The following is a 141,129-nucleotide window of genomic DNA, read 5'->3' as shown; positions in this document are numbered from 1 at the left end:
ATCAAAATCAAAATATTATTCTAATCCTACCTAAGACCATTGAACAATATTTCTATTATTTACTTACCTCATATGAAAGAATGTCATGTACGTAACTAGTTGGTATTGGCCACTTAATTACACAATTAGATTGGGTTGAATCAACATAAGATGAAGTTATGTTATCAGGAATTCCAAAACTGGTTGTAACACTTGAATTTGATGTCACTGATTGACTACCACAATTACCCAGTGATACTGTCACCTATTGCAAAAAAAAACTTTAAAACTGAAAAGAAAACAATATTTTGTTTAAATATAAACTGTCATTCGATAAATGTTTTTTTTTATAATTCATATTTGTGGGTAAAGATTTTAACTAGTAAAAAACATAAAACAGTGTTTAAATCTTACCCTTGCTATGTAGGTAGTTCTTGGTCTTAAACGTCTTATAACAGTATTAAATTGATTATAATTGAATTGTTCAATACTTAGTATCCTCTCAGATAATATTATTTCCAACCTGTCAAAAAATTTAAAACAAAATCAATGTATTTTTTTTAAATTTCATATAAATAATAAACATTGCAATATGAAGTAATCATAAATTTTAAAATCCTACTTTTGTTATTAAGTTCAAGTTAGAATAGATTGATTGAAGTGATAATAAATTTGTACTCCAGGTTACATTAATAGAGGTGCCATTACACTGTAAATGGTGAGCTTGTGTAGTCACTTAATGTCAAAAGACAATTTTTTATTACAAACATAACATAAAAAAATATCTTATTACAAACATATAACAAAGATTACTGAATGATAAATATATATAAAAGTTTAACAAAAAACAATTAAATGGTTAGTCCAGTGTTTAATAAAACTTTTAAATAATATTTAACAAAAATTTACATTGAAATTGGCAGGCAAAGTTGTATGTTTTTGTACAGTTAATTGGTATTAAATTCCAAGTCTTATTTTCATAATGAAATGCTGTGCACAAATTAGAAGGAGTTTGTGGTAATGTAAAGAAGTTAACTGGAGTTTGATCAGGCCAAACCCAGTTGTTATCTGAATACTTTGCTCCAATAACTACATGAGTATCTGGTATATCTAAAAAAAGAAAATCAACAAATGTTAAATATATAGGTGATTGCACAAAGTGGCCATTATTGTCATAATGTTACAGTATTCACAAACAATGCAGAACAGTACTTACAAAATCCACAAATTAATTTACCTTACTGAAATTTAGTTATGTTATGATAAGGCTGTCTATTCCTATTATCAGAAATACAGATTTTTTAAAAACCGGCAGCATGGTGTAGTGGTAAGAACACTTGCTACACCACCATGAGGTTGTGGGTTCAATCCCCACTGGTCTCATGCTGTAGCGTCCTTGAGTAAGACGCTATAAACGGTATGAACTCCTGCTGAGCCAGCACTTAATCAGCAGCATAATTACTGGACAATTATAATCTATAATATCCCAAACTGCCACCGGCAACTCAAGACTGGGTCGAAGTAACTGATGTTACTCTATGTTTAAGTCGCATATTGACTTTCGCACATCGAGGATAAAGATATATACAAAAAAAAATATATAAATAAATAAAAAAACCAAAAAGTTTATATGCTACTTATATGAAAAAAAAATTTAGCAATTAAATATCCGAAAAAAAACAACAAAACAGACCTAAGGGATTTGTAATTATTAACAAAAATCTTGTAGCTTAGTAGTTAAAAAATGCATTTTAAAACACAAAATTTAAAACAATATTACCTGGAACATACATAATCCCTTCCAAATTTGTAAAGCCGGCAACACCAGGATTTCTATCATCAGTGGCAGTCAACTTGGTGGAATAAGGTTGACTGGTTCTTCCCAAACGATATCTTAATAATGAGCTGACATTATTGGTAGATCCAAAAAGTTGGAAGTCAATAACAGTTCGTCCTGTGTATAAAAATACAATTCCGTTTTATATTTAATATGATATTAACAGATATTGTTTTATTGACTGTTTAAAATTGTTTATCTAAAAAAATATTTTGTATTTACTACCCAAAATCAACAAACTAAAATTGCTTAAAACTACCTTTAACATTTTAAAAATTGTAACAGGCTATATACTTACCTACACCAGCTTCAGTATGACAATTATGCGGTAATCCCACATTTATCCCCCATCTTTCAAACTTAAAATGTCAAAATGTAAGAGGTTGTGTAAATCCTGGTCTTGAACTAGAAATTTAGGTTCTTTTTTTATTTTAGTAGATGTAAGAAAGAAACATTTTCAGTGTTGTATAGTCTATTATATATAGTCTATTATGTTATAAACCTTTTATAAAGATCAACATAAGCAATATCTCCCAAACGTCTAGCACTCATCCAACCATTTATTTCTTCAGGTAATAAAGCATATCTGTATCCTCTGCCCATATTACCTTCATGGTTAACTTGCTTGTAAAATATCCACACCCTTTGCAAACCTATCACAAAATTTATCATAATTTTTTGCATTTTATAATCTTAGTGGCATTGTAAACTAATTATTTAATAAACAATATTATGACAATCACAAAAATAAAATTTTTATTAAAAGTAATAGATAATTTTCCAATATATTGCCCCTTTAAAAGCTATCATTACAGTTACTTGACACAATAATGTTATCTTTACTGTACAAAAAAAAGATAGAAGATTTGTTAAAAAGAAATTATATTTCTGTTAATTAGTGAAGAACCCATCATAATAAAAACATTTAGCTAAAATTTAATATTTGTCTACGTAGTAACTTACCATCATCCCTATATTTGTTGTTAATAAGATTAATAATCAAATGACTTGTTTGTTGATTTCGAATTGAAGCCAAATTTCCACCATTTTCCTGACAAAAATTTTCAGCATTTTCCACATTAAATTGATTGTTTAATAAACTGTATATAGTATCCCCAATTCCAACTACGCTGTCACTACAAGCTTAAAAAACATTAAAACATTTTTATGAGTGTAAACTGACATTTGTTTTAGCTTTATAGTCAAGTCCACGTGATAATAATAAAATGGGGCTTCCCCAAATAAATAGTTAATTTAAAGCCGACTTAAAAAAAAAAATAATTAAATCAATTCTTACCTCCTTCACTTAAAGTTGCAATATATAAAATAATTAAAATTAGCTTATAAATCCAACACATATTATGTAGCTTTACATCAATATTTTTCATGTTTTTACGATGAATACACTACAGTGGAAAAAACATAAAACTTGGGTAATGCTAATATATAAAATTAAAGCACAGTCATATATAGAATTTTGGAACTGTAACTTCCTATTATTCATCGGTAAATCAATACTAAGCATAGAGGAAGATAAATACTACACAAACATTTATTACGTAATACGAACTGTTAACTTATAGCCTAATGTTCTTTAAATAATTTAGTTCAACGTAAGACCTCTAAAAATGTATCTCTAATGGGCAACAATCAAACCTACGAATCTTTTTTTAAATTTAAGGCAAAACCTATTTATTTTTTCTACTAAATGGTATATAGCTAAGCCACCAGTATAATAGTTGATGTAACTTTTATAATAAAAACGTAATAATAATTATCGTTTATATTAGCCTTAATAGGCAAAAAATTGCCAAATATTACAAAATGCCATTACTTTTAATATCATTCTCAACATCTAAACTGACTAATATATAAACTTTTATTTTAAATTGATATGCCAATGCCAATACATTGTAATAAGTTTGTACTATAGACAACTCATGACTCATTTTTTTAGTCTGTTGCATAAATTGTCTAGATAGATGTATGCATCTAACCTACTATACTTCCTTGTAATACGAAGTAACATCAATAGGTCATAAAAAAAATTCGAAATTTCATCAATAACGTGAACAAAACCTTATACTAGCTATAAAAATAAATCTCAAACAAAGTATATTGATTTCTACCCTTATTTAAATATTTAAAATGCCCCGAAAGCAATTTACGTATTCTTTGATTACTAATATATCCGGTGTAAGTTAACTAGTAGGTTAGTTAAAGCACGTGAGAGTTTCGGTCTATTGTAAGTGCACTTTAATATAGAAATATAATTAACAATGAACATTTAATAAAAAGGCTAACAAAACCTAAAATTGTAAAGTTTACGAAGTCCCAATACAAATTGAACCCGAAATCAATTACATTGTTTCGTTATTGAAAAAAAAATGTAAAATAGAACAATCAGTAAGCAATTTAAATATTTAATAGCAAACATAATAACAAGAAAATACAAAAATATATTTTTACACAAAAAAGTCACAAGAAGTACAATACAACAAGCAAAATATAAAATCTTTTTATTAAATGTTTGTTATTTAATTTATGTGCCTTTAAATTAACAAAAACTGTAAAATCACCAACGGCAAATGTGTTACTATACTAAAACAGTAGCATTCCAAAAAGCGGGTAAAAAACTAGCCCTAAAAAAACTCACATAAGAATGAATATATTTAGATTTTCACCAAATTTGAATTGATTCGAAAAAAAATCACAAGTTTATTTACTTTAAAACGGTGTCGCTAATAGTGTGAGCGGTAGTTTTCATAAACAGAATTCTGGAAAAGATAAATAACGGTTTTAAATTCAAACTTGTTGAACAACATTTTATAATAATGAAGATTATGAGATAAATTAACGTAACGCAAAAATGTCAACTAAATAAAAACGGAGTTATGGTAGCAAGCCAACGATTTGTCATGGTAATAAGGAAAAATAGTAGATAAAAAGATTCCTATAAAAGTAGGCTTGCGAAATATCCATTATCCCAAATCTGCTCAACAATACGGTACAAAATGTATAACTTATTTTTAAAAAATGTTAAGCGAATTTTGTCATTAAAAGTGATCAAATTTTTTGGTGGCAATAATTTGGAGTATAAAATTTTGATTGCTTAGGCATAGCGATAAATTTGCAACAAAATTTAACCGGCAGCCAAATGTCCTTCTTACAATGGTTTAAGTAATTAAAGAGTTTTAAGTGAAATTTAAATCATACCAACCTGATTAACTGATGTTGTGTTAACTACATTATCATAAGGAGATTCCAACACCATATTAGTACCTATTAAATAAATATTTTTTTAAATTTTAGTACTGAATGCATGAGGCTTAAACACAACTAAATAAATACTTTACTTAAAATTATTAAAAAAAATAATTAAATTTTTATGTGAAAAAAAAATTTACCAGAATGTGTAGACCTATGCATAACTTTCTTTTTTTGAAACCTAAAAAAATTCTTGGTTTAAAATTTCATTTATTATTGATTTTTGTACTTAGCTTTTAATTTATGTTGTATAATATTATAAAGACATACTACACTATAGATAGTTCAGAGTTATTTACCTATATTAAAAATAATTTTTACCTTTTCTTCACCATTCAAATAATCACCACAATAATAATTAACACTACAACCACCCCAACAATAGAGCCAATTATTGCCCGTTTGGACACAGCAGATCCAGATTTACCATCACTTCCACCTAAAAATTTAATTGAAAAACAATTCATGCTATTAAGTTTTTATAAATGCTTTGAAGAAACAGACAAGTAAAATTTATGCAGAATTAAAAAATTGGGGGACCCTAAAAATTCAGGATTCGGCTGAAACTAATTAACTTTGTAGCTGCATAGGTACAATAGTTCAAGAGTTAAGACTGATAATGTGTTATTAGTTAACAACATCAGTAATATTTAACAATGCCACACAAACAAAATTAGAGTTATAGATTTCAATATGTTTGTATTTGAATCAACTTTATGTAACAGTTCTAGTTGTAAAGAAAAAAATTACATTTTTGTATAATAAATGTTATGCTGGACCATTTAGTATATTATGTAACAATAATTAGCAAAAAAACATGTTAACATGTTTCTATCATTTTAATTGGTGAAACACAAGTCCATTTACATTTTCCCATTCTCCAAAACCCTCGCAAGAACTTGCTCTAATCTAAAACAACAGTTTACACAAAAATAAATACACCAAATTTAGTTTGTTTTAAATTTAGAAACAATTACCCTAAACAAAACAGTTTTGTTGTAATTATGAACATTTAAAGGTATTTCCATTAAATATTCATTTTCCATTAAAATTAATAAGTTGGAATTATTGGTAATCAATGATGTGTTTGTGTTGCTTTGACCTTCAATCTAAATCAAAATAATAATATTACTCTAATGCTACCTAAGACCATTGAACAATATTTCTATTATTTACTTACCTCATATGAAAAAATGTCAACCACATAACTAGTTGGTATTGGCCACTTAATAATACAATTAGGTTGAGTTGAATCAACATAAGATGAAGTTATGACATCAGGAATTCCAAAATTGGTTGTAACACTTGAATTTGATGTTACTGATTGACTACCACAATTACCCAGTGTTACTGTCACCTAATGCAGAAAAAAACTTTAAAAACTAAAAGGAAAACAATATTTTGTTTAAATATAAACTGTCATTCGATAAATGTTTTTTTTTTTTAATTTTAATTTGTAAAAAACATAAAACAGTGTTTAAATCTTACCCTTGCTATGTAGGTAGTTTTTGGTGTTAAACCTCCTAAAACAGTATTAAATTGATCATAATCGAATGTGTTGATAGCTAGTATCCTCCCAGACAATATAATTTCAACCTGTAAAAAAATTTAAAACAAAATCAATGTGTATTTTTTAAATTTTACATAAATATTAAACATTGCAATATAAAGTAATCATAAATTTCAAAATCCTACTTTTGTTATTAAGTTCAAGTTAGAATAGATTGATTGAAGTGATAATAAATTTGTACTCCAGGTTACATTAATAGAGGTACCATTACATTGTACAGGGTAAGCTTGTGTAGTCACTAAATGTCGAAAGACAATTTTATTACAAACACAACATAAAAAAATATCTTATTACAAACATATAACAAAGACACCACAATAATAACTAACGCTACAACCCCCACAACAATCGAACCAATAATTGCCCCTTTGGACACAACAGATACAGATTTACCATCACTTCCACCTACAAATTTTTTATTTAAAAATATTAATGTTAAGTTTTAACAAATACATGGGAAAATCGAATAAGTAAAATACATGCAACAATGGAAAAATGGTTAGACCCTAAAAATTTAGAATTCAGTTTCAACTAATTTATTTCATAGCTGCATAGGTACAATAGTTCAAGAGTTAAAACAGATAATGTGTTATTAGTTAACAACATCAATAATGTTTTATATTGACAAACAAACAAAGAACGAGTTGTATATTTAATTTTTTTATATTTTTTTTGTTTGTATGCATACTATTTTATAAAACAGTTGTAATTGGAAATGAAACTTAACGAGTACATTTTTGTATAATCACTGTTACGCTGGACCATTTAGTATATTACGTTACAAAAATTAGCAAATAAAAAAAAAACGACAAAAAAAACAAGTAAACCTGTTTCTGTTACTTTAATTGGTGAAACACAAGTTCCATTTACATTTTTCCATTCTCCAAAACCCTCACAAGAACTTGCTCTTATCTAAAAAATCATTTTATACAAAAATAAAACTTCTTCTAAATATATTGTATTAAAAAAAAAGTTTGTTCTAAATTTAAAAACAATTACCCTAAACGAAACAGTTTTGTTATAAATATAAACATCTAAAGGTATTTCCATAAAGTGTTCATTTTCCATTGTAGTTAATGAGCTGGAATTAATCGTAATCAATGATGTATTTGTGTTGCTTTGACCTTCAATCTAAACCAAATAAAATTTTTAAGAAAAATTTTTGACGTTGACTCTTTAAATTTTAGGATGTTAATAATAAACATCTAGTCGACCTAAACATAGAGTAACATTAGTTACTCTGACCCAGTCCCAAGTTGCCTTTTATGAGTTTGAGATTTTTTTAATTATATTGCCCGGTAATTATGCTGCTGATTAAGTGCTGGCTCAGTAGGAGTTTATATTGATTATATCGCCTGACTCAAGGGCACCACAGTATAAGAGCAGTGCGGATTAAACCCACATCATGGTAGTGTAGCAAGTGTTCTTACCAATACACAACGCTGCCGGCTATTTATAACTTTACCTCAAATAAAAGAATGTCATCCACATAACTAGTTGGTATTGGCCACTTAATTACACAATTAGGTTGAGTTGAATCAACATAAGATGAAGTTATGACTTCAGGAATTCCAAAGCTGGTTGTAACACTTGAATTTGATGTCACTGATTGACTACCACAATTACCCAGTGTTACTGTCACCTAATGCAAAAAAAACTTTAAAAACTAAAAAGAAAACTATATTTTGTTTAAATATAAACTGTCATTCGATAAATGTTTCTTTTTTTAATTCTAATTTGTAAAAAACATAAAACAGTGTTTAAATCTTACCCTTGCTATGTAGGTAGTTCTTGGTGTTAAACCTCCTAAAACAGTATTAAATTGGTCATAATCGAATGGGTTTATAGCTAGTATCCTCCCAGACACTATAATTTCAACCTGTAAAAAAATTTAAAACAAAATCGATGTATTTTTTTTAAATTTCACATAAACAATAAACATTGCAACATAAAGTAATCATAAATTTTAAAATCTTACTTTTGTTATTAAGTTCAAGTTAGAATAAATTAATTGAAGTGATAATAAATGTGTACTCCAGGTTACATTAATAGAGGTACCATTACATTGTACAGGGTAAGCTTGTGTAGTCACTAAATGTCAAAAGACAATTTTATTACAAACATAACATAAAAAAAATCTCTTATTACAAACATATAACAAAGATTACTGAATGATAAATATATATAAAAGTTTAACAAAAAACAATTAAATAGTGAGTCCAGTGTTTAATAAAACTTTTAAATAATATTTAACAAAAATTTACATTGAAATTGGCAGGCAAAGTTGTATGTTTCTGTACAGTTAATTGGTATTAAATTCCAAGTCTTATTTTGATAATGAAATGCTGTGCACAAATTAGAAGGAGTTTGTGGTAATGTAAAGAAGTTAACTGGAGTTTGATCAGGCCAAACCCAGTTGTTATCTGAATACTTTGCTCCAATAACTACATGAGTATCTGGTATATCTAAAAAAAGAAAATCAACAAATGTTAAATATATAGGTGATTGCACAAAGTGGCCATTATTGTCATAATATTACAGTATTCACAAACAATGCAAAACAGTACTTACGAAATCCACAAATTAATTTACCTTACTGAAATTTAGTTATGTTATGATAAGGCTGTCTATTCCTATTATCAGAAATACAGATTTTTTAAAAACCGGCAGCGTGGTGTAGTGGTAAGAACACTTGCTACACCACCATGAGGTCGTGAGTTCAATCCCCACTGGTCTCATGCTGTAGCGTCCTTGAGTAAGGCGCTATAAACGGTATGAACTCCTGCTGAGCCAGCACTTAATCAGCAGCATAATTACTGGACAATTATAATCTATAATATCCCAAACTGCCACCGGCAACTCGAGACTGGGACGAAGTAACTGATGTTACTCTATGTTTAAGTCGCATATCGACTTTTGCACATCGAGGATAAAGATATATAAAAAAAAATAAATAAATAAAAAAAACAAAAAGTTTATATGCTACATATATGAAAAAAAAATTTAGCAATTAAATATCCGAAAAAAAAACAACAAAACAGACCTAAGGGATTTGTAATTATTAACAAAAATCTTGTAGCTTAGTAGGTAAAAAATGCATTTTAAAACACAAAATTTAAAACAATATTACCTGGAACATACATAATCCCTTCCAAATTTGTAAAGCCGGCAACACCAGGATTTCTATCATCAGTGGCAGTTAACTTGGTGGAATAAGGTTGACTGGTTCTTCCCAAACGATATCTTAATAATGAGCTGACATTATTGGTAGATCCAAAAAGTTGGAAGTCAATAACGGTTCGTCCTGTGTATAAAAATACAATTCCGTTTTATATTTAATATGATATTAACAGATATTGTTTCATTGACTGTTTAAAATTGTTTATCTAAAAAAATATTTTGTATTTACTACCCAAAATCAACAAACTAAAATTGCTTAAAACTACCTTTAACATTTTAAAAATTGTAACAGGCTATATACTTACCTACACCAGCTTCAGTATGACAATTATGTGGTAATCCCACATTTATCCCCCATCTTTCAAACTGAAAATGGCAAAATGTAAAAGGTTGTGTAAATCCTGGTCTTGAACTAGAAATTTAAGTTCTTTTTTTATTTTAGTAGATGTAAGAAAGAAACATTTTTAGTGTTGTATAGTCTATTATGTTATAAACCTTTTATAAAGATCAACATTAGCAATATCTCCCAAACGTCTAGCACTCATCCAACCATTTATTTCTTCAGGTAATAAAGCATATCTGTATGCTCTGCCTATATTACCTTTATGGTTAACTTGCTTGTAAAATATCCACACCCTTTGCAAACCTATCACAAAATTTATCATAATTTTTTGCATTTTATAATCTTAGTGGCATTGTAAACTAATTATTTAATAAACAATATTATGACAATCACAAAAATAAAATTTTTATTAAAAGTAATAGATAATTTTCCAATATATTGCCCCTTTTAAAGCTATTATTACAGTTACTTGACACAATAATGTTATCTTTACTGTTTTAAATACAAAAAAGGTAGCAGATTTGTTAAAAAGAAATTATATTTCTGTTGTCTGTTAATTATAATTAGTGATGCACACATCATAATAAAAACATTTATCTAAAGTTCAATATTTGTCTACGTAGTGACTTACCATCATCCCTATATTTGTTGTTAATAAGATTAATAATCAAATCATTTGTTTGTTGATCTTGGATTGAAGCCAAATTTCTACCATTTTCCCCACAAAACTTCTCAGCATTTTCCACATTAAGTTGATTGTCTGATAAACTGTATATAGTATCTTCAATTCCAATTGTGCCGTCACTGCAGCTAAATAAACATTAACACAATATGATAGGTTATTAATGTAAAGGTTTGTTTTGTAATTACAGGTATGCGGCAAGACGAAAAGTTAGGACAAAAAAGTTTTTTCTAAAAATTTCTTACCTCCTTTACTTAAAGCTGAAATACATAAAATAATCAGTATTAAGACCAAAAGGCTATATATCGCCATTACAGTTACTTAAAATTTACCTTGTAATCAATAAAACAGAACTTAATTTTTTTTTATAATCAAAGTTTATATACTTATAAGCCGCAACAATAAAAATATACTTTAAACTTTATTAGACACATTCCTCACATTGGACTGCCTACATGAAATAAGTTTGTTTAATACAAAAAAATATATTTTTTTAAATAAGCACATATTTTAATTACTTGACTGCTTAAATAAGACTATACCTACAAAATATTATGCACAATTCCTAAAGAAAAGTAATTAAAATGAAAATCAGTTTAGCTCATGGCCTACTAAAATGAATTGTAAAGTAGAAAACTAAAATAAACGTTGGATTAATACAAAATATATTTTATACTGTTTAACAAACAAAAGACTTCAAAAACTTTCTTCTAATTGTGTTTATTTGATTCATCAATCTAAAAGTTTATGCAAAGAACAATTATTAGTCATGACCTTAAGAATAAAAGAAAGTTACATCATCAACAAAAGCTTGTATAAAATTAGAATTTTCGCAATAATGATAAACATAAAGATTGTTTACAAATTATTTTTACAATTTAAAATTAGAACCTAACAATTGGGTAAAATAAGTAGAGACAGCCATTTTGCGAAACATTAACAGCACAAAAGCTTTAAAGGAAATCTTGGTGTGTGTGGGTTATTAACATTTCCTGCTTAGGCTATTAAAGGTACAATCAACACTTACAGTTTTTTATACAATTTTATAAAAGACTTTAAATAGAAAGTTTTTTTCTTTCATACCACAACCACTTTAGTGTCTAGTAGGATAACAAAATTAAGTAAGGGGGTATTAAAATAAAAATAAAACCAAATTGTGGCTTTTTATTTATAATTATTCAATTTGACATACTTAGGCTATCAACAAAAATGTAACTACAAAAATTAAAAACACTATAACTGGCATAAATAAGTAAGTGATTAATTAATCAAATCAAAAAGAAAACAAATTCAAAATTAAGGGTTATTTTTATGAAATATTTTATATATTAAAATTATTTATTGAAAAATAAAGTGATTTTGGTTTTTAAGATATATATTTAACCATTTCCTTATACTAGGCGATTGTTAGACCAATCTGGTGATGTTAAAATTTTCCTAAATCAAAAAAACTAAATTCAAAAAAAAATTTATTTAAAAATTGTTCAAATATTTATTTAAAGTAATATTACAATGTAAAACTTTTATACCTATTCAGAAGTTTAAACTTGTTAAGTTATTACTTGAAGTGCTGGTTTTCATAAACAGAATTCTAAAAGAAAAATAAATAAATATAAAATGTATGTTAAAAGGTAAATATTTAACATTTTTATCAAGCAAAAATTTTTTTGCTTTCTTGAGTTTAAAATCACTCATGACAGTTGGTGGTAACCATTCTTTAATTTTTATTATACTTAAATTATAAACAAAAAACTTTTACTATTTTAATGTGAAGGACAATATTCAAATGCGTAACAATATAATATTTTTTAACCTGATTAACTGCTGTTGTGTTAACTACATTAGCATATGAAGGTTCTGCTAATGGTACAGAAGTAGCACCTGTAAATTAATACAAGTTTAATTAAAATAAAAAATGTAACCTGCACATGACTTAGGTCTTAACAGTACTAACTCTGTTAAAGTCAAAAATAAAATATAAGAAAAACAGTTAGTCAAATTAACAGATAAAACAACATAATAAAATGACTAAAGTAAATAAAAAAATCAAATGCAGTTATATTTAAAATAAATTACAGTCATTTAAAAAAATTATTTTGTTGCTTTGTTTAAACTTAATTAAATTCATACCAGGTCGTGCGGCAGTTCGAGGTGCTTCTTTTGTTAAAGTTGAAGACCTAATATTAAAAAAATAAATATCAAGTAATTTAAAAATTGTCCTTTTAATAATGACAATAATTTTCATCAATTTTTTACTTTCGTTTTAACAAAAAAAATATATATAAAAAAAATTTTCATTATTACAAGATAAGACATTTCACCTTTGTTTCCTTATCAATATAACCACAACCACAACAAGAATAATGAACACAAATACACCAACAACAGATCCAATTATATCCCCTTTACAGACATTTATTGGATGCATACCTAGACATGTTTAGAGGTAAGAGTATGTAATACTTTAATCTTCCATAACTAGGTTTAGCCAAAATAAAATAAAGTACAATACAATATAAACCTGGTTTACAAGTTCCATTTACATTTCCCCATTCTCCAAAACCCTCACAAGACCTTGCTCTTATCTAAAACAAATAAAATATTAGGAACAAATTGTATTTATAATAAACAAAATTAATTAAAATATAACTTACACTAAATGTAACAGTTGTGTTAGGATTGTAAACGTTGAGGGATATGTCAGTAAAATAAAAATTTTCCATTTCGTTTAATTTCTTAGAATCGAAAGTTCTTGCGTATTTTATATCATTACCACGACTTTCAATCTAAAAATATTATTTTATAAACTAAAATATATTTTCAAAATAAAAACACAAATAACTAAAACATTTATTTTCATTTAAAAAAGGTTAATATATTAAATGACTAGCCTCATATGAAGAAATGTCATCCACATAACTAGTTGGTATTGGCCACTTGATAATACAATTAGGTTGAGTTGAATCAACATAAGATGAAGTTATGACATCAGGAATTCCAAAACTGGTTGTAACACTTGAATTTAATGTAACTGATTGACTACCACAATTACTAAGTGTTACTGTTACCTACAAACAGTATAAAAGAATCAGATCATTTGTTACTTTAATATAAGGTTACATTAATTAAAAAAAATAACGAACAAAATAATAACATTTATTACTTAAAATTATATTTGAAGTTTACCTTTGCTATGTAGGTAGTTCTTGGTGTTAAGCCACTAACAACAGCATAAGATTGATTATAACTGTAGTGATTTGATAAAATTACACTCTGTGAGCCAGATACTAAAATATCCACCTAAAGTATTAAAATTTAAAACTATTATCTAGTGTTTCCAATTACAAATAAAATAAATTAACAACAAAGTTTTTTTACTAACTTACTTGTACATTTAAGGTCAAGTTAGAATAGATTGATTGAAGTGATAATAAATTTGTACTCCAGGTTACATTAATAGAGTTACCATCACATTGTACAGGGTTAGCTTGTGTGGTCACTACAATATATGCTTAAATTAACTTACCAACAATTTTATCTACAAATTTAAGTACTTTTTTATTTATAAGTTAAAAAGTTTATTTACATTGATATTGGCAGGCGAAGTTGTAAGTTTCTGTACAATTAATTGTAATTAAATTCCAAGAACCATTTTGATAATGAAATGCTGTGCACAAATTAGGAGTTTGTGGTAATGTAAAGAAGTTAACTGGAGTTTGATCAGGCCAAACCCAGTTGTTATTTGAATATTTTGCTCCAATTATTACATGAGTGTCTGGTATATCTAAAAAAAAATTAAATTGCAAAGTCAAAAAAATTTTTATTTAAACATTTCTTAAGAAAAATGTAATGCCATTAAAAAGATCAAAAACAAACAAATAATTTTTATAAAAAATATTTACTAACTTAGTTTCTTTACCAAAATGTTTCATTTTTACATAGGTTTGACCTAAATGTATAGCCTGAATACTCTTACATAATAAAAAACTAAAACTTTACAAAGACTAAAAAAATAGGAATTAACTTAGATACTAACTGATAGGCTTAATATTTGACATTATAAAATAATTATTTTTTTTTTTAACAGTTTACCTGGAATGAATATAGTTCCTACTAAGTGTACAAATCCTTCAATACCCAGACTTGAATCATCAGTTGCAGTTAACTTTGCAGAAAATGGTTGAGTATTTCTATATATAAGATATCTTACTAATAAACTTACATTATTGGGTGATGCAAAATATTGAAAGTCGAAAACAGTTTGCCCTGTATAAAAGAGATTTAAACTTTTTGCATATTTTATATCATTAACTATTTAATTTGTTATTTTGTTATTGACAAATAGTGTTTTGTTACCAGTTTAAAATTTTTTAAAAGTTAATATATATTTACCTAAAGCAGGCTCATCACCACAATGATCAGGTCTTTCCCTCACTGTTATATACCACCTTGTAAATCGGAATTGACAAAATATAAGAGGTTGTGTAAATCCTGGTCTTGAACTAGAAATTTAAGTTCTTTTTTTTGTAGATGTAGGAAAGTTAACATTTAAATTTTACTAAACCCTTTTAACTTTAAAAACACTAAACCTTTTATAAAGATCAACATAAGCAATATCTCCTAAACGACCAGCACTCATCCAACCATCTGTTTCTTCAGGTGATAAAGCATATCTGTATCCTCTACCCTGTTCAGTTGGTTTATTCTCCACTCTTTTGTAAAATATCCACACTCTTTGCAAACCTATCAATGTTAATTAAATTTATTTTACACATAATCATCCAATTTCTCTTTATTACATAATTGAATCCTATTTCTATAAAAGTAAAGGAAAGATCACAAATGTATTAGAAAGTAAGTAAGTTATGAGTTAAGACTTACCATTTCTGTATTTGTTGTTAATAAGATTAATAAAAAAATCATTTGTTTGTTGATCTCGAATGGAAGCCAAATTTCCACCATTTTCCTTACAAATATTCTCAGCATTTTCCACATCCAAATGATTGTCTGATAAACTGTAGACAATATCTCCAATTACATGTACACCGTCACTGCATGCTAAATAAATATATAACAATAATAAATATTTTAGTAGGTATATGACAACACAAAATCAATAATGACAAAAAAAGTAAGGTATATGACAACACAAAATCAATAATGACAAAAAAAGGGTTTTTGAGTTATCAAACAACTTATATTTATTTGAGATTTTTCTCAAAACCAACAATTATCACAATCTTTTTTACACTAGAAATTATTACAACCCTTTCAAACCAAGAATTATAACAGAGACAATGCAGTGCTAAGTTCTAATTATTCAAAAAAAATATAAGTAAAACAGCAAAAAAAAACATAAAAATACACTAAAATATTTAGTGTGAAATTGTAATATCAACTAACAATTGCAAAACTTATCATAAAAATTTGTTACCTCCCATACTTAAAGTTGAAATACATAAAATAATCAGCAATGAAGTTGAAATGTTATTTGTCATCATTTTAGTTACCATATAGCCTACGTAAAACAAAATATTTACTAAATCAACAAAAACATAGCTTTTTCTTATTATTATTAATTGAAAAGATTACATTCAACTTGCAGGCAACAATGAAAAATTATACTTTAAACTTTATTAGACACATTCCTTATATCAGCCCATCTTTATTACACAAGTTGGTTCAGTATAAAAGTAAAATATTTTGTTTAAATAACCCCCACACATATTTACTCACTTAAATAAGGCATTACCCACACAAAATTATGCATTAATCTCCCACCAATAACAAATTAGAAATAAAATAAGTTTTCCTTATAGCCTACCTAAAGAAAATCTATTGACATAAATAAATACTGGATAAATAAAAAAGTAGCCTATTAATAATGTTTAATCGTTTCATTAGTTTTGAATTTAATTTAAAAGACAATTCACAGTCATAGCTAATAGAAATATGACAGTTTGTATGACTGTGTTAAAACACACTTTTTTAAACAAACTACATTATCAACAAATGTTTGTAAAAGATCACAAATTACGCAAAAATGAATAAGAAACAATTTAATAAACCATAACTAAGTAAGTCATTAACTAATCATCACTAACCAAAAAATAAAAAAAATAAACTTTAAAATCAAGGTCAGCATTTTTTATTATTATAAAAATATTTAATATATTATTAAAAAGAAAATTTAGTACAAATCTGGAAAAATACATATAGTTAATCCCATTTACTACACGATTGTTTAACCTTGTTAAAGTTTTGTTAAAGTTTTGTTAAAGTTTTGTTAAAGTTTTGTTAAAGTTTTTAAAGTTAAAGTTTTGTTAAAGTTTTTGTTAAAGTTAAAGTTTAAGTTTTAAAGTTTTTTGTTAAAGTTTTTTGTTAAAGTTTTTTGTTTTTTGTTTTGTTGTTAAAGTTTTTGTTAAAGTTTTGTTAAAGTTTTTTAAAACTTGTTAAAGTTTTGCAAAAACACAAAAATCAAAGTCATATATTTACACCATACAAATATTTATCAAATAAAAATTCAAATATTTATTTAAAGTAATATTATAATGTAAAAATTGAATACCTACTTATGAGGTTAAACTCCTGGACCTATTATTTGAGGTACTAGTTTTCATAAATAGAATTCTAAAACAAGAAATAATATAAAACGTATATTAAAAGGTGAAAGTTTAACAGTTTTATTAAACTTTTGATGTTTCTTAAGTTTAAAAATAACTAATGATGTTAGGAATTTTAAGTCCTCTTTCTTTATTTTAAATACAAAAAATTAGGCACAGTTAAGGTAAAAGCCAACATTTATACGTGTAACAATAACCTTTTTTGATTATAATTTTAAGTTAACCTGATTAACTGATGATGTGTTAACTACATTAGCATATGAGGATTCTGCTTCTGGTACAGAAGCAGCACCTGTAAATTGTTACAAGTTTAATTATTTATAATAAAATTTGTAACCTGCACTTGTAATAATTTAAAGCATTAGTGATTAACAATAAGTGTACTAGAAACAAATCAAGTGGATTTAAATTTAAATAAACTTAGAATTAATTTGATAAAAATCAAAACTATTTAGTTAATTTGGTTTAACTTAATTAATTTTGTACCAGATCGTGCAGCTGTTCGTGGTGCTTTTTTTGATGATGTTAAAGGTCTAAAATTTATAAAGAATTAAACATTATTAAAATTTTGTTTTATTTATTTTTCTTATAAAATTTTTAATTTATAACAACATAAATTTTTACCTAATTTTCCTTATTAATATAATAACCACCACAACAAAAATTATCAACACAACTACACCAACAACTGATCCAATTATAGCTCCCTGAGGAATAGTGTTTCGAGACTGATAACCGTTTACACCTAAAACATATATATGTTTTGGCATGCTTTGTTTTAAAAACAAATATAAGAATATATATGTTAGAATTTAGTATATTACGTTACAAAAATTAGCAAATAAAAAAAAAACGACAAAAAAAACAAGTAAACCTGTTTCTGTTACTTTAATTGGTGAAACACAAGTTCCATTTACATTTTTCCATTCTCCAAAACCCTCACAAGAACTTGCTCTTATCTAAAAAATCATTTTATACAAAAATAAAACTTCTTCTAAATATATTGTATTAAAAAAAAAGTTTGTTCTAAATTTAAAAACAATTACCCTAAACGAAACAGTTTTGTTATAAATATAAACATCTAAAGGTATTTCCATAAAGTGTTCATTTTCCATTGTAGTTAATGAGCTGGAATTAATCGTAATCAATGATGTATTTGTGTTGCTTTGACCTTCAATCTAAACCAAATAAAATTTTTAAGAAAAATTTTTGACGTTGACTCTTTAAATTTTAGGATGTTAATAATAAACATCTAGTCGACCTAAACATAGAGTAACATTAGTTACTCTGACCCAGTCCCAAGTTGCCTTTTATGAGTTTGAGATTTTTTTAATTATATTGCCCGGTAATTATGCTGCTGATTAAGTGCTGGCTCAGTAGGAGTTTATATTGATTATATCGCCTGACTCAAGGGCACCACAGTATAAGAGCAGTGCGGATTAAACCCACATCATGGTAGTGTAGCAAGTGTTCTTACCAATACACAACGCTGCCGGCTATTTATAACTTTACCTCAAATAAAAGAATGTCATCCACATAACTAGTTGGTATTGGCCACTTAATTACACAATTAGGTTGAGTTGAATCAACATAAGATGAAGTTATGACTTCAGGAATTCCAAAGCTGGTTGTAACACTTGAATTTGATGTCACTGATTGACTACCACAATTACCCAGTGTTACTGTCACCTAATGCAAAAAAAACTTTAAAAACTAAAAAGAAAACTATATTTTGTTTAAATATAAACTGTCATTCGATAAATGTTTCTTTTTTTAATTCTAATTTGTAAAAAACATAAAACAGTGTTTAAATCTTACCCTTGCTATGTAGGTAGTTCTTGGTGTTAAACCTCCTAAAACAGTATTAAATTGGTCATAATCGAATGGGTTTATAGCTAGTATCCTCCCAGACACTATAATTTCAACCTGTAAAAAAATTTAAAACAAAATCGATGTATTTTTTTTAAATTTCACATAAACAATAAACATTGCAACATAAAGTAATCATAAATTTTAAAATCTTACTTTTGTTATTAAGTTCAAGTTAGAATAAATTAATTGAAGTGATAATAAATGTGTACTCCAGGTTACATTAATAGAGGTACCATTACATTGTACAGGGTAAGCTTGTGTAGTCACTAAATGTCAAAAGACAATTTTATTACAAACATAACATAAAAAAAATCTCTTATTACAAACATATAACAAAGATTACTGAATGATAAATATATATAAAAGTTTAACAAAAAACAATTAAATAGTGAGTCCAGTGTTTAATAAAACTTTTAAATAATATTTAACAAAAATTTACATTGAAATTGGCAGGCAAAGTTGTATGTTTCTGTACAGTTAATTGGTATTAAATTCCAAGTCTTATTTTGATAATGAAATGCTGTGCACAAATTAGAAGGAGTTTGTGGTAATGTAAAGAAGTTAACTGGAGTTTGATCAGGCCAAACCCAGTTGTTATCTGAATACTTTGCTCCAATAACTACATGAGTATCTGGTATATCTAAAAAAAGAAAATCAACAAATGTTAAATATATAGGTGATTGCACAAAGTGGCCATTATTGTCATAATATTACAGTATTCACAAACAATGCAAAACAGTACTTACGAAATCCACAAATTAATTTACCTTACTGAAATTTAGTTATGTTATGATAAGGCTGTCTATTCCTATTATCAGAAATACAGATTTTTTAAAAACCGGCAGCGTGGTGTAGTGGTAAGAACACTTGCTACACCACCATGAGGTCGTGAGTTCAATCCCCACTGGTCTCATGCTGTAGCGTCCTTGAGTAAGGCGCTATAAACGGTATGAACTCCTGCTGAGCCAGCACTTAATCAGCAGCATAATTACTGGACAATTATAATCTATAATATCCCAAACTGCCACCGGCAACTCGAGACTGGGACGAAGTAACTGATGTTACTCTATGTTTAAGTCGCATATCGACTTTTGCACATCGAGGATAAAGATATATAAAAAAAAATAAATAAATAAAAAAAACAAAAAGTTTATATGCTACATATATGAAAAAAAAATTTAGCAATTAAATATCCGAAAAAAAAACAACAAAACAGACCTAAGGGATTTGTAATTATTAACAAAAATCTTGTAGCTTAGTAGGTAAAAAATGCATTTTAAAACACAAAATTTAAAACAATATTACCTGGAACATACATAATCCCTTCCAAATTTGTAAAGCCGGCAACACCAGGATTTCTATCATCAGTGGCAGTTAACTTGGTGGAATAAGGTTGACTGGTTCTTCCCAAACGATATCTTAATAATGAGCTGACATTATTGGTAGATCCAAAAAGTTGGAAGTCAATAACGGTTCGTCCTGTGTATAAAAATACAATTCCGTTTTATATTTAATATGATATTAACAGATATTGTTTCATTGACTGTTTAAAATTGTTTATCTAAAAAAATATTTTGTATTTACTACCCAAAATCAACAAACTAAAATTGCTTAAAACTACCTTTAACATTTTAAAAATTGTAACAGGCTATATACTTACCTACACCAGCTTCAGTATGACAATTATGTGGTAATCCCACATTTATCCCCCATCTTTCAAACTGAAAATGGCAAAATGTAAAAGGTTGTGTAAATCCTGGTCTTGAACTAGAAATTTAAGTTCTTTTTTTATTTTAGTAGATGTAAGAAAGAAACATTTTTAGTGTTGTATAGTCTATTATGTTATAAACCTTTTATAAAGATCAACATTAGCAATATCTCCCAAACGTCTAGCACTCATCCAACCATTTATTTCTTCAGGTAATAAAGCATATCTGTATGCTCTGCCTATATTACCTTTATGGTTAACTTGCTTGTAAAATATCCACACCCTTTGCAAACCTATCACAAAATTTATCATAATTTTTTGCATTTTATAATCTTAGTGGCATTGTAAACTAATTATTTAATAAACAATATTATGACAATCACAAAAATAAAATTTTTATTAAAAGTAATAGATAATTTTCCAATATATTGCCCCTTTTAAAGCTATTATTACAGTTACTTGACACAATAATGTTATCTTTACTGTTTTAAATACAAAAAAGGTAGCAGATTTGTTAAAAAGAAATTATATTTCTGTTGTCTGTTAATTATAATTAGTGATGCACACATCATAATAAAAACATTTATCTAAAGTTCAATATTTGTCTACGTAGTGACTTACCATCATCCCTATATTTGTTGTTAATAAGATTAATAATCAAATCATTTGTTTGTTGATCTTGGATTGAAGCCAAATTTCTACCATTTTCCCCACAAAACTTCTCAGCATTTTCCACATTAAGTTGATTGTCTGATAAACTGTATATAGTATCTTCAATTCCAATTGTGCCGTCACTGCAGCTAAATAAACATTAACACAATATGATAGGTTATTAATGTAAAGGTTTGTTTTGTAATTACAGGTATGCGGCAAGACGAAAAGTTAGGACAAAAAAGTTTTTTCTAAAAATTTCTTACCTCCTTTACTTAAAGCTGAAATACATAAAATAATCAGTATTAAGACCAAAAGGCTATATATCGCCATTACAGTTACTTAAAATTTACCTTGTAATCAATAAAACAGAACTTAATTTTTTTTTATAATCAAAGTTTATATACTTATAAGCCGCAACAATAAAAATATACTTTAAACTTTATTAGACACATTCCTCACATTGGACTGCCTACATGAAATAAGTTTGTTTAATACAAAAAAATATATTTTTTTAAATAAGCACATATTTTAATTACTTGACTGCTTAAATAAGACTATACCTACAAAATATTATGCACAATTCCTAAAGAAAAGTAATTAAAATGAAAATCAGTTTAGCTCATGGCCTACTAAAATGAATTGTAAAGTAGAAAACTAAAATAAACGTTGGATTAATACAAAATATATTTTATACTGTTTAACAAACAAAAGACTTCAAAAACTTTCTTCTAATTGTGTTTATTTGATTCATCAATCTAAAAGTTTATGCAAAGAACAATTATTAGTCATGACCTTAAGAATAAAAGAAAGTTACATCATCAACAAAAGCTTGTATAAAATTAGAATTTTCGCAATAATGATAAACATAAAGATTGTTTACAAATTATTTTTACAATTTAAAATTAGAACCTAACAATTGGGTAAAATAAGTAGAGACAGCCATTTTGCGAAACATTAACAGCACAAAAGCTTTAAAGGAAATCTTGGTGTGTGTGGGTTATTAACATTTCCTGCTTAGGCTATTAAAGGTACAATCAACACTTACAGTTTTTTATACAATTTTATAAAAGACTTTAAATAGAAAGTTTTTTTCTTTCATACCACAACCACTTTAGTGTCTAGTAGGATAACAAAATTAAGTAAGGGGGTATTAAAATAAAAATAAAACCAAATTGTGGCTTTTTATTTATAATTATTCAATTTGACATACTTAGGCTATCAACAAAAATGTAACTACAAAAATTAAAAACACTATAACTGGCATAAATAAGTAAGTGATTAATTAATCAAATCAAAAAGAAAACAAATTCAAAATTAAGGGTTATTTTTATGAAATATTTTATATATTAAAATTATTTATTGAAAAATAAAGTGATTTTGGTTTTTAAGATATATATTTAACCATTTCCTTATACTAGGCGATTGTTAGACCAATCTGGTGATGTTAAAATTTTCCTAAATCAAAAAAACTAAATTCAAAAAAAAATTTATTTAAAAATTGTTCAAATATTTATTTAAAGTAATATTACAATGTAAAACTTTTATACCTATTCAGAAGTTTAAACTTGTTAAGTTATTACTTGAAGTGCTGGTTTTCATAAACAGAATTCTAAAAGAAAAATAAATAAATATAAAATGTATGTTAAAAGGTAAATATTTAACATTTTTATCAAGCAAAAATTTTTTTGCTTTCTTGAGTTTAAAATCACTCATGACAGTTGGTGGTAACCATTCTTTAATTTTTATTATACTTAAATTATAAACAAAAAACTTTTACTATTTTAATGTGAAGGACAATATTCAAATGCGTAACAATATAATATTTTTTAACCTGATTAACTGCTGTTGTGTTAACTACATTAGCATATGAAGGTTCTGCTAATGGTACAGAAGTAGCACCTGTAAATTAATACAAGTTTAATTAAAATAAAAAATGTAACCTGCACATGACTTAGGTCTTAACAGTACTAACTCTGTTAAAGTCAAAAATAAAATATAAGAAAAACAGTTAGTCAAATTAACAGATAAAACAACATAATAAAATGACTAAAGTAAATAAAAAAATCAAATGCAGTTATATTTAAAATAAATTACAGTCATTTAAAAAAATTATTTTGTTGCTTTGTTTAAACTTAATTAAATTCATACCAGGTCGTGCGGCAGTTCGAGGTGCTTCTTTTGTTAAAGTTGAAGACCTAATATTAAAAAAATAAATATCAAGTAATTTAAAAATTGTCCTTTTAATAATGACAATAATTTTCATCAATTTTTTACTTTCGTTTTAACAAAAAAAATATATATAAAAAAAATTTTCATTATTACAAGATAAGACATTTCACCTTTGTTTCCTTATCAATATAACCACAACCACAACAAGAATAATGAACACAAATACACCAACAACAGATCCAATTATATCCCCTTTACAGACATTTATTGGATGCATACCTAGACATGTTTAGAGGTAAGAGTATGTAATACTTTAATCTTCCATAACTAGGTTTAGCCAAAATAAAATAAAGTACAATACAATATAAACCTGGTTTACAAGTTCCATTTACATTTCCCCATTCTCCAAAACCCTCACAAGACCTTGCTCTTATCTAAAACAAATAAAATATTAGGAACAAATTGTATTTATAATAAACAAAATTAATTAAAATATAACTTACACTAAATGTAACAGTTGTGTTAGGATTGTAAACGTTGAGGGATATGTCAGTAAAATAAAAATTTTCCATTTCGTTTAATTTCTTAGAATCGAAAGTTCTTGCGTATTTTATATCATTACCACGACTTTCAATCTAAAAATATTATTTTATAAACTAAAATATATTTTCAAAATAAAAACACAAATAACTAAAACATTTATTTTCATTTAAAAAAGGTTAATATATTAAATGACTAGCCTCATATGAAGAAATGTCATCCACATAACTAGTTGGTATTGGCCACTTGATAATACAATTAGGTTGAGTTGAATCAACATAAGATGAAGTTATGACATCAGGAATTCCAAAACTGGTTGTAACACTTGAATTTAATGTAACTGATTGACTACCACAATTACTAAGTGTTACTGTTACCTACAAACAGTATAAAAGAATCAGATCATTTGTTACTTTAATATAAGGTTACATTAATTAAAAAAAATAACGAACAAAATAATAACATTTATTACTTAAAATTATATTTGAAGTTTACCTTTGCTATGTAGGTAGTTCTTGGTGTTAAGCCACTAACAACAGCATAAGATTGATTATAACTGTAGTGATTTGATAAAATTACACTCTGTGAGCCAGATACTAAAATATCCACCTAAAGTATTAAAATTTAAAACTATTATCTAGTGTTTCCAATTACAAATAAAATAAATTAACAACAAAGTTTTTTTACTAACTTACTTGTACATTTAAGGTCAAGTTAGAATAGATTGATTGAAGTGATAATAAATTTGTACTCCAGGTTACATTAATAGAGTTACCATCACATTGTACAGGGTTAGCTTGTGTGGTCACTACAATATATGCTTAAATTAACTTACCAACAATTTTATCTACAAATTTAAGTACTTTTTTATTTATAAGTTAAAAAGTTTATTTACATTGATATTGGCAGGCGAAGTTGTAAGTTTCTGTACAATTAATTGTAATTAAATTCCAAGAACCATTTTGATAATGAAATGCTGTGCACAAATTAGGAGTTTGTGGTAATGTAAAGAAGTTAACTGGAGTTTGATCAGGCCAAACCCAGTTGTTATTTGAATATTTTGCTCCAATTATTACATGAGTGTCTGGTATATCTAAAAAAAAATTAAATTGCAAAGTCAAAAAAATTTTTATTTAAACATTTCTTAAGAAAAATGTAATGCCATTAAAAAGATCAAAAACAAACAAATAATTTTTATAAAAAATATTTACTAACTTAGTTTCTTTACCAAAATGTTTCATTTTTACATAGGTTTGACCTAAATGTATAGCCTGAATACTCTTACATAATAAAAAACTAAAACTTTACAAAGACTAAAAAAATAGGAATTAACTTAGATACTAACTGATAGGCTTAATATTTGACATTATAAAATAATTATTTTTTTTTTTAACAGTTTACCTGGAATGAATATAGTTCCTACTAAGTGTACAAATCCTTCAATACCCAGACTTGAATCATCAGTTGCAGTTAACTTTGCAGAAAATGGTTGAGTATTTCTATATATAAGATATCTTACTAATAAACTTACATTATTGGGTGATGCAAAATATTGAAAGTCGAAAACAGTTTGCCCTGTATAAAAGAGATTTAAACTTTTTGCATATTTTATATCATTAACTATTTAATTTGTTATTTTGTTATTGACAAATAGTGTTTTGTTACCAGTTTAAAATTTTTTAAAAGTTAATATATATTTACCTAAAGCAGGCTCATCACCACAATGATCAGGTCTTTCCCTCACTGTTATATACCACCTTGTAAATCGGAATTGACAAAATATAAGAGGTTGTGTAAATCCTGGTCTTGAACTAGAAATTTAAGTTCTTTTTTTTGTAGATGTAGGAAAGTTAACATTTAAATTTTACTAAACCCTTTTAACTTTAAAAACACTAAACCTTTTATAAAGATCAACATAAGCAATATCTCCTAAACGACCAGCACTCATCCAACCATCTGTTTCTTCAGGTGATAAAGCATATCTGTATCCTCTACCCTGTTCAGTTGGTTTATTCTCCACTCTTTTGTAAAATATCCACACTCTTTGCAAACCTATCAATGTTAATTAAATTTATTTTACACATAATCATCCAATTTCTCTTTATTACATAATTGAATCCTATTTCTATAAAAGTAAAGGAAAGATCACAAATGTATTAGAAAGTAAGTAAGTTATGAGTTAAGACTTACCATTTCTGTATTTGTTGTTAATAAGATTAATAAAAAAATCATTTGTTTGTTGATCTCGAATGGAAGCCAAATTTCCACCATTTTCCTTACAAATATTCTCAGCATTTTCCACATCCAAATGATTGTCTGATAAACTGTAGACAATATCTCCAATTACATGTACACCGTCACTGCATGCTAAATAAATATATAACAATAATAAATATTTTAGTAGGTATATGACAACACAAAATCAATAATGACAAAAAAAGTAAGGTATATGACAACACAAAATCAATAATGACAAAAAAAGGGTTTTTGAGTTATCAAACAACTTATATTTATTTGAGATTTTTCTCAAAACCAACAATTATCACAATCTTTTTTACACTAGAAATTATTACAACCCTTTCAAACCAAGAATTATAACAGAGACAATGCAGTGCTAAGTTCTAATTATTCAAAAAAAATATAAGTAAAACAGCAAAAAAAAACATAAAAATACACTAAAATATTTAGTGTGAAATTGTAATATCAACTAACAATTGCAAAACTTATCATAAAAATTTGTTACCTCCCATACTTAAAGTTGAAATACATAAAATAATCAGCAATGAAGTTGAAATGTTATTTGTCATCATTTTAGTTACCATATAGCCTACGTAAAACAAAATATTTACTAAATCAACAAAAACATAGCTTTTTCTTATTATTATTAATTGAAAAGATTACATTCAACTTGCAGGCAACAATGAAAAATTATACTTTAAACTTTATTAGACACATTCCTTATATCAGCCCATCTTTATTACACAAGTTGGTTCAGTATAAAAGTAAAATATTTTGTTTAAATAACCCCCACACATATTTACTCACTTAAATAAGGCATTACCCACACAAAATTATGCATTAATCTCCCACCAATAACAAATTAGAAATAAAATAAGTTTTCCTTATAGCCTACCTAAAGAAAATCTATTGACATAAATAAATACTGGATAAATAAAAAAGTAGCCTATTAATAATGTTTAATCGTTTCATTAGTTTTGAATTTAATTTAAAAGACAATTCACAGTCATAGCTAATAGAAATATGACAGTTTGTATGACTGTGTTAAAACACACTTTTTTAAACAAACTACATTATCAACAAATGTTTGTAAAAGATCACAAATTACGCAAAAATGAATAAGAAACAATTTAATAAACCATAACTAAGTAAGTCATTAACTAATCATCACTAACCAAAAAATAAAAAAAATAAACTTTAAAATCAAGGTCAGCATTTTTTATTATTATAAAAATATTTAATATATTATTAAAAAGAAAATTTAGTACAAATCTGGAAAAATACATATAGTTAATCCCATTTACTACACGATTGTTTAACCTTGTTAAAGTTTTGTTAAAGTTTTGTTAAAGTTTTGTTAAAGTTTTGTTAAAGTTTTTAAAGTTAAAGTTTTGTTAAAGTTTTTGTTAAAGTTAAAGTTTAAGTTTTAAAGTTTTTTGTTAAAGTTTTTTGTTAAAGTTTTTTGTTTTTTGTTTTGTTGTTAAAGTTTTTGTTAAAGTTTTGTTAAAGTTTTTTAAAACTTGTTAAAGTTTTGCAAAAACACAAAAATCAAAGTCATATATTTACACCATACAAATATTTATCAAATAAAAATTCAAATATTTATTTAAAGTAATATTATAATGTAAAAATTGAATACCTACTTATGAGGTTAAACTCCTGGACCTATTATTTGAGGTACTAGTTTTCATAAATAGAATTCTAAAACAAGAAATAATATAAAACGTATATTAAAAGGTGAAAGTTTAACAGTTTTATTAAACTTTTGATGTTTCTTAAGTTTAAAAATAACTAATGATGTTAGGAATTTTAAGTCCTCTTTCTTTATTTTAAATACAAAAAATTAGGCACAGTTAAGGTAAAAGCCAACATTTATACGTGTAACAATAACCTTTTTTGATTATAATTTTAAGTTAACCTGATTAACTGATGATGTGTTAACTACATTAGCATATGAGGATTCTGCTTCTGGTACAGAAGCAGCACCTGTAAATTGTTACAAGTTTAATTATTTATAATAAAATTTGTAACCTGCACTTGTAATAATTTAAAGCATTAGTGATTAACAATAAGTGTACTAGAAACAAATCAAGTGGATTTAAATTTAAATAAACTTAGAATTAATTTGATAAAAATCAAAACTATTTAGTTAATTTGGTTTAACTTAATTAATTTTGTACCAGATCGTGCAGCTGTTCGTGGTGCTTTTTTTGATGATGTTAAAGGTCTAAAATTTATAAAGAATTAAACATTATTAAAATTTTGTTTTATTTATTTTTCTTATAAAATTTTTAATTTATAACAACATAAATTTTTACCTAATTTTCCTTATTAATATAATAACCACCACAACAAAAATTATCAACACAACTACACCAACAACTGATCCAATTATAGCTCCCTGAGGAATAGTGTTTCGAGACTGATAACCGTTTACACCTAAAACATATATATGTTTTGGCATGCTTTGTTTTAAAAACAAATATAAGAATATATATGTTAGAATTTAGTATATTACGTTACAAAAATTAGCAAATAAAAAAAAAACGACAAAAAAAACAAGTAAACCTGTTTCTGTTACTTTAATTGGTGAAACACAAGTTCCATTTACATTTTTCCATTCTCCAAAACCCTCACAAGAACTTGCTCTTATCTAAAAAATCATTTTATACAAAAATAAAACTTCTTCTAAATATATTGTATTAAAAAAAAAGTTTGTTCTAAATTTAAAAACAATTACCCTAAACGAAACAGTTTTGTTATAAATATAAACATCTAAAGGTATTTCCATAAAGTGTTCATTTTCCATTGTAGTTAATGAGCTGGAATTAATCGTAATCAATGATGTATTTGTGTTGCTTTGACCTTCAATCTAAACCAAATAAAATTTTTAAGAAAAATTTTTGACGTTGACTCTTTAAATTTTAGGATGTTAATAATAAACATCTAGTCGACCTAAACATAGAGTAACATTAGTTACTCTGACCCAGTCCCAAGTTGCCTTTTATGAGTTTGAGATTTTTTTAATTATATTGCCCGGTAATTATGCTGCTGATTAAGTGCTGGCTCAGTAGGAGTTTATATTGATTATATCGCCTGACTCAAGGGCACCACAGTATAAGAGCAGTGCGGATTAAACCCACATCATGGTAGTGTAGCAAGTGTTCTTACCAATACACAACGCTGCCGGCTATTTATAACTTTACCTCAAATAAAAGAATGTCATCCACATAACTAGTTGGTATTGGCCACTTAATTACACAATTAGGTTGAGTTGAATCAACATAAGATGAAGTTATGACTTCAGGAATTCCAAAGCTGGTTGTAACACTTGAATTTGATGTCACTGATTGACTACCACAATTACCCAGTGTTACTGTCACCTAATGCAAAAAAAACTTTAAAAACTAAAAAGAAAACTATATTTTGTTTAAATATAAACTGTCATTCGATAAATGTTTCTTTTTTTAATTCTAATTTGTAAAAAACATAAAACAGTGTTTAAATCTTACCCTTGCTATGTAGGTAGTTCTTGGTGTTAAACCTCCTAAAACAGTATTAAATTGGTCATAATCGAATGGGTTTATAGCTAGTATCCTCCCAGACACTATAATTTCAACCTGTAAAAAAATTTAAAACAAAATCGATGTATTTTTTTTAAATTTCACATAAACAATAAACATTGCAACATAAAGTAATCATAAATTTTAAAATCTTACTTTTGTTATTAAGTTCAAGTTAGAATAAATTAATTGAAGTGATAATAAATGTGTACTCCAGGTTACATTAATAGAGGTACCATTACATTGTACAGGGTAAGCTTGTGTAGTCACTAAATGTCAAAAGACAATTTTATTACAAACATAACATAAAAAAAATCTCTTATTACAAACATATAACAAAGATTACTGAATGATAAATATATATAAAAGTTTAACAAAAAACAATTAAATAGTGAGTCCAGTGTTTAATAAAACTTTTAAATAATATTTAACAAAAATTTACATTGAAATTGGCAGGCAAAGTTGTATGTTTCTGTACAGTTAATTGGTATTAAATTCCAAGTCTTATTTTGATAATGAAATGCTGTGCACAAATTAGAAGGAGTTTGTGGTAATGTAAAGAAGTTAACTGGAGTTTGATCAGGCCAAACCCAGTTGTTATCTGAATACTTTGCTCCAATAACTACATGAGTATCTGGTATATCTAAAAAAAGAAAATCAACAAATGTTAAATATATAGGTGATTGCACAAAGTGGCCATTATTGTCATAATATTACAGTATTCACAAACAATGCAAAACAGTACTTACGAAATCCACAAATTAATTTACCTTACTGAAATTTAGTTATGTTATGATAAGGCTGTCTATTCCTATTATCAGAAATACAGATTTTTTAAAAACCGGCAGCGTGGTGTAGTGGTAAGAACACTTGCTACACCACCATGAGGTCGTGAGTTCAATCCCCACTGGTCTCATGCTGTAGCGTCCTTGAGTAAGGCGCTATAAACGGTATGAACTCCTGCTGAGCCAGCACTTAATCAGCAGCATAATTACTGGACAATTATAATCTATAATATCCCAAACTGCCACCGGCAACTCGAGACTGGGACGAAGTAACTGATGTTACTCTATGTTTAAGTCGCATATCGACTTTTGCACATCGAGGATAAAGATATATAAAAAAAAATAAATAAATAAAAAAAACAAAAAGTTTATATGCTACATATATGAAAAAAAAATTTAGCAATTAAATATCCGAAAAAAAAACAACAAAACAGACCTAAGGGATTTGTAATTATTAACAAAAATCTTGTAGCTTAGTAGGTAAAAAATGCATTTTAAAACACAAAATTTAAAACAATATTACCTGGAACATACATAATCCCTTCCAAATTTGTAAAGCCGGCAACACCAGGATTTCTATCATCAGTGGCAGTTAACTTGGTGGAATAAGGTTGACTGGTTCTTCCCAAACGATATCTTAATAATGAGCTGACATTATTGGTAGATCCAAAAAGTTGGAAGTCAATAACGGTTCGTCCTGTGTATAAAAATACAATTCCGTTTTATATTTAATATGATATTAACAGATATTGTTTCATTGACTGTTTAAAATTGTTTATCTAAAAAAATATTTTGTATTTACTACCCAAAATCAACAAACTAAAATTGCTTAAAACTACCTTTAACATTTTAAAAATTGTAACAGGCTATATACTTACCTACACCAGCTTCAGTATGACAATTATGTGGTAATCCCACATTTATCCCCCATCTTTCAAACTGAAAATGGCAAAATGTAAAAGGTTGTGTAAATCCTGGTCTTGAACTAGAAATTTAAGTTCTTTTTTTATTTTAGTAGATGTAAGAAAGAAACATTTTTAGTGTTGTATAGTCTATTATGTTATAAACCTTTTATAAAGATCAACATTAGCAATATCTCCCAAACGTCTAGCACTCATCCAACCATTTATTTCTTCAGGTAATAAAGCATATCTGTATGCTCTGCCTATATTACCTTTATGGTTAACTTGCTTGTAAAATATCCACACCCTTTGCAAACCTATCACAAAATTTATCATAATTTTTTGCATTTTATAATCTTAGTGGCATTGTAAACTAATTATTTAATAAACAATATTATGACAATCACAAAAATAAAATTTTTATTAAAAGTAATAGATAATTTTCCAATATATTGCCCCTTTTAAAGCTATTATTACAGTTACTTGACACAATAATGTTATCTTTACTGTTTTAAATACAAAAAAGGTAGCAGATTTGTTAAAAAGAAATTATATTTCTGTTGTCTGTTAATTATAATTAGTGATGCACACATCATAATAAAAACATTTATCTAAAGTTTAATATTTGTCTACGTAGTGACTTACCATCATCCCTATATTTGTTGTTAATAAGATTAATAATCAAATCATTTGTTTGTTGATCTTGGATTGAAGCCAAATTTCTACCATTTTCCCCACAAAACTTCTCAGCATTTTCCACATTAAGTTGATTGTCTGATAAACTGTATATAGTATCTTCAATTCCAATTGTGCCGTCACTGCAGCTAAATAAACATTAACACAATATGATAGGTTATTAATGTAAAGGTTTGTTTTGTAATTACAGGTATGCGGCAAGACGAAAAGTTAGGACAAAAAAGTTTTTTCTAAAAATTTCTTACCTCCTTTACTTAAAGCTGAAATACATAAAATAATCAGTATTAAGACCAAAAGGCTATATATCGCCATTACAGTTACTTAAAATTTACCTTGTAATCAATAAAACAGAACTTAATTTTTTTTTATAATCAAAGTTTATATACTTATAAGCCGCAACAATAAAAATATACTTTAAACTTTATTAGACACATTCCTCACATTGGACTGCCTACATGAAATAAGTTTGTTTAATACAAAAAAATATATTTTTTTAAATAAGCACATATTTTAATTACTTGACTGCTTAAATAAGACTATACCTACAAAATATTATGCACAATTCCTAAAGAAAAGTAATTAAAATGAAAATCAGTTTAGCTCATGGCCTACTAAAATGAATTGTAAAGTAGAAAACTAAAATAAACGTTGGATTAATACAAAATATATTTTATACTGTTTAACAAACAAAAGACTTCAAAAACTTTCTTCTAATTGTGTTTATTTGATTCATCAATCTAAAAGTTTATGCAAAGAACAATTATTAGTCATGACCTTAAGAATAAAAGAAAGTTACATCATCAACAAAAGCTTGTATAAAATTAGAATTTTCGCAATAATGATAAACATAAAGATTGTTTACAAATTATTTTTACAATTTAAAATTAGAACCTAACAATTGGGTAAAATAAGTAGAGACAGCCATTTTGCGAAACATTAACAGCACAAAAGCTTTAAAGGAAATCTTGGTGTGTGTGGGTTATTAACATTTCCTGCTTGGGCTATTAAAGGTACAATCAACACTTACAGTTTTTTATACAATTTTATAAAAGACTTTAAATAGAAAGTTTTTTTCTTTCATACCACAACCACTTTAGTGTCTAGTAGGATAACAAAATTAAGTAAGGGGGTATTAAAATAAAAATAAAACCAAATTGTGGCTTTTTATTTATAATTATTCAATTTGACATACTTAGGCTATCAACAAAAATGTAACTACAAAAATTAAAAACACTATAACTGGCATAAATAAGTAAGTGATTAATTAATCAAATCAAAAAGAAAACAAATTCAAAATTAAGGGTTATTTTTATGAAATATTTTATATATTAAAATTATTTATTGAAAAATAAAGTGATTTTGGTTTTTAAGATATATATTTAACCATTTCCTTATACTAGGCGATTGTTAGACCAATCTGGTGATGTTAAAATTTTCCTAAATCAAAAAAACTAAATTCAAAAAAAAATTTATTTAAAAATTGTTCAAATATTTATTTAAAGTAATATTACAATGTAAAACTTTTATACCTATTCAGAAGTTTAAACTTGTTAAGTTATTACTTGAAGTGCTGGTTTTCATAAACAGAATTCTAAAAGAAAAATAAATAAATATAAAATGTATGTTAAAAGGTAAATATTTAACATTTTTATCAAGCAAAAATTTTTTTGCTTTCTTGAGTTTAAAATCACTCATGACAGTTGGTGGTAACCATTCTTTAATTTTTATTATACTTAAATTATAAACAAAAAACTTTTACTATTTTAATGTGAAGGACAATATTCAAATGCGTAACAATATAATATTTTTTAACCTGAATCACTGCTGTTGTGTTAATTACATTAGCATATGAAGGTTCTGCTAATGGTACAGAAGCAGCACCTGTAAATTAATACATATTTAATTAAAATAAAAAATGTAACCTGCACATGATTTAGGTCTTAACAGTACTAACTCTGTTAAAATCAAAAATAAAATATAAGAAAAACAGTTAGTCAAATTAACAGATAAAACAACATAATAAAATGACTAAAGTGGATAAAAAGATCAAATGCAGTTATATTTAAAATAAATTACAGTCATTTAAAAAAATTATTTTGTTGTTTTGTCTAAACTTAATTAAATTCATACCAGGTCATGCGGCAGTTCGAGGTGCTTCTTTTGTTAAAGTTGAAGACCTAATATTAAAAAATAAATATCAAGTAATTTAAAAATTGTCCTTTTAATAATGACAATAATTTTCATCAATTTTTTACTTTCGTTTTAACAAAAAAAATATATATAAAAAAAATTTTCATTATTACAAGATAAGACATTTTACCTTTGTTTCCTTATCAATATAACCACAACCACAACAAGAATAATAAACACAAATACACCAACAACAGATCCAATTATATCCCCTTTATAGACATTTATTGGATGCATACCTAGACATGATTAGAGATAAGAGTATGTAATACTTTAATCTTCCATAACTAGGTTTAGCCAAAAAAAATACAATAATATATAAACCTGGTTTACAAGTTCCATTTACATTTCCCCATTCTCCAAAACCCTTACAATATCTTGCTCTTATCTAAAACAAATAAAATATTAGAGACAAATTGTATTTATAATAAAAAAATTCAATTCACTAAAATATAACTTACACGAAATGTAACAGTTGAGTTAGGATTGAAAATATTGAGGGGTATGCCAGTAGAATAAAAATTTTCCATTTTGTTTAATTTCTTAGAATCAAAACTTCTCGCGTATTTTATATCATTACCACGACTTTCAATCTAAAAATAATAATTTATAAACTAAAATATATTGTCAAAATAAAAACACAAAAAACTAAAACATTTATTTTCATTTAAAAAAGGTTAATATATTAAATGACTGACCTCATATAATAAAATGTCATCCACATAACTAGTTGGTATTGGCCACTTAATAATACAATGAGGTTGAGTTGAATCAACATAAGATGAAGTTATAACATCAGGAATTCCTAAACTGGTTGTAACACTTGAATATGATGTTACTGATTGGCTACCACAATTACCTAGTGTTACTGTTACCTACAAACAATATACAAGAATATATACAATAATAAATTTATTACTTAAATTTATGTTTAATGTTTACCCTTGTTATGTAGGTAGTTCTAGATGTTAAGCCAGTAACAACAGCATAAGATTGGTAATAACTGTATTGATTTGATAAAATTACACTCTGTGAGCCAGAAAATAAAATATCCACCTAAAGTATTATCAAAGTTGAAACTATTATCTAGTGTTTCCAATTGCGAATAAAATGAATTAACAACAACAATTTTTTACTAGCTTACTTGTACATTTAAGGTCAAGTTAGAATAGATTGATTGAAGTGTTAATAAATTTATACTCCAGGTTACATTAATAGAGTTACCATCACATTCTACAGGGTAAGCTTGTGTGGTCACTAAAATATAAGTTTAAATTAAATTATCAACAATATTATTAAGAAATTCGAATATTTTTTTATTTATAAGTTAAAAAATTTATTTACATTGATACTGGCAGGCAAAGTTGTATGTTTCTGTACAGTTTATTGGTATTAGATTCCAAGAACCATTTTCATAATGAAATGCTGTGCACAGATTAAAAGGAGTTTGTGGTAATGTAAAGAAGTTAACTGGAGTTTGATCAGGCCAAAACCAGTTGTTATTTAAATATTTTGCTCCAATTATAACTCGAGTGTCCGGTATATCTATGGTAATTTAAATTGTAATGTCAAAGTTTTTTTATTCAAAAATTTTAGGCAAAAAGTTTTGTCATTTAAAAATGCATTAACATACAAATGTGCTTGAAAAGAATAATTACTAACTCATAATTAAAGTAAAATAATTAAAGGAACTTAATTAGCTACCATGTGATACACTTAATATTTGACATTATAAATTAAAATAAATTATTAATATAGTTTTTAACAACACTTATCACCTGGAACAAAGGTAGTTCCTTGTAACACCACAAATCCTTCAATACCAAGACTTGAATAATCAGTGGCAGTTAACCTGGTGGAATAAGGTTGACTTTCTCTATTTAAAAGATATCTTACCAATGAACTAACATTATTTCGGGATCCAAAATATTGAAAGTCAAAAACAGTTCGTCCTGTACATACAGATTTAAATTTATAATATATTTATTATTTTAAATTGTTATTGTGATGTTTTTGCCTGTTAAGTATTGTTTATCCACAAAATATTGCGTATTTACTACAAAAAAAATGCAAAAATATGAATTTTAATTTAGTTCACTTTTAACATTTAAAAATTATTTTATATATAGATTTACCCTCAGCAGGGACATCACCACAATGATCCGGTCTGGGTCCCACAGTTATACTCTACCTTGTTTTTCGAAATTGACAAAATATAAGAGGTTGTGTAAATCCTGGTCTTGAACTAAAATTTAATAAGCTTATTTGCAAAACAGTTTGATATATTTAATTCTATTTATTAAAATTCCGAATCACAGTTATTATTTAATACTATTATTAACCACCACAGCCAGTTACAAACCTATTATAAAGATCAACATAAGCAATATCTCCCAAACGTCCAGCACTCATCCAACCATTTATTTCTTCAGGTGATAAAGCATATCTGTATCCTCGACCATAATTAGTTCCACTTTTTACTCTTTTGTAAAATATCCACACTCTTTGCAAACCTATAAGTAAAATAAAATTTGTACATAATAAAATGCAAGAACTATTATCAAAGTACACTTATTATTAAGTAATAAGAATTTTAAAGTTGATCATTACTATTTTAAAGATCACAAAATATTATTAGTTATTATTACATAAAAAAGTTATAATTTACAATAAATGAGTGCAAACTGTTAAGTTTACATAAATTCGAACTTACCATTTCTATATTTGTTGTTAAGAAAATTGACAATAAAATCATTTGTTTGTTGATCTCGGATTAAAGCCAAATTTCCACCATTTTCTTGACAAAAATTTTCAGCATTTTTCACATTAAGTTGATTGTCTGATAAACTGTATATAGTATCCCCAAATCCAACTACGTTGTCACTACAAGCTTAATTAATATATATAATAATTATTAATTTTTTTCTTTAATTATAATAGATAACTTTTATAAATTTTGTTACATCGCAAAGAGAAATAATAAAAAAAAGAGTCGAAATCTTTATCACCACGTGCTTTAAATGAGGGGAACCTCCCCAAATTAATAGTTTTTTTTAAATTGAATATTATTATATAAGTATATAAAATCATAATAAACTGAAAATAAACAAAGATAGTTGAGCCCTTAACTAATTTTTCGTGCAAGTTATTTATAAAAAAAAACGTGTATAAAAAAATGTGTATAAAAAAATTAATTTCTTTTGTAGGAGTTCGTTTTTTATTGCCAATGCATAAAAACACTACAAAAGTAGAATCTACTACAAAGGTATACAAACCTACCTCCTTTACTACACGTTGAAATACAAAAAAGAATTAGCATATAGACCCAAAGACGATCCAACAAAGTCATAGCAAGGTTAATACGATTTCAAGATATCTAATAAAACTGCTATAACTTTAGTTAACACATAATTTCTAATAAAAATAATATGTCTTATTAGTGACAGCAAAGAAAAATAACACGCATTAGCCACACTTTAACAAATGACGCAAAAATAAAAATTGTCTTTACAATTAGTAACGAGAAGGTAAAATTGATATAAGGTAGCAAATAAAGCCTTGTCAAAAAACGATAACGAACATTAGTAAACCCACCTAATTATATTTTGTTTTTACAACCACCTTTACACCTAAAATGCAGGTTCGTAAGATAACGCAACAAATATTGATACGAAGGAAATGCTATTTAGCGGAAAATATTTTTTGCTTTCGCTTTAAACTTAAGTAAAAATAAAAACCAAAACTTGTGCACAAATACGTAGAAAATAAAAGGCGTCAAGAAAAAAACTAAAGCCTTAAACTTTTTTTAGCAAAGATCATATTTATTTTAAAAAAAGTGTTATTTACATAAATTCTTCACGGCGCGCAATTTGTTCATCTTTAACCTATGCAAATATTATATTTACACAACCCTTATTTTAATAGACGCCTTTACTGGTATTTAAACGCTATTTAAAAGTTGTGATAATATACAATTTAACATCTTATAAAATTAAATAATAAATACTTTGCGTAATCTATGCATGGCCTAATGAGGCTTGCAACTTTAAGTGATTTTTCATTAAAGTTAATACAAAAGACAACGAAGGACTTAATACAAAAGACAATGAGTGACTAACAGAGTCTAACAATAGTTGCAGGATATAAAAATTCTAAGAACTAAGTATTCGTGCACTTGCGTTGGTCTTGTTAAATTCTCCTAAAGGGGGTTTAATATTGTTCCACAAAAACATAACACCAAACCTTTAAAATTAAATAAGGTTAGCCTGAACGCAGGCTCCACTATCAGAAATTATACTCGCGCAAATCTTAATCGTTAAAAATTCGTAATGGTTTATGTATTAAAACACGCGATTGCAGTGTTTTGTTGTTGAATGTCTTACTATTTCGGATGACATTTAAACGATACATATATGAATGGCGGTTTTATGTACAATTTTTTAAACGTAATATTGCTGGATAATGATTAGTATCTGCTTTAAATAACGAAAAGTGGTTTAACTGAATAAACATTTTCTAATTCAACCCTGTACGTTAAAACAACAGCAAATTAGCTACTGATTTAAGACCACGCTACAACATGACATTAAACATTTAAAACGTAATAAGAGTTAACGCGAAAGCAGACCCCACTAACAAAAATTATACAACTCTTTATCCACATTTGGGGGAATCGCAGAGCTATACAATTTAACAACTTTTAAAAAAAATATCTTTAGGCAACCAACCTTAATTTTGAAATAATAAATAACTTGCGTAATCTATGCACGGCCTGAGAAGGCTTGCAACTTAAAGTCATTCATCATTTGTAAAGTTAATACAAAAAAACAATAAGGAACAAATAGAATATAACAATAGTTGATATAAGAATTTTATAAACAAAGTATTCATGTAGTTGCTTGTGAATTACTAATTTTTCCTAATTAGGGTTTAAAAGTACAACATTTTTCTCAAAATAAATAAACAATTAAATCATAAAAGCTAATTAAAACAGCAAAAGTAATTAAATTAAAAGCCAATGTTTTGAAAAAATACAAAGATTTAAAAAAGACTAATGCTTGGTAAGTTGATGTTGTTAAAACATATAAAATATTTTGTTAAAACGTAAGCTAATTAACCCCAACTGCCTAAATATGGCTTTAACAACACAAAAAATACCCTCATCACCCACTACTAAACAGTATAATTAGTGTAATACAGTCAGTTTTATACTTTTTATACTTTTATATTCTATATTTTATACTTTTATATTCTATTTTTATACTTTTATATTCTATCCAGTAGGCGAAATTTCAATATCATTCGTAGTTGCCGTATGTTTCAAAGGTTTAAAGATATTGAGAAACGTAGCAAACGTAGTAATAGATGGAATTTTATGTTTTAAAACTATGTTTTTAACTCGATTGTTGATAACATCAAGCAAAACCCAATATTGGTGGGGTGGTCATTACTCCAAGTGGTCAAAGTCAAATGATTTATCGAAGTCCGGTAGTGCGGCGAACCGGTCATGGCGTCGGACTACGAGCCGAAGGGTTTCGGGTTCGAGCCGCACCAACGTCGCACTATTCGCCCTTGAGCCCGGCGTTTACGGATAGCTCAAAACACGTCATAACAGCACGCTCTTCCACAATAAAAAACCGTGTTAATAGCATTCTGTGAAACCATATACCAAAACAACTCAGCAGTGTCATCTTGTGGATTTTTTGCAGCAACAAACTTTCTCACAATATTATTTTACCTAACTACTCAATATACTTTTTAGAACTTAATTCTTAATTTAAAAAAGATTTTAAAATAATGTTGTTGACCAAAATGTATATATAAGATGCACGCAAAAAAATCTCTCAAACTGTATCTCGTAAAGGCAAAAATAAAACCTACGAATTTACTTTGATTTTAAAACAAAACTTATATATTTTTTTGACTTAATAATATATAACTAAAAACCTTATAAAATTGTTTATCCAACTATCATAATGAAAACGTATTATCTTTTACGGAAACCTTTAAACACCACCGAACTATTATTTCTTACGCTAAATTAGAAAAAATTAGGCAAATATTACAATATATTAACAAAATGACATTTCTTTACTATTTAATATCATTCTAAACATTTAAACTGACTTATAAATAAACATTTATTCACAGTGTAATATGTTAGAACATTGTATTGTCTGAATAGAGATTTTATGCATGTAACCAACTATACTTCCTTGTAATACGTAAGTAACATCCATGAGTCAATAAAAATCTTAAAATTTTTTCAATAATGTGAACAAAACCTTCTACTAGCTGTAAAAATAAAATAACAAGGAAAGTATATTGATTTCTACCCTTTTTTTAATATTTAAACGCTTCGAAGGCAATTTACGTATTCTTAGATTACTAATAAAACCGGTGCTAGTTAGCTAGTAGATAAGTAAAGCACGTAAGAGTTTCGGTATATTGTAACTTTAATATAAAAAATATAATTAACAAAGTTCATTTGGGTCTCAATACAAATTGAACTGGGAAAAGTTTCAAATTACTATAAAATGCAGTAAACGTTGAAAAAACGTGAACAATTAAAATATTGACAGGAAATATAATAAACAAAAAAAAAGAAATTAAAAGAAAATATTTATACAGAAATAAGTTATGAGAAGTACAATTTATTAAGCGCTATTAGGACAGTTGCATTTCAAAAAGCAGGTGAAAAACTAGCCCTACAAAAAACTCAAATATTAACATATTCAGATATTTTCCAAATTATAATTAAAATCAAATATTTACATGTTTATATATCTGAAATTGATGTAGCTATTAAGGTTAGCGGTAGTTTTCATAAACAGAATTCTAAAAAATTAGAAATTTGTTTTAAAAAAACTGTTTGTTATAGTAGCAAGCAAAAAAACAAAAATGGAAGGGTTACTATAAAAGCAGGCCAACAAAATAACCCATTTTTACAAATTTGCCCAACATTACAGCGCAAAGTTAAATCTAAGAAAAGTTAAGCAAATTTTTGTTTATAATATTAATAAAACATTTCTGGTGCCAATAATTTAGTGTTTAACATTTGAATGCCTTTTATTTACCAGGATCTAAGTTATTTTTCTTTTGACAAAATGTTTTTTGAATTTAAATAAACCAAAACCAACCTGATTTAATGCAGTTGTGTTAACCACATTAGCATATGGAGATTCAATACCAGTACCTATAAAATTACAAATAAATCCTAATTTAAAATAAGTTCGATATGCATAAAAACACAACTAAATATATACTCAGAGGTCAGAGCATTACATTGTTATTAAAAAAAAAATTAAACTTTTGGTTAAAAAAAATTACCAGATTGTGAAGACCTCTGCATAATTTCATTTTTTTGAAACCTAAAATAACGCGATTTAATATTTAATTTTAGATTGATGTATGTACTTTATTTTAAATTTACGTCCTTATTATAAATAGATACTTATCTTTAGTTTAGTGTTAATTACAACTATTAAAAAAAAAACTTTTTTTACCTTTTCTTCACCATCCAAATAACCACCACAATAATAACTAACACTACAACCACTCCAACAATAGAACTAATTATTGCTTCTTTAGACACAACAGATCCAGATTTACCATTTCTCCTACCTAAAAATTTAATTTAAAAACAATTCATGCTTTTAATTTTCTTTTTTACAAATGCATAAAAGAAACTAACAAGTTCAATATATGCAACAATAAAAAAGGATAAGACCCTAAAATTCAGGATTTAGTTTACTACTTGATGCTGTAACAACACAAGTCGAATAGATTAAGATCCAAAACCGACAATGTGTTATTGGATACCAAAAATGCCAACATCAATAATGTTTCATATAAAACAAATCAGAATAATGGATTTTATTTGTTTGTATAAACAGTTTTAATTAATAGTTCAAATAAAATTAAAAAATAAGAAATAGTTATATTTGTATACCCAATGTTATGCTGGACCATTAAGTATATTACATAATAAAAATCAGCAAATAAAAAATACAAAAAACAAACAAGTTAACCTGTTTCTATTATTTTAATTGGTGAAACACAAGTTCCATTTACAATTCCCCATTTTCCAAAACCCTCACAAGAACTTGCTCTTATCTAAAACAACAGTTTATACAAAAATAAAATATCTTCTGATCATATTGTATTAAAAAACATAGTTTTTTCTTAAATTACCCGAAATGAAACAGTTTTGTTGTAATTATGAACATCTAAAGGTATTCCCATAAAGTATTCATTTTCCATTGTAGTTAATGAGCTGGGTTTAATGGTAATCAATGATGTATTTGTGTTGCTTTGGCCTTCAATCTAAATTCAAAACAAAATATCATTGTAAACCCTACCTAAGATTATTTTAAATTTTTAACACCATTATTTAATTCCTTTTTAACACCATTTATTTAATTCCTTTTTAACACCATTATTTAATTCCTAACTTCATATGACAAAATGTCATCCACATAACTAGTTGGTATTGGCCACTTGATAATACAATTAGGTTGAGTTGAATCAACATAAGATAAAGTTATAACATCAGGAATTCCAAAACTGGTTGTAACACTCGAATTTGATGTTACTGATTGACTACTACAATTACCTAGTATTACTGTTACCTACAAACAATACACAAAAATTGTATTAAAATTCACTTAAAATGATACATGCAAAAATAATATTCACAAAAACATTTTTTTACTTAAATTTATGTTTAATGTTTACCTTTGCTATGTAGGTAGTTCTTGGTGTTAAGCCACTAACAACAGCATAAGATTGGTAATAACTGTAGTGATTTGATAAAATTACACTCCGTGAGCCAGATACTAAAATATCCACCTAAAGTATTATAAAAGTTGAAACTATTATCCAGTGTTTCCAATTGCAAATAAAATAAATTAACTTCTTAACAACAACATTTTTTTACTAACTTACTTGTGCATTTAAGGTCAAATTAGAATATATTGTTTGAAGTGACAATATATTTGTATTCCAGGTTACATTAATAAAGTTACCATCACATTGTACAGGATAAGGTTGTGTGGTCACTAAAATATAAGTTTGATTTAAATTACCAACAATATTAATTAGAAGTTTAAATATATTTTATTATGAATTTATAAAGTTTTTTTACATTGGTATTGACAGGCAAAGTTGTAAGTTTCTGCACAGTTAATTGGTATTAGATTCCAAGAACCATTTTCATAATGAAATTCTGTGCACAAATTAGAAGGAGTTTGTGGTAATGTAAAGAAGTTAACTGGAGTTTGATCAGGCCAAACCCAGTTGTTATCTGAATATTTTGCTCCAATTATTACATTTTCTGGTACATCTACAATTTAAAAAAATATTAATGAAATAGGTTGATTTTAATGGCAGTATATATGTTACAATTTTTGTCAAGACATAGTTCAATTGTTTTACAGAAAAACTATAAATCTCTTTTATCCAAAAAATAAATCATACTGAAAAACAGTACATTAAAATTTAACCAATATTTATTTAACATTTAATATGTATTCTATTTAAGCAAACAACATTTTCAAAGATATTTCTAATAAAATCAATAGCACTTGATAGATTTAAGACTAACAATAAAAAAACGCCAATGTATGCAAAGTTATCAAACCAAACCTCAAAATTATTAAAATATATATGTATATTTTTTATGTATATATCTTTATTTTTAATGTGAGAAGGTCGAATGCGCGACCTAAACATAGAGTAACAACTGCTACCCCGACCAAGTCTCGAGTTGCCTGTGGCAGTTTGAAATATTATAAATTATAAATGCCAAATACTTATGCTGCTGATTAAGTCTGGGACCTTTACTTTTTTTAATTTACATAAACGACCTTCCCAACTTCCTGCTAAAATCTTCCCCTGTAATGTTTGCAGATGACACCACCCTTCTTTTAACCGATAAAAACCCTGAGAACTTAATTTTAAATGGTAATAATGAACTAGCTAATTTACAGCACTGGCTCTCTGCAAACAAACTATCCCTCAATATTGGAAAAACCAAATATATAATTTTTAAACCAAGTAACAACCAATCCATCAAACAACTTAAAAATCTGACAATAAGTAAAACAGTCATTGAAAAAGTTCATGAAATTAAATTTCTTGGACTTACCATCAGCCAAAATCTCTCTTGGAAATCACATATGACAAACATACTTAAAAAAATTCGACAAAACCTTGGAGTTATTCGAAGAATTCGGCCAAATCTAAACCAAAATGCAATAATCTCCTTATACCATACTCTAATTTTAAGTCATATCCGTTATTGTATCCCCATTTGGAAACATGGTAGTTTGAAAATTCAATCCCAAATTCAACATGTTTGCAAAAAATACCTTACTATGATTTCTTATTCTTATAATACCAACCAAGATAAAACTTCTTTGCCCACACATTTACTATCTCTTGAAGATCTTTTTACCCTTGAAACTAGCTCTATAGTTTTTCAATACCTAAAAAACTCCCTCCCATCTTGTTTTGATAATTTCTTCTCTAACCCAAGCAACATTCACTCCCAAAATACCCGATACAAATCTAAACTGTCAACCCCATATTTTAGCAAAACCTTGACACAACAATCAATTAAGTACATTGGTGTTAAAATCTGGAATAAATTACCTGATAAAATTATTAAGCTAAACTGTTCAAACAAAACCTTCAATAAAAAACTCAAAAACCATCTATTGTCTGAAATTATTCACCCTAACCTTAAATAATAATTCACACACAGATAAGCACCTATACTTATTTATGCATGCTAACCACCATTTCTCTTACTACATATTCACTGTTAGATTTGCTTGTGATGTTTTTATTCTTTCAACAAAAAAAAACACATTATTTTATTCTTTATTGTATTTATTTTGTACTTAAAATATTCACTTTTAAACAAGGCAGTCCATGTATTTAAACAGGTCATGCCTATGCCACCGTAATTTTCACTGTAAGTGTGCTGTGCAATAGTTTGTTGTTCCGAAAGGCAGTCCATGCTGATAACAGGTCATGCCAAACTTGTGAAACAGTTTTATTTCCTAATTTATTTTTTACTAACCTTTTCACTAAATTTGTAATTGCATTATTCCTTGACTGCACCTCAGTACTCACAATAAATATATATATATTTTTTTTGTTTTTTTTTATGTATTTTTTATATATTTTTCTTCTGTTACACTGTGTGCTACAATTCCAGAACTCCTCTGCTTAATTACCCTTTAAAATTTTGCCAAACCCAGTGTCAAAACACCAAAGTAGCATCGTTTTCAATAAATTACCAGTAAATTATCCTTATAAATACATTAACTAAGAACTTATTACTGCCGAGAATTTTTTTGTTTTTTCAGACTGGGCTCTCAGACCATATACTTCAAAAAGCAACACCAACCTTACCATATTCCTCCAACCACCCTGAACAAATAATTTGGACCATACAAAGCTACTTATTCATTCAGCTACTCCAACACTTTGCGTCACAAACTTAACTTAATTATGCAATCTCTCTTTAAACTATCAATGTAATATATTTTAATTTATCAAGTTTCCTCTTTCTTTTCTATTATTAACTGGTTTTAAACATTTATATTTACTTACTCTATATACGTGAACCCCCACTAGTTGGTGGGTTGTTTAATATTTTTGTGCGTTGTATGTGATATACGTTGTGAAAGGCCATTCTGGGACGTTCTTTCTTTAGGTAGGTTTATTTCGGTTAGTCCCTTTATCACATGCAATTTATCGTGACCAGTTCGTGCTTTCCTACTAGAGCCATACTGGGTTATATTAAATGTAATTATTATTTTCTTTAAGTTATTTTTTACACTGTAACTACCATCGACAGTGATTGCTCTACTATTATAAATCAAATGTGTCGTAACTTTCTTTTTTTTTCGTACAATTTTATTTTGTTATTTCGTCACTTCTTTTTTATAGTTTTATTTTTTGGTGTATATTTTGTAAAATGTATTTTATATATCGCATTTATTAATAATATAATCTATACTGGGTTTGGTGACCATGCCATAAAATAATTAAAATCTTCATGTAAACATTAATACTTTTGACATGTTTTAAATCATTAAATTGATTTTGTCATTTTTTCCCGTCGCATTGTTGTAATATTAATTGTATATCGTATTTATTATTTACTTTTATCAATGCGCGAAAAACCAAAATAAAAAAATAAAAAAAAAGTGATGGCTCAGCCCACGACCTTATGTGGTATAGCAAGTGTTTTTACCACTACACCACAGTGCCGAACATGGTAGCTTAGTAAATCTCAAAGAATTATTATAAGCAAAAATTGATCAGTTAAAACAGTTTTAAATACCTGGTACATATATAATGCCAATTAAGTATACAAATCGTTCAATAATAAAACTTGAATCATAAGTGGCAGTTAACTTGGTGGAAAAAGGTTGAGTATCTCTACCTAAAAGATATCTTACCAATGAACTAACATTATTTCGAGATCCAAAAAATTGAAAGTCAAAAACAGTTCGTCCTGTTTATAAATAATATATATACAAATTAAATTTACTGTTTGATTTAATAGCAACCAAACGTTTAATAACCAACTAAAATGTTTTTTTCTATATTTTTAAATTGTTTATTTTGAAAATACTGTGTATATATATAAAATAACAACATGAATACATAATTACTATATAATTTAACACATATTTACCACTAACAGGTACATCGCCACAAGCAGGACTTGCAGGTCTAGGCCCAAATGTTATACCCCATCTTGTTAATTGATATTGACAAAACGTGAGAGGTTGTGTAAATCCTGATCTTGAACTAAAATTAAAGTTTTTTTGACAAATTACAAAATAAACCAAACCGGTTAAAATTTTGTATATACATATATAATGTTTATATTTGATCAATTTACAATAAGTCCTAAAAAAATAATTTTAATGCTTTATAGATAGTATATAAGTTATAATGTAAACCTTTTATAAAGATCAACATAAGCAATATCTCCCAAACGTCCAGCACTCATCCAACCATTTATTTCTTCAGGTGATAAAGCATATCTGTATCCTCGACCATAATCATTAAGATCACTAACATTTTTGTAAAATATCCACACTCTTTGCAACCCTTTTATTAAAAATAAATTTATGTCATTGTACAAAAATAAGTATTACCTAACCATGCAAAACATTTAAAGAAAAACTTTAAGTAGTATATACAGTAGCAGTTCGTCTATGGGGCTAATGGGGCTAAAACCACCAACTTTTTTAAATGTTTTTTTTTTAAATTTATGTATTATTTCTTTAAATAATATTTATTTTTTTGCAATGTTTTTCATTAAAATTATTTAAAAATATTAAAAAAAATAGCACCATTTTGGCAACGAAATACGCAAAATTTTTAAACGTAGCTTAAACATGTGAGGGCTAAACCAAAATTAGCCCAACAAGCTCCCAAATACAAAATATCTTAACACAGTTTTTGCTGTCAGAATTCGAAATTTGAAAAAAAAGTTGAGAACTTTGATCAAAATGTGGGCTAAGAACACCATAGAGTTGCAAAATATTTTGACAATTTTAAATGTTGTATATTAACAAATTTTATCAGTTTTGTTTAACTATTAAACAAAAACAAAATAAAATAGAAGTAAACTGGGTATTGCATTATTATTTAAGAAAGTTTTAAGGCCTTAAATAATATTTATAAGTTAAAACAATAGAAATAATAGTTGTTCAATCGGGTATATTCTCAAATTAAATTTATGATGAAAAGGTCGCTCTTAAGCTTCGCTAAAGCAGCAAGTTTAAATCAATTTTTGCATTCCTTTTAAACAATTATATGTAAATAAATGCTTTTAATTTTGATTAAGGCAAGTTTTTAAAGATAATCATAATAGATTTACCTCCTGACAAGTTGGCTCAAGGGCAGCTTGCCTGTTTGCCTGCCTGTCAAAAGAGCATAAATTAAGTTTGCCAAAGAAAAAAAAACATGCAATGTACATACTTTACTAGTGACTGTAAATATTAAGTCACAGATTAGGATGCCAGATAACTGTCGAAACTTACAATGAAAAAGTTGAAAGAAAAAGGGCACATTCTAGGCAACTTTGTCAAACTGCTGTTAATTAAATAAAAGTTAATTAAACAGCAAACTTTTGTAATCGAGGAATATTTCAGTTAGTTGCAGCTAATACCTCAGACATCATTTTACAGGAGCATTTGGTAAGTGCAACAGTCATTAAATACACTTTTCTGTCTGTCTGTTTAATATTAGAACTGTGTTGGTGGAATACACTAACAGTAGTAAGGTTGATTTTATTGTTGCTCAAGCAGATAAATTGATTAATATTAATACAATTTGCAATTCTTTTTAGATTTATCGTAAATGGTTATTCTGTTAAACAGTTTTGTTACGACAAGGCCAATGATCCTTCATGATAAGACATGTGCAATGGGTGGAAAAATTGCTTTTAAATTAAAGTAAGTTATGTAAAAATAGCTACTTTTTGAATAGTCCATTAGTTAAATAGCCTATTTTCAAAACATAGGCTATTTATAAATTTATAGTTATGTACATTACACAAACACTTTAACAAAAGAGTAAAACAACATATACATGGGTTGATGTTGTGATTATAAAGGAAAGAGAATGGGAAAGAAGAATGACTAGGAAAAAGAGGAAGGAGAGGGGGTGGTGGAGATTTAAGTATGTGGAGAAGGTGGGAGAGATTTGTAATATATCAGGAAACGAAATAACGGGTCGCTATTCGGAAAATGCAAATCGTTTTTTAAAATTAGCGAATCGTTTTTTTACAAATATATTAGAAATAGCGAATCAACCAAAAAAGGTTAAGGCAATAATAAAACTTTGTGTGTATTTATTTATTTTTACGACCTATTTTAAACGGGTTTAAACTAATTTAATTACATCGACATAATCCTGTGTAAATGTAGGTTACTATAGGGCATTTAATAACAATAACTTTCCATATTTTGGCAATGCGTAAATTTCGCTCCTGAGTTCGTTTAATTGTTGCGCAATTTTTTAAATATATAACACAGCTTTAAAGTAATCAAAAATGTTTCGTTTTCTGTGCGAAATATTCTTAACGATTGTTTAACAATACATTACATTTTAAAAATGCCACGCAACTCGTCAAGTGTTACAAAAAAATGAAGATTATAATTTGAACCTAATAACTGATCTAAAAATGCTACCTCATTTTTAGCGAATCGTTTTTTAAACGTTAATTCGTACCTTGTATATGATATTATTTATGTTTTTATTAAAACAATTTGAAAAAGCTTTGAATAATTTTTAAATTTTAACTATAAGACTTACTCTCTAGGTAATTGTTTAGCATACAGCTAAGTCTAATATACTTTTAAAATATATTTATTTAAAAGAAAAAAAAAAGAAGATTATTAACAAAAACTTTATAACCTGTTGTGTCTTAACAATACCTAATGATATATCATGTTATTTTTTAGAAGAGCTGACAAGATAAACAAGAGCGATCAGATCAATAAATTGTTTTTTTATATTTTTTCTTTTAAATGTATTGTCAGTTGTTACATAACTTGCACCATTATTTTTTCCCATGTTTTTAGTTTTAAACTTAATAGATGCCTAATAAAATAAATCTTTTATGCTCTTTTGCTTTTTATTTTGTCAATTCACGCTCTTTTAGAATGGAAATTTAAAAATATACAAAAAACGTTTTATATTATAAAAGGATTAGACAATAATAAATAAACAAAAATTAAGTTAAAAAACTAAGATAAAAATCATGCTAACTTAATATTTATTAGTAATTTTTTTTTAAATATTTTCAACACTGGCTAGGAGAAATTTTTTTAACTTAAGACCTGTTCACACGACACGGTAACGTTGCGTTACGTAACTTTTCGAGTTCTAAGAATTTATTTTTTAAATTTGAATAAAATTTTCTAATTACAGTATACCGCTTGCAAACTTGCATAACGTTGCGTTAGGTACGCTATGTGAACTATTAAATGTAAAAATAGCGTGTTTACGGCCAATAAATTTAAAAATTTTTAATTAAAAAAAAAAATTTTTAGACCTCCCTAGTGGTGTTGTGATCTTCTTAAATTAGCCCCCCCATTTATTTGACCCACGAGCCGCCACTAAGTATATATATATAATGTATGTTAAGCAGTAGTAAATGATATAAATTTTACTTATATAGACCACACTTTATATTAGATATGAAATCAAAGTTACTGAAACTTAATGTAGATATTGATCATCAGCTAGTACAAAATTAGCATTATTTTCAAGTACTACATCCTTTGTAATGTATTGATGACCCATTTATTCTTTACACCTTAAAAAATTATAAATGTACATACATTTGAACGTAAGTTTTACCATTTCTGTATTTGTCGTTAATAAGATTGATAATCAAATCATTTGTTCGTTGATTTTGAATTGAAGCCAAATTTCCATCATTTTCCTGACAAAAATTCTCAGCATTTTCAACATTAAGTCGTTTGTCTGATAAACTGTATATAGTATCTCCAATTCCAATTAAACTGTCGCTGCACGCTAAGTAAACATATATATTTATGTTTGAATAATACCAATATATTAAGCTTCCATCTACATTTTTTAATTCTTAAAACTTAAGTAATTAACCGTTTACGATTAAAAGAACAAAACTAAGTTGATTTTAGACAAGTCCACGTGATTTAAAAATATAAAAAATCCCCCAATCGATATTATTATATTGTATTTATTATTTTTTCTTCAAATTGAATTAGCGATTTTAGGTTAGATTTATTGTCAATAGATTTTTGGATTTGTAAATTAGACAATTACTTTCTGCTTATACTTTATATTAAACCCTACAACATAGTAACGGTAGAGATCAAGGAATTCACGTAGATAGACTTACTTACACATTAAATTTTATTTTTAGCAATTAATGAAAAATTAACATGATAAATACAAAAGTAGTATACACTTTATCAAAAAGGAAATGACTTAATAATATTAATCACTTTTTAGTTAATATATTACCTCCGTCACTTGAAGTTAAAATACATAAAACAACTAATATTGGTGTATAAATCCAAAAATTTTCATGTGACATTTTCTTATATTGCATTAACATATAGCCTAACTACGTTATATCTATAAACGACTTAAACAAAAAAAATCAAGTAATTAAAGTAAAAGCATAAACACCTACTCACAGCCTAGGCATATTTATAAATTAGCTTAACAATTTCCTCTTGAAGCGGACGATGAAGCGGTAAGAAAGAAAAACAACACGTAAATACTTTGAATTGTGAAAATACTTTTGACTTTGTTGTATGACACTTGTTTTTTTACTTAAAAAAGATTTTAATAAGAACGAGCCAAATTTTAATTTTATTTTTAACAAAGACTTCTTCTTAATATCTAAAATTTTATATTTTCATGATTGCCTAACTAAAATAGTATTAAGTAATGTTTGTATGATTTTAACGTGATCCATTTAGGCAAAAATTCCTTTACCAATATATATTTAGTTCTTAATAAATCATAAACTACTAACTTAAAAAACAATATGCCTAAATTTTTCTTAACTTTAACGAAGAAACAACATAGCCGTACATAGTGTTAACACTATTGTTATAATGTGTAGGCTATAAGAAAAACTAGACTTTTGTTGTAGCCATTTACCCGCCTTTATAACATAAAACATGATTTATAAAATTTATAATATTTAATATAAACAACATATAAAATAAAACTATAGTTTATACATATTAAAATGATATGCTATAATAAAAAATCCACAAAAACAACATCATCTAAAATTAAATACAAGTTATTTGGCAAAAATAATCATTCACTTAGAGTAAAAAAATATAGGGTTACAGATTTTATTATATTAAAGTTTACTTTGTGTATCTTTGTTTAAACTTTTAAATAAGTTTATATATATCAGTCGCTTAACACTACAGTGTGTAAAGTTTTGTGCAGCAAATTTCTCAATTTCAAGTTTTTCCAACAAAGTAATAAAAAACAGATTAGTCAAACACGGTTTATAACTAACCAGTTTTTATAACTTTTATATTCCATTCAGTAGGCGAAATTCAATGTAATTCGTAGTTGCCATATGTTTTAATGGTTTGAAGATATTGAGAAACGTAGCAAACGTAGCAATAGATGAAATTTTATGTTTTGAAACTATGTTTTTACCTCGATTGTTGATAACATCAAGCAAGACCCCAACACTTGGTGGGGTGGTCAGTACTCCAAGTGGTCACAGTCAAATAATTTATTGACTTGGGTTGCATGTAAAAATAGTTTAAAATATTTTTGTTTTATTTTTAATATTTTAAAAACAAATGCTTTTAAACTTAATATATATATACATATACATATTTGTAATAGCTTACAAATTGGTTGTGGCTAGATGAAAGAGTAAAAAGTTTTTTCAATACAGCCTTCCATGACCGGTTTGCCACACTACCGGACCGTGTTGAAAGCGTTCTGTGAAACCATATACCAAAACAACTCAGCAGTGTCATCTTGTGGGTTTTGTGCAGCTACATACTTTCTTACACATTCTGCATACTGAAAAAAAAATACTAAATTAAAAACTGGCGGTCTACCTATGAGTCCAGCACTTTAGCTTAGTCTTACGAAATCTTTTCAATTTATTAATATTATTTGACTTAACTACTAAATAGTTGTTACAACTTCATGCTTCATTTAAAAAAGAAATCGAAGTAATATTATTGACTAACCTGTATCTAAGATGCATGCAAAAATACCTCTCAAACTATATCTCGTAAGGGAACAATAAAACCTACAAATTTACCTTGATTTTACACACAAAACACTCACTTATTTTTTCGACTTAAAGATATATGACCAAGAACCTAATAAAATTGTTTATCTAACTATCATATTGAAAACGTATTATCATTTACAGTAACTTTTAAACACCATCAAACTATTGATTATTAGGCTAAATAAGCAAAAATTTGCCAAATATTACAATTTAACGACATAATAACATTTCTTTACTATTTAATACCATTCTAAACACTTAAAACTGACTTATAAAAAAACATTTTTTTACAATGTAATATGCCAGTACATTGTATTGTGTAAATGGAGATTTTATGCATGTAGCCAACCATACTTCCTTTCCTTGTAATAATTAAGGAACATCCATGAGTCAAAAAAAATCTTTAAATTTTATCGATAATGTAAACAAAACCTTTTACTAGTTATAAAAATGAAAATTCAAGAAAAACCTATTGATTTCTACCCTAATTTAAATATCTAAAATGCTTAGTTGAAACACGTATGAGTTTGGGTCTATTGTAAGTGAACTTTAATATAAAAATATAATTAACAAAGTTCATTTAAGTCCCAATACGAATTGAACCCGGAAAAGTTTCATATTACAATTAAATGCAGTAAATGTTGAAAAAACGTAAACAATTAAAATATTAACAGGAAATATAATAAACAAAGAAATTAAAAGAAAATATTTATACAGAAATAAGTTATGAGAAGTACAATTTAATAAGCGATATTAAGACAGTTGCATTTCAAAAAGCAGGTGAAAAACTAGCCCTACAAAAAACTCAAATATTAACATATTCAGATATTTTCCAAATTATAATTAAAATCAAATACTTACATGTTTATATATCTGAAATTGATGTAGCTATTAGTGTTAGCGGTAGTTTTCATAAACAGAATTCTAAAAAAAGGGAAATTTGTTTTAAAAATACTTTTTGTTGTGGTAGCAAGCAAAAAAAACGAAAATAGAAGGGGTTGCTATAAAAGCAGGCTAAAAAAATAACCCATTTTCACAATTTGCCCAACATAATAGTGCAAAGTTAATTGTAAAAAAGTTAAGTAAATTTTTGTTTTTAATATTAATAGAACATTTCTGGTGCCAATAATTTAGTGTTTAACATTTGAATGCCTATTATTTACCAGGATCTAAGTTATTTTTCTTTTGACAAAATGTTTTTTGAATTTAAATAAACCAAAACCAACCTGATTTAATGCAGTTGTGTTAACTACATTAGCGTATGGAGATTCAATACCAGTACCTATTAAATTAAAAATAAATCCTAATTTAAAAATAGTTAGATATGCATAAGAACACAACTAAATATATACTCAGAGGTCAGAGCATTACATTGTTATTAAAAAAAAATTAAACTTTTGGTTAAAAAAATTACCAGATTGTGAAGACCTCTGCATAATTTCATTTTTTTGAAACCTTAAAATCCGCGATTTAAAATTTAATTTTAGATTGATGTATGTACTTTATTTTTAATTTATGTCCTTATTATAAATAGATACTTATCTTTAGTTCAATGTTAATTACAACTATTTAAAAAAATATGTTTCACCTTTTTTTCACTATCCAAATAACCACCACAACAATAACTAACACTACAACCACCCCAACAATAGAACCAATAATTGCCCCTTTAGACACAACAGATCCAGATTTACCATCACTTCCACCTAAAAATTTAATTTAAAAACAATTCATGCTTCTAAGTTTTTACAAATGCATAAAAGAAACAAACAAGTACAATATATGCAACAATAAAAAAGGGTAAGACCCTAAAATTCAGGATTTAGTTTACTACTTGATGCTGTAACAACACAAGTCGAATAGATTAAGATCCAAAACCGACAATGTGTTATTGGATACCAAAAATGCCAACATCAATAATGTTTTATATAAAACAAATCAGAATAATGGATTTTATTTGTTTGTATTTAAAACAGTTTTACTTAATAGTTTAAATAAAATTGAAAAATAAGAAATATTTATATTTGTATACCCAATGTTATGCTGGACCATTAAGTATATAACATAATAAAAATCAGCAATTAAAAAATGCAAAAAACAAACAAGTTAACCTGTTTCTATTATTTTAATTGGTGAAACACAAGTTCCATTTACATTTTTCCATTCTCCAAAACCCTCACAAGAACTTGCTCTTATCTAAAACAACAGTTTATACAAAAATAAAATATCTTCTGATCATATTGTATTAAAAAATATAGTTTGTTCTTAAATTACCCGAAATAAAACAGTTTTGTTGTAATTATGAACATCTAAAGGTATTTCCATAAAGTATTTATTTTTCATTGTAGTTAATGAGCTAGGATTAAAGGCAATCAATGATGTGTTTGTGTTGCTTTGGCCTTCAATCTAAATCCAAAACAAATTATCATTGTAACCCTACCTAAGATTATTTTAAATTTTTAACAACATTATTTAATTCCTAACCTCATATGATAAAATGTCATCCACATAACTAGTTGGTATTGGCCACTTGATAATACAATTAGGTTGAGTTGAATCAACATAAGATGAAGTTATAACATCAGGAATTCCAAAACTGGTTGTAACACTTGAATTTGATGTTACAGAATGACTACTACAATTACCTAGTATTACTGTTACCTTTAAACAACATACAAGAATTGTATTAAAATTCACTTAAAACGATACATGCAAAAATAATATTCACAAAAACATTTTTTTACTTAAATTTATGTTTAATGTTTACCTTTGCTATGTAGGTAGTTCTTGGTGTTAAGCCTTTAACAACAGCATAAGATTAATTATAACTGTAGTGATTTGATAAAATTACACTCTGTGAGCCAGATAATAAAATATTCACCTAAAGTATTATAAAAGTTAAAACTATAATTCAGTATTTTCAATTTCAAATAAAATAAATTGACTTCTTAACAACGAAATTATTTATTAACTTACTTGTACATTTAAGGTCAAGTTAGAATAGGTTGATTGAAGTAATAAAAAATTTGTACTCCAGGTTACATTAATAGAGTCACCATCACATTGTACAGGGTAAGCTTGTGTGGTCACTAAAATAAAAGTTTGAGTTAAATTACCAACAGTATTAATTAGAAGTTCAATTATATTTTATTATCAATTTATAAAGTTTATTTACATTGATATTGGCAGGCAAAGTTGTAAGTTTCTGTACAGTTAATTGGAATTAGATCCCAAGAACAATTTTGATAATGAAATGCTGTGCACAAATTAAAAGGAGTTTGTGGTAATGTAAAGAAGTTAACTGGAGTTTGATCAGGCCAAACCCAGTTGTTATCTGAATACTTTGCTCCAATTATTACATTTTCTGGTACATCTACAATTTAAAATAATATTAAAGAAATAGGTTAATTTTAATAGCAGTATATATGTTACAATTTTTGTCAAGACATAGTTTTATTGTTTTGCAAAAACTATAAATCCCTTTTATCCAAAACATAAATCATACTGAAAAACAGTATATATATTAATATTAAACCAATATTTATTTTTACATATATATTCTATTTAAGCAAACAACATTTTCAAAGATATTTCTAATCAAATCAATAGTACTTGATAGATTTGAGACTAAAAATTAATTTAAAATAAATAGCCAATACACCAACCTCAAAATTATTAAAATATATATATATATATTTTTTTTTATTTATATATATTTATTCTTATCATGAGAAGGTCGATTGCGCGACCTAAACATTAAGTAACAACTGTTACCCCGATTCAGTCTCGAGTTGCCTGTGGCAGTTTAAAATATTATAAATTATAATTGCCAAATACTTATGCTGCTGATTAAGTGCTGGCTCAGCCCTCGACCCTATGTGGTGTAGCAAGTGTTTTTACCACTACACCACAGTGCCTAACATAGTAGCTTAGAAAATCTCAAAGTAATATTGTAAGAAAATTTTTTTTAGTTAAAACAGTTTTATTACCTGGAACATATATAGTGCCAATTAAGTATACAAATCGTTCAATAATAAAACTTGAATCATAATTGGCAGTTAACTTGGTGGAAAAAGGTTGAATATCTCTATTTAAAAGATATCTTACCAATGAACTAACATTATTTAGTGATCCAAAAAATTGAAAGTCAAAAACAGTTAGCCCTGTTTATAAATAGTATATACATAAATAAATTAAATTTTTTGTTTTTAAGTTAATAGCAGCCTATCATTCAAAAATCAATCAAAATGTTTTTTTTATATTTTTGAATTGTTTATTTTGAAAATACTGTGTATACAATAACAGCATGAACAAAAAATTACTAAATAATTTAAAACATATTTACCTTCAGCAGGTTCATCGCGACAATTATTAGGTCTGGGTCCCACTGTTATACCCCATCTAAATTGATATTGACAAAACGTGAGAGGTTGTGTAAATCCTGATCTTGAACTAAAATTAAAGTTTTTTGGAAACAAATTATAAAATACACTAAACCGGTTAAAATTTTGTATACATATATAATGTTTATATTTGATCATTTTAGGATAGGTTTCAAAAAATTAATTTTAATGTTTTATAGATAGTACGTTATAATGTAAACCTTTTATAAAGATCAACATAAGCAATATCTCCCAAACGTCCAGCACTCATCCAACCGTCTGTTTCTTCAGGTGATAAAGCATATCTGTATCCTCGACCATAAAGATTATCTGCCATTACTCTTTTGTAAAATATCCACACTCTTTGCAACCCTTTTAATAAAAATAAATTGATGTCATTGTAAAAAAATAAGTATATCAATAACCATGCAAAAAACATTTAAAAAAAAAAAATTTGAGTAGTATAATGTATACATGTTAAGCAGTAGTAAATAATATAAATATCACTCGAATAGACCACACTTTAAATTAGATATGAAATCAAAGTTACTGAGACTTAATGTAGATATTGATCGTCAGCTAGTACAAAATTAGCATTATTTTTAAGTACTAAAACGGCACTATGTAGAAGGTGGAGTGCAGAGTACGGGATGCAGAGTGCGGAGTTTTTTTGTTTTTTTAATAAAATGACGACATAACCCCTTTGTGCCACATTTTTATTGCCCCATTCTTGAAGTAAATTTAATCAGCAATCGCATGATGCTAACTAGAAGTTGGCACAAAGGAGATAAAGGGGTCAACGGGAGCAATATTTGACGAAAATACGTATTTGGTTATCAGTTTTTGAGCGGAAATGACGTCATAACCCCCTTGTGCCACATTTTTATTGCCCCATTCTTAAAGTAAATTTAATCGGCAATCTCATGATGGTAACTAGAAGTTAGCACAAAGGGGATAAAGGGGCCAACGGGAGCAATATTTGACAAAAATACGTATTTCGATTATCGGTTTTTGAGCGAAAATATTGTCATGACCCCTTTGTGCCACATTGTTATTGCCCCAATCTTTAAGTAAATTTAATTTGCAATCGCATGATGGTAACTAGAAGTTGACACAAAGGGGATAAAGGGGTCAACGGGAGCAATATTTGACAAAAATACGTATTTCGATTATCGGTTTTTAGACGGCAATGATGTCATAACCTTGTGTGCTAAATTTTACTAATTTCATGCAGAAGTAAATTCAACATATCAGAAATATTGTGTATTATGAATGTTTTTTTTACATTAAAAAACGTTTTTGTATTTTGTCTTAATCTTAACAAAAAAAAATATATAGTTATTTTTGCATCATGGTTTAAAAATCAAATTAAAGCCAATTTAGACCACGTATAACCGGTTGTCGTTCTTCGTCAGTTGATGTAGGTAAAATGAATTGGTGATTTTTTGATAAATTTTTAGCAGGATTTTTCTGAAAGTAAACTGCTATAAAATTAGTGTTAAAATTTCTGTATACTTTTTATAACAATAAGCTGTTACACAAAATTAATATATTGGCTGCAGTGTTTTTAATATACGAAGAAGCCCTTTTTATATAAATACAAAAAAATAAATAGTATTGTAAATACCGATTTAGTTTCCGTAGTTGTAGGCCTACTATTTTAAATTTCTCGTAGCGCATATTTTACCGCTTCAGGAAAAAATACAAACAGCATTAAATCGGTTGATTTAATATTATCTTTAATCTGTCTAAAAATATAATAAATATAAAAATAATGTTTTATACATTCTTTGTATAATTAAAGTTGATTTTAAGTGTAAAACATTTTATTTGAATGTTTAAAAACAAATCTAACCTGGTATAAATTTTTTTAACTAAACCATGCAAATAAAAGTTGACAGTTTCAAATAAATTTTGGTCTTTAAAAAATGTATTCACTCCTTCTAATTTTAGATTGATTGTTGTGGGTTTTTGGCTTTTTGTCGGCCACTTTTGCAAAAAAGTATTTATTTTATATAATTAAAATTTTTAAATGCCGGCTTTTTAAAACAAAAATCTTTAATACAAATTAATTAACTTAAAATAATGTTCGCAATTTACACTAATTAAAAAATTAATGTACCTGTCAGATGAAATTTTTGAATTGAATATAGAAAGCAAGTGGTTGTCAGTCTTTCCGTCTACAATAAATTTCGCAATCTCCTCCTCATTTTCATCTAAAGTGTCTGTTGAAATTTCAAGACAATTGGGGCACAAGTAACTGGAGAAAAAACTTTGATCGTACGGTTCATTGACACAGTATGTGTGGTACCAATCGTAACACTTTCCACTGCAAAGTACCATTAGTTGTTTTCCAAGAGGGCGTATGCATTTTTCCTGATACGCACATGTTTCATTGCTGGCACTAAAAAAGCAGCTAACAGCATCTAATAAAAATTCAATAGATGACCTATACCCACCAGGACACTTTCTGGCAACCTTAAAAGCAGGGGTAAAATCTTTACTTGTCCTGAAGTATTTTTTACTGCTGTCACCAATAAAGGGCTTCAAAACTTGGTAAACTTTATTGTTTATTAATAGCTTTGCTATCCAGGCCCGAATCTCGTTTGAATTTTCTTTTTTATTAGTACTTCCTTTTCTGTACACATTATATACGCCTTTATGCAAACATGAAGCCCACAATCATACCCTCCAATTTGTGGTTCAAAATCTACAGGAGCAGTAATATCCCATAACTTTTCTTTTGCTGAATCCGGAATTAGATGCATGACAAAAGCAACTAGTTCATTCATGTGGTGTGTTTGATCGTTTTTGTAAGAATACAACTACGGAAACTAAATCGGTATTTCCAATACTATTTATTTTTTTGTGTTTATATAGAAAAGGGCTTCTTCGTATATTAAAAACACTGCAGCCAATATATTAATTTTGTGTAACAGCTTATTGTTAAAAAAAGTGTGCAGAAATTTTAACACTAATTTTATAGCAGTTTACTTTTAGAAAAATGCTGCTAAAAATTTATCAAAAAATCACCAATTCATTTTACCTACATCAACTGACGAAGAACGACAACCGGTTATACGTCGTCTAAATTGGCTTTAATTTGATTTTTAAACCATGATGCAAAAATAACTATTTATTTTTTTTCGTTAAGATTAAGACAAAATATAAAAACGTTTTTTAATGTAAAAAAAACATTTATAATACACAATATTTCTGATATGTTGAATTTACTTCTGCATGAAATTAGTAAAATTTAGCACACAAGGTTATGACATCATTGCCGTCTAAAAACCGATAATCGAAATACGTATTTTTGTCAAATATTGCTCCCGTTGACCCCTTTATCCCCTTTGTGCCAACTCCTAGTTACCATCATGCGATTGCAAATTAAATTTACTTAAAGATTGGGGCAATAAAAATGTGGCACAAAGGGGTCATGACGTCATTTCCGCTCAAAAACTGATAACCAAATACATATTTTATACATATTTTCGTCAAATATTGCTCCCGTTGACCCCTTTATCCGCTTTGTGCCAATTTCTAGTTACCATCATGCGATTGCTGATTAAATTTACTTTATGAATGGGGCAATAAAAATGTGGCACAAAGGGGTTATGACGTCATTTCCATTCAAAAACTGATAACCAAATACGTATTTTCGTCAAATATTGCTCCCGTTGACCTCTTTATCCCCTTTGTGCCAACTTCTAGTTACCATCATGCGATTGCTGATTAAATTTACTTCAAGAATGGGGCAATGAAAATGTGGCACAAGGGGGTTATGATGTCATTTTATTAAAAAAACAAAAAAACTCCGCACTCTGCACTCCACTTTTTACATAGTGCCACTAAATCCTTTGTAATGTATTGATGACCCATTTATTCTTTAAACTTAAAAAAAAATTTATTATAAATTTACATACATTTGAACAACAGTTTTACCATTTCTGTATTTGTTGTTAATAAGATTGACAATGAAATCATTTGTTTGTTGATCTCGGAATGAAGCCAAATTTCCATCATTTTCCTTACAAAAATTTTCAGCATTTTTCACATTAAGTTGATTGTCTGATAAACTGTATATATTATCTCCAATTCCAACTATACTGTCGCTGCACGCTAAGTAAACATATATATTTATGTTTGAATAATATCAATTTATTAAGCTTCCATCTACATTTTTTAATTCTTAAAACTTAAGTAATTAACCGTTTACGATTGAAAAAACAAAACTAAGTTGTTTTTTTTAAGTCCACGTGATTTAAAAATTCCCCAATCGATATTATTATTATATTGTATTTATTATTATTTTTTTAAACTGAATTAGCGATTTTATGTTAGATTTATTGTCAATAGATTTTTGGCTTTGTAAATTAGACAATTACTTTCTGCTTATACTTTATATTAAACCCTACAACATAGTAACGGTAGAGTTCAAGGAATTCACGTAGATAGACTTACCTACACATTAAATTTTATTTTTAGCAATTAATAAAAAATTAACATGATAAATACAAAAGTAGTATACCAAATTTTAGGTATAAAACACATCAAATAAAAAATGACTTAATAATATTAATTACTTTTTCGTTAATATATTACCTCCGTCACTTGAAGTTAAAATACATAAAACAATTAATATTGGTGTATAAATCCAAAAACTTTCGTGGGACATTTTCTTATATTGCATTAACATATAGCCTACCAACGCTATCTATATATATTAAAAACTTGAACAAAAGAAATCAAGTAATTAAAGTATAAGCATAAACACCTACTCACAGCCCAGGCATATTTATATATTAGCTTAACAATTTCCTCTTATGATTGAGCATAACGATGAAGCGGTAAGAAAGAAAAACAACACGTAAATACTTTGAATTGTGAATATACTTTTGACTTTTATTTGTTGTATGACACTTGTTTTTTTACCTGAAAAAGATTTTTATAAGAACAAGTCAAACTTAAATTTTTTTTTAACAAAGACCCTTAATATCTAAAATTTTATATTTTCATGATTGCGTAACTAAAATAGTATTAAGTAATGTTTGTATGATTTTAATGTGATCCATTCAGGCAAAAATCCCTTTACCAATATATACTTAATTTACAGTAAACCATAAACTACTAACTTAAAAAACAATATGCCTAAATTTTTCTTAACTTTAACGCAGAAACAACATAGCCGTACATAATGTTAACACTATTGTTATAGTGTGTAAGCTATAAGAAAAACTAGAGTTTTGTTGTACCCATTTACCCGCCTTAATACCAGAAAAAAAAACTTAATTTATAAAATTTATGAATTTTAATATAAACAACACATAAAATAGAAGTATAGTTTACACATAATTAAATAATATGCTATAATAAAAATATACAAAAACAACATCATCTAAAATTAAATACAAATTATTTGGCAAAAATAATCATTCACTTAGAGTAAAAAATATAGGGTTACAGATTTTATAACATTAAAGTTTATTTTGTGTATCTTTGTTTAAACTTTTAAATAAGTTTATATATATCAGTTTCTTAACAGTACAGTGTGTAAAGTTTTGTGCAGCAAATTTCTCAATTTCAAGTTTTTCCAACAAAGTAATAAAAAATAGATTAGGTTTGTCGAGTAGGGTTTATAACTAAACCAGTGGTATTTGTACATTTAACAATTTTTTATAAACCTTATATTCTATCCAATAGACGGAATTTGAATATTATTCATAGTTGCCATATGTTTCAAAGGTTTGAAGATATTGAGAAACAAAGTCATAACAAAAATGATATAGCTCCTGTAATAGATTATATTGCTAATTAAAAAGTGAATTTATCCAATTTTGGGGTTATTTTTGTTTAACATTAAGTAATAATATTAACTTGTCTGTTTCCAAATAACATTATAACTAAAAATTTAAGTTACTTACAAATTGATTGACCATGTTGGGTCTCATATCTCTAAGATCTTTGATTGCTCGAAATACATCAATCCTACGCTGGGATTTCAATCTTTCCAAGATATTCATCAGTGCAACAAAAAGGCCAGTTCTTGTACAACCATTTCTGTAATAAAATATTATATGCTATTAAAATAATATAAGCTTTGTAGTGCTGCCAGGCAATTAACTGTTACACTATAAAGTAATTTAGAAAATTATAAAATGTAATTTTTGTTAAAAATTATTTTGTATACCTGCAATGTACAAGTGACAAACTGTGTTTCGAGTCACTTGAAAATAGCATTTGATTGTTAATAACATCAAGCAAAACTCCAACACTTGGTGGGGTAGTATCACTACTCCAAGTGGTCAAAGTCAAATGGTTTATTGACTTGGGTTGCTTGTAAAATTTTAAAAATAGTTTAAAATATTGATTTTAAATTTTTGAAAACCCTAAAAACAAATATGCTTATAAACTTAATATATATATATTTTTAATGCTTACAAATTGGTTGTTGTTAGATGAAAGGGTTAGAAGTTTTTTAATACAGCCTTCCATTACATTCTCTTTAACGACCTTAACCAAAAAGTTGCCATGCTGAATGCTTTCACCTTCTGCAGTTGCTGATATCCAATAGCAATTCTATAAACAATAGGTTAAACTTTTGTTTGTGTTAAATTATATTAATAATAGATAACTAATTACCACATCTTCCAGTTGTACAATTGTGTTAATAGCATTCTGAGAAACCATATTCAAAAACATCTCAGCAGTGTCATCTTGAGGATTTTGAGCAGCTACATACTTTCTAACACATTCTGCATTCTACAAAAAAAAAGTTAAAATTAGTAGTCCAATCATGATTTTAACAATTTAGCTTAGTCTTAAGAAATGTTTTTAACCTATGGTTATTATTTGATCTAACAGCTGAATGGTTTTTAAAACCTAATGCCATTCTCAAAAATAGCTTCAAGAAGTTATGTTAACTAACCTGCATATAAGATGCATTAACATACATTTTTGACCCAAAACCATCCAATACCATTACAATATTTTCATCATCTAAACAAAAAATAAAAAAATATTTTTGAGTAATATAATTAAATGTATTAAAATTTTCCATTATTGTCAATCATAATTTACAAATATTAGTTTAAAAACATGCTGTTACTAATTTGTTATTATACATTAACAATAATATTTTATTTAAGGTATAATAATAATGTTATTTGTGACTAATTACAGATCAAAGAAATTACTTGGTCTGCATAGAAGATCAACATTTTTACTGGAGTTATTATCAGCTGTTGAGTAAGTATGCAAGTCTACAAGTGTACTTAGTCTTTTGAACTCTGTTTGAGCTAATTTGCTTCTAGATTTAAGGGAATTTTTATATAAATATCTACTTTATACTGCAGCAAGTACTGCAGCAAACATTATATATATTTTCATTTCAAAAATAACAGAATCTCTCATTTGGTAACAGTTTACTCACATTCCATTGCTAGTTAATATGGAGAAGTCCTGTACTGACAGATCACTGTTTGGAAGCATGTAGTGTTCCATTACAAGTTTAAATACCAATCCATATTGGTTCTGAAGTAAAAAAAAATTACCTTTTTAGACAGTGGTAAAGATTTAAGTTAAACCAAAAGCATTTCTCAAATATGTAGTCAATTTACCAAATGTTTCATATTTTTATTTTTGAGACTATTCTAAAGGTCAGTTCATAAACAAATTGGCCAACATAAATAACAAAAATCTATTCAATTCAGTTTAATACTAAATTAGCGTTGGTGTATTATTAAATTCTTTTATAAAAAATAAAACCTAAACGTTTGCCCTTTTTACATCTAAAATGAATCAAGATCGAAACACATTGAATGTATAGAAACCATGACTAACAATGTACAAGTAACAATATAAAATTTTAGAAGTGTTACTCACAGCATTTTGCACCATCTCAGTTCTATTCTTTCTCATTTCAAGAATGGTTTGATGAATGTCTGCTCCCTTTTGATCTTTGAGTTGATGAAATAAAATGTCCATTGCAATATAAGTTCCTGATCTACCTGCCCCAGCACTGCATTTAAATATATTTAAAGGATTTTATATAATTTAAATGTAGGAAAGATATTAATATTTCATGTAAACTTATATAATTTTAAGTAGTTTAAAATCAGTAATTTATTACTCATGCTAGCCTAACTTTTATTGACCTTAACAAATCTATTAAGTCTTTTTTTTCAATGGATTCAATGAAAATAACATTTTTGAATGAAAAAAAAAATACAATTATAAATGGAATAAATTGAATAGAAAACTTTAGTATACAAGTGTGAATAGCTTATTTGACAATAACCTGCAGTGAACAATAATGGGTGATGTGTCAACAGTTGCTTGTTCTACCATGTCATGTAAATGAACAATAGTTGATGTAGTTTCTGGTACTCCATGGTCAGGCCAGGCCACCAACTGAAACTGTATGATTTCATGCTTGACCTATGAATACAATTTCTGTTTTATTATATTTTAATCCATTAGTATATATAGTTGAATGCCTGGTCTCTAAATGTACTTTAATCGTTGTAATATGATCGCAAATAATACATGATAATAATAATAATTCAACCGCTAGTCACAAATGGCATTGCTTTTATTTTAAAGGCTATATTTAAATAAATAAATACATACAGTACACTAATCTATTATATAAAGATTAGGACACATTTGCATTTATTTCAAACAAATTTTTTTGTATATTGATTTGTTAATTGGGTGAACAAAACTTTGCAGATTTTGTCAATAACTTATGATTAAACTTGAGTAACCATAATTTTGTTATAAATTTATCTTACATCGGAAGAAGTAAGAATTAATTTTCTTCTAAAGATTCCCTCTGAACATGATTCTTCAACATTTTGAATTTGAAATTTACCAACTTGTTTGCTTTTGTTGATGTTAGGCCAATACTGGGAACATTTTTCCTAAAAATCAAGTACTAGTTTACATATACATGAATACAATACATATGTTATTTGCTTATTTTTATACAAACAGACATTTTAGTTACCTTAGCATTTTCTATCAAGCCAGTAAGCATAACAATAACACTAGATTTTTGCTGATAAATCATTGTCCAAAAATCGTTTACAGTAAAGTTAGTTGGGCCTTGTGCTGCTATAAACTTCTTTTCTTGTTTGTAACCCTAAATAAATTTGTTTAAAATAATAAAAGAGTTATTACAAAACCTAAAAAAATTTTGTTAAGTAGTGAAAAGGTAATAGACTTTACTACGTTAATTTTCGAAGTCAAAAACTAAGTCAAAAAATTATAAAAAATTTATACTTACATCCATAAAAGCAGCATTAATGTAATCTTCGCCCTTGTTATCCTCCAATATAACTCTAGCATGGTCAACTAAAATTAATAATATAAAAATTAAATTTAAAACACAAACTTACTGAATAAACAAGATAGTAAATAATTTAGACTTACATGGATAAATATTTTTGTAACGATTTTTCTTCTTGCTACTTTCAAGTTTTGCATTTGTACATGGATTATCAAACTTCTTGCATTCATCAACCAATTTCTAAAACAAACAAGAAAATGAAATTTTTTCTTACTTAAACATATAATAAAAAATTAATGGGCTTTTTTATACCTGAAATGAGGTCTGTAATTTTTTGTTGGTAATAATATCAACATATTTTGATTGAAGATCTTTTCCCTTGATAAAAGTTGGGGAAAAAGATGGCTTCTTGGCAAAATTTACTTAAAACAAAAAAGGACAATAATTTTTTAAAACTAAAACCATGTCAAGCAAATTGTATTAACTTAACCAGTATGTTAACCAAAGGATTAAATGCTATTATCTTAGATCATGGTTTCAATATTTATAAACCTAATTTTTTTTTGTATCTTTATCCTCGATGTGGGAAAGTCGAAAGTGTGATTAAATGCTGCCTCAGCAGGAGTTCATACCGTTTATAGCGCCTTACTCAAGGGCGCTACAGCATGGGATCAGTGGGGATTAAACCCATGACGCTACAGCATGGGATCAGTGAGGATTAAAGGGCGCTACAGCATGGGATCAGTGGAGATTAAACACATTATGTGTGGCGTAGCAAGTGTTCTTACCACAACACCACGCTGCCGGTTTCTAATCAAAAAATAGCAAGCCAGACAACTTATGACAGTATTAATTTAATGTAATTTTAGATTGTGAGTCAGGTTTCTTACATTAAAAATGTGAAGATGATTTAATTCAAATGACTACATGGGTAATGTTTTTACCTGCACTAGTTTCATCTAAGTCAGCATTTCGATTGTTTGATGGTGGAACAAAATTGACATAGTTGGAATTCTGTATTGATAATAATTCAACATTTAATAAATATAAATTATTGTAAGATAAATTTAAGCCAAAATTGAATTTTTAAATAAAAGTTTAGATCTGCGTTTTTATTCCATTTTTAATTAATTAATTTTTAAATTAAGGAAATTATTTTTTTATTAAGAATAAAAACTAGCTATTTACAGGGGCACCAGTTGCTTGTGTATTTGGTAGAGCTTGTTGTAAATTATTAATTTGATCGACATTAGGACTTTCCATGGAAGTACTTGCTAAAAGTTAAAAAAAAATATAAAGCATATATCTTGGGTTTGATTCCTACTGCTGACAAATTCTAAATAGTCCCAGTAATACTTAATAATATTGCAAAGCTCACAATTTTATTTGCAAATCAACAGGCATTTTACGCAGTTCATCACAAGTGTTTAAAGTTTAGTTTTTTTTTGTATATATCTTTATCCTCGATGTGAGAAAGTTGAATGTGCGACTTAAACATAGTGTAACAACAGTTACTCCGACCCAGTCTCGGGTTGCCTTTAGCAGTTTGGAATATTATAGATTATAAATGCCCGGTAATTATGCTGCTGATTAAGTGCTGGCTCAGCAGGAGCGCCTGCCTCAAGGGCGCTACAGCATGAGAGCAGTGGGGATTAAACCCACCACCTCATGGTGTAGTTAAATTATTAAATAATTTAAAATAAAAGTTAATCTAATATTTAAAAAAAATGGCATTTAGGCAACATATAAATAATAAAACAATTTAAAAAAAATTAATACAAACATTTATAATAGGTTTTATAACATACCAACTGTTACATGTGGGACTTTGCTGTTTTCATTTCTAAATTTAAAAAAAAAGTTTCTAATAAATACCACATGTTTTTTTTTTTTCGAAATTTTTGTTATGGTTACATTTTTAATTTTCTTACCTTCTTTTTTTTATAAAAATAATAACCAAAACAATGATGATTATTATTACAATAACGCCAAAGATTGAACCAACGATGCTTCCAATTGCCCCATTTGTTTCTGTTTGGCCGCCAGTACCTAATTTTTAAAATTTAATAAATATAGTTAATTTTTAAATTATCCTTAAAATGTGATACTGTTTTTTTCACCTAATCTTAGTTTAATTTTTACTTTTCTAGCTTAGTAGCCAGCATGTTTATTGACGAAATGGTATTGTTTTTATAATATTCTGTTTGTAGATTTTTGAAAAAAATATTTTTAAAGGAATAAGCCAAACAAATATCAAAATTTTATGACCTAGTCTTAAGTAATAGATATATTTTTAGTGCATTATGTAAATATGTATTACTACATTAAATAACAAACAATGTTTCTACCTGTTTCTATAACTTTAATTGGTGAAACACAAGTTCCATTTACATTTTCCCATTCTCCAAAACCCTCACAAGAACTTGCTCTTATCTAAAAAATCATTTTTAAACTAAAAATATATGTCTAAAGTGTAAAAAATAAAGACATTTTTTTACAAAAACAAATAAAATAAATATTTTACATTACCCTAAAAGAAACAGTTTTGTTGTAGTTATGAACATCTAAAGGTATTTCCATAAAGTATTCATTTTCCATTGTAGTTAATGAGCTGGGATTGATGGTAATTAATGATGTATTTGTGTTGCTTTGGCCTTTAATCTAAACCAAATAAAATCTTTACGAAAAATTTTTGACGTTGACTCTTTAAATTTTAGGATGTTAATAATAAACATCTAGTCGACCTAAACATAGAGTAACATTAGTTACTCCGACCCAGTCCCAAGTTGCCTTTTATGAGTTTGAGATTTTTTTAATTATATTGCCCGGTAATTATGCAGCTGATTAAGTGCTAGCTCAGTAGGAGTTTATACCGATTATAGCGCTTCACTTAAGACTACTACAATATAAGAGCAGTTGGATTAAGCCCACATCATGGTAGTGTAGCAAGTGTTCTTACCAATACACAACGCTGCCGACTATTTATAACTTTACCTCAAACAAAAGAATGTCATCCACATTACTAGTTGGTATTGGCCACTTAATTACACAATTAGGTTGAGTTGAATCAACATAAGATGAAGTTATGTTATCAGGAATTCCAAAACTGGTTGTAACACTTGAATTTGATGTTACTGATTGCCTACCACAATTACCCAGTGATACTGTCACCTAATGCAAAAAAAACTTTAAAAACTAAAAGGAAAACAATATTTTGTTTAAATATAAACTGTCATTCGATAAATGTTTCTTTTTTTAATTTTAATTTGTAAAAAACATAAAACAGTGTTTAAATCTTACCCTTGCTATGTAGGTAGTTCTTGGTGTTAAACCTCCTAAAACAGTATTAAATTGATCATAATCGAATGGGTTGATAGCTAGTATCCTCCCAGACACTATAATTTCAACCTGTAAAAAAATTTAAAACAAAATCGATGTATTTTTTTAAAAATTTTACATAAACAATAAACATTGCAATATAAAGTAATCATAAATTTTAAAATCTTACCTTTGTTATCAAGTTCAAGTTAGAATAGATTGATTGAAGTGACAATAAATTTGTACTCCAGGTTACATTAATAGAGGTACCATTACACTGTACAGGGTAAGCTTGTGTAGTCACTAAATGTCAAAAGACAATTTTATTACAAACATAACATAAAAAAATATCTTATTACAAACATATAACAAAGATTACTGAATGATAAATATATATAAAAGTTTAACAAAAAACAATTAAATGGTTAGTCCAGTGTTTAATAAAACTTTTAAATAATATTTAACAAAAATTTACATTGATATTGGCAAGCAAAGTTGTAAGTTTCTGTACAGTTAATTGAAATTAAATTCCAAGTCTCATTTTCATAATGAAATGCTGTGCACAAATTAGAAGGAGTTTGTGGTAATGTAAAGAAGTTAACTGGAGTTTGATCAGGCCAAATCCAGTTGTTACCTAAGTATTTTGCTCCAATTATTACATTTTCTGGCACATCTACAATGTAAAAAAATATAAAGAAATGGGTTGGTTTTAACAGCAGCATAATTGTAACAATTTTTTGTTATTTGAATATTTTGCTTCAATTATTACATGTGTGTCAGGTATATCTAAAATGGTTAAACAACAAATGTTAATTGTATCAATTATTGCCCCCTTTTTGTCATAATGTAGCAGTATGTAAAAACAGTAGTATAAAGTGCCCCTTTTTGTCATAATGTAGCAGTATGCAAAAACAGTAGTACCATTAAAATACAAATTACTTTACCACACAGTCATCAAGGCATAATAAGGTTATGTAAAACTACTATTACAATTATAAACTAATAATAAAGACAACACATTAATCTGTGTTTCTGTGACTAAATCATTTTTTAATTGAAGTATATTTAATGCTGGTAAAATATCTCAAAAATTTTTCTTATTCTCGATGTAGAAAGATCAACTTCAATACCTAAACATAGGGTAACATCAGTTACCCCGACCCAGTCTAAAATTGCCCTTGACACTTTGAAATATTATAGATTATAATTGCCCGATAATTGAGCTGCTGATTAGGTGCTGGCTCAACAGGGGTTAATAGCGTTTATAGCGCCTTACTCGAGGACAATTCAGCATGAGAGCATTGGGGTTTAAACCCAAGACCTCATGTAATGTAGGAATTATTCTGACCACTAAATCATGCTGCCGGTAATTGCTAACAATAACAAGTGTTTAATAAAAAACTTCAGAAGTTTATAGTTTTTAAGCCCAATATCATATTGAATATTTCAATAATAATAACATAGGTAGTTAAAAATTATTAAAATCTAAGGGTACCAAGATATATTGTAGATTTAAAAACCTCATTTTTTTACATTAAAAACTAACTAAAAAAAACTTATAAAAATTTTTTTTAAAAAAGAGTATTTGAAACCTGGTACAAATGTAGTTCCCTGCAAGTGTACAAATCCTTCAATACCAAGACTTGAATCATCAGTTGCAGTTAACTTGGTGGAAAAAGGTTGACTATCTCTATTTAAAAGATATCTTACCAATGAACTAACATTATTTCGAGATCCAAAAAATTGAAAGTCAAAAACAGTTCGTCCTGTTTAAAAAGAATTTAATACTTTACTGACTATTTAAATTAATCAATTATCTAATATGTTACTAATAAATGTTTTTTTTTTGTCATTATTATTATTTTTAATTACTGTTTTTGTATTAACAAGTATATAGATATTTTTTTAGATTTAATACATATATATAAATATATTTACCTACAGCAGGGGTATTGCCACAAATAGAAGGTATAGGTCCCACTGTTATACTCCACCTTGTAAATCGAAATTGACAAAACGTAAGAGGTTGTGTAAATCCTGGTCTTGAACTAAAATAAATTACAGTTTATTTAGATTATTAAGTCTTTTTTAAGCAAATAAAAATCAACATAAAATCTTATAAAAGTCAAACATTTAATTTTTGTTTTCATGACAAGTTATGATGTAAACCTTTTATAAAGATCAACATAAGCAATATCTCCTAAACGACCAGCACTCATCCAACCATCTGTTTCTTCAGGTGATAAAGCATATCTGTATCCTCGACCATAATTAGGTCCATCATTTACTCTTTTATAAAATATCCACACTCTTTGCAAACCTTTAAAACAAGTAATTTAAATTGCACAAACAACAAAATAGCACAAACAACAAAAAACTGTTACTTAGCTTTAGCATATTTTGTAAAAAGTCATAAGTGAAAAATGTATATATTGGTGAAAAAATATAAATTGATAAAAGATAACTATTTCCACCTGTAGACACAAATTTTGGTGAGCATAATATTCATGCAAAAATAACTCAATCTGGCCAAAAAAGCAGTCTTCAATATTATTAAGTTAAGCTATAAATTGCTTAAAAAAAATTACGCTTACCATTTCTATATTTGTTGTTAATAAGATTAATAATCAAATCATTTGTTTGTTGATTTTGAATTAAAGCCAAATTTTCACCATTTTCTTTACAAAAATTTTCAGCATTTTCCACATTAAGTTGATTTTCTGATAAACTGTAGACAGTATCCCCAATTCCAACTACGTTGTCACTACAAGCTTAATAAACATTCAAACATTTTTATGAGTGTAAACTGATATTGTTTAATCTTAATGGCCAAGTCCACGTGGTAATAATAAAATGGGACTTCCCCGAATTAATAGTTAATTTAAAGCCGACTTAAAAAAAAATAAATAAATAAATCAATTCTTACCTCCTTCACTTAAAGTTGCAATATATAAAATAATTAAAATTAGCTTATAAATCCAACACATATTATGTAGCTTTACATCAATATTTTTCATGTTTTTACGATGAATACACTACAGTGGAAAAAACATAAAACTTGGGTAATGCTAATATATAAGATTAAAGCATAGTCTTATATATAGTTTTGGAACTGTAACTTCCTATTATTCATCGGTAAATCAATACTATGCATAGAGGAAGATAAATACTACACAAACATTTATTACGTAATACGAACTGTTAACTTATAGCCTAATGTTCTTTAAATAAGTTAGTTCAACGTAAGACCTCTAAAATTGCATCTCTAATAGGCAACAATAAAACTTACGAATCTTTTTTAAATTTAAGGCAAAACCTATTTATTTTTTCTACTAAATGGTATATATCTAAGCCACCAGTATAGTAGTTGATGTAACTTTTATAATAAAAACGTAATAATAATTATCGTTTACAGTAGCCTTAATAGGCAAAAAATTGCCAAATATTACAAAATGCCATTACTTTTAATATCATTCTCAACATCTAAATTGACTTATATATAAACTTTTATTTTAAATTAATATGCCAATACATTGTAATAAGTTTGTACTATAGACAACTCGTGACTCATTTTTTCAAGTCTGTTGCATGAATTGTCTAGATAGATGTATGCATGTAACCTACTATACTTCCTTGTAATACGTAAGTAACATCAATAGGTCATAAAAAATTTTTGAAATTTTATCAATAAAGTGAACAAAACCCTTTCTTAGCTATATAAATAAATCTCAAACAAAGTATATTGATTTCTACCCTTATTTAAAATGCCCCGAAAGCAATTTACGTAATCTTGGATTACTAATATATCCGGTGTAAGTTAGCCAGAAGGTTAGTTAAAGCACGTAAGAGTTTCGGTCTATTGTAAGTGCACTTTAATATAGAAATATAATTAACAATGAACATTTAATGAAAAGGCTAACAAAACCTAAAATTGTAAAGTTTACGAAGTCCCAATACAAATTGAAAATATTTTAAATTACATTGTTTCGTTATTGAAAAAAAATGTAAAATAGAACAATCAGTGAGCAATTTAAATATTTAACAGCAAACCTAATAACAAGAAAAAACAAAAATAAATTTCAAAAATATATTTTTACACAAAAAAGTCACAAGAAGTACAATTTAACAAGCAAAATATAAAATCATTTTATTAAATGTTTGTGATTGAATTCATGTGCCTTTAAACTAACAAAGACTGCTCTAGTAAACAGGTAAAATCGCCAACGGGAAATGTGTTACTATATTAAAACAGTAGCATTCCAAAAAGCGGGTAATAAAACTAGCCCTAAAAAAACTCACATAAGAATGAATATATTTAGATTTTCACCAAATTTGAATTGAATCGAAAAAAAATCACAAGTTTATTTACTTTAAAACGGTGTCACTAATAGTGTGAGCGGTAGTTTTCATAAACAGAATTCTAAAAAATATAAATAACGGTTTTTAAATTAAAACTTATTGAACAAGATTTTATAATAATGAAAATTATGGGTTAAATTAACGTAACGCAAAAATGTCAACTAAATAAAAAACGGAGTTATGGTAGCATGCCAACAATTTGTCATGATAATAAGGAAAAATAGTAAATAAAAAGGTCCCTACGAAAGTAGGCTTGCGAAATAACCCATTATCCAAAATCTGCTGAACAATACGGCGGAAAATGTATAACTTATTTTTAAGAAAAGTTGAGCAAATTTTTGTTAACAAAAGTGATTAAATATTTTTGGTGGCAATAATTTAGAGTATAAAATTTTGATTGTTTAGGCATAGCGATAATTTTGCAACAAAATTTACCCGGCAGCCAAATGCGCTTCTTACAATGGTTTAAGTAATTAAAGAGTTTTAAGTGAAATTTAAATCATACCAACCTGATTAACTGATGTTGTGTTAACAACATTAGCATAAGGAGATTCCAACACCATATTTGTACCTATTAAATAAATACTATTTTAATTTTAGTACTGAATGCATGCGGCTTAAACACAACTAAATAAATACTTTACTTAAAATTAATTGAATTTTTATAAAAAAATAATTGAATTTTTATGTTAAAAAAAATTTACCAGAATGTGTAGACCTATGCACAACTTTCTTTTTTTGAAACCTAAAAAAATTCTTGGTTTAAAATTTAATTTATTATTGTTTTTGTACTTAGCTTTTAATTTATGTTGTATAATATTATAAATACATACTACACTATAGTTAGTTCAGAGTTATTTACCTATATTAAAAATAATTTTTACCTTTTCTTCACCATTCAAATAATCACCACAATAATAACTAACACTACAACCACCCCAACAATAGAACCAATTATTGCCCGTTTGGACACAGCAGATCCAGATTTACCATCACTTCCACCTAAAAATTTAATTGAAAAACAATTCATGCTATTAAGTTTTTATAAATGCTTTGAAGAAACAGACAAGTAAAATTTATGCAGAATTAAAAAATTGGGGGACCCTAAAAATTCAGGATTCGGCTGAAACTAATTAACTTTGTAGCTGGATAGGTCCAATAGTTCAAGAGTTAAGACTGATGATGTGTTATTAGTTAACAACATCAGTAATATTTAATAATGCCACACAAACAAAATTAGAGTTATAAATTTCAATATGTTTGTATTTGAATCAACTTTATGTAACAGTTCTAGTTGTAAACAAAAAAATTACATTTTTGTATAATAAATGTTATGCTGGACCATTTAGTATATTATATAACAATAATTAGCAAAAAAACATGTTAACCTGTTTCTATTATTTTAATTGGTGAAACACAAGGTCTATTCACATTTTTCCATTCTCCAAAACCCTCACAAGAACTTGCTCTAATCTAAAACAACAGTTTATACAAAAATAAAACTTCTTTTGAGTATTACCAAATTTAGTTTGTTCTAAATTTAGAAACAATTACCTTAAACAAAACAGTTTTGTTGTAATTATGAACATTTAAAGGTATTTCCATTAAATATTCATTTTCCATTGAAATTAATAAGTTGGAATTAATGGTAATCAATGATGTGTTTGTGTTGCTTTGCCCTTCAATCTAAATCAAAAGAAAAATATTACTCTAATGCTACCTAAGACCATTGAACAAAATTTCTATTATTTACTTACCTCATATGAAAGAATGTCATCCACATAACTAGTTGGTATTGGCCACTTGATAATACAATTAGGTTGAGTTGAATCAACATAAGATGAAGTTATGTTATCAGGAATTCCAAAACTGGTTGTAACACTTGAACTTGATGTTACTGATTGACTAGCACAATTACCTAGTGTTACTGTTACCTACAATTAATATACAAGAATCATATCATTTGTCACTTTATTACAAGGTTACATTAATTTAAAAAATATACACAATAATAATTTTTATTACTTTAATTTATATTTATTCTTTACCCTTGCTATGTAGGTAGTTCTTGGTGTTAAGCCAGTAACAACGGCATTAGATTGATTATAACTGTAGTGATTTGATAATATTAGATTCGTTTGAGATAATAAAATATCCACCTGAAGTATTAAAAATGTTAAAACTAACACCCAATTTCTTCAATTTTAATTAAAATAAATTATAAACTTCTTAATAACAATTTTTTTTTACTAACTTACTTGTACATTTAAAGTTAAATTAGAATAAATTGATTAAAGTGATAATAAATTTGTACTCCAGGTAACATTAATAGAGTTACCATCACATTCTACAGGGTAAGCTTGTGTGGTCACTAAAATATAAGTTTGAATTAAATTACCAACGATATTATCTACAAATTAAAGTAGCATTTTTTATTCATTTCTATAATGTTTATTTATTTTATTTATTTCTATAATGTTACTTTGATATTGGCAGGCAAAGTTGTATGTTTCTGTACAATTAGTTGTAATTAAATTCCAAGAACCATTTTGATAATGAAATGCTGTGCACAAATTAGAAGGAGTTTGTGGCAATTTAAAGAAGTTAACTGGAGTTTGATCATGCCAAACCCAGTTGTTATTTGAATATTTTGCTCCAATCATTATATGAGTGTCTGGAATATCTGTAATAATATTTATTAACTTTTTTTTTTTTTTTTTTTTAAATGGTTTAAGTAAAAACCTAAAAGCCTTTATATAAAAATGTATAGGGCCATGTAACAAGAAAATAAAACCTTTTAAATAGTTTTAAACTGGTAGGCATTTAAAATTATGACAAAAAATGTTTAAATTTAGGTTGAAATGTTTAAAAATACAAACAATTTTTATTGATTAATTCCTAATTTTTTGTTGGTCATCTTCTACAATTATAATTTAAAATTGAATGCCTTATTCATGTTAAAAAAGTTTTATAGTTTTATTTAATTAAAAAGGAAATTGAAACAAGCTAAAAAACTTATATACCACAACTGGTAAAGTTAATTTTTTTTAAATATTAAATTCCATTAATTAATTATCGTTAATATTTCAAAACACTACTTATTACCTGGTACATATATAGTGTTTGTTAAATATACAAATCCTTCAATACCAAGACTTGAATTATCAGTTAAGTTGGTGGAAAAAGGTTGAGTATCTCTATTTAAAAGATATCTTTTCAGTAAGTTAACATTATTAGTAGAGCCGAAAAGTTGAAAGTCAAAGGTAGTTTCTCCATCATCTAGCAAAAAGTTATTTTAATTTTTATTTAATATTATTTAGCTATTTTTTAAGTCAACAATAAAATTAAAACCAATTTGACTGTTTAATAATGTACTTAGGTCTTAATAAATAATGTAACTATTAATCAAAAAAATTAACAAGTTACAATACTAAATAAAATGTTATTATAAATTTACAATTATTAGGTTCATCAACACAATAGGTTGGTCTATTTCCAACTGATATACTCCACCTTTCGTATTTAAAATGACAAAATATAAGTGCTTGTCTAAAACCAGGTCTTGAACTAAATTCAAATGTATTGTTATATTTTATCTGTTGAAATCCCCCCCAAAAAAACTTTGTAGTTAGAGTTTAATTGTATGTTAATCATTTTGAATCAAGTTGCCTGAAATTTTTCTGGGTATTGTTAAACCAGTTATTTATGATAAACCTGTTATAAAGATCAACATAAGCAATGTCCCCTAGACGACCAGCACTCATCCAACCATTTGTTTCTTCAGGTGATAAAGCATATCTGTATCCTCTACCCTGTTCATGTGGTTGATTCTGCACTTTTTTGTAAAATATCCACACTCTTTGTACACCTAAAAACAAATACTAATCTATATATTAGAAACAAATAAAATAATATTAAGATATTTTATGTAATTAATAAGAATATAAAAGTTTATCATTTAGGCCATCATAATATTAGGGTTACAAAAAGTTAAAATTAGATAATTATTTGCAACTTAAAATCAATAAGTTAAAACTGTAAAGCATATGAATTTAAACTTACCATTTCTGTATTTGTTGTTAATAAGATTAAAATATTTGTTTGTTGATCTCGAATTGAAACCAAATTTCCACCATTTTTCTTACAAATATCTCAGCATTTTTCACACTAAGTTGGTTGTCTGATAAACTATTTACAGTATCCCCAGTTCCAATTATGCTCTCACTGCAAGCTTAACAAACACACATATATGATAAATTAATTTATGTAAAGGTTTGTTTTTTAATTACAGTATATAGTTAGACAAAAGAGTTGTTATATTAATTTTATTTCAAAACTTTCTTACCTCCTTTGCTTAGAGTTGGAAAAAATAAAATAATCAGCATATAAAGCAAAATATAATATGTCTCCATTACAGTTATTTTAAAACCTATCTGATTATCAAAATATTAATTACTTAAACAATAAAACATAACTTGTTCTTATTAGAAGAAAAAGATTATATATTGATAAGCCGCATCAATAAAATTTAATACTTCTAATTTTGTTAAACACATTCCTAACATTTGCCTATTTGCACAACACAAGTTTGTTTAATACAAAAAACAATATTTTTAAATAAACCCCACACATATTTTGTGTAACTAACTGCTTGAATAAGACTTACTTACACGATATTATACATTTATCCCCCACCAATAAGTAATCAGAATATAACTCAGTTAAGCTCATAGCCTATTAAAAGTGAATTGTAAATTACTAAACTCAAATAAACATCAGATTAATACAAAACATTCTTAATACCATTTAACAAACAAAAAACTAATAAAGTTTAATTAATTCATTAATATAGAAGTTATTATGAAGTACAGATATTAGTCATCACTTACAGAAAAAAAAGTTTGCATGACTGTATATTAAAACATGCAGTCCTAAATAAACTGCTTTATCAACAAAAGCTTGTACAAAATTAGAATTTTTGCCAAAATTTAAAAACAAAAAGGTTGTTTACGAATTATTATTAAAAATAAAAGTTAGAATCTAACAATCAGAATAGAAACAGTCACCTATTAGGAAAAAGTTTAAAAAGCAATTTAGGCAGCGGTGGGTTATTAATATTTCCAGCTTAGGCTATTAAAGGAAACAATCAATATATTCAGTTATTTTTTACTTTAGTACCAGAACCACTTAAGTGTCCAACAAAATTATGAGAGTGAGCAGGTGGTTTAAGAAAATAAAATTAAAAAGTCAAATGTAGCTCTTTAATTATAGTTACTCAAACTTTGGGTACCAACAAAAACTAAAATATTAAAAAACACTGCGATTAAAATAAAAAAGTAAACAAAAGTTATCACCAAACAAAACAACAACAAAAATAAATGTTATATTTAGGGGCAGTATTTTTTATAAATACTTTCATGTATACAAAACTAACAGAAATTAAAACACAAATTTAAATAAATATTAAAAATGACATTTAGTCAATTCCTTATACAAGATTAAGTTCGACCAAGCTGGTGATCTAAAAACATGTTGAATTTTTCCTCAAACACAAAATCTAAAATTATAATTTTTGAATCATAAAAATATTTACATAAAATACAAATAAAGATATATTTAAATTATTATTATGGCATAAAACTTTTATACCTACTTAAAACTTTGAACTGCTGAATCTATTGCTTAAAGCAGTGGTTCTCAACCTTTTTAGCCCATGGACTATTTCCAAGCTGACCTAAATATACGCGGACTCAAGCCATAAATATAAAAATAAGGTAGTTCTATAGCTTTCTACCGAAAAAAGAAAGCGCTGTTTATTTCTAAATAGGCAGTGTATTTCACAAAATAGGGGCATTAAATACGGTATTAACGAAAAAAAGAACGCACTTTTTTACAAAATGGGGGAATTAAATACAGTATTGACGAAAAAAAGCAAGAACTGTTTTTCACTCAGCACACAACTTAATGAGAGCCTTGTCCTTGAACTCGCATTGCAAGTTTATCGAATTCCGGTGTTATGGTTGCCAATGCACATCTGATGTCATCTTCCAGTTGAAGTCTATTGCGATATTTCGTCTTGATCATCGTCAGTGTTGAAAAGCCAGATTCACATAAGTAAGTCGTTGGAAAGGACAAAAGAGCCGTTGCAGCTTGCTTGCAGAGATCGAAAAGACTAGGCTCCATTGACTGCACATTTGCCCAAAATTGAGTTAAAGACAGTTTTTTAAATTCGTCTTTCCACATCTGTCGACTTTGCAATTCAAGCAACTGTTCTGCAATGCAGTCCATATCTGAATGAACTTCTAGCGCTGACACCTGAAAAGGATTTCGAACCCAATTAAAGATTTTGCAATGATCGTTAGAAGGAATGTATCGATCCAATTCAGAAACAAATGTGTTAAGGTGAGGTGCTCAAGAAAGATGGGAAGAATGACCTCCAAATTAATATCTTTCTCTTCCACAAATAAGTTCAATGCTGGAAAAGCGGCTAACCTTCGACTTATCATTCGATGCATCCACAGCTTTATTTTACCTTTTAAATGCTTCAATACTTTCCAAAACATCAAAAAATAGTTTTTCTCTTCCTTGCATAGAACCATTCAGTTGGTTCACATAGCTGAAAAAATCAGACAAGAATAGCAACTTCGCAATCCATTCATCGTTACGAAAGCGATTAGCAAGTTCATGATTTTGCTCTTTTAAAAAAGTGTGGGTTTCATCTTTAAGGGTAGCCACTCTCTCAAGCACTTTACCTCGTGACAACCAACGAATATTTGAATGGAACAGAAGCCCACTATGTTCCGCTTCCATTTCGGCACACAAAGCACGAAACAAACGAGTGTTCAAAGGACGAGATTTAATGTAATTTACCACAGATACAACCTCTTTAAAAACTATGGCAAGATCTTCTTGTATTTCTTTTGTTGCAAGATTCTCTCTGTGAAGAAGACAATGAACAACTGAAATGTTATTGTTTTTCTTTTTCACAAAACTCATAAAGCCTTTCTTACTTCCCATCATGGCTGGAGCACCATCAGCACAAACAGACACGCAATTAGACCACTCAAGCTCGTGTTCTTCAAAGAAAAAACCAACTTTCTTGAATATTTCTTCTCCTGTGGTTTTTTTAGCAAGTGGACGGCAAAACAAAAACTGCTCCACGAAATCAGTTGTGTCAAAATATCGCACAAACACCATAAGCTGTGCATCACTCACGATATCTGTTGTCTCATCCAGTTGCAAACTAAATCCCCCACAACGTTTTACGGCAGTAAGTGTTTGTTGCAGAACATTTGTTGAGAGTTCTTCAATACGCCGCTTGATGGTGTCGTTTGACAAAGGAACCATTGTCAACTTGTTAGCAACAGCATCACCGCACATTATCCTGGCCATTTCGACAGATGCTGGTTTAATCAAATTTTCTCCAGCTGTGTGAGGCGCTTTTGCATGTGCAATTTTCCATGCAACTGCAAAAGAAGCACGCACTGCATGACTGTGATAATATACTATTCCTCCCCAAGCAGTTGGGCGATCGATGCGACTTCGCTTCACCTGATGCTCTTTTTCTTTAAATACTTCAAGAGTTTTGTTAACAAAATTCCCATGGTTTGATTCTAGGTGCCGACGAAGTTTTGCTTCCTTTAAAGAGCTGTGAGCTAAGACTGTTAAGCACATCACACACTGCGGCCTTACTTCGCCATTTACCTCAATCGAAGTAAATCCAAGCTTCAAGTATTCATCATTATATGCAAACTCTTGCTTTCTTTTAGTCATTTTTAAGTAACTACGGTAATTATATGCTGCCTTATCAACACAGACTGATAAAAAGAACGAATTAAAACTCTTTAATATGACATCACAAAGATACCTTAATGAACGGTAGGTAAGGTTTTGTAGAGGTCAAGCAACTCGAGCTTTTTAGCTGTTGTCCTTATCTTGTATTGATTTCTTAATTTTGCCATAGATCTGCAACACTGCTTTAACTGAAACTGCTCTAAAGTCCTATGACTAATTTTCTAAATTAATTTGTTTAATTCACCATTGTTGATACAGTGCATCTCTCGTAATTATATGCTGATTAATCAACACAAGGTAATACGAAGAACGCCCTAAATGTCTTTATTATGACATCACAAAGATAAAGGAAGATTTTAAAACACGATATATAAAAAAAGTGAATACAGTAGTTTCGGTTACAATGCATCCACGTCGGGCCAGCCGATTTTGGCTGCAAAAAGCGGCAGGTGTAATAACAAACTTTCCTAAACTGCACCTAAAAATCGGATTCGGTATCTTTAATTTGTCACAATTGCCGTTTATTTGCACATAGTCAAAAACAATTTTCTTATCAAAACAGTATGGACCGGGTGTATTAAGCGGCAGCTGGAACGTATTAACCGTTTTTTGTAATGGCAAATATATCGGATAATTCCGTCCCAAGCAATTTGGATGTATCGGTAATAAGCGGCTGACTGTATTAACCGAGAATATCGTAAGTGAATTCTACTGTATTCCGCGTTTTATTTTTAAAACAGTATGAACTAATTACTGATAATGGCTGAATTATAATTCCCTAAGCAACAATGCTCGCGGACTCATCCAGGCCCTTCGGCGGACTCATTTGAGTCCGCGGACTCGGGGTTGAGAAACACCGGCTTAAAGGCTAGTTTTCATAAACAGAATTCTAAAAAAAAAACGAAAACATATATATGTTAAATTGTAATTTGGGTACCCATGGTATTATTAACAATTTCTTTTCATTTTTTATGTTTACAATTAACAATCAAAATAAGTACTTTTTGAATCCTCTTTCTTTAATTTTTAGTACATTTAAATGATAGGTATACAAATTAAAACTTAAATTCTTATATTTTTAGCCATAATAGAATTTTTTAATACCCAACAACTAGGACAGTTTAAAGTAGATCTAGATGCCAACATTTTACTAAAACAAAATATTTTAATTTTACTTATTAGGTTAACCTGATTAACTGATATTGTGTTAACTACATTAGCATATGAGGATTCTGCTACTGGTACAGAAGCAGCACCTGTAAATTGTTACAAATTTAATTGTAGTTGAACTTACTCTAAGTATTTAAGGCATTCACAGCACTTACTCTAGTTAAATTTAAAACAAAATTAAGAGATTAATAATTAGTCTAAAATATCGAAACTAATTAATGTGGATTTAAATTTTACATAAACCACAATTATTTTAATAAAAATGCAATTTAGTTTATTTTGTTTAACTTAATTAATTTTGTACCAGATCGCGCAGCTGTTTGAGGTGCTTCTTTTGGTAAACTTAAGGATCTAAAATTGAATAAAATGTAAACAAGATGTAATTTATATTTTATTTATTTTTTTTACGAATTTAATCATTTATAACAACATGGATTTTTTACCTTTTTTTCTTCATCAATATAATCACAACCACAACAAAAATTATTAACACAACAACTCCAACAACAGATCCAATTATAGCTCCTTTAGGAACAGATACTTCAGACTGATTACCATTTACACCTAAAATTTTTTTAAATAAAAATAGAAATGTAAAAATGAATGTTGTGAATGCTTGTAATTTTAGTAAAAATAATTAAGCCTTTTTTGATAAGACAAATATAGATGCATGAGTTACTAAACATGTTTTGCAATAAATAGTTTTAATCTAAAAAAACTAGGTTTAACATAAAAAGTACAATAATATATAAACCTGTTTTACAAGTTCCATTTACATTTCCCCATTTTCCAAAACCATCACAAGAAATTGCTCTTATCTGAAACAAATAAATATTAAAACCAATTGTATAATAAGAAAACTTTAACACAGTAAAATATAACTTACACTAAATGTAACAGTTGTGTTAGGATTGTAAACGTTGAGGGATATGTCAGTAAAATAAAGATTTTCCATTTTGTTTAATGATTTGGAATCAAAAGTTCTCGCATATTTTATATCATTACCACGACTTTCAATCTAAAAAGATTTTTTTTAAAACTAAAATAAATTGTCAAATACAAAAAAAAAATGAAAAATTTTGTTTTGGTAAATTCCTAACCTCATATGATAAAATGCCATCCACATAACTAGTTGGTATTGGCCACCTAATAATACAATTAGGTTGAGTTGAATCAACATAAGATGAAGTTATAACATCAGGAATTCCAAAACTGGTTGTAACACTTGAATTTGATGTAACTGATTGACTACCACAATTACCTAGGTTGATCGTTACCTATACAAATAAATAAACACAAAAAAATCTTCTTTTTTAGTTTAGTTATACTTTTTTACTTACATACATACCTAACTTAAAATAAAAATAGAAAAAATTAAAATTTTAAAATTTTTTTTCTTACCCTCGCTATGTAGGTAGTTTTTGGTGTGAAACCTCCTAAAACAGTATAAAATGGATCATAATCGAATGGGTTGATAGCTAGTATCCTCCCAGACAATATAATTTCAACCTGTAACATTTTTTTTTATGATTATTTGACATAAATAGAAAAAAATATGGTATAAAGGTATTATTATTTACATCATTTTACCCTTGTTATTAAGTTCAAGTTGGAATAGATTGATTGAAGTGATAACAAATTTGTACTCCAGGTTACATTAATAGAGTTACCATCACATTGTACAGGGTAAGCTTGTATGGTCACTAAACAAAATATTAAATTAACTTTTTATTAGTATTCACGATTCTTTTTAAAATAAAAAGTATCTGAGTTTGATTTCCTGTTTTTTTTTCCTGTTCGTTTCCCGTTTATTTATGTTAAAGTGTTCAAATATATTGCTTTTTTTATCAATGTTAAATATCTAAAAAAATTACATTGGTATTGGCAGGCAAAGTTGTATGTTTTTGCACAGTTAATTGGTATTAGATTCCAAGAACCATTTTCATAATGAAATGCTGTGCACAAATTAGAAGGGGTTTGTGGTAATGTAAAGAAGTTAACTGGAGTTTGATCAGGCCAAACCCAGTTGTTATCTAAATATTTTGCTCCAATTATTACATGAGTGTCTGAAATATCTGTAACATTTTTAAATAGTAAAGTTTTTATTTAAACATAAAGTGTTACCATTAAACACATAATAAACGAACAATCGAATCTGTGCAATAAAAAAATAATTATTACAAAGTTTTTATATTCAAAATTTCTATATATATATACCAAACAACTATTTCTATAAAAAAATGAATTCTTCTACTTTTGGGTAAAAAGTTTAAAAAACAGACAATTAATAAACACACTTTTTAATGTATATTTATAGTTTACCTAAACGTTACAACTAAAATTTATTAAAAACTAACTAAGATATGATTCAAGAAGCTCAATATTTTCTGCTATAAATTTAAACGATTTTATTTATTTATTTTTTTTAAAACAATATTACCTGGAACAAAGGTAGTATCCTGCAAGTGTACAAACCCTTCAATACCAAGACTTGAATCATCAGTTGCAGTTAACTTGGTGGAAAAAGGTTGACTATCTCTATCTAAAAGATATCTTACCAATGAACTAACATTATTTCGAGATCCAAAAAATTGAAAGTCAAAAACAGTTCGCCCTGTATATAGACATTTCAATTAATTGTATTTTAAAAATCATGATATATATATTATATTATTTGCAATGTTTTGTTGCTTGTTAAAGTTGTTATCTACAAATACTATGTATTTACTACTAAAAATTGAAAAAACATTTAAATTAGCATACTTTCACTATTTTAAAAAATAGTTTAATACATATTTACCTTCACCAGGTACATCACCACAATTATTAGGTCTAGGTCCCACTGTTATACCCCATCTTTCATTTCGAGAATGACAAAATGTAAGAGGTTGTGTAAATCCTTCTCTTGAACTAAAATAAATTTCTTTAGTTTATTTAGATTGTTAAGCCTTTTTTAACCAAATGGAAATCAACATAATATTTAATACAAAGTATAAAGAAAAGTTATGCATTAAGTCAAACATTTAATTATTGTTTTTCATGACAAGTTATATAATAAACCTTTTATAAAGATCAACATAAGCAATGTCTCCCAACTGTCCAGCACTCATCCAACCATCTGTTTCATTAGGTGATAAAGCATATCTGTATCCTCTACCCTGTTCATGTGGTTGATTCTGTACTCTTTTGTAAAATATCCATACTCTTTGCAAACCTTTAAAATAAGTATTTAAATTGCACAAACAACAAAATAGCTGTTACTTAGCTTTAGCATATTTTGTAAAAAATGAGTCATAAGTGAAAAATATAAGTTGTAAAAAATATAAATTGATAAAAGACAATTATTTCCACCTGTAGACACAATTTTTGGTGAGCATAATATTCGTGCAAAAATTACGCAATGTGGCCAAAAAAAGCAGTCTTCAATATTATTAAGTTAAGCTATAAATTGCTTAAAATTTATTACGCTTACCATTTCTATATTTGTTGTTAATAAGATTAATAATCGAATCATTTGCTTGTTGATTTTGAATTGAAGCCAAATTTTCACCATTTTCTTTACAAAAATTTTCAGCATTTTCCACATTAAGTTGATTTTCTGATAAACTGTAGACAGTATCCCCAATTCCAACTACGTTGTCACTACAAGCTTAATAAACATTAAAACATTTTTATGAGTGTAAACTGATATTGTTTATCTTTATGGTCAAGTCCACGTGGTAATAATAAAATGGGGCTTTCCCAAATTAATAGTTAATTTAAAACCGACTTAAAAAAAAATTAAATAATTAAATCAATTCTTACCTCCTTCAATTAAAGTTGCAATATATAAAATAATTAAAATTAGCTTATAAATCCAACACATATTATGTAGCTTTACGTCAATATTTTTCATGTTTTTACGACGAATACACTACAGTGGAAAAACATAAAACTTGGGTAATGCTAATATATAAGATTAAAGCACAGTCTTATATATAGTTTGGGAATTGTAACTTCCTATTATTCATCGGTAAATCAATACTAAGCATAGAGGAAGATAAATACTACACAAACATTTATTACGTAGAACGAACTGTTAACTTATAGCCTAATGTTCTTTAAACAAGTTAGTTCAACAGAATAAGACCTCTAAAATTGCATCTCTAATAAGCAACAATCAAACCTACGAATCTTTTTTAAATTTAAGGCAAAACCTATTTATTTTTTCTACTAAATGGTATATAGCTAAGCCACCAGTATAATAGTTGATGTAACTTTTATAATAAAAACGTAATAATAATTAACGTTTACAGTAGCCTAAATAGGTAAAAAATTGCCAAATAATACAAAATGCCATTACTTTTAATATCATTCTCAACATCTAAACTGACTTATATATAAACTTTTATTTTAAATTAATATGCCAATACATTGTAATAAGTTTGTACTATAGACAACTCATGACTCATTTTTTTAGTCTGTTGCATAAATTGTCTAGATAGATGTATGCATGTAACCTACTATACTTCCTTGTAATAGCCAGAAGGTTAGTTAAAGCAGCCAGAAGGTTAGTTAAAGCACGTAAGCCAGAAGGTTAGTTAAAGCACGTAAGAGTTTCGGTCTATTGTAAGTGCACTTTAATATAGAAATATAATTAACAATGAACATTTAATGAAAAGGCTAACAAAACCTAAAATTGTAAAGTTTACCAAGTCCCAATACAAATTGAACCCGGAAAATATTTTAAATTACATTGTTTCATTATTGAAAAAAAATGTAAAATAGAACAATCAGTGAGCAATTTAAATATTTAATAGCAAACATAATAACAAGGAAAAACAAAAATAAATTTCAAAAATATATTTTTACACAAAAAAGTCACAAGAAGTACAACTTGCTAAGCAAAATACCCAATCATTTTAGAGCTTACTTGCTAAGCAAAATACCCAATCATTTTAGCCCTACAAAAAACTTAAATAAGAATCTATTTCAGTTTTTACCACATCATATTTAAAATCGAATACTTACATATTTGTTAATCTTAAATTGATGTATCTATTAGTGTTTGCGGAAGTTTTCATAAACAGAATTCTAAAAAAAGATAAATATTACATTATAAACTTAAACTTGGTAAATAACTTTTAATAATATTAAAGGGTTTTTCATAAATTAGCATAAAATTGCACGAAAGTTTCACCGTTAAAAAATGTAATTTGTTTTTTATTTAATAACGTAGCCCTTTTAAGAACTCTTTTGCTTAAAGGCGAGTTTTTCGAAGCAACTTGATTTAAATAAATCAAAAAGTTACGAGTTTTTAGGCTGGAACATTAACGCTTTTTTCTGACTTTACTGCATAAAAAAATACAGCCCAAAATAGGCTTCTTAGTTGTAAAAACCTTATTTGTTTCTTTGTAGAAGATAAAATAATTTGGTTTTTAGTTCTAATTCGGTGTATAAATTTGACTATTTTAGCTTACCAACATGGTTGCAAGCAATATTTAACCGGCAATCTCATGCGCTAAATCTTTTTAAATTTAAATAAACTAAAACCAACCTTATTTACTGCAGTTATGTAAAAACAATAGCATATGGAGATTCCAACACCATATTAGTACCTACAAAATTATAAAATAAATACTTTTTTAATTTTGCTGCCATTGTTTAAGTTCTTTAGGAATAACTTTAAGAATATAAGAAAATATATTTTTTACCAGATTGTACAGTCCTTTGTATATCTTAATTTTCTAAAAACCTGAAAAAAATCCTTGATTCAATGTTAAATTCAATATTGTTGCATGTTCTTTATTTTTAAATTATGTTGCATAATATTATAATTAGATACTGAACTTTAGATTTATTTTTTAAAAGTTACATATATTTAAATAAAATTTTTACATTTTTTTCAACATCCAAAACCACCACAATAATAACTAACACTACAACCCCCACAACAATACAACCAATAATTGCCCCTTTGGACACAACAGATCCAGATTTACCATCACTTGCACATAAAATTTTTTTATTTAAAAATATTAATAGTAAGTTTTAACAAATACATGGGAAAATTGAATAAGTAAAATACATGCAACAATGGAAAAATGGTTAGACCCCAAAAATTTAGAATTTAGTTTCAACTAACTTATTTCATAGCTGCATAGGTCCAATAGTTCAAGAGTTAAAACAGATAATGTGTTATTAGTTAACAACACCAATAATGTTTTATATTGACAAACAAACAAAAAAAGAATTGTATATTTATTTTTTTTATATTTTTTTGTTTAAGAACTTGCTCTAATCTAAAACAATATTTTATACAAAAATGAAACTTCTTCTAAATATATTGTATTAAAAAAAAAGTTTGTTCTAAATTCAAAAACAATTACCCTAAACTAAACAGTTTTGTTATAAATATAAACATCTAAATGTATTTCCATAAAGTATACATTTTCCATTGTAGTTAATGAGCTGGGATTAATGGTAATCAATGATGTATTTGTGTTGCTTTGACCTTCAATCTAAACCAAATAAAATTTTCAAGAAACATTTTTGACGTTGACTCTTTAAATTTTAAGATGTTAATAATAAACATCTAGTTGACCTAAACATAGAGTAACATAAGTTACTCCGACCCAGTCCCAAGTTGCCTTTTATGAGTTTGCGATTTTTTTAATATTATATTGCCCGGTAATTATGCTGTTGATTAAGTGCTGGCTCAGTAGGAGTTTATATCGATTATAGCGCCTGACTGAAGGGCACCACATTATAAGAGCAGTGGGGATTGAACCCACATCATGGTAGTGTAGGAAGTGTTTTTACCAATGCACCACGCTGCCGGCTATTTATAACTTTACCTCAAATGAAAGATTGTTATCCACATAGCTAGTTGGCCACTTGATAATACAATTAGGTTGAGTTGAATCAACATAAGATGAAGTTATGTTATCAGGAATTCCAAAGCTGGTTGTAACACTTGAATTTGATGTCACTGATTGACTACCACAATTACCCAGTGATACTGTCACCTAATGCAAAAAAAACTTTAAAACTGAAAAGAAAACTATATTTTGTTTAAATATAAACTGTCATTCAATAAATGTTTTTTTCTATAATTCATATTTGTGGGTAAAGATTTTAACTAGTAAAAAACATAAAACAGTGTTTAAATCTTACCCTTGCTATGTAGGTAGTTCTTGGTGTTAAACCTTTTAAAACAGTATAAGATTGATTATAACTGTAGTGACTTGATAATATTGGGTTTTGTGTTCCGAGTATTAAAATATCCACCTGTAAAAACATTTAAAACAGATCGATTTTTTTTTCTGACTATTCTTAATAAACAATGAATATTGCAGTATGAAGTGATAGCATTTTTCACCATCTTACCTGTGTAACTAAATTAAAGTTAAAATAGGTTAACCGAAATGATAATAAATTTGTACTCCAGGTTACATTAATAGAGGTACCATCACATTGTACAGGATAAGCTTGTATAGTCACTAAATGTCAAAAAACAATCTTATTACAAACATAACATAAAACAAGTTATATATTACAAAGATTACTAAATGGTAAATATATATTTCTGAATGTACATAAAATGTCACCTAAATAAAAAGTTAAACCAAAAACAATTAAATAGTGAGTCCAGTGTCAAAAAACTTTTAAATAATATTTAACAAAAATTTACATTGATATTGACAGGCAAAGTTGTATGTTTCTGCACAGTTAATTGGAATTAAATTCCAAAAACCATTTTGATAATGAAATGCTGTGCACAAATTAGAAGGAGTTTGTGGTAATGTAAAGAAGTTAACTGGAGTTTGATCAGGCCAAACCCAGTTGTTATCTGAATATTTTGCTCCAATTATTACATGAGTATCTGGTATATCTAAAAAAAGAAAATCAACTAATGTTAAATATATAGGTGATTGCATGAAGTGGCCATTATTGTCATAATGTTACAATATACACAAACAATGCAAAACAGTATATACTTATAAAATCCACAAATTAATTTATCTTACAGAAATTTAGTTATGTTATGATAAGGCTGTCTATTCCTATTATCACAAATACAGATTATTTAAAATAAATAAAAAAACCAAAAAGTTTATATGCTACATATATTAAAAAAAAATTAAGCAATTAAATATCCGAAAAAAAAAAACAACAAAACAGACCTAAGGAATTTGTAATTATTAACAAAAATCTTGTAGCTTAGTAAGTAAAAAATGCATTTTAAAACACAAAATTTAAAACAATATTACCTGGAACATACATAATCCCTTCCAAATTTGTAAACCCAGCAACACCAGGATTTCTATCATCAGTGGCAGTTAACTTGGTGGAATAAGGTTGACTGGTTCTTCCCAAACGATATCTTAATAATGAGCTAACATTATCGGTAGATCCAAAAAGTTGAAAGTCAATAACGGTTCGTCCTGTGTATAAAAATACAATTCCATTTTATATTTAATATGATATTAACAGATATTGTTTTATTGACTGTTTAAAATTGTTTAATTGTTTATCTAAAAAAATATTTTGTATTTACTACCCAAAATCAACGAACTAAAATTGCTTAAAACTACCTTTAACATTTTAAAAATTGTAACAGGCTATATACTTAGCTACACCAGCTTCAGTATGACAATTATGTGGTAATCCCACATTTATCCCCCATCTTTCAAACTGAAAATGGCAAAATGTAAAAGGTTGTGTAAATCCTGGTCTTGAACTAGAAATTTAAGTTCTTTTTTTATTTTAGTAGATGTAAGAAAGAAACATTTTTAGTGTTGTATAGTCTATTATATATAGTCTATTATGTTATAAACCTTTTATAAAGATCAACATTAGCAATATCTCCCAAACGTCTAGCACTCATCCAACCATTTATTTCTTCAGGTAATAAAGCATATCTGTATGCTCTGCCTATATTACCTTTATGGTTAACTTGCTTGTAAAATATCCACACCCTTTGCAAACTTATCACAAAATTTATCATAATTTTTTGCATTATAATTATAATCTTAGTAGCATTATAAACTAATTATTTAATAAACAATATTATGACAATCACAAAAATAAAATTTTTATTAAAAGTAATAAATAATTTTCCAATATATTGCCCCTTTCAAAGCTATTATTACAGTTACTTGACACAATAATGTTATCTTTACTGTTTTAAATACAAAAAAGGTAGCAGATTTGTAAAAAAGAAATTATATTTCTATTGTCTGTTAATTATAATTAGTGATGCACACATCATAATAAAAACATTTATCTAAAGTTCAATATTTGTCTACGTAGTAACTTACCATCATCCCTATATTTGTTGTTAATAAGATTAATAATCAAATGATTTGTTTGTTGATCTCGGATTGAAGCCAAATTTCTACTATTTTCTACTATTTGAAGCCAAATCTCTACTAAAATTAATAACACCAAATTTCTACTATTAAAGTCATTCATCATTTGCAACTTAAAGTCATTCATCAACTTAAAGTCATTCATCAAAATTTTACATAAACCACAATTATTTTAATAAAAATGCAATTTAGTTTATTTTGTTTAACTTAATTAATTTTGTACCAGATCGCGCAGCTGTTTGAGGTGCTTCTTTTGGTAAACTTAAGGATCTAAAATTGAATAAAATGTAAACAAGATGTAATTTATATTTTATTTTTTTTTTTTACGAATTTAATCATTTATAACAACATAGATTTTTTACCTTTTTTTCTTCATCAATATAATCACAACCACAACAAAAATTATTAACACAACAACTCCAACAACAGATCCAATTATAGCTCCTTTAGGAACAGATACTTCAGACTGATTACCATTTACACCTAAAATTTCTTTAAATAAAAATAGAAATGTAAAAATGAATGTTGTGAATGCTTGTAATTTTAGTAAAAATAATTAAGCCTTTTTTGATAAGACAAAATTAGATGCATGAGTTACTAAACATGTTTTGTAATAAACAGTTTTAATCTAAAAAAAATAGGTTTAACATAAAAAGTACAATAATACATAAACCTGTTTTACAAGTTCCATTTACATTTCCCCATTTTCCAAAACAATCACAAGATCTTGCTCTTATCTAAAAGAAATAAATATTAAAACCAATTGTATAATAAGAAAACTTTAATACAGTAAAATATAACTTACACTAAATGTAACAGTTGTGTTAGGATTGTAAATATTGAGGGGTATGTCAGTAGAATAAAAATTTTCCATTTTGTTTAATTTCTTAGAATCAAAAGTTCTCGCGTATTTTATATCATTACCACGACTTTCAATCTAAAAAAGATTTTCTTTTAAACTAAAATAAATTGTCAAATACAAAAAAAATATAATTTTGTTTTGGTAAATTCCTAACCTCATATGAAAGAATGTCATCCACATAACTAGTTGGTATTGGCCACTTAATAATACAATTAGGTTGAGTTGAATCAACATAAGATGAAGTTATGACATCAGGAATTCTAAAACTGGTTGTAACACTTGAATATGATGTTACTGATTGACTACCACATTTACCTAGTGTTACTGTTACCTACAAACAATATACAAAAAGTGTATCATTTATCACTTTAATATAAGGCTACATTAATTGCAAAATATATACAATAATAAATTTATTACTTAAATTTATGTTTAATGTTTACCCTTGTTATGTAGGAAGTTCTAGGTGTTAAGCCAGTAACAACAGCATAAGATTGGATATAACTGTAGTGATTTGATAAAATTACACTCTGTGAGCCAGATACTAAAATATCCACCTAAAGTATTATAAAAGTTAAAACTATTATCCAGTGTTTCCTATTGCGAATAAAATTAATTAACAACAAAATTTTTTTACTATCTTACTTGTACATTTAAGGTCAAGTTAGAATAGATTGATTGAAGCGATAATAAATTTGTACTCCAGGTTACATTAATAGAGTTACCATCACATTCTACAGGGTAAGATTGTGTGGTCACTAAAATATAAGTTTAAATTAAATTATTAACAATATTAAAGAAATTCGAATATTTTTTTATTTATAAGTTAAAAAATTTATTTACATTGATATTGGCAGGCAAAGTTGTATGTTTCTGTACAGTTTATTGGTATTAGATTCCAAGAACCATTTTCATAATGAAATGCTGTACACAGATAAGAAGGAGTTTGTGGTAATGTAAAGAAGTTAACTGGAGTTTGATCAGGCCAAACCCAGTTGTTATCTAAATATTTCGCTCCAACTATAACTCGAGTGTCTGGTATATCTATAGTAATTTAAATTGTAATGTTAAAGTTTTTTTATTCAACAATTTTAGGCAAAAAGTTTTATCATTTAAAAATGCATTAACATACAAATGTGCTTGAAAAAAATGATTACTAACTTATAATTGATGTAAAATAATTAAAGGAACTTAATTAGCTACCATGTGATAAACTTAATATTTTACATTATAAATTAAAATAAATTATTAATATAGTTTTTAACAACACTATTACCTGGAACAAATATAGTTCCTTTTAACAGCCCAAATCCTTCAATGCCAAGACTTGAATCATCAGTGGCAGTTAACTTGGTAGAAAATGGTTGAGTATTTCTATCTAAAAGATATCTTTTCAATGAGTTGATGACATTGTTGAGATCTCCAAAGAATTGAAAGTCAAAAACAGTTTGTCCTGTACATAGAGATTTAAATTTACTACAGAAAAAAAATACAACAAAAATTTTAATTTAGCTCACTTTTAACTTTTAAAAATTATTTTGTATATAAATTTACCTATAGCAGGTTTATCACCACAACTAGAAGGTCTAGGTCCCAATGCTATACCCCATCTTCTAAATTGATATTGACAAAATGTAAGAGGTTGTGTAAATCCTGGTATTGAACTAAAATTTAAATAGCTTATTTGCATAACAGTTTGATTTATTTAATTCTATTTATTGAAATTCCGAATAACAGTTACTACTTAATTACTATTAACCGCCACAGCCAGTTTGTTACAAACCTATTATAAAGATCAACATAAGCAATGTCTCCTAGACGTCTAGCACTCATCCAACCATCTATTTCTTCAGGTGATAAAGCATATCTATATCCTCGACCATAATGATTATCTGCCCCTACTCTTTTGTAAAATATCCACACTCTTTGCAAACCTATAGGTAAAATAAAATTTGTACATATTAAAATGCAAGAACTATTATTAAATTACACTTATTATTAAGTAATAAGGATTTGAAAGTTGATCATTTCTATTTTAAAGATCACAAAATGTTATTAGTTATTATTACATAAAAAACTTATAATTTACAATAAATTAGTGCAAATTGTTAAGCTTACATAAATTTGAACTTACCATTTCTATATTTGTTGTTAAGAAGATTAACAATGAAATCATTGGTTTGTTGATCTCGAATTGAAGCTGAATTTCCACCATTTTCTTGACAAAAATTTTCAGCATTTTCCACATTAAGTTGATTGTCTGATAAACTGTATATAGTATCCCCAAATCCAACTACGTTGTCGCTACAAGCTTAATTAATTTATATATTAATTATTGATTTTTTCTTTAATTATAATAGATAACTTTTATAAATTCTGTTACATCGCAAACAGAAATAATAAAAAAAGAGTCGAAATCTTTATCACCACGTGCTTTAAATAAGGGGAACCTCTCCAAATTAATAGTTTTATTTTAAATTGAATATTATTATATAAGTTAATAAAATCATAATAAACTGAAAATAAACTAAGATAGTTAAGCTTTTAACAAATTTTCGTGCAAGTTATTTATAAAAAACTATGTATAAAAAAATTAACTTGTTTTGTAGGAGTTCGTTTTTTATTGCCAATGCATAAAAACACTACAAAGGTATACAAACCTACCTCCTTTACTACACGTTGAAATACAAAAAAGAATTAGCATATAGTCCCAAAGACGATCCAACAAAGTCATAGCAAGGTTAATACGATTTCAAGATATCTAATAAAACTGCTATAACTTTAGTTAACACATAATTTCTAATAAAAATAATATGTCTTATTAGTGACAGCAAAGAAAAATAACACTAACAGAGTTTATTGATGCATTAGCCACACTTTCACAAATGACACAAAAATGAAAATTGTCTTTACAATTAGTAACGAGAAGGTAAAATTGATATAAGGTAGCAAATAAAGCCTTGTCAAAAAACGATAACGAACAATAGTAAACCTACCTAATTATATTTTGTTTTTACAACCACCTTTACACCTAAAATGCAGGTTCGTAAGATAACGCAACAAATATTGATACGAAGGAAATGCTATTTAGCGGAAAATATTTTTTGCTTTTGCTTTAAACTTAAGTAAAAAATAAAAACCAAAACTTGAGCACAAATACGTAGAAAATAAAAAGCGTCAAGAAAAAAAACTAAAGCCTTAAACTTTTTTTAGCAAAGATCATATTTATTTAAAAAAAAAGTGTTATTTACATAAATTCTTCACGGCGCGCAATTTTTTCATCTTTAACCTATGCAAATATTATATTTACACAACCCTTATTTTAATAGACGCCTTTACTGGTATTTAAACGCTATTTAAAAGTTGTGATAATATACAATTTAACATCTTATAAAATAATAAATACTTTGCGTAATCTATGCATGGCCTAATGAGGTTTGCAACTTTAAGTGATTTATCATTAAAGTTAATACAAAAGACAACGAAGGACTTAATACAAAAGACAATGAGTGACTAACAGAGTCTAACAATTGTTGCAGGATATAAAAATTCTAAGAACTAAGTATTCGTGCACTTGCGTTGGTATTGCTCAATTCTCCTAAAGGGGGTTTAATAAAGGGGGGGTTCCACAAAAACATAACACCAAACCTTTAAAATTGAATAAGGTTAGCCCGAACGCAGGCTCCACTATCAGAAATTATACTCGCGCAAATCTTAATCGTTAAAAATTCGTAATGGTTTATGTAAAACACGCGATTGCAGTGTTTTGTTGTTGAATGTCTTACTATTTCGGATGACATTTAAACGATACATATATGAATGGCGGTTTTATGTACAATTTTTTAAACGTAATATTGCTGGATAATGATTAGTATCTGCTTTAAATAAAGAATACTGTTTAACTGAATCAACATTTTCTAATTCAACACTGTACATTAAAACAACAGCAAATTAGCTACTGATTTAAGACCACGCTACAACATAACACTAAACATTTAAAACGTAATAAGAGTTAACGCGAAAGCAGACCCCACTAACAAAAATTATACAACTCTTTATCCTCATTTGGGGGAATCGCAGAGCTATACAATTTAACAACTTTTAAAAAAACTATCTTTAGGCAACCAACCTTAATTTTGAAATAATAAATAACTTACGTAATCTATGCACGGCCTGAGAAGGCTTGCAACTTAAAGTCATTCATCATTTGTAAAGTTAATACAAAAAAACAATAAGGAACAAATAGAATATAACAATAGTTGATATAAGAATTTTATAAACAAAGTATTCATGTAGTTGTTTGTGAATTACCAATTTTTCCTAATTAGGGTTTAAAAGTACAACATTTTTTTCAAAATAAATAAACAATTAAATCATAAAAGCTAATTAAAACAGCAAAAGTAATTAAATTAAAAGCCAATGTTTTGTAAAAATACAAAGATTTAAAAAAGACTAATGCTTGGTAAGTTGGTGTTGTTAAAACATATAAAATATTTTGTTGAAACGTAAGCTAATTAACCCCAACTGCCTAAATAAGGCTTTAACAACACAAAAAATACCCTCATCCCCCACTACTAAACAGTATAATTAGTGTAATACAGTCAGTTTAGCCCATAGCCCACATTTATAAATTGGTCAACTTAATTGAATAGTTGATAAATAAATATCAATTTAAAAAAAAGTGATATCGATTTCACAAACAATGAATTAAAAAAACGTCTTACTAATATTATTTAATTTATTTATTAGTTTAAAATGTTATGCACAGAACAATTATTAGTCATGACTTGAAAAATAAAAGAAAGTGTGCATGACTGTATATTTATACATGCTTTCTTAAACAAACTATATCAACAACTCAAGCTTGCATAAACTAAAATTTTGAAAAAAAATAAAAAACAAAGAGATTGTTTACAAATTATTATTGAAAATTAAAACTTAAACCTAACAATCAGGTGAACTAGAAAAAGGTAACCATTTGGCAAAACATTAACAGCACAAAAGCTTTAAAGGAAATCTAGGTGGCTGTGGGTTATTAATATTTCCTGCTTAGGCTATTAAAGTCACACTTAATACTTTCAGTTTTTTAAATATTTATCCAAATAATTTTTAAGAACCATTTTTTTTCACTTTAGTATCACAACAACTTTAGTGTCAAATAGAAAAAGAAATTGGGCAAGTAAGATATAAAAATGCAAAACATGGCTTTTAATTTATAATTACTAAATTTGTTCAAAGTATATAATTAACTAATAATCACTAATCAAAACAACAAGAAAATAAGTTTAAAATTAAAAAAAATGTTCAAAAAAATTATAATATATATTAAAAAGAGTTAATAAATGAAAAGTACACTTTGGTATAATTTAAAAAAAAAACATTTAACCAATCCCTTATACTAGGTTGTTAGACCAAGCTGATGATGTAAAACTTTAAAGTTTTGCTAAAACACAAAAACTGAATTCATTGATCCAAACCATAAAAATATTTATTTAAAAATGAATTCATATTATTATTTAAAGTAATATTATAATGTGAAACTTTTATACCTACTAATAAAATAAACTGCTGAAGTTATTACTTGAAGTACTGGTTTTCATAAACAGAATTCTAGAAGAAAAATAATATAAAATGTATGTTAAAAGGTAAATATTTAACAGTTTTATCGAGCACAATTTTTTTGTCTTCTTAAGTTTAAAAATACTCATGAGAGTTGTTGGTAACCGTTCTTTAATTTTTATTAAACTTAGATAATATACAAAAAACTTGTGAAGTTGTATTGTGAAAGACAGCATTTAAATGTGTTACAATAGAATATTTTTTAACCTGATTAACTGCTGTTGTGTTAACCACATTAGCATATGAGGATTCTGCTACCTGAACAGAAGTAGCACCTGTAAATTGTTCCAAGTTTAATTATCTATAATAAAATTTGTAACCTGCACTTGTAATAATTTAATGATTTTACATAAAGTACTCAAGACTTTAACAGTACTATCTTTGTTAAAGTAAAAATTAAATAAAAATAAAATCAATTAGTCAAATCAACAGATAAACAAAATATTAAAGTGAAGTTTAATTTAAATAACCTACAATCAATTTAATAAAAATAAAACTTATTTTGTTACTTTGGTTTAGCTTAATTGATTTTGTACCAGATCGTGCAGCTGTTCGAGGTGCTTCTTTTGGTAAAGTTAAGGATCTAACATTTAAACAAATTTTAACATCATGTAACCTAAAATCTGTTTTTATAACAAAAATAATTTTTATCAGAAACAAAACTTTTTACCTTCCTTTTCTTATCCATGTAATCACAACCACAACAAGAATTGTCAACACAAATACACTAACAACAGATCCAATTATAGCTTCCTTAGAGACATTTAGTTCAGACTGATTACCATTTACATCTAAACACATTTAAAACATAGTAAAATAACTTGGTCATTGCTGATAAAGCATTAGATGCACACCTCCACAAGTTTAGAGATAACAATTTGTGATACTTAAATCTTCCAGAACTAGGTTTAGACCAAAAAAATAAAGTATGTTAAATAAACCTGTTTTACAAGTTCCATTTACATTTCCCCATTCTCCGAAACCCTTACAAGAAATTGCTCTTATCTAAAACAAATAAAATATTGAGGACAAATTGTATTTATAATAAAAAAAAATCAATTCAATAAAATATAACTTACACTAAATGTAACAGTTGTGTTAGGATTGTAAATATTGAGGGATATGTCAGTAAAATAAAAATTTCCAATTTTGTTTAATGATTTAGAATCAAAAATTCTTCCATAAGTTATAACAGTACCACGACTTTCAATCTATGAAACAATTTATATTTATAAACCGATATAGAATGTTTTCTTAATTTTCAATGTTAAGACAAATAACGAACAAAAAATATCCACACATTTTGCTTTAGTTTAAGAGTGCAATTTAATTAAATGATTTACCTCATATGAAAGAATGTTATTCACATAACTAGTTGGTATTGGCCACTTGATAATACAATTAGGTTGAGTTGAATCAACATAAGATGAAGTTATGTTATCAGGAATTTCCAAGTTGGTTGTAACACTTGAATTTGATGTTACTGATTGACTACCACAATTATCAAGTGTTACTATAACCTACAAACAATATAAAAGAATCAGATCATTTGTTACACTATTATAAGGTTACATTAATTAAAAAAAATAACAAACAAAATAAAAATAAGTTTACCCTTGCTATGTAGTTAGTTCTAGGTGTTAAGCCACTAACAACAGCATAAGATTGATTATAACTGTAGTGATTTGATAAAATTACACTCCGTGAGCCAGATAATAAAATATCCACCTAAAGTTTTAAAAGTTAAAACTATTATTCAGTATTTTTAATTGCAAATAAAATAAATTACTTTGCTTCTTAACAACAAAATTATTTTACTAACTAACTTGTACATTTAAGGTCAAGTTGGAATAAATTGATTGAAGTGATAATAAATTTGAACTCCAGGTTACATTAATAGAGTTACCATCACATTGTACAGAGTAAGCTTGTGTGGTCACTAAAATATAAGTTTAAGTTAAATAACCAAGAATATTAATAAGAAATTCGAATATTTTTTTATTTATAATTTAAAAAGTTTATTTACATTGATATTGACAGGCAAAGTTGTATGTTTCTGTACAGTTAATTGGTATTAGATTCCAAGAACCATTTTCATAATGAAATGCTGTGCACAAATTAGAAGGAGTTTGTGGTAATGTAAAGAAGTTAACCGGAGTTTGATCAGGCCAAACCCAATTGTTATCTGAATATTTTGCTCCAATTATTACGTGAGTGTCTGGTATATCTGTTAAAATTTTAAATGCTAATAAACAGATTTAATTTCAACTAATGCTGCAACATTTATTAATAATGCTTAAACGCTTTCAGTATATTTTTTAAACCACATTTTTAAGCACATAATTAACAAAAAAAAATTACCTGGAACATAAATATTTCCTAGTTATACTGTAAAGCCAGCAACACCAGGATTTCTATCATCAGTGGCAGTTAACTTGGTGGAATAAGGTTGACTGGTTCTTCCCAAAAGATATCTTAATAATGAGCTGACATTATTAGAAGGTCCGTAAAGTTGAAAGTCAAAAACAAATTTTCCTAAGTGAAGAGTATTAAATTTAATGTTTTAAGTATTAAATATGTTATCCAGACATTTTAAAGTAAACACAGTTGACACTATTAAGGTGACCCCTTTACCCAGTTCAAATAAACCCCTTACATTTAAACTTCTTACATTTAACCCAATACTTTTAAACCCCTTTATTTTAAATCTTTCATTTTAAACCCCCTACATATTAACTCTTAACTTGAATGCCTTAGATTGAAACTTTTTGTAACAAAGCTGTTGTGTTTATTTTCAAGCAACTATGCTGCATAAACGCTAGCTTTAAGTTTCAATATATTTAAGTAAAATTATTTAAATTAAAGAAAATTCAACTGAATGTGGTTAAATATTATGAGTTTAAACATAAAAGGTTCAGTTGTAAAGAATTTAAATATGTTGTTGACAATGTTTTGTTGCCTGTTTAACATTGTTTATCTATAAAATACTGTGTTTTTACCAAAATAAAATTCAAATGAGCCTAACCTCTCCTTAAAAAAATTGTTTAATAAGTATTTACCTTCAGCAGGTTGATCACCACAATTAGAAGGTCTAAGCCCCACTGTTATACCCCATCTTGTAAATTGAAATTGACAAAATGTAATTTGTTGAGTAAATCCTGGTCTTGAACTAAAAATAAGAACAATCTTTTACTTTCTAATACATTTAAAATACAAATTGACAATTAAATTTTTTTTTGGACTTTTAGTAGTCTAAAAACACTAAACCTTTTATAAAGATCAACATAAGCAATGTCTCCCAAACGTCCAGCACTCATCCAACCATATATTTCTTCAGGTGATAAAGCATATCTGTATCCTCGACCATAATTATCTCCATCACTAACATTTTTGTAAAATATCCACACTCTTTGCAATCCTTTAAAATAGAATTTATTTTACATATTAAAAAGCGATAAATTTTTAAGTAATAATAAGAACATAAAAGTTTATCATTTGTACCATTTTAATGTTAAGGCCACAAAAAGTTAAAATTAAATAAATTATTACAACTTACAATCCATTAATGCAAACTGTTAATCATACAAATGAATTTAAACTTACCATTTCTATATTTGTTGTTAATAAGATTAATAATCAAATCATTTGTTTGTTGATCTCGAATTGAAACCAAATTTCCACCATTTTCTTTACAAATATTCTCAGCATTTTCCACATTAAGTTGATTGTCTGATAAACTATATACAGTATCCCCAGTTCCAATTATGCTGTCACTGCAAGCTTAACAAACACACAAATGTAATAAATTAATTCATGTAAAGGTTTGTTTTGTAATAGCAATAATACAAAAAAGTTGTTATATTAATTTTTATGTAAAAACTTTCTTACCTCCTTTGCTTAAAGTTGAAATACAAAAAATAATCAGCATATAAAGCAAAATATTATAGGTCCCCATTACAGTTACTTTAAAAACCTACCTGATAATCAAAATAATAATTACTTAAACATTAAAACATATCCAATTCTTAATACAAAAAAATTACATGTTTAATAAGCAACAGCAATAAAAAATCATACTTTCAACTTTGTTAAACACATTTGCCCATCCATAGACACAAGTTTGTTTAATATAAAAGAAAATATATTTGTTTAAATAAACCCCCACACATATTTTGTTTAACAAACTGCTTAAATAAGGCTTTATCTACACAATATTATGCATACATCCCACTGATAAGTATTTAGAATATAAATCAGTTGGGCTCGTAGCCCACTAAAATGAATTGTAAAAGTATTAGTCATGACTTAAAGAAAGTTTGCATGAGTGTATATTTATAAATGCTTTCTTAAACAAACTACATCATCACCAAATAAATGCATAAAATTAAAATTTTTGCAAAATGAAAAACATAGAGATTGTTTACAGATTATTATTGAAAATTAAAATCTAACAATACGGTGAAGTAAGAACAGGCGCAACGTTTGTAAAACCTTAACTGCACAAAAGCTTCTGTGGGTTAATAATATTTCCTGTTTATGCTATTAAAGTCACAATTAATACTTTATGTTTTTCAATAAGAGTTAAGTTTTTAAATAATATATTTTAAATAAGAGTTTTTTACTTTCACATCACAGCATCTTCAAGGCATTATAATTGTTTAGAACACGATGCGACAAATAGTCTTCTAGATCAACAACGAACAATAATTTTATACAAGCCCTCCATCAAAAATGCACAATCGCATAGATAAAAAGATACAAACCAAATAAAAGAACAAAACGATCAGTAAATAATATGAAATATTTTCTGCTTTATTTCCAATGTTGTTAAGAAAAAAAATCAAAATGGCAAGAAAGAAATAAAACCATAAACGTCTTCCTTATTTAGCAAAAGTTCGTTTTATGTATTTACGAGAACAATTTTATTCACAAACAAAGTGAGCAATCAACTAGTTTTCCTAAAACACAAACCCTAAATTATAAATCCATATTTAAAATATAGCCAAGTTGTAATTAAACTACAAAACTTACATGATTATTATAATAAATAGTTGCATCTATAAGTTGAAACGATAGTTTTCATAAATAGAATTCTAAAAAGATAAATAACGCATTGTAGAAAAAAAAAATTTTTATAACATTTCGTACTAATAGAGGTTACAAATGGTTTAGATTAAAAATGAAAGTTGTTTTAAAAATTAGTTGTTATGGTAGCAAGCAAAAAAAGGAATTGTAAAGGTTACTATGAAATTAGGTTTGCAAAATAACCCAATTTCACAAATCTGCTCAACTATGCAACGCAAAGTTAATAACTTATTAGCAAGAAACATTTAGTAAATTTGTGTTTTTGAAAGTTATAAAATAATTCTTGTGTCAATTGCATGTGTTAAATTTCGATTACTTTACCTTTGCATGAAAATTTGAGTTGAGTGCATAACTCACAGCAGTTAAATTATTTACCAGAATCGAAATTAATTTTTTTTATTGACATAATGATTTTCTAAATTTAAATAAACCAAAACCAACCTGATTTACTGCAGTTGTGTTAACTACATTAGCATATGGAGATTCCAACACCATACCGGTACCTACAAAATTATAAAAAAGCCCTTTTTAACATAAGTTTGATATGCATAAGGTTTAAACACAATTAAATAAATACTTAGTGCATTACTAATGATTATTAAAACAATTAATATAATTTTTTTGTTAATACCAAAAACCGTTTTACCAGTTTGTGAAGGTCTCTGCATGATTTCATTTTTTCGAAACCTAAAAAAATACTTGATTTAAAAAAATTTATTTTTATTTTAAAACAAAGAATTTTACCTTTTCTTTACCATCCAAATAACCACCATAATAATAACTAACACTACAACCACCACAACAATAGAAGCAATTATTGCTCCTTTAGACACAACAGTTCCAGATTTACCATCACTTTCACCTAAACAATTTTCAAATGCATAAAAGAATCAAACAACAAAAATACATGCAGCTTTAAAAATGATGAGACCATAAATTATAAAATTCAGTTACAACTACTTGATGCTATAGCATAGGTCCAATAGTTCTAACATAGGTCTAAAAAATTAAAAAATTAAGTTAATAAGTACATGTTTGTGTAATCACTGTTACGCTTAATCATTTGGTATAATATGTAACAAGAATTAGCATTTAAGAAATGCAAAAAAAAACAAGTTAACCTGTTTTTATTATTTTAATTGGTGAAACACAAGTTCCATTTACATTTTCCCATTCTCTGAAGCTCTCACAAGAACTTGCTCTTATCTAAAACAACATTTCATGCCAAAATAAAATATCTTTTCATTTAAATATATTGTCTTGAAAAAAATAAAGTTTAGCCTAAATGTATTAACAGCTACCCTAAATGTAACAGTTTTGTTATAATTATGAACATCTAAAGGTATTTCCATAAAGTATTCATTTTCCATTGTAGTTAATGAGCTAGGATTAATGGCAATCAATGATGTATTTGTGTTGCTTTGCCCTTCAATCTAAATCCAAAATAAAATATTATTTTAACTCTACTTATGAATATTTAACATTATTTCTATTATTTACTTACCTCATACAATAAAATATTACCCGCATAACTAGTTGGTATTGGCCACTTGATAATACAACTAGGTTGAGTTGAATCAACATAAGATGAAGTTATGACATCAGGAACTCCAAAACTGGTTGTAACACTTGAATTTGATTTTACTGATTGACTACCACAATTACCTAGTGTTACTGTTACCTACAAACAAAACACAAAAATAGTATCATTTGTCACTTTAATATAAGGCTACATTAATTGTAAAAAAAAAACAATAATAATTTTATTACTTAAATTTGTGCTTAATGTTTACCCTTGTTATGTAGGTAGTTCTAGGTGTTAAGCCACTAACAATTATTAAAACACACAAAGGGTTAATCTGAGATAAAACTTACTTGGGAGTTATACCTTAATTTTGTAAATCAACTGTAATTTATGTTTAAAAAAAAACTTATTAAAAAAATTCTAAAACAGAAAGTGATGTCACTCTAGTAGATTATAGTGCAAAAATGGTATTAACGCTGTTTTAAAACCTGCTTTGGCAATGTTATCTTTTTTCGTAATAATTTTAAGTATATAATTTTATTTTAATAAAATTAGCAAAATGAATAAAATTATAAACCTATAACGACACATATGTTATTATAAAAGTTAAATGCCCTTGAACCTTAATGTTTAACATGTTAATAAGTTTTTGATTAATTATAAATTTTTGCCTATTAAATATAGTTTGTCTTTAAAATACAGTTGTTTAATTAACAAAATTATCAAATAAAACATTCTAAATTTTATTTTATACTTACCATAATCAGGATTAGCAACACAATGCGATGGTTTTGTTTTAACTGCAATACTCCACCTTTGATTTTGAGAATGGCAAAATATAAAAGGTTGTGTAAATCCGGATCTTGAACTGGAATTTTGATAGTATATTATGTTGTAGGTTTGAAAAAAAAGTATTGTAATTTTTAAATAAACCTTTTATAAAGATCAACATGAGCAATATCTCCTAGATGTCCAGCACTCATCCAACTATCTGTTTCTTCAGGTGATAAAGCATATCTGTATCCTCGACCCTGTTCATGTGGTTGATTCTGCACTTTTTTGTAAAATATCCACACTCTTTGCAAACCTATAAAACAAATATTAATCTATATATTAGAAACAAATAAAATAATATTAATTATTTTATGTAATATATAAGAATATATATGTTTATCATTTATGCCACTATAGTACTAGGGTTACAAAAAGTTAAAATTAGATATATATTTACATTTTAAAATCAATAAGTTGAACATGTTAAGCGTATGCATTTAAACTTGCCATTTCTGTATTTGTTGTTAATAAGATTAATAACAGAATTATTTGTTTGTTGATCTCGAATTGAAACCAAATTTCCACCATTTTTCTTACAAATATTCTCAGTATTTTCCACATTAAGTTGATTGTCTGATAAACTATATACAGTATCCCCAGTTCCAAATATGCTGTCACTGCAAGCTTAACAAACACACAAACATAATAAATTAATTTATGTAAAGGTTTGTTTTGTAATTACAGTATGTAGTAAGACAAAAAAATTGTAATATTAATTTTATGTCAAAACTTTCTTACCTCCTTTGCTTAGAGTTGAAATACATGAAATAATCAGCATATAAAGCAAAATATTATATGTCCCCATTACAGTTATTTTAAAACCTATCTGATTATCAAAATATTAATTACTTAAACAATAAAACATAACTTGTTCTTATTAGAAGAAAAAGATTATATATTGAAAAGCCGCATCAATAAAATTGAATACTTCCAATTTTGTTAAACACATTCCTAACATTTGCCTATCTGCACAACACAAGTTTGTTTAATACAAAAAACAATATTTTTAAATAACCCCCACACATATTTTGTTTAACTAACTGCTCAAATAAGACTTTACCTACACAATATTATACATTTATCCCCCACCAATAAGTAATCAGAATATAACTCAGTTAAGCTCATAGCCTATTAAAAGTGAATTGTAAATTACTAAACTCAAATAAACATCAGATTAATACAAAACATTCTTAATACCATTTAACAAACAAAAAACTAATAAAGTTTAATTAATTCATTAATATAGAAGTTATTACGAAGTACAGATATTAGTCATCACTTACAGAAAAAAAGTTTGCATGACTGTATATTAAAACATGCAGTCCTAAATAAACTGCTTTATCAACAAAAGCTTGTACAAAATTAGAATTTTTACCAAAATTTAAAAACAAAAAGGTTGTTTACAAATTATTATTAAAAATAAAAGTTAGAATCTAACAATCAGAATAGAAACAGTCACCTATTAGGAAAAAGTTTAAAAATAATTTATGCAGCGGTGGTTACTAATATTTCCTGCTTAGGCTATTAAAGGAACAATCAATATATTCAGTTTTTTGTAAACTTTCATAATTTTAAAAAATCACGTTTTTTTTTACTACAGTACTACAACCAGTTAAGTGTCCAACAAAGCTATGAGAGTGGGCAGGTGGTTTAAGTAAATAAAATTAAAAAGTCAAATGTGGCTTTTTAATTATAATTACTCAAATTGACAAACTTTGGGTACCAACAAAAACTAAAATATTAAAAAACACTGCGATTAAAATAAAAAAGTAAACAAAAGTTATCACCAAACAAAACAACAACAAAAATAAATGTTATATTTAGGGGCAGTATTTTTTATAAATAATTTCATGTATACAAAACTAAGAGAAATTAAAACACAAATTTAAATAAATATTAAAAAAGACATTTAGTCAATTCCTTATACAAGATTAAGTTCGACCAAGCTGGTGATCTAGAAACATGTTGAATTTTTCCTCAAACACGAAATCTAAAATTATAATTTTTGAATCATAAAAATATTTACATAAAATACAATTAAAGGATATATTTAAATTATTATTATGGCATAAAACTTTTATACCTACTTAAAACTTTGAACTGCTGAATCTATTTCTTAAAGGCTAGTTTTCATAAACAGAATTCTAAAAAAGAAAGAAAACATATATATGTTAAATTGTAATTTGGGTAGCCATGGTATTATTAACAATTTCTTTTCATTTTTTATGTTTACAGTTAACAATCAAAATAAGTACTTTTTGATTCCTCTTTCTTTAATTTTAAGTACATTTAAATGATAGGTATACAAATTAAAACTTAAATTCTTATATTTTTAGCCACAATAGAATTTTAATAATACCCAACAACTTGGACAGTTTAAAGTAGATCTAGATGCCAACATTTAAATGTTAAACAACAAAATATTTTAATTTTAATTATTAGGTTAACCTGATAAACTGATGTTGTGTTAACTACATTAGCATATGAGGATTCTGCTACTGAAGCAGCCCCTGTAAATTGTTACAAATTTAATTGTAGTTGAACTTACTCTAAGTATTTAAGGCATTCACAGCACTTACTCTAGTTAAATTTAAAATAAAATTAAGAGATTAATAATTAGTCTAAAATATTGAAACTAATTAATGTGGATTTAAATTTTACATAAACCACAATTATTTTAATAAAAATGCAATTTAGTTAATTTTGTTCAACTTAATTAATTTTGTACCAGATCGTGCAGCTGTTTGAGGTGCTTCTTTTGGTAAACTTAAGGATCTAAAATTTAATAAAATGTAAACAAGATGTAATTTATATTTTATTTATTTTTTTTACGAATTTAATCATTTATAACAACATGGATTTTTTACCTTATTTTCTTCATCAATATAATCACAACCACAACAAAAATTATTAACACAACAACTCCAACAACAGATCCAATTATAGCTCCTTTAGGAACAGATACTTCAGACTGATTACCATTTACACCTAAAATTTTTTTAAATAAAAATAGAAATGTAAAAATGAATGTTGTAAATGCTTGTAATTTTAGTAAAAATAATTAAGCCTTTTTTGATAAGACAAAATTAGATGCATGAGTTACTAAACATGTTTTGCAATAAACAGTTTTAATCTAAAAAAACTAGGTTTAACATAAAAAGTACAATAATATATAAACCTGTTTTACAAGTTCCATTTACATTTCCCCATTTTCCAAAACCATCACAAGAATTTGCTCTTATCTAAAACAAATAAATATTAAAACAATTGTATAATAAGAAAACTTTAATACAGTAAAATATAACTTACACTAAATGTAACAGTTGTGTTAGGATTGTAAATATTGAGGGGTATGTCAGTAGAATAAAAATTTTCCATTTTGTTTAATTTCTTAGAATCAAAAGTTCTCGCGTATTTTATATCATTATCACGACTTTCAATCTAAAAAAGATTTTCTTTTAAACTAAAACAAATTGTCAAATACAAAAAAAATATAATTTTGTTTTGGTAAATTCCTAACCTCATATGAAAGAATGTCATCCACATAACTAGTTGGTATTGGCCACTTGATAATACAATTAGGTTGGGTTGAATCAACATAAGATGACGTTATAACATCAGTAATTCCAAAACTGGTTGTAACACTTGAATATGATGTTACTGATTGACTACCACAATTACCTAGTTTTACTGTTACCTACAAACAATATACAAAAAGTGTATCATTTATCACTTTATTATAAGGCTACATTAATTGCAAAATATATACAATAATAAATTTATTACTTAAATTTATGTTTAATGTTTACCCTTGTTATGTAGGAAGTTCTAGGTGTTAAGCCATTAACAACAGCATAAGATTGGATATAACTGTATTGATTTGATAAAATTACACTCTGTGAGCCAGATACTAAAATATCCACCTAAAGTTTTATAAAAGTTAAAACTATTATCCAGTGTTTCCAATTGCGAATAAAATTAATTAACAACAAAAATTTTTTACTATCTTACTTGTACATTAAAGGTCAAGTTAGAATAGATTGATTGAAGGGACAATAAATTTGTACTCCAGGTTACATTAATAGAGTTAACATCACATTCTACAGGGTAAGATTGTGTGGTCACTAAAATATAAGTTTAAATTAAATTATTAACAATATTAAAGAAATTCAAATATTTTTTTATTTATAAGTTAAAAAATTTATTTACATTGATATTGGCAGGCAAAGTTGCATGTTTCTGTACAGTTTATTGGTATTAGATTCCAAGAACCATTTTCATAATGAAATGCTGTACACAGATAAGAAGGAGTTTGTGGTAATGTAAAGAAGTTAACTTGAGTTTGATCAGGCCAAACCCAGTTGTTATCTAAATATTTCGCTCCAACTATAACTCGAGTGTCTGGTATATCTATAGTAATTTAAATTGTATTGTTAAAGTTTTTTTATTCAACAATTTTAGGCAAAAAGTTTTATCATTTAAAACTGCATTAACATACAAATGTGCTTGAAAAAAATAATTACTAACTTATAATTGAAGTAAAATAATTAAAGGAACTTAATTAGCTACCATGTGATAAACTTGATATTTTATATTAAAAATTAAAATAAATTATTAATATAGTTTTTAACAACACTATTACCTGGAACAAAGATAGTTCCTTTTAACTTCACAAATCCTTCAATACCAAGACTTGAATCATCAGTGGCAGTTAACTTGGTGGAAAGGGGTTGAGTATTTCTAATTAAAAGATATCTTTTAAATGAATTGACATTATCGGAAGATCCAAAAAATTGAAAGTCAAAAACAGTTCGTCCTGTACATAGAGAATTAAATTTACTACAGAAAAAAAATACAACAAAAATTTTAATTTAGCTCACTTTTAACTTTTAAAAATTATTTTATATATAAATTTACCTTTAGCAGGTTCATCACCACAATTATAAGGTCTGGGTCCCACTGTTATACTCCATCTTGTAAATTGATATTGACAAAATGTAAGAAGTTGTGTAAATCCTGGTCTTGAACTAAATTTAAATAGCTTATTTGCAAAACAGTTTGATTTATTTAATTCTATTTATTGAAATTCCGAATTACAGTTACTACTTAATTACTATTAACCGCCACAGCCAGTTAGTTACAAACCTATTATAAAGATCAACATAAGCAATGTCTCCTAGACGTCTAGCACTCATCCAACCATCTATTTCTTCAGGTGATAAAGCATATCTATATCCTCTGCCTTCATCACTTAAATATCTAACTTGTTTGTAAAATATCCACACTCTTTGCAAACCTATAAGTAAAATAAAATCTGTACATATTAAAATGCAAAAACTATAATTAAAGTACACTTATTATATAAGTAATAAGAATTTGAAAGTTGATCATTTCTATTTTAAAGATCACAAAATGTTATCAGTTATTATTACATAAAAAACTTATAATTTACAATAAATTTGTGCAAATTGTTAAGCTTACATAAATTCGAACTTACCATTTCTATATTTGTTGTTAAGAAAATTAACAATGAAATCATTGGTTTGTTGATCTCGAATTGAAGCCGAATTTCCACCATTTTCTTGACAAAAATTTTCAGCATTTTCCACATTAAGTTGATTGTCTGATAAGTTGTATATAGTATCCCCAAATCCAACTTCGTTGTCACTACAAGCTTAAATAAATTATATAAAAATTATCAATTTTTTTTTTTTTTTTTTTAATTATAAAAGATAACTTTTATAAATTTTGTAATATTGAAAAGAGAAATAATAAAAAAAGAGTCAAAATCTTCTTCAGCACGTGCTTTAAAAGGGGAACTCCCCAAATTAATAGTTTTATTTTTTATTAAATATTATTATTTTAATGAATAAAATCATAATAAACTAAGTTAGTTGAGCTTTCAACAAATTTTTCGTGCAAGTTATTTATAAAAAACTATGCATAAAAATACTACACAGGTAGAAACAACTACAATAGTATACAAACCTACCTCCTTTACTATACGTTGAAATACAAAAAAGAATAAGCACATAGACCCAAAGACGATTCAACAAAGTCATATCAAGATTTAATACGATTTTAAGATATCTAATAAAAATACTTAGCCTACTGAAACAAAATAAAAAAATATTTAATTTTTTACCGTAACTGCTATAACATTAAGTAACATATATTTTCTAATAAAAATAGTATTTCTTGTTAGTGACAGCAGAAAGAAATAACACTTACAGAGTTTATTGATGCATTAGCCACACTTTCACAAAAGACACAAAAATGAAAACTGTCTCTACAATTAGTAACGAGAAGGTAAAATTGATATAATGTAGCAAATAAAGCTTTGTCAAAAAAAACGATAACTAAAAATAGTAAACCCACTAAATTATATTTTGTTTTTACAACCACCTTTACACCTAAACGCAGGTTTGTAAGATAACGCAACAAATAGATATACTAAGGGAATGCTACTTAGCGGAAAATATTTTTTGCTTTCGCTTTAAACTTAAGTAAAAAATAAAAAGCAAAATTTGTGCACCAATACGTAGAGAATAAAAAGCGTAAATAAAAAAACTAAAACCTTTAAACGTTTTACCTTTTTAGCAAAGATAATATTTATTAAAAAAAATGTTATTTACATAAATTCTTCACGGCGCGCAGTTTGTTCATCTTTGACCTATGCAAATATTACAAGTACACAACCCTTATTTTAATAGACTCCTTTACTGATATTTAAACGCTATTTAAAAGTTGTAATAATATACAATTTAACATCTTTAAAATATTAAATACCTTGCGTAATCTATGCATGGCCTAATGAGGCTTGCAACTTTAATGATTTATCATTAAAGTTAATACAAGAACTAAGTATTCCTGCACTTGCGTTGGTAGTGTTAAATTCTCCCAACAGGGGGTTTATAATAAGGTTAGCCCGAACGCAAGCCCCACTAGCAGAAATTATATGGCTCGCGCAAAACTTAACCGTTAAAAAATCGTACTGATTTATGTATTAAAAGACGCGATTGCAGTGTTTGGTAGTTGAATGTCTTACTATTTCGGTTGACATTTAAACGATACATATTCGAATTACGGCTTTATGTTAATTTTTTTAAACATATGATTGCTGGATAATGGCATTACTAATTTTTTTAAACATACGAGTATCTGCTTTAAATAACGAAAAGTGGTTTAACTGGATTAACATTTTTTAATTTAACCCTGCACATGAAAATAACAGCAGATAGCTACTGGTTTAAGACCACACTACAACATGACAATAAACATTTAAACTGTAAAGAGTTAACGCGAAAACAGACCCAACTAACAGAAATTATACAACTGGTTAGCTATACAATTTAACAACCTATAAAAAAGCTATCTTTAGTCAACCAACCTTAAATTTGAAATAATAAATAACTTGCGTAATGTATACATGGCCTGGGAAGGCTTGCAACTTTAAGTGATTCGTCATTTGTAAAGTTAAAACAAAAAACAGGAAGGAACAAATAAAATATAAAAATAGTTGCATGATATAAAAATTCTATAAACAAAGTATTCATGTAGTTGCTTGTGAATTACTTATTTTTTCTAATTGGGGTTTAAAAGTACAACAATATAAAAATTCAAAAAAAAGAATTGCTTTATAAGTATATATTTTCAATTTAATAAACAATGAAATTAAAAAAAAGCGTCTTTTTAATAATGTTTATTTGATTTAATAATCTAAAAGTTTATGCAAAAGACAAGTATTAGTCATGACTTAAAAAATAAAATAAATTTTGCATGACTGTATATTTAAATATGCTTTCTTGGACAAACTACATCATCAACAAATGCTTGTATAAAAAAAATTTGCAAAAAAGAAAAAAAAGCTTGTTTACAAACCTAACAATCAGATAAAAAAAGAACAGGCAAGACTTTTGCAGAACCTTAAAACACAAAAGCTTCAACAGAAATCTAGGTGGCCGTGGGTTTTTAATATTTTCTGCTTAGGCTATTAAAGGCACAATTAATCATTTAAGTTTTTGTATAATTTAATAAAAGATTTTAAAACATCAGAGTTTACCACAACCACATTAGTGTTCAGTAGTTATATGAAATTAGACAGGTTAGTTATGAAAATAAACATAAAAACCAAGATGTGACTCTTGTTATTATTTCTTAAGTTGACAGTCTTAGGCTATTTAAAAAAATTAAAAAAACACCCTAATTGTAACTCTTAAAAAATATTTAACCAATTTCTTATACCAGATGGTTGTTTGACTAATTGGTAATGTTAAAATTTTTCTAAAACACCAAAAACTAAGTCACAATACAAATTTAGAAATAGTTATTTCAAAAACAATTTAAGATACTTTTTTAAAGTATCATTTAAATAATTAAATTTTTATTCCTACTTAGAAAGTTAAACTGTTAAAGTTATTACTTAAATGGCTGAATTTCATAAACAGAATTCTAGGAAAAAAATACAAATTGTATGTTAAAAGGTAAACGTTAAACAGTTTGATAGTAATGAAGTTTCAGGGTGCATAAAGATTTTTTGATAATTCTTCTTTAATTTTTATCACATTTAAATAACATACATAAAAACCTGGCGCAGTTAAGGTAGAAGACAACATTCAAATGTAAAACAATAAAATATTTTAATTATAATTTTTAATAAACATAGCATGTTGTAAATGCTTGAAATTTTAGTAAAAATTATTTAGGCTTTTCTAACTAGACACGTTTTGTAATAAACAGTTTTAAATACTTTAATTTTTCATATCTAGGTTTAGACTGAAATGATCAAGTACAATAATATACCAGTTTTACAAGTTCCATTTACATTTCTCCATTCTCCAAAACCCTCACAAGACCTTGCCCTTATCTGAAACAAATAAATATTAAAACCAATTGTATAATAAGATAACTTTAATACAGTAAAATATAACTTACACTAAATGTAACAGTTGTGTTAGGATTGTAAATGTTGAGGGATATGTCAGTAAAGTAAAAATTTTTGATTTTGTTTAATCATTTAAAATCAAAATTTCTTCCATAAATAATATCAGTACCACGACTTAATATCTAGAAAACATTTTTGTATAAACTAAAATAAATTGTGAAGTACAAACAAAAAAACTAAAAATTTTGTTTATGATATAAAATTGGTTACCTCCTATGAAACATTGTCATCCACGTAACTAGTTGGTATTGTCCATTTGATAATACAATTAGGTTGAGTTGAATCAACATAAGATGAAGTTATGACATCAGGAATTCCAAAACTGGTTGTAACACTTGAGTTTGATGTGACTGATCGACTACCACAATTACCTAATGTTACTGTTACCTACCAGCAACATATAAGAATCAGATAATTTATCACTTTAATAAAAGTTTACATTAATTTAAAAAATATACACAATAATAATTTTTATTACTTTAATTTATATTTATTCTTTACCTTTGTTATGTAGGAAGTTCTTGGTGTTAAGCCATTAACAACAGCATAAGATTGGTAATAACTGTATTGATTTGATAAAATTACACTCTGTGCGCCAGATAATAAAATATTCCCCTAAAGTATTATAAAAGTTAAAACTATTACCCAGTATTTTCAATTGCAAATAAAATAAATTACTTTGCTTCTTAACAACAAAGTTTTTTACTAACTTACTTGTACATTTAAGGTCAAGTTAAAATAGATTGATTGAAGGGACACTAAATTTGTACTCCAGGTTACATTAATAGAGTCACCATCACATTGTACAGGATAAGCTTGTGTGGTCACTAAAAATATAAGTTTAAATTAACTTACCAACAATATTATCTACAAATTTGATAACCATTTTTTATTCATTTTTATAAAGTTAATTTACATTGATATTGGGAGGCAAAGTTGTATGTTTTTGCACAGGTAATTGGTATTAGATTCCAAGAACCATTTTGATAATGAAATGCTGTGCACAAATTAGAAGGAGCTTGTGGTAATGTAAAGAAGTTAACTGGAGTTTGATCAGGCCAAACCCAGTTGTTATCTGAATACTTTGCTCCAATTATTACAAGAGTTTCTGGTATATCTATAACATTTTTATTAGTAATGTTAAAAATATTTTTTATTTCAACATAAAATGATATCATATACCAAACAACTATTTCTATAAATAAATGAACTCTTCTACTTTTGGTTTAAAAAGTTAAAAAACAGACAATTAATACACTTTTTTATTGTATATTTATAGTTTACCAAAACTTTACAACTTAAATAAATAAAAGAACTAACAAAGATACGAATTAAAATGGTCAATATTTTCTGTTATAAATTTAAATGATTTTATTTATTTTTTTAAAAACAATATTACCTGGAACAAAGATAGTATTCTGCAACCTTACAAATCCCTCAATACCAAGACTTGAATCATCAGTGGCAGTTGGAAAATGGTTGAGTATTTCTATTTAAAGGATATCTTTTCAATGAGTTAATATTATCACGAGATCCAAAAAATTGAAAGTCAAAAACAGTTTGTCCTGAATAAAGAGATTAAAGTTTATTGTATTTATATACTATTAATTATTTAAAAAGTTATTGGCAATTTTTTCATGTTTAATTTTTTTTATCTAGGTTATAAATATTGAATATTTACTACAAAAAATTAAAATAACAAAAATATAATAATGGGGCAAGTAGATTTGTTTACCATCGCCAGGTTCGTCAACACAATTATCGGGTCTATCCCCCACTGTTATATGCCACCTTGTAAATTGAAATTGACAAAATATAAGAGGTTGTGTAAATCCAGGTCTTGAACTAAAAATACTTTTTTTAAATTTTCATAGATTTAAAATACAATTTGACAATTAAATTTTTTTTAGACTTTTAGTATACTAAACCTTATATAAAGATCAACATAAGCAATGTCTCCTAGGCGTCCAGCACTCATCGAACCATCTATTTCTTCAGGTGATAAAGCATATCTGTATCCTCGACCCTGTTCATGTGGTTGATTCTGCACTCTTTTGTAAAATATCCACACTCTTCGTACACCTATAAAATAAATATTAATCTATATATTAAAAAGCAAAAACCCATTTTTTAAGTAGCCTACATCTTCAAAATTAATAGGAACATAAAATTTTATTATTTGACCATTTTAATGCTAAGGTGCAAACTGTTAATCATACATATGAATTTAAACTTACCATTTCTATATTTGTTGTTAATAAGAGTGACAATGAAATCATTTGTTTGTTGATTTCGAATTAAAGCCAAATTTCCACCATTTTCCTTGCAATTATTCTCAGCATTTTCCACATTAAGTTGATTGTCTGATAAACTGTATATAGTATCTTCAATTCCAACTATGCTGTTACAGCATGCTATGTAAACATCAACACAATATGATAGGTTACTTATGCAAAGGTTTGTTTTGTAATTACAGGTATGTAGCAAGACGAAAAGTTAAGACAAAAAAGTTGTAATATTATTGTGTTGTCAAAAATTTCTTACCTCCTTTACTTAAAGTTGAAATACATAAAATAATCAGTAAGAAGTCCAAAAGGCTATATATCACCATAACAGTTACTTTACATTTTTCTCTTATAATCAATAAAACATAACTAAAAAAGAATATATATTAATAAGCCGCAGCAATAAAAATAATACTTCAAACTTTATTAGACACATTCCTTACATTGGACTGTCTACATGAAACAAGTTTGTTTAATAAAAAAAAAATTTCTTTTAAATGAGCACATATTTTAAATACCCAACTGCTTAAATAAGACTATACCTACAAAATATCATAAATTCCATCAATAAGTAATTAAAATAAAAATCAGTTTAGCTCATAGCCTACTAAAATCAATTGTGAACTAGTAAACTAAAATAAACAATGAATTAATACAAAATATTCTTAATACCGTTTAACAAACAAAAGACTTTAAAAACTATCTTCTAATTGTGTTTATTTGATTCATCAATCTAAAAGTTTATGCAAAGGACAATTATTAGTTATAACCTTAAGAATAAAAGAAAGTTACATCATTAACAAAAGCTTGAATAAAATTAGAATTTTCGCAAAAAAAAGATTGTTTACAAATTATTATTGAAAATTAAAATCAAAATCCAACAATCAGATAAAAATAAAAAGAGACACCCTTGGCAATACATTAACAGCACAAAAGCTTTAAAGGAAATCTAGGTGGCTGTGGGTTATTAATATTTCCTGCTAAGGTTATTAAAGTCACAATCAATACTTTCAGTTTTTTGTACAATTTTATAAAAGATTATATAATATCAGAGTTTTTTACATTCGAACTACAACCACTTTAGTGTCTAGTAGAATAACAAAATTAAGTAAGGGGGTATTAAAATAAAAATAAAACCAAATTGTGGCTTTTTATTTATAATTATTCAATTTGACATACTTAGGCTATCAACAAAAATGTAAATACAAAAATTAAAAACACTATAACTGGCAAAAATTAAAAACACTATAACTAAATAATTAGTTAATCAAATCAAAAAGAAAACAAATTCAAAATTAAGGGTTATTTTTATGAAATATTTTATATATTAAAATTATTTATTGAAAAATAAAGTAATTTTGGTTTTTAAGATATATATTTAACCATTTCCTTATACTAGGCGATTGTTAGACCAATCTGGTGATGTTAAAATTTTCCTAAAACAAAAAAACTAAATTCAAAAAAATATTTATTTAAAAATTGTTCAAATAATTATTTAAAGTATATAACAATGTAATAATTTATTACCTATTCAGAAGTTTAAACTGATAAAGTTATTACTTAAAGTGCTGGTTTTCATAAACAGAATTCTAAAAAAAAATATATAAAATTTAAGTTAAAAAGTAAATGTTTAACAGTTTTATCGTACACTAATTGTTTTTTTTTGAAAAACATACAAAAAACTTGTGCTATAATGTAAAAGACACCATTAAAATCTGTAACAATATATTATTTTTCAACCTGATTAACTGCTGTTGTGTTAATTACATTAGCATATGAAGATTCTGCTAATGGTACAGAAGCAGCACCTGTAAATCATTTAGTTAGTCAATTCAACAGATAAACAATATAATAAAATGGTTAAAGTAAATAAAAAGATTAAATGCAGTTAAATTTAAAATAAATTACAGAAATTTATTTTGTTGTTTTGTTTAAACTTAATTAAATTCATACCAGGTCGTGTAGCAGTTCGAGGTGCTTCTTTTGTTAAAGTTGAAGACCTTATATTAAGAAAAATAAATATTGAGTAATTTAAAAATTGTCCTGTTAATAACGAAAATAATTTTCATCAATTTTTTACTTTCGTTTTAACAAAAAAATATTTAAAAACTATGATTATTACAAGATAAGACATTTCACCTTTGTTTTCTTATCAATATAACCACAACCACAACAAGAATGATAAACACAAATACACCAAAAACAGATCCAATTATATCTCCCTTACAGACATTTATTGGATGCATACCTAGACATGTTTAGAGAAAACAGTTTGTGATACTTTAAACTTCCATAACTAGGTTAAGCCAAAAAAAAAATACAATAATATATAAACCTGGTTTACAAGTTCCATTTACATTTCCCCATTCTCCGAAACCATCACAAGAAATTGCTCTTATCTAAAACAAATAAAATATTAGGGACAAATTGTATTTATAATAAACAAAATTAATTAAAATATAACTTACACTAAATGTAACAGTTGTGTTAGGATTGAAAATATTGAGGGATATGCCAGTAAAATAAAAATTTTCCATTTTGTTTAATTTCTTAGAATCAAAAGTTCTCGCATATTTTATATCATTACCACGACTTTCAATCTAAAAATAATATTTTATAAACTAAAATATATTTTCAAAATAAAAACACAAAAAAGAAAACATTTATTTTCATTTAAAAAAGCTTAAGATATTAAATGACTTACCTCATATGAAATAATGTCATCCACATAACTAGTTGGTATTGGCCACTTGATAATACAATTAGGTTGAGTTGAATCAACATAAGATGAAGTTATGACATCAGGAATTCCAAAACTGGTTGTAACACTTGAATATGATGTTACTGATTGGCTACCACAAATACCAAGTGTTACTGTTACCTACAAACAATATACAAGAATTGTATTATTTATCACTTTAATATAAGGCTACATTATTTGCAAAATATATACAATAATAAATTTATTACTTAAATTTATGTTTAATGTTTACCCTTGTTATGTAGGTAGTTCTAGATGTTAAGCCAGTAACAACAGCATAAGATTGGTAATAACTGTAGTGATTTGATAAAATTACACTCTGTGAGCCAGATAATAAAATATCCCCCTAAAGAATTATCAAAGTTAAAACTATTATCTAGTGTTTCCCATTGCGAATAAAATAAATTACTTTGCTTCTTAACAACAACAATTTTTTAATAACTTACTTGTACATTTAAGGTCAAGTTAGAATAGATTGATTGAAGGGACAATAAATTTGTACTCCAGGTTACATTAATAGAGTTACTATCACATTGTACAGGGTAAGCTTGTGTGGTCACTAAAATATAAGTTTAAATTAAATTATTAACAATATTAAGGAAATTCGAATATTTTTTTATTTATAAGTTAAAAAGTTTATTTACATTGATATTGGCAGGCAAAGTTGTATGTTTCTGCACAGTTTATTGGTATTAGATTCCAAGAACCATTTTCATAATGAAAAGCTGTGCACAAATTAGAAGGAGTTTGTGGTAATGTAAAGAAGTTAACTGGAGTTTGATCAGGCCAAACCCAGTTGTTATCTAAATATTTCGCTCCAACTATAACTCGAGTGTCTGGTATAACTAAAAAAAAAAATTGTAACGTCAGAAAAGTTTTTCATTTAAACATTTCTTAAAAAAATGTAATGCCATTAAAAATATAAAAAACAAACAAATCATTTTTATAAAAAATATTTACTAACTTAGTTTCTTTACCGAAATTTTCCATTTTTACATAGGTTTGACTTAAATTTATAGCCTACATACTCTTACATCATAAAAAACTAAAACTTTACAAAGACTAAAAAAATAGGAATTAACTTAGATACTAACTGATAGGCCTAATATTTGACATTATAAAACTAATTATTTATTTAGTTTTTTTTAAAACAGTTTTACCTGGAACAAATATAGTTCCCACTAAGTGTACAAATCCTTCAATACCCAGACTTGAATCATCAGTAGCAGTTAACTTGATGGAATAAGGTTGACTATTTCTAAGTAAAAGATATCTTACCAACGAACTAACATTATTTAGTGATCCAAAAAATTGAAAGTCGAAAACAGTTTGCCCTGTAAAAAGAGATTTAAATTTTTTGTATATTTTATATTATTAACCATTTAATTCGTTTTTTCATTATCAACAATTAGTGTTTTGTTACAATATTTTTAAAATATTAACATATATTTACCTTCAGCAGGCTCATCACCACAATTATTAGGTCTATCCCCCACTGTTATACTCCACCTCATAAAATTAAACTGGCAAAATGTAAGAGGTTGTGTAAATCCTGGTCTTGAACTAAAATGTAAAATATTTCAATGGAAAAATATTTTGGTTGATTCTATTTTTACAAAGATTAACTAAGTCGCATAATTGTAATGCAATTTACTTACCATGGATCAAATTACAATTTAATTAATATTATATGCCTACTTATTATATAATGAACAACAAACCTGTTATAAAGATCGACATAAGCAATGTCCCCTAGACGACCAGCACTCATCCAACCATATATTTCTTTAGGTGATAAGGCATATCTGTATCCTCTACCCTGTTCATGTGGTAGATTCTGCACTGTTTTGTAAAATATCCACACTCTTTTAACACCTATAAAATAAATACTAATCTATATATTAGAAACAAATAAAATAATATTAAGATATTTTATGTAATATATAAGAATATAAAAGTTAATTATTTAGGCCATCATAATACTAGGGTTACAAAAAGTTTAACTTAGATAATTACTTACAACTTAAATTCAATAAATTAAAACTGATAAGCATATGAATTTAAACTTACCATATCTGTATTTGTTGTTAATAAGATTAATAATAGAATTATTTGTTTGTTGATTTTGAATTGAAACCAAATTTCCACCATTTTCCGCACAAAAATTCTCAGCATTTTTCACATTAAGTTGATTGTCTGATAAACTATATACAGTATCCCCAGTTCCAAATATGCTGCCTTTGCAAGCTTAACAAACACACAAATATAATAAATTTATTTATGTAAAGGTTTGTTTTTTAATAACATATGTAGTAAGACGAAAAGTTAAGACAAAAAAGTTGTAATATTAATTTTTATGCCAAAACTTTCTTACCTCCTTTGCTTAAAGTAGAAATACATAAAATAATCAGCATATAAAGTAAAATATTATATGTCCCCATTACAATTACTTTGAAACCTACCTGATAATCAAAATATTAATTACTTAAACAATAAAACAAAACTAATTCTTATTACAAAAAAATTATATGTTTAATAAGCAACAGCAATGAAAAATCATACTTTTAACTTTGTTAAACACATTTGCCCATCCATGACACAAGTTTGTTTAATATAAAAGAAAATATATTTGTTTAAATAAACCCCCACACATATTTTGTTTAACAAACTGCTTAAATAAGGCTTTACCTACACAATATTATGCATACATCCCACTGATAAGTATTTAGAATATAAATCAGTTGGGCTCGTAGCCCACTAAAATGAATTGTAAAAGTATTAGTCATGACTTAAAGAAAGTTTGCATGAGTGTATATTTATAAATGCTTTCTTAAACAAACTACATCATCACCAAATAAATGCATAAAATTAAAATTTTTGCAAAATGAAAAACATAGAGATTGTTTACAGATTATTATTGAAAATTAAAATCTAACAATACGGTGAAGTAAGAACAGGCGCAACGTTTGTAAAACCTTAACTGCACAAAAGCTTCTGTGGGTTAATAATATTTCCTGTTTATGCTATTAAAGTCACAATTAATACTTTATGTTTTTCAATAAGAGTTAAGTTTTTAAATAATATATTTTAAATAAGAGTTTTTTACTTTCACATCACAGCATCTTCAAGGCATTATAATTGTTTAGAACACGATGCGACAAATAGTCTTCTAGATCAACAACGAACAATAATTTTATACAAGCCCTCCATCAAAAATGCACAATCGCTAGATAAAAAATAGATAAAAAGATACAAACCAAATAAAAGAACAAAACGATCAGTAAATAATATGAAATATTTTCTGCTTTATTTCCAATGTTGTTAAGAAAAAAAATCAAAATGGCAAGAAAGAAATAAAACCATAAACGTCTTCCTTATTTAGCAAAAGTTCGTTTTATGTATTTACGAGAACAATTTTATTCACAAACAAAGTGAGCAATCAACTAGTTTTCCTAAAACACAAACCCTAAATTATAAATCCATATTTAAAATATAGCCAAGTTGTAATTAAACTACAAAACTTACATGATTATTATAATAAATAGTTGCATCTATAAGTTGAAACGATAGTTTTCATAAATAGCATTCTAAAAAGATAAATAACGCATTGTAGAAAAAAAAATTTTTTATAACATTTCGTACTAATAGAGGTTACAAATGGTTTAGATTAAAAATGAAAGTTGTTTTAAAAATTAGTTGTTATGGTAGCAAGCAAAAAAAGGAATTGTAAAGGTTACTATGAAATTAGGTTTGCAAAATAACCCAATTTCACAAATCTGCTCAACTATGCAACGCAAAGTTAATAACTTATTAGCAAGAAACGTTTAGTAAATTTGTGTTTTTGAAAGTTATAAAATAATTCTTGTGTCAATTGCATGTGTTAAATTTCGATTACTTTACCTTTGCATGAAAATTTGAGTTGAGTGCATAACTCACAGCAGTTAAATTATTTACCAGAATCGAAGTTAATTTTTTTTATTGACATAATGATTTTCTAAATTTAAATAAACCAAAACCAACCTGATTTACTGCAGTTGTGTTAACTACATTAGCATATGGAGATTCCAACACCATACCGGTATCTACAAAATTATAAAAAAGCCCTTTTTAACATAAGTTTGATATGCATAAGGTTTAAACACAATTAAATAAATACTTAGTGCATTACTAATGATTATTAAAACAATTAATATAATTTTTTTGTTAATACCAAAAACCGTTTTACCAGTTTGTGAAGGTCTCTGCATGATTTCATTTTTTCGAAACCTAAAAAAATACTTGATTTAAAAAAAATTTATTTTTATTTTAAAACAAAGAATTTTACCTTTTCTTTACCATCCAAATAACCACCATAATAATAACTAACACTACAACCACCACAACAATAGAAGCAATTATTGCTCCTTTAGACACAACAGTTCCAGATTTACCATCACTTTCACCTAAACAATTTTCAAATGCATAAAAGAATCAAACAACAAAAATACATGCAGCTTTAAAAATGATGAGACCATAAATTATAAAATTCAGTTACAACTACTTGATGCTATAGCATAGGTCCAATAGTTCTAACATAGGTCTAAAAAATTAAAAAATTAAGTTAATAAGTACATGTTTGTGTAATCACTGTTACGCTTAATCATTTGGTATAATATGTAACAAGAATTAGCATTTAAGAAATGCAAAAAAAAACAAGTTAACCTGTTTTTATTATTTTAATTGGTGAAACACAAGTTCCATTTACATTTTCCCATTCTCTGAAGCCCTCACAAGAACTTGCTCTTATCTAAAACAACATTTCATGCCAAAATAAAATATCTTTTCATTTAAATATATTGTCTTGAAAAAAATAAAGTTTAGCCTAAATGTATTAACAGCTACCCTAAATGTAACAGTTTTGTTATAATTATGAACATCTAAAGGTATTTCCATAAAGTATTCATTTTCCATTGTAGTTAATGAGCTAGGATTAATGGCAATCAATGATGTATTTGTGTTGCTTTGCCCTTCAATCTAAATCCAAAATAAAATATTATTTTAACTCTACTTATGAATATTTAACATTATTTCTATTATTTACTTACCTCATACAATAAAATATTACCCGCATAACTAGTTGGTATTGGCCACTTGATAATACAACTAGGTTGAGTTGAATCAACATAAGATGAAGTTATGACATCAGGAACTCCAAAACTGGTTGTAACACTTGAATTTGATTTTACTGATTGACTACCACAATTACCTAGTGTTACTGTTACCTACAAACAAAACACAAAAATAGTATCATTTGTCACTTTAATATAAGGCTACATTAATTGTAAAAAAAAAACAATAATAATTTTATTACTTAAATTTGTGCTTAATGTTTACCCTTGTTATGTAGGTAGTTCTAGGTGTTAAGCCACTAACAATTATTAAAACACACAAAGGGTTAATCTGAGATAAAACTTACTTGGGAGTTATACCTTAATTTTGTAAATCAACTGTAACTTATGTTTAAAAAAAAACTTATTAAAAAAATTCTAAAACAGAAAGTGATGTCACTCTAGTAGATTATAGTGCAAAAATGGTATTAACGCTGTTTTAAAACCTGCTTTGGCAATGTTATCTTTTTTCGTAATAATTTTAAGTATATAATTTTATTTTAATAAAATTAGCAAAATGAATAAAATTATAATCCTATAACGACACATATGTTATTATAAAAGTTAAATGCCCTTGAACCTTAATGTTTAACATGTTAATAAGTTTTTGATTAATTATAAATTTTTGCCTATTAAATATAGTTTGTCTTTAAAATACAGTTGTTTAATTAACAAAATTATCAATTAAAACATTCTAAATTTTATTTTATACTTACCATAATCAGGATTAGCTACACAATGCGATGGTTTTGTTTTAACTGCAATACTCCACCTTTGATTTTGAGAATGGCAAAATATAAAAGGTTGTGTAAATCCGGATCTTGAACTGGAATTTTGATAGTATATTATGTTGTAGGTTTGAAAAAAAAGTATTGTAATTTTTAAATAAACCTTTTATAAAGATCAACATGAGCAATATCTCCTAGATGTCCAGCACTCATCCAACTATCTGTTTCTTCAGGTGATAAAGCATATCTGTATCCTCGACCCTGTTCATGTGGTTGATTCTGTATTCTTTTGTAAAATATCCACACTCTTTGTACACCTATAAAACAAATATTAATCTATATATTAGAAACAAATAAAATAATATTAATTATTTTATGTAATATATAAGAATATATATGTTTATCATTTATGCCACTATAGTACTAGGGTTACAAAAAGTTAAAATTAGATATATATTTACATTTTAAAATCAATAAGTTGAACATGTTAAGCGTATGCATTTAAACTTGCCATTTCTGTATTTGTTGTTAATAAGATTAATAACAGAATTATTTGTTTGTTGATCTCGAATTGAAACCAAATTTCCACCATTTTTCTTACAAATATTCTCAGCATTTTCCACATTAAATTGATTGTCTAATAAACTGTATATAGTATCCCCAATTCCAACTACGTTGTCACTACAAGCTTAATAAATATTAAAACATTTTTAGGAGTGTAAACTGATATTGTTTAATCTTTATGGCCAAGTCCACGTGGTAATAATAAAATGGGGCTTCCCTAATTTAATAGTTAATTTAAAGCCGACTTAAAAAAAAAATTAAATAAATAAATCAATTCTTACCTCCTTCACTTAAAGTTGCAATATATAAAATAATTAAAATTAGCTTATAAATCCAACACATATTATGTAGCTTTACATCAATATTTTTCATGTTTTTACGACAAATACACTACAGTGGAAAAAACATAAAACTTGGGTAATGCTAATATATAAGATTAAAGCAGAGTCTTATATATAGTTTTGGAATTGTAACTTCCTATTATTCATCGGTAAATCAATACTAAGCATAGAGGAAGATAAATACTACACAAATATTTATTAAGTAATACGAACTGTTAACTTATAGCCTAATGTTCTCTAAATAAGTTAGTTCAACTTAAGACCTCTGAAATTGTATCTCTAATAGGCAACAATAAAACCTACAAATTTTCTATAAATTTAATGCGAAACCTGTTTATCTTTTCTACTAAATGGTACCTAGCTAAGCCACCAGTATAATAGTTGATGTAACTTTTATAATAAAAACGTAATAATAATTAACGTTTACAGTAGCCTTAAAAGGCAAAAAATTGCCAAATAATACAAAATTCCATTACTTTTAATATCATTCTCAACATCTAAACTGACTTATATACAAACTTTCATTTTAAATTAATATGCCAATACATTGTAATAAGTTTGTACTATAGACAACTCGTGACTCATTTTTTTAAGTCTGTTGCATGAATTGTCTAGATAGATGTATGCATGTAACCTACTATACTTCCTTGTAATACGTAAGTAACATCAAAAGGTCAATAAAAAAATTTCGAAGTTTCATCAAAACATTTCGAAGTTTCATCAATAAACCTTTTACTAGCTATAAAAATAAATCTCAAACAAAGTATATTGATTTCTACCCTTATTTAAATATTTAATATGACCCGAAAGCAATTTACGTATTCTTGGATTACTAATATATCCGGTGTAAGTTAACTAGTAGGTTAGTTAAAGCACGTCAGAGTTTCGGTCTATTGTAAGTGCAAAACCTAAAATTGTAAAGTTTACGAAGTCCCAATACAAATTGAACCCGAAATCAATTACATTGTTTCGTTATTGAAAAAAAATGTAAAATAGAACAATTAGTAAGCAATTTAAATATTTAACAGCAAACATAATAACAAGAAAATACAAAAATAAATTTCAAAAATATATTTCTACACAAAAAAGTCACAAGAAGTACAATTCAACAAGCAAAATATAAAATCTTTTTATTAAATGTTTGTTATTTAAGTCATGTGCCGTTAAACTAACAAAAACTGCTCTAGTAAACAGGTAAAACCACCAACGGCAAATGTGTTACTATACTAAAACAGTAGCATTCCAAAAAGCGGGAAAAAAACTAGCCCTAAAAAAACTCACATAAGAATGAATATATCTAGATTTTCACCAAATTTGAATTGAATCGAAAAAAAATCACAAGTTTATTTATTTTAAAACGGTGCCGCTAATAGTGTGAGCGGTAGTTTTCATAAACAGAATTCTGGAAAAGATAAATAACGGTTTTAAATTAAAACTTATTGAACAACATTTTATAATAATGAAGATTATGGGATAAATAAACGTAACGCAAAAATGTCAACTAAATAAAAACAGAGTTATGGTAGCATACCAACGATTTGTCATGGTAATAAGGAAAAATAATAAATAAAAAGGTCCCTATGAAAGTAGGCTTGCAAAATAACCCATTATCCAAAATCTGCTCAACAATACGGTACAAAATGTATAACTTATTTTTTTTAAAAAGTTAAGCGAATTTTGTTATTAAAAGTGATTAAATATTTTTGGTGGCAATAATTTAGAGTATAAAATTTTAATTGCTTAGGCATAGCGATAATTTTGCAACAAAATTTACCCGGCAGCCAGATGCGCTTCTTACAATGGTTTAAGTAATTAAAGAGTTTAAGTGAAATTTAAATCATACCAACCTGATTAACTGATGTTGTGTTAACAACATTAGCATAAGGAGATTCCAACACCATATTTGTACCTATTAAATAAATATTTTTTTAAATTTTAGTACTGAATGCATGAGGCTTAAACACAACTAAATAAATACTTTACTTAAAATTATTAAAAAAAATAATTAAATTTTTATGTGAAAAAAAAATTTACCAGAATGTGTAGACCTATGCATAACTTTCTTTTTTTGAAACCTAAAAAAATTCTTGGTTTAAAATTTAATTTATTATTTATTGTTGTTTGGACTTAGTTTTTAATCTATGTTGTATGATATTATAAATACATACTACACTATAGTTAGTTCAGTGTTATTTACCTATATTAAAAATAATTTTTACCTTTTCTTTACCATCCAAATAACCACCACAATAATAACTAATACTACAACCACTCCAACAATAGAACCAATAATTGCCTCTTTGGACACAGCAGATCCAGATTTACCATCACTTCCACCTAAAAATTTAATTTAAAAACAATTTATGCTTTTAAGTTTTTATAAATGCTTTGAAGAAACAGACAAGTAAAATACATGCAGAATAAAAAATTGGGGGATCCTAAAAATTCAGGATTCGGCTGAAACTAATTAACTTTGTAGCTGGATAGGTCCAATAGTTCAAGAGTTAAGACTGATAATGTGTTAGTTAACAACATCAGTAATATTTAACAATGCCACACAAACAAAATTAGAGTTATAGATTTCAATATGTTTGTATTTGAATCAATTGTGTGTAACAGTTCTAGTTGTAAAGAAAAAAATTACATTTTTGTATAATAAATGTTATGCTGGACCATTTAGTATATTACGTAACAATAATTAGCAAAAAACATGTTAACCTGTTTCTATTATTTTAATTGGTGAAACACAAGTTCCATTTACATTTTTCCATTCTCCAAAACCCTCACAAGAACTTGCTCTAATCTAAAACAACAGTTTATACAAAAATAAAACTTCTTTTAAGTATTACCAAATTTAGTTTGTTTTAAATTTAGAAACAATTACCCTAAACAAAACAGTTTTGTTGTAATTATGAACATTTAAAGGTATTTCCATTAAATATTCATTTTCCATTGAAATTAATAAGCTGGGATTGAAGGTAATCAATGATGTGTTTGTGTTGCTTTGGCCTTCAATCTAAATCAAAATCAAAATATTATTCTAATCTTACCTAGGATCATTGAACAATATTTCTATTATTTACTTACCATGTATGATAAAATGTCATCCACATAACTAGTTGGTATTGGCCACTTGATAATACAATTTGGTTGAGTTGAATCAACATAAGATAAAGTTATGACATCAGGAATTCCAAAACTGGTTGTAACACTTGAATTTGATGTTACTGATTGGCTACCACAATTACTTAGTGTTACTGTTACCTACAAACATTATTCAAGAATCGTATCATTCATCACTTCATTATAAGATTACTTTAATTGCAAAATATATACAATAATAAATTTATTCATTAAATTTATGTTAATGTTTACCGTTGTTATGTAGGAAGTTCTAGGTGTTAAGTCAGTAACAACAGCATAAGATTGATTATAACTGTAGTGATTTGATAAAGTTACACTCTGTGAGCCAGATAATAGAATAAACACCTTAAGTATTAAAGAATCTAAAACTATTATTCAGTATTCTCAATTACAAATAAAATAAATTACTAAGTTTCTACTTTTTTTACCAACTTACTTGTACATTTAAGGTCAAGTTGGAATAAATTGATTGAAGTGATAATAAATTTGTACTCCAGGTTACATTAATAGAGTTACCATCACATTCTACAAGGTAAGCATGTGTAGTCACTAAAATATAAATTTAAATTTACTTACCAACAATATTATCTACAAATTTGACTACCATTTTTTATTCATTTTTATAATGTTAATTTACACTGATATTGGCAGGCAAAGTTGTATGTTTCTGTACAGTTTATTGGTATTAGATTCCAGTAACCATTTTCATAATGAAATGCTGTGCACAGGTTAGGAGTTTGTGGTAATGTAAAGAAGTTAACTTGAGTTTGATCAGGCCAAACCCAGTTGTTATCTAAATACTTTGCTCCAACTATTAAATGAGTGTCTGGTATATCTACAACATTTTTATTAGTCATGTTAAAAATATTTTTTATTACAACATAAAATGATATCATATACCAAACAATCATTTCTATAAAAAAATGGACTCTTTTATTTTTGATTTAAAAAGTTTAAAAAACAGACAATTAATACACTTTTTTATTGTATATTTATAGTTTACCTAAAATTTACAACTAAAATAAATAAAAGAACTAACAAAGATACGAATTAAGAAGCTCAAAATTTTTTGTTATAAATTTAAATGATTTTATTTTATTTTTTTTTTAAACAATTTAACCTGGAACAAAAATAGGATTCTGCAACCTTACAAATCCCTCAATACCCTGATTTGAATCAACAGTTGCAGTTATTTTGGTGGAAAAAAGTTAAGAAGCTCTTCCTAAAAGATATCTTTTCAATGGATTAACATTATTGGAAGATCCAAAAAATTGAAAGTCAAAACCAGTTTGTCCTGAATAAAGGGATTAAAAGTTATTGTATATATATATATATATTATCATTAATTTTTTTAAATGTTATCGATTTTTTTACCATGTTTAATTTTTTTTATCTAGGCTATAAAATATCGTGTTTTTACTACAAAAAATTAAAAAAACAAAAAAAATTGAATTAGGGCAACCTAATTAAAAAATTATTAAATAGATTTGTTTACCTTCACCAGGTATATAAACACAATTTTCAGGTCTATCCCCCACTGTTATACCCCACCTTGTATATTCAAACTGGCAAAAAGTAAGAGGTTGTGTAAATCCTGGTCTTGAACTAAAAATAAAAACACTTTTTTACTTTTTAATAGATTTAAAATACGTATTAAAAATTAAATTTTTTTTCTAGACTTTTAATATACTAAGAAAACTAAACCTTTTATAAAAATCAACATAAGCAATGTCTCCTAGACGTCCAGCACTCATCCAACCATCTATTTCTTCAGGTGATAAAGCATATCTGTATCCTCTACCCTGTTCATGTGGTTGATTCTGAACTCTTTTGTAAAATATTCATACCCTTTGTAAACCTATAAAATAAATATTAATCTACATATTAAAAACAAACAAAATAATATTAAGATATTTTATGTATTTAATAAGAATATAAAAGTTAATCATTTAGGCCATCATAATACTAGGGTTACAAAAAGTTTAACTTAGATAATTACTTACAACTTAAATTCAATAAGTTAAAACTGTTAAGCATATGAATTTAAACTTACCATTTCTGTATTTGTTGTTGATAAGATTAATAATCAAATCATTTGTTTGTTGATCTCGAATTGAAACCACATTTCCACCATTTTCCTGACAAACATTCTCAGCATTTTCCACAATAAGTTGATTGTCTGATAAACTATATACAGTATTTCCAGTTCCAATTATGCTGTCACTGCAAACTTAACAAACACACAAATATAATAAATTTATTTATGTAAAGGTTTGTTTTGTAATTACAGTATGTATTAAGACAAAAAAAAATTTTGTCAAAACTTTCTTACCTCCTTTGCTTAGAGTTGAAATACATAAAATAATCAGCATATAAAGCAAAATATTATATGTCCCCATTACAGTTACTTTAAAACCTATCTGATTATTGAAATATTAATTACTTAAACAATAAAACATAACTAAATCTTATTAGAAGAAAATATTATATATTGATAAGGCGCATCAATGAAATTTAATACTTCTAATTTTGTTAAACACGTTCCTTACATTTGCCTATCTGCACAAAACAAGTTTGTTTAATACAAAAAACAATATTTTTAAATAAACCCCACACATATTTTGTGTAACTAACTGCTTAAGACTTACTTACACCATATTATACATTTATCTCCCACCAATAAGTAATCAGAATATAACTCAGTTAAGCTCATAGCCTCTTAAAAGTGAATCGTAAATTACTAAACTCAAATAAACATCAGATTAATACAAAATATTCTTAATACCATTTACCAAACAAAAAACAAATAAAGTTTAATTAATTCATTAATATAGAAGTTATTATGAAGTACAGATATTAGTCATCACTTACAGAAAAAAAAGTTTGCATGACTGTATATTAAAACATGCAGTCCTAAATAAACTGCTTTATCAACAAAAGCTTGTACAAAATTAGAATTTTTGCCAAAACCTAAAAACAAAAAGGTTGTTTACAGATTATTATTAAAAATAAAAGTTAGAATCTAATAATCTGGTAGAATAGAAACAGTCACCTATTAGGAAAAAGTTTAAAAAGCAATTTATGCAGCGGTGAGTTATTAATATTTCCTGCTTAGGTTATTAAAGGAACAATCAATATATTCAGTTTTTTGTAAACTTTCATAATTTTAAAAAATCATGTTTTTTTTTACTTTAGTACCACAACCACTTAAGTGTCCAACAAAGCTATGAGAGTGGGCAGGTGGTTTAAAAAAATAAAATTAAAAAGTCAAATGTGGCTTTTTAATTATAGTTACTCAAATTGACAAACTTTGGGTACCAACAAAAACTAAAATATTAAAAAACACTGCGATTAAAATAAAAAAGTAAACAAAAGTTATCACCAAACAAAACAACAACAAAATTAAATGTTATATTTAGGGGCAGTATTTTTTATAAATAATTTCATGTATACAAAACTAACAGAAATTAAAACACAAATTTAAATAAATATTAAAAAAGACATTTAGTCAATTCCTTATACAAGATTAAGTTCGACCAAGCTGGTGATCTAGAAACATGTTGAATTTTTCCTTAAACACGAAATCTAAAGTTATAATTTTTGAATCATAAAAATATTTACATTAAATACAATTAAAGGATATATTTAAATTATTATTATGGCATAAAACTTGTATACCTACTTAAAACTTTGAACTGCTGAATCTATTTCTTAAAGGCTAGTTTTCATAAACAGAATTCTAAAAAAGAAAGAAAACATATATATGTTAAATTGTAACTTGGGTAGCCATGGTATTATTAACAATTTATTTTTATTTTTTATGTTTACAATTAACAATCAAAATAAGTACTTTTTGAATCCTCTTTCTTTAATTTTTAGTACATTTAAATGATATGTATACAAATTAAAACTTAAATTCTTATATTTTAAGCCATAATAGAGTTTTATTAATACCCAACAACTTGGACAGTTTAAAGTAGATCTAGATGCCAACATTTAAATGTCAAACAACAAAATATTTTAATTTCAATCTTTAGGTTAACCTGATTAACTGATGATATGTTAACTACATTAGCATATGAGGATTCTGCTACTAGTACAGAAGCAGCACCTGTAAATTGTTACAAATTTAATTGTAGTTGAATTTACACTAAGTATTTAAGGCATTCACAGCACTTACTCTAGTTAAATTTAAAATAAAATTAAGAGTTTAATAATTAGTCTAAAATATCGAAACTAATTAATGTGGATTTAAATTTTACATAAACCACAATTATTTTAATAAAAATGCAATTTAGTTAATTTTGTTTAACTTAATTAATTTTGTACCAGATCGTGCAGCTGTTTGAGGTGCTTCTTTTGGTAAACTTAAGGATCTAAAATTGAATAAAATGTAAACAAGATGTAATTTATATTTTATTTATTTTTTTTACGAATTTAATCATTTATAACAACATGGATTTTTTACCTTATTTTCTTCATCAATATAATCACAACCACAACAAAAATTATTAACACAACAACTCCAACAACAGATCCAATTATAGCTCCTTTAGGAACAGATACTTTAGACTGATTACCATCTACACCTAAAATTTCTTTAAATAAAAATAGAAATGTAAAAATGAATGTTGTGAATGCTTGTAATTTTAGTAAAAATAATTAAGCCTTTTTTGATAAGACAAATATAGATGCATGAGTTACTAAACATGTTTTGCAATAAATAGTTTTAATCTAAAAAAACTAGGTTTAACATAAAAAGTACAATAATATATAAACCTGTTTTACAGGTTCCATTTACATTTCCCCATTCTCCAAAACCCTCACAAGACCTTGCTCTTATCTAAAACAAATAAATATTAAAACCAATTGTATAAAAAGAAAACTTTAATACAGTAAAATATAACTTACACTAAATGTAACAGTTGTGTTAGGATTGTAAATATTGAGGGGTATATCAGTAAAATAAAAATTTTCCGTTTTGTTTAATTTCTTAGAATCAAAAGTTCTCGCGTATTTTATATCATTACCACGACTTTCAATCTAAAAAAGATTTTCTTTTAAACTAAAATAAATTGTCAAATACAAAAAAAATATAATTTTGTTTTGGTAAATTCCTAACCTCATATGAAAGAATGTCATCCACATAACTAGTTGGTATTGGCCACTTAATAATACAATTAGGTTGGGTTGAATCAACATAAGATGCCGTAATGACATCAGGAATTCCGAAACTGGTTGTAACACTTGAATTTGATGTTACTGATTGACTACCACAATTACCTAGTGTTACTGTTACCTACAAACAATATACAAAAAGTGTATCATTTATCACTTTAATATAAGGCTACATTAATTGCAAAATATATACAATAATAAATTTATTACTTAAATTTATGTTTAATGTTTACCCTTGTTATGTAGGAAGTTCTAGGTGTTAAGCCAGTAACAACAGCATAAGATTTGATATAACTGTAGTGATTTGATAAAATTACACTCTGTGAGCCAGATACTACAATATCCACCTAAAGTATTATAAAAGTTAAAACTATTATCCAGTGTTTCCTATTGCGAATAAAATTAATTAACAACAAAGTTTTTTTACTATCTTACTTGTACATTTAAGGTCAAGTTAGAATAGATTGATTGAAGTGATAATAAATTTGTACTCCAGGTTACATTAATAGAGTTACCATCACATTGTACAGGGTTAGCTTGTGTGGTCACTACAATATATGCTTAAATTAACTTAACAACAATTTTATCTACAAATTTAAGTACTTTTTTATTTATAAGTTAAAAAGTTTATTTACATTGATATTGGCAGGCAAAGTTGTATGTTTCTGTACAGTTTATTGGTATTAGATTCCAAGAACCATTTTCATAATGAAATGCTGTACACAGATTAGAAGGAGTTCGTGGTAATGTAAAGAAGTTAACTGGAGTTTGATCAGGCCAAACCCAGTTGTTATCTAAATATTTTGCTCCAACTATAACTCGAGTGTCTGGTATATCTATAGTAATTTAAATTGTAATGTTAAAGTTTTTTTATTCAACAATTTTAGGCAAAAAGTTTTATCATTTAAAAATGCATTAACATACAAATGTGCTTGAAAAAAATGATTACTAACTTATAATTGAAGTAAGATAATTAAAGGAACTTAATTAGCTACCATGTGATAAACTTAACATTTTACATTATAAGTTAAAAAAAATTAATAATATTATAGTTTTTAACAACAATATTACCTGGAACAAAGATAGTTCCTTTTAACTTCACAAATCCTTCAATACCAAGACTTGAATCATCAGTGGCAGTTAACTTGGTGGAAAAAGGTTGAGTATTTCTATCTAAAAGATATCTTTTCAATGAGTTTTTTTTTTTTACATTGTTGAGAGATCCAAAAAATTGAAAGTCAAAAACAGTTCCTCCTGTACATAGAGATTTAAATTTATTACAGAAAAAAAATACAACAAAAATATTAATTTAGCTCACTTTTAACTTTTAAAAATTATTTTATATATAAATTTATCTATAGCAGGTTTACCACCACAATTAGAAGGTCTAGGTCCCAATGCTATACCCCATCTTCTAAATTGATATTGACAAAATGTAAGAGGTTGTGTAAATCCTGGTCTTGAACTAATATTTAAATAGCTTATTTGCAAAACAGTTTGATTTATTTAATTCTATTTATTGAAATTGCGAATTACAGTTACTACTTAATTACTATTAACCGCCACAGCCAGTTAGTTACAAACCTATTATAAAGATCAACATAAGCAATGTCTCCTAGACGTCTAGCACTCATCCAACCATCTATTTCTTCAGGTGATAAAGCATATCTATATCCTCGACCATAAACATATCCCCAATTTACTCTTTTGTAAAATATCCACACTCTTTGCAAACCTATGAGTAAAATAAAATCTGTACATATTAAAATGTAAGAACTATAATTAAAGTACACTTAATATATAAGTAATAAGAATTTGAAAGTTGATCATTACCATTTTAAAGATCACAAAATGTTATTAGTTATTATTACATAAAAAACTTATAATTTACAATAAATTAGTGCAAATTGTTAAGCTTACATAAATTTAAACTTACCATTTCTATATTTGTTGTTAAGAAAATTAACAATAAAATCATTTGTTTGTTGATCTCGAATTGAAGCCGAATTTCCACCATTTTCTTGACAAAAATTTTCAGCAATTTCCACATTAAGTTGATTTTCTGATAAACTGTATATAGTATCCCCAAATCCAACTACGTTGTCACTACAAGCTTAATTAAATTATATAAAAATTATCAATTTTTTTTTTCTTTAATTATAAAAGATAACTTGGCACTATGTAAAAGGTGGAGTACAGTATGCGGAGTGCAAAGTATTTTTTATTTTTTAATAAAATGACGTCATAACCCCTTTGTGCCACATTTTTATTGACCCAATCTTAAAGTAAATTCAATATGCAATCGATTGATACTAACTAAAAGTTGGCACAAAGGGGATAAAGGGGTCAACGGGAACAATATTTGACAAAAATACGTATTTCGATTATCAGTGTTTGAGCGGAAATGACGTCATAACCCCTTTGTGCCACATTTTTATTGCCCCAATCTTAAAGTAAATTCAATTTGCAATCGAATGATGCTAACTAAAAGTTGGCACAAAGGGGATAAAGGGGTCAATGGGAGCAATATTTGACAAAAATACGTATTTCGATTATCAGTTTTTCAGCGGAAATGAGGTCATAACCCCTTTCTGCCACATTTTTATTGCCCCAATCTTAAAGTAAATTTAATTTGCAATCGAATGATACTAACTAAAAGTTGGCACAAAGGGGATAAAGGGGTCAACGGGAGCAATATTTGACAAAAATATGTATTTCGATTATCAGTGTTTGAGCGAAAATGACGTCATAACCCCTCTGTGCCACATTTTTATTGCCCCAATCTTAAAGTAAATTCAATTTGCAATCGAATGATGCTAACTAAAAGTTGGCACAAAGGGGATAAAGGGGTCAATGGGAGCAATATTTGACAAAAATACGTATTTCGATTATCAGTTTTTGAGTGGAAATGAGGTCATAACCCCTTTCTGCCACATTTTTATTGCCCCAATCTTAAAGTAAATTTAATTTGCAATCGAATGATACTAACTAAAAGTTGGCACAAAGGGGATAAAGGGGTCAACGAGAGCAATATTTGACAAAAATACGTATTTCGATTATCAGTGTTTGAGCGGAAATGACGTCATAACCCCTCTGTGCCACATTTTTATTGTCCCAATTTTAAAGTAAATTTAATTTGCAATCGAATGATACTAACTAAAAGTTGGCACAAAAGGGATAAAGGGGTCAACGGGAGCAATATTTGACAAAAATACGTATTTTAATTATCAGTGTTTGAGCGGAAATGACGTCATAACCCCGCTGTGCCACATTTTTATTGTCCCAATCTTAAAGTAAATTCAATTTGCAATCAAATGATGCTAACTAAAAGTTGGCACAAGGGGGATAAAGGGGTCAACGGGCGCAATATTTGACAAAAATACGTATTTCGATTATCAGTTTTTGAGCAGAAATGAGGTCATAACCCCTTTGTGCCACATTTTTATTGCCCCAATCTTAAAGTAAATTCAATTTGCAATCGAATGATGCTAACTAAAAGTTGGCACAAAGGGGATAAAGGGGTCAACGGGAGCAATATTTGACAAAAATATGTATTTCGATTATTAGTTTTTGAGCGGAAATGACGTTATAACCCCTTTCTGCCACATTTTTATTGCCCCAATCTTAAAGTAAATTTAATTTGCAATCGAATGATACTAACTAAAAGTTGGCACAAAGGGGATAAAGGGGTCAATGGGAGCAATATTTAACGAAAATACGTATTTCGATTATCAGTTTTTGAGCGGAAATGACGTCATAACCAATTGCAAATTAAATCTACTTTAAGATTGGGGCAATAAAAAAGTGGCAGAAAGGGGTTATGACCTCATTTCCGCTCAAAAACTGATAATCGAAATTAAGCCTTTTTAAGCCTTTTTAATTAAGCCTTTTTTGATAAGACAAAATTAGATGCATGAGTTACTAAACATGTTTTGCATTAAATAGTTTTAATCTAAAAAAACTAGGTTTAACATAAAAAGTACAATAATATATAAACCTGTTTTACAAGTTCCATTTACATTTTCCCATTCTCCAAAACCATCACAAGACCTTGCTCTTATCTGAAACAAATAAATATTGAAATCAATTGTATAATAAGAAAACTTTAATACAGTAAAATATAACTTACACTAAATGTAACAGTTGTGTTAGGATTGTAAATATTGAGGGGTATGTCAGTAGAATAAAAATTTTCCGTTTTGTTTAATTTCTTAGAATCAAAAGTTCTCGCGTATTTTATATCATTACCACGGCTTTCAATCTAAAAAAGATTTTCTTTTAAACTAAAATAAATTGTCAAATACAAAAAAAATATAATTTTGTTTTGGTAAATTCCTAACCTCATATGAAAGAATGTCATCCACATAACTAGTTGGTATTGGCCACTTGATAATACAATTGGGTTGGGTTGAATCAACATAAGATGAAGTTATAACATCAGGAATTCCAAAACTGGTTGTAACACTTGAATTTGATGTCACTGATTGACTACCACAATTACCTAGTGTTACTGTTACCTACAAACAATATACAAAAAGTGTATCATTTATCACTTTAATATAAGGCTACATTAATTGCAAAATATATACAATAATAAATTTATTACTTAAATTTATGTTTAATGTTTACCCTTGTTATGTAGGAAGTTCTAGGTGTTAAGCCAGTAACAACAGCATAAGATTGGATATAACTGTAGTGATTTGATAAAATTACACTCTGTGAGCCAGATACTAAAATATCCACCTAAAGTTTTATAAAAGTTAAAACTATTATCCAGTGTTTCCAATTGCGAATAAAATTAATTAACAACAAAAATTTTTTACTAT

The 141,129-nt window shown here is 26.7% G+C and overlaps 21 protein-coding genes and 3 long non-coding RNA genes across 27 annotated transcripts in view; all 24 read right to left on the bottom strand.

Moving 5' to 3' along the window:
* The window catches only part of LOC145750532 (receptor-type tyrosine-protein phosphatase alpha-like), a 7,194-nt gene extending 6,989 nt beyond the window's left edge, over positions 1-205 (bottom strand). Inside the window, exon 1 of the mRNA XM_082566591.1 lies at positions 68-205. The gene's annotated coding sequence lies outside the window, so the exon portion shown is untranslated. The remainder of the gene's footprint in view (positions 1-67) is intronic.
* Positions 114-2,214, bottom strand: LOC145750533 (uncharacterized). The gene is made up of 6 exons (XM_082566592.1): positions 2,115-2,214; positions 1,760-1,933; positions 889-1,089; positions 602-714; positions 394-502; positions 114-244 (listed from the first exon to the last, which is right to left on the bottom strand). The coding sequence occupies exons 2-5, from the start codon at positions 1,770-1,772 to the stop codon at positions 482-484; spliced, it is 348 nt and encodes a 115-aa protein (XP_082422718.1). The 5' UTR covers positions 1,773-1,933; positions 2,115-2,214; the 3' UTR covers positions 114-244; positions 394-481.
* A 91-nt stretch (positions 2,215-2,305) lies between these two features.
* Positions 2,306-5,090, bottom strand: LOC145750875 (uncharacterized). Its single transcript, XM_082566948.1, has 4 exons — positions 5,037-5,090; positions 3,114-3,222; positions 2,780-2,959; positions 2,306-2,469 (listed from the first exon to the last, which is right to left on the bottom strand). The coding sequence occupies exons 1-4, from the start codon at positions 5,088-5,090 to the stop codon at positions 2,306-2,308; spliced, it is 507 nt and encodes a 168-aa protein (XP_082423074.1).
* Positions 5,091-11,651: 6,561 nt separating this feature from the next.
* LOC145750874 (uncharacterized) lies at positions 11,652-16,369 on the bottom strand. The gene is made up of 16 exons (XM_082566947.1): positions 16,293-16,369; positions 15,740-15,916; positions 15,448-15,601; positions 15,251-15,360; positions 14,951-15,124; positions 14,445-14,642; positions 14,245-14,357; positions 14,045-14,158; positions 13,750-13,926; positions 13,513-13,644; positions 13,380-13,443; positions 13,180-13,288; positions 12,989-13,035; positions 12,672-12,739; positions 12,388-12,449; positions 11,652-12,295 (listed from the first exon to the last, which is right to left on the bottom strand). Exons 1-15 carry the CDS (start codon positions 16,357-16,359, stop codon positions 12,417-12,419), a joined length of 1,737 nt encoding a protein of 578 aa, XP_082423073.1. The 5' UTR covers positions 16,360-16,369; the 3' UTR covers positions 11,652-12,295; positions 12,388-12,416.
* A 6,157-nt stretch (positions 16,370-22,526) lies between these two features.
* On the bottom strand, positions 22,527-27,244 carry LOC145750873 (uncharacterized). The gene is made up of 16 exons (XM_082566946.1): positions 27,168-27,244; positions 26,615-26,791; positions 26,323-26,476; positions 26,126-26,235; positions 25,826-25,999; positions 25,320-25,517; positions 25,120-25,232; positions 24,920-25,033; positions 24,625-24,801; positions 24,388-24,519; positions 24,255-24,318; positions 24,055-24,163; positions 23,864-23,910; positions 23,547-23,614; positions 23,263-23,324; positions 22,527-23,170 (listed from the first exon to the last, which is right to left on the bottom strand). The coding sequence occupies exons 1-15, from the start codon at positions 27,232-27,234 to the stop codon at positions 23,292-23,294; spliced, it is 1,737 nt and encodes a 578-aa protein (XP_082423072.1). The 5' UTR covers positions 27,235-27,244; the 3' UTR covers positions 22,527-23,170; positions 23,263-23,291.
* A 6,184-nt stretch (positions 27,245-33,428) lies between these two features.
* On the bottom strand, positions 33,429-35,036 carry LOC145751200 (uncharacterized). The gene is made up of 5 exons (XR_014283715.1): positions 34,929-35,036; positions 34,739-34,785; positions 34,422-34,489; positions 34,138-34,199; positions 33,429-34,045 (listed from the first exon to the last, which is right to left on the bottom strand). It is a non-coding gene; the product is annotated as an uncharacterized LOC145751200 (long non-coding RNA).
* Positions 35,037-41,389: 6,353 nt separating this feature from the next.
* LOC145750316 (uncharacterized) lies at positions 41,390-43,117 on the bottom strand. The gene is made up of 6 exons (XM_082566316.1): positions 42,992-43,117; positions 42,829-42,913; positions 42,304-42,421; positions 42,128-42,168; positions 41,938-41,993; positions 41,390-41,635 (listed from the first exon to the last, which is right to left on the bottom strand). Exons 1-6 carry the CDS (start codon positions 43,058-43,060, stop codon positions 41,609-41,611), a joined length of 396 nt encoding a protein of 131 aa, XP_082422442.1. The 5' UTR covers positions 43,061-43,117; the 3' UTR covers positions 41,390-41,608.
* An 11,054-nt stretch (positions 43,118-54,171) lies between these two features.
* On the bottom strand, positions 54,172-56,258 carry LOC145750595 (uncharacterized). Its single transcript, XM_082566665.1, has 7 exons — positions 56,103-56,258; positions 55,893-56,024; positions 55,730-55,814; positions 55,207-55,324; positions 55,033-55,073; positions 54,845-54,900; positions 54,172-54,542 (listed from the first exon to the last, which is right to left on the bottom strand). Exons 2-7 carry the CDS (start codon positions 55,959-55,961, stop codon positions 54,516-54,518), a joined length of 396 nt encoding a protein of 131 aa, XP_082422791.1. The 5' UTR covers positions 55,962-56,024; positions 56,103-56,258; the 3' UTR covers positions 54,172-54,515.
* LOC145750594 (uncharacterized) lies at positions 56,144-62,181 on the bottom strand. The gene is made up of 8 exons (XM_082566664.1): positions 61,946-62,181; positions 58,222-58,372; positions 57,964-58,070; positions 57,608-57,781; positions 56,794-56,991; positions 56,595-56,707; positions 56,386-56,499; positions 56,144-56,279 (listed from the first exon to the last, which is right to left on the bottom strand). Exons 2-7 carry the CDS (start codon positions 58,335-58,337, stop codon positions 56,437-56,439), a joined length of 771 nt encoding a protein of 256 aa, XP_082422790.1. The 5' UTR covers positions 58,338-58,372; positions 61,946-62,181; the 3' UTR covers positions 56,144-56,279; positions 56,386-56,436.
* Positions 62,182-63,373: 1,192 nt separating this feature from the next.
* LOC145750872 (uncharacterized) lies at positions 63,374-73,639 on the bottom strand. The gene is made up of 30 exons (XM_082566945.1): positions 73,537-73,639; positions 73,205-73,381; positions 72,780-72,930; positions 72,549-72,658; positions 72,203-72,376; positions 71,086-71,283; positions 70,801-70,913; positions 70,593-70,700; positions 70,287-70,463; positions 69,822-69,953; positions 69,641-69,725; positions 69,224-69,341; positions 69,101-69,135; positions 68,481-68,566; positions 68,237-68,306; positions 67,605-67,714; positions 67,436-67,532; positions 67,290-67,357; positions 67,011-67,145; positions 66,796-66,924; positions 66,300-66,439; positions 65,885-66,020; positions 65,433-65,533; positions 65,197-65,309; positions 64,929-64,999; positions 64,643-64,762; positions 64,442-64,579; positions 64,191-64,336; positions 63,925-64,060; positions 63,374-63,792 (listed from the first exon to the last, which is right to left on the bottom strand). Exons 1-30 carry the CDS (start codon positions 73,625-73,627, stop codon positions 63,718-63,720), a joined length of 3,540 nt encoding a protein of 1,179 aa, XP_082423071.1. The 5' UTR covers positions 73,628-73,639; the 3' UTR covers positions 63,374-63,717.
* A 3,384-nt stretch (positions 73,640-77,023) lies between these two features.
* Positions 77,024-79,168, bottom strand: LOC145750172 (uncharacterized). Its single transcript, XM_082566134.1, has 6 exons — positions 79,032-79,168; positions 78,684-78,850; positions 78,427-78,536; positions 78,075-78,248; positions 77,452-77,652; positions 77,024-77,340 (listed from the first exon to the last, which is right to left on the bottom strand). The coding sequence occupies exons 1-6, from the start codon at positions 79,032-79,034 to the stop codon at positions 77,261-77,263; spliced, it is 735 nt and encodes a 244-aa protein (XP_082422260.1). The 5' UTR covers positions 79,035-79,168; the 3' UTR covers positions 77,024-77,260.
* LOC145750173 (uncharacterized) lies at positions 79,058-79,447 on the bottom strand. Its single transcript, XR_014283667.1, has 2 exons — positions 79,315-79,447; positions 79,058-79,200 (listed from the first exon to the last, which is right to left on the bottom strand). It is a non-coding gene; the product is annotated as an uncharacterized LOC145750173 (long non-coding RNA).
* A 1,481-nt stretch (positions 79,448-80,928) lies between these two features.
* Positions 80,929-81,475, bottom strand: LOC145750871 (protein FAM200A-like). Its single transcript, XM_082566944.1, has 2 exons — positions 81,404-81,475; positions 80,929-81,284 (listed from the first exon to the last, which is right to left on the bottom strand). The coding sequence occupies exons 1-2, from the start codon at positions 81,473-81,475 to the stop codon at positions 80,931-80,933; spliced, it is 426 nt and encodes a 141-aa protein (XP_082423070.1). The 3' UTR covers positions 80,929-80,930.
* Positions 81,476-81,497: 22 nt separating this feature from the next.
* LOC145750870 (zinc finger BED domain-containing protein 5-like) lies at positions 81,498-82,742 on the bottom strand. The gene has a single exon (XM_082566942.1). It carries the CDS (start codon positions 82,740-82,742, stop codon positions 81,498-81,500), a length of 1,245 nt encoding a protein of 414 aa, XP_082423068.1.
* Positions 82,743-83,511: 769 nt separating this feature from the next.
* On the bottom strand, positions 83,512-87,842 carry LOC145750171 (uncharacterized). Its single transcript, XM_082566133.1, has 15 exons — positions 87,738-87,842; positions 87,406-87,582; positions 86,994-87,147; positions 86,734-86,843; positions 86,374-86,547; positions 85,808-86,008; positions 85,524-85,636; positions 85,335-85,442; positions 85,034-85,210; positions 84,820-84,951; positions 84,688-84,751; positions 84,377-84,497; positions 84,238-84,284; positions 83,952-84,019; positions 83,512-83,652 (listed from the first exon to the last, which is right to left on the bottom strand). The coding sequence occupies exons 1-15, from the start codon at positions 87,826-87,828 to the stop codon at positions 83,632-83,634; spliced, it is 1,758 nt and encodes a 585-aa protein (XP_082422259.1). The 5' UTR covers positions 87,829-87,842; the 3' UTR covers positions 83,512-83,631.
* An 11,696-nt stretch (positions 87,843-99,538) lies between these two features.
* Positions 99,539-101,601, bottom strand: LOC145750869 (uncharacterized). The gene is made up of 10 exons (XM_082566941.1): positions 101,590-101,601; positions 101,382-101,495; positions 101,111-101,287; positions 100,847-100,978; positions 100,709-100,772; positions 100,438-100,558; positions 100,277-100,350; positions 99,975-100,042; positions 99,698-99,758; positions 99,539-99,591 (listed from the first exon to the last, which is right to left on the bottom strand). The coding sequence occupies exons 1-9, from the start codon at positions 101,599-101,601 to the stop codon at positions 99,726-99,728; spliced, it is 795 nt and encodes a 264-aa protein (XP_082423067.1). The 3' UTR covers positions 99,539-99,591; positions 99,698-99,725.
* Positions 101,602-103,450: 1,849 nt separating this feature from the next.
* Positions 103,451-106,011, bottom strand: LOC145751025 (uncharacterized). Its single transcript, XR_014283703.1, has 5 exons — positions 105,974-106,011; positions 105,597-105,714; positions 105,499-105,539; positions 105,294-105,355; positions 103,451-104,860 (listed from the first exon to the last, which is right to left on the bottom strand). It is a non-coding gene; the product is annotated as an uncharacterized LOC145751025 (long non-coding RNA).
* Positions 106,012-108,612: 2,601 nt separating this feature from the next.
* On the bottom strand, positions 108,613-113,273 carry LOC145750868 (uncharacterized). Its single transcript, XM_082566940.1, has 16 exons — positions 113,204-113,273; positions 112,709-112,885; positions 112,357-112,507; positions 112,129-112,238; positions 111,854-112,027; positions 111,421-111,621; positions 111,223-111,335; positions 111,021-111,134; positions 110,732-110,908; positions 110,521-110,652; positions 110,390-110,453; positions 110,079-110,199; positions 109,940-109,986; positions 109,660-109,721; positions 109,299-109,355; positions 108,613-109,201 (listed from the first exon to the last, which is right to left on the bottom strand). Exons 1-15 carry the CDS (start codon positions 113,271-113,273, stop codon positions 109,335-109,337), a joined length of 1,734 nt encoding a protein of 577 aa, XP_082423066.1. The 3' UTR covers positions 108,613-109,201; positions 109,299-109,334.
* Positions 113,274-115,661: 2,388 nt separating this feature from the next.
* On the bottom strand, positions 115,662-117,333 carry LOC145750867 (uncharacterized). Its single transcript, XM_082566939.1, has 5 exons — positions 117,072-117,333; positions 116,870-116,982; positions 116,657-116,770; positions 116,366-116,542; positions 115,662-116,077 (listed from the first exon to the last, which is right to left on the bottom strand). The coding sequence occupies exons 1-4, from the start codon at positions 117,331-117,333 to the stop codon at positions 116,369-116,371; spliced, it is 663 nt and encodes a 220-aa protein (XP_082423065.1). The 3' UTR covers positions 115,662-116,077; positions 116,366-116,368.
* On the bottom strand, positions 117,158-118,766 carry LOC145751175 (uncharacterized). Its single transcript, XM_082567275.1, has 6 exons — positions 118,700-118,766; positions 118,393-118,569; positions 118,084-118,237; positions 117,891-118,000; positions 117,555-117,720; positions 117,158-117,272 (listed from the first exon to the last, which is right to left on the bottom strand). The coding sequence occupies exons 1-5, from the start codon at positions 118,764-118,766 to the stop codon at positions 117,614-117,616; spliced, it is 615 nt and encodes a 204-aa protein (XP_082423401.1). The 3' UTR covers positions 117,158-117,272; positions 117,555-117,613.
* A 355-nt stretch (positions 118,767-119,121) lies between these two features.
* LOC145750866 (uncharacterized) lies at positions 119,122-122,191 on the bottom strand. Its single transcript, XM_082566938.1, has 12 exons — positions 122,179-122,191; positions 121,846-122,046; positions 121,648-121,760; positions 121,434-121,547; positions 121,145-121,321; positions 120,909-121,040; positions 120,776-120,839; positions 120,580-120,688; positions 120,394-120,440; positions 120,181-120,248; positions 119,968-120,029; positions 119,122-119,876 (listed from the first exon to the last, which is right to left on the bottom strand). The coding sequence occupies exons 1-11, from the start codon at positions 122,189-122,191 to the stop codon at positions 119,997-119,999; spliced, it is 1,071 nt and encodes a 356-aa protein (XP_082423064.1). The 3' UTR covers positions 119,122-119,876; positions 119,968-119,996.
* On the bottom strand, positions 121,910-127,378 carry LOC145750348 (uncharacterized). 4 transcript variants are annotated; one of them, XM_082566363.1, is made up of 10 exons: positions 127,240-127,378; positions 127,065-127,174; positions 126,286-126,462; positions 126,083-126,214; positions 125,903-125,987; positions 125,526-125,643; positions 125,427-125,467; positions 125,222-125,283; positions 124,727-124,788; positions 123,346-123,448 (listed from the first exon to the last, which is right to left on the bottom strand). In XM_082566363.1, exons 2-9 carry the CDS (start codon positions 127,065-127,067, stop codon positions 124,753-124,755), a joined length of 654 nt encoding a protein of 217 aa, XP_082422489.1. In that variant the 5' UTR covers positions 127,068-127,174; positions 127,240-127,378; the 3' UTR covers positions 123,346-123,448; positions 124,727-124,752. The 4 variants fall into 4 exon arrangements, 3 of the variants coding, with proteins under 3 accessions (XP_082422489.1, XP_082422487.1, XP_082422488.1); XM_082566361.1 differs by having other exon boundaries at positions 123,351-124,653; XM_082566362.1 differs by having other exon boundaries at positions 123,351-124,427.
* Positions 127,230-128,025, bottom strand: LOC145750865 (uncharacterized). Its single transcript, XM_082566937.1, has 3 exons — positions 127,922-128,025; positions 127,588-127,764; positions 127,230-127,393 (listed from the first exon to the last, which is right to left on the bottom strand). The coding sequence occupies exons 1-3, from the start codon at positions 128,010-128,012 to the stop codon at positions 127,230-127,232; spliced, it is 432 nt and encodes a 143-aa protein (XP_082423063.1). The 5' UTR covers positions 128,013-128,025.
* Positions 128,026-128,924: 899 nt separating this feature from the next.
* LOC145750864 (uncharacterized) lies at positions 128,925-133,838 on the bottom strand. Its single transcript, XM_082566935.1, has 14 exons — positions 133,790-133,838; positions 133,179-133,355; positions 132,830-132,950; positions 132,621-132,730; positions 131,763-131,960; positions 131,562-131,674; positions 131,357-131,470; positions 131,069-131,245; positions 130,866-130,997; positions 130,700-130,784; positions 130,201-130,318; positions 130,016-130,056; positions 129,829-129,890; positions 128,925-129,383 (listed from the first exon to the last, which is right to left on the bottom strand). Exons 1-14 carry the CDS (start codon positions 133,836-133,838, stop codon positions 129,348-129,350), a joined length of 1,533 nt encoding a protein of 510 aa, XP_082423061.1. The 3' UTR covers positions 128,925-129,347.
* Positions 133,839-141,129: the final 7,291 nt, after the last annotated feature.

Source organism: Corella eumyota, chromosome 4 (genome assembly GCF_963082875.1).
Source record: "Corella eumyota chromosome 4, kaCorEumy4.1, whole genome shotgun sequence".
NCBI classification, from domain to species: domain Eukaryota; kingdom Metazoa; phylum Chordata; class Ascidiacea; order Phlebobranchia; family Corellidae; genus Corella; species Corella eumyota.
This window is presented reverse-complemented; position numbering and strand designations above follow the sequence as displayed.

Excerpts from the sequence above, each read along its gene's own strand:
- LOC145750533 (XM_082566592.1), bottom strand. Across the intron at positions 715-888 it reads CTTTGCCTGCCAATTTCAAT|TGACTACACAAGCTCACCAT; the intron begins GTAAATTTTTGT and ends TTTGACATTAAG. Across the intron at positions 503-601 it reads ACTTGAACTTAATAACAAAA|GTTGGAAATAATATTATCTG; the intron begins GTAGGATTTTAA and ends ATTTTTTGACAG.
- LOC145750875 (XM_082566948.1), bottom strand. The coding sequence starts at position 5,090 with ATGGTGTTGGAATCTCCTTATGATAATGTAGTTAACACAACATCAGTT. Across the intron at positions 3,223-5,036 it reads ACACAACATCAGTTAATCAG|TGTATTCATCGTAAAAACAT; the intron begins GTTGGTATGATT and ends TTTCCACTGTAG. Across the intron at positions 2,470-2,779 it reads CAACAAATATAGGGATGATG|GTTTGCAAAGGGTGTGGATA; the intron begins GTAAGTTACTAC and ends ATTTTGTGATAG.
- LOC145750874 (XM_082566947.1), bottom strand. The coding sequence starts at position 16,359 with ATGATGACAAATAACATTTCAACTTCATTGCTGATTATTTTATGTATT. Across the intron at positions 13,036-13,179 it reads ATATTGATAAGGAAACAAAG|GTCTTCAACTTTAACAAAAG; the intron begins GTGAAATGTCTT and ends TTTTAATATTAG. Across the intron at positions 12,740-12,988 it reads TCGAACTGCCGCACGACCTG|GTGCTACTTCTGTACCATTA; the intron begins GTATGAATTTAA and ends ATTAATTTACAG.
- LOC145750873 (XM_082566946.1), bottom strand. The coding sequence starts at position 27,234 with ATGATGACAAATAACATTTCAACTTCATTGCTGATTATTTTATGTATT. Across the intron at positions 26,236-26,322 it reads TATGTTGATCTTTATAAAAG|TTCAAGACCAGGATTTACAC; the intron begins GTTTAGTGTTTT and ends TTAAATTTCTAG. Across the intron at positions 24,319-24,387 it reads ACACAACTGTTACATTTAGT|ATAAGAGCAAGGTCTTGTGA; the intron begins GTAAGTTATATT and ends TATTTGTTTTAG.
- LOC145750316 (XM_082566316.1), bottom strand. The coding sequence starts at position 43,060 with ATGGAAAATGAATACTTTATGGGAATACCTTTAGATGTTCATAATTAC. Across the intron at positions 42,422-42,828 it reads AATTAAAATAATAGAAACAG|GTAGGAGAAATGGTAAATCT; the intron begins GTTAACTTGTTT and ends TTAAATTTTTAG. Across the intron at positions 41,994-42,127 it reads GCAGAGGTCTTCACAATCTG|GTACTGGTATTGAATCTCCA; the intron begins GTAATTTTTTTT and ends GTAATTTTATAG.
- LOC145750595 (XM_082566665.1), bottom strand. The coding sequence starts at position 55,961 with ATGAAAAATAAATACTTTATGGAAATACCTTTAGATGTTCATAATTAC. Across the intron at positions 55,815-55,892 it reads ACAAAACTGTTTTATTTCGG|ATAAGAGCAAGTTCTTGTGA; the intron begins GTAATTTAAGAA and ends CTGTTGTTTTAG. Across the intron at positions 54,543-54,844 it reads ACACAACTGCATTAAATCAG|AATTCTGTTTATGAAAACTA; the intron begins GTTGGTTTTGGT and ends CCCTTTTTTTAG.
- LOC145750594 (XM_082566664.1), bottom strand. The coding sequence starts at position 58,337 with ATGGCAGATAATCTTTATGGTCGAGGATACAGATATGCTTTATCACCT. Across the intron at positions 58,071-58,221 it reads TATGTTGATCTTTATAAAAG|TTCAAGATCAGGATTTACAC; the intron begins GTTTACATTATA and ends CTTTAATTTTAG. Across the intron at positions 56,992-57,607 it reads TGGCACTATATATGTTCCAG|ATGTACCAGAAAATGTAATA; the intron begins GTAATAAAACTG and ends TTTAAATTGTAG.
- LOC145750872 (XM_082566945.1), bottom strand. The coding sequence starts at position 73,627 with ATGAAAAATATTGATGTAAAGCTACATAATATGTGTTGGATTTATAAG. Across the intron at positions 67,715-68,236 it reads CTTAGATGAAACTAGTGCAG|TAAATTTTGCCAAGAAGCCA; the intron begins GTAAAAACATTA and ends TTTTGTTTTAAG. Across the intron at positions 64,061-64,190 it reads TTGTCACTTGTACATTGCAG|AAATGGTTGTACAAGAACTG; the intron begins GTATACAAAATA and ends ATTTTATTACAG.
- LOC145750172 (XM_082566134.1), bottom strand. Across the intron at positions 78,537-78,683 it reads TATGTTGATCTTTATAACAG|TTCAAGACCTGGTTTTAGAC; the intron begins GTTTATCATAAA and ends ATTTGAATTTAG. Across the intron at positions 77,653-78,074 it reads AAACACTATATATGTACCAG|ATATTCCAGACACTCATATA; the intron begins GTAATAAGTAGT and ends ATATTATTACAG.
- LOC145750871 (XM_082566944.1), bottom strand. The coding sequence starts at position 81,475 with ATGATAAGTCGAAGGTTAGCCGCTTTTCCAGCATTGAACTTATTTGTG. Across the intron at positions 81,285-81,403 it reads AGAAAGATATTAATTTGGAG|GTGTCAGCGCTAGAAGTTCA; the intron begins GTCATTCTTCCC and ends AATCCTTTTCAG.
- LOC145750870 (XM_082566942.1), bottom strand. The coding sequence starts at position 82,742 with ATGACTAAAAGAAAGCAAGAGTTTGCATATAATGATGAATACTTGAAG.
- LOC145750171 (XM_082566133.1), bottom strand. The coding sequence starts at position 87,828 with ATGAAAAATATTGACGTAAAGCTACATAATATGTGTTGGATTTATAAG. Across the intron at positions 85,443-85,523 it reads ACTTGAACTTAATAACAAGG|GTTGAAATTATATTGTCTGG; the intron begins GTAAAATGATGT and ends AAAATGTTACAG. Across the intron at positions 83,653-83,951 it reads ACACAATATCAGTTAATCAG|AATTCTGTTTATGAAAACTA; the intron begins GTTAACCTAATA and ends TTTTTTTTTTAG.
- LOC145750869 (XM_082566941.1), bottom strand. Across the intron at positions 100,773-100,846 it reads ACACAACTGTTACATTTAGT|ATAAGAGCAATTTCTTGTAA; the intron begins GTAAGTTATATT and ends TATTTGTTTTAG. Across the intron at positions 100,043-100,276 it reads ATCAATTAAGCTAAACCAAA|GTGCTACTTCTGTTCAGGTA; the intron begins GTAACAAAATAA and ends AACAATTTACAG.
- LOC145750868 (XM_082566940.1), bottom strand. The coding sequence starts at position 113,273 with ATGACTTTGTTGAATCGTCTTTGGGTCTATGTGCTTATTCTTTTTTGT. Across the intron at positions 111,622-111,853 it reads AGGAACTATCTTTGTTCCAG|ATATACCAGACACTCGAGTT; the intron begins GTAATAGTGTTG and ends AAATTACTATAG. Across the intron at positions 110,454-110,520 it reads ACACAACTGTTACATTTAGT|ATAAGAGCAAATTCTTGTGA; the intron begins GTAAGTTATATT and ends TATTTGTTTTAG.
- LOC145750867 (XM_082566939.1), bottom strand. The coding sequence starts at position 117,333 with ATGATATCATTTTATGTTGAAATAAAAAATATTTTTAACATTACTAAT. Across the intron at positions 116,771-116,869 it reads ACTTGACCTTAAATGTACAA|GGGAATATTTTATTATCTGG; the intron begins GTAAGTTAGTAA and ends ATAATACTTTAG. Across the intron at positions 116,543-116,656 it reads GAACTTCCTACATAACAAAG|GTAACAGTAACATTAGGTAA; the intron begins GTAAAGAATAAA and ends TGTTGCTGGTAG.
- LOC145751175 (XM_082567275.1), bottom strand. The coding sequence starts at position 118,766 with ATGGTGATATATAGCCTTTTGGACTTCTTACTGATTATTTTATGTATT. Across the intron at positions 118,001-118,083 it reads TATGTTGATCTTTATATAAG|TTCAAGACCTGGATTTACAC; the intron begins GTTTAGTATACT and ends AAGTATTTTTAG. Across the intron at positions 117,721-117,890 it reads TGTTGACGAACCTGGCGATG|GACAAACTGTTTTTGACTTT; the intron begins GTAAACAAATCT and ends CTCTTTATTCAG.
- LOC145750866 (XM_082566938.1), bottom strand. Across the intron at positions 121,761-121,845 it reads CTTTGCCTGCCAATATCAAT|TGACCACACAAGCTTACCCT; the intron begins GTAAATAAACTT and ends CTTATATTTTAG. Across the intron at positions 120,840-120,908 it reads ACACAACTGTTACATTTAGT|ATAAGAGCAATTTCTTGTGA; the intron begins GTAAGTTATATT and ends TATTTGTTTTAG.
- LOC145750348 (XM_082566363.1), bottom strand. Across the intron at positions 125,988-126,082 it reads ACAAAACTGTTACATTTAGG|ATAAGAGCAAGTTCTTGTGA; the intron begins GTAGCTGTTAAT and ends ATGTTGTTTTAG. Across the intron at positions 125,468-125,525 it reads ATTTGGATGGTAAAGAAAAG|GTTTCGAAAAAATGAAATCA; the intron begins GTAAAATTCTTT and ends GTATTTTTTTAG.
- LOC145750865 (XM_082566937.1), bottom strand. The coding sequence starts at position 128,012 with ATGAAAAATATTGATGTAAAGCTACATAATATGTGTTGGATTTATAAG. Across the intron at positions 127,765-127,921 it reads TGCAACTTTAAGTGAAGGAG|CTTGTAGTGACAACGTAGTT; the intron begins GTAAGAATTGAT and ends ATATTTATTAAG. Across the intron at positions 127,394-127,587 it reads TAACAACAAATACAGAAATG|GTGTACAAAGAGTGTGGATA; the intron begins GCAAGTTTAAAT and ends TTTGTTTTATAG.
- LOC145750864 (XM_082566935.1), bottom strand. The coding sequence starts at position 133,838 with ATGAGCTTAACTGAGTTATATTCTGATTACTTATTGGTGGGAGATAAA. Across the intron at positions 132,731-132,829 it reads TATGTTGATTTTTATAAAAG|TTCAAGACCAGGATTTACAC; the intron begins GTTTAGTTTTCT and ends TTTTATTTTTAG. Across the intron at positions 130,998-131,068 it reads ATGACATTTTATCATACATG|ATTGAAGGCCAAAGCAACAC; the intron begins GTAAGTAAATAA and ends ATTTTGATTTAG.